At 43.6% G+C, this 144179-nt stretch overlaps 1 protein-coding gene across 2 annotated transcripts; it reads right to left on the minus strand.

Annotated features, from left to right (window-relative positions):
• Nucleotides 1-4030: 4030 nt before the first annotated feature.
• On the minus strand, nt 4031-78520 carry Tnr (tenascin R). Of its 2 annotated transcripts, XM_059280811.1 has the most exons (21): nt 78022-78520; nt 75258-75734; nt 69068-69331; nt 66272-66387; nt 63815-63965; nt 59634-59903; nt 53530-53715; nt 41791-41880; nt 40301-40564; nt 39454-39723; nt 38187-38306; nt 37147-37293; nt 34430-34549; nt 32744-32887; nt 32016-32146; nt 31017-31149; nt 16439-16590; nt 14623-14719; nt 9806-9967; nt 5149-5312; nt 4031-4150 (listed from the first exon to the last, which is right to left on the minus strand). In XM_059280811.1, the coding sequence occupies exons 1-21, from the start codon at nt 78518-78520 to the stop codon at nt 4031-4033; spliced, it is 4077 nt and encodes a 1358-aa protein (XP_059136794.1). The 2 variants fall into 2 exon arrangements, with proteins under 2 accessions (XP_059136794.1, XP_059136795.1); XM_059280812.1 differs by lacking the exon at nt 78022-78520 and having other exon boundaries at nt 69068-69227; nt 75258-75338.
• Nucleotides 78521-144179: the final 65659 nt, after the last annotated feature.

Below are 144179 nucleotides of genomic sequence, written 5' to 3' on the forward strand. Positions count from 1 at the left end.
CCAGACATTAAATATCCCAGTCTCTGGGGCTCCCACACCCCTTCTTGTAGCCTGGGCAAGTTTGAGGTAAGCTAAGTATTCTCCCATCTCCTCTAGGACTGAAATTGGATTGAGTCTTTCAGAGTTTTGCTCTGGACATGTCAGAGTGGGCAGTAGGATATAAATAGAGGTGGCAGACCACCTCCACTCTCCCTCTTCGGAGGAAAAGAAACACCACCAAGGAATTGGATCAAATGGGAGTTTTGTGATCAGCAAGCAAGGGGAAGTGCCTCCACCCTTCCAGGAACCCTGGCTGAAGCAAAGAGCGTCAGGCTATGCCTCAGGAGCACTTTCAACTGTGGGTCACTGATGGCTCTTTTCCAAACCCTCCGCTTGGTGCATCCACTGTTCTCATGGGTTCCACTTTTCTTTCTCCAGATAAAAGGACAAAGAGGAACTCACCAAACCTTTCTCAACCGATGCTTTGAAAACAGCTCTTTGAAAAGGTTCAGTAATGACCTCTTGTCACATAATCTATAGTTCTGTCCTGACACTAGTTTTTAAAGGTAAAAACGTGTTCATGGTAGTTTGTTTAGGCATCCTGCTCACTGGCAAGGCAACCTTGGTACTTCAGGTTCATCTGTGAAGTGAGAGTTTTCTATCCATGGGGAGCTGATTGGCTACCCAGTAAAAGGCAACAGGATATTAGGGGTGAATCTCCCCTCTTTAGAGATAGGGTGTTGATAGCTGGGAGAAGGGGAAATTTAACTACCTGTAGAAGTTGGCTTCACATTTTTCTGTTGCCATGTTGCTGTTCTTTTACAAATCTATCTCCTGTATAAATGAGTTCTGGGTCCTGATTTGGTCTGAGGTCACCTGGAACCAGAAGCAGCATACTGCAGAGCCAGAAGCATGCTGCATCGTTTGCTACTTTTCATAAGCAGTTATGTAGGCATCTAGGTGCTGTGAACACCACCTTGCTGTCCCATTACCAAGTCCCCTTTGCCCATTAAGTCTGGTCTGAAGGCTAGTACTTTCTACAGGTCTGTCATCCCTGACAAAGAGTCTTCATAGTCAGTCCCTTCACCTTCCAGAAGCAGCCCTAGGAAAATGTGGATTCAATATGCTAGAAACAATCGACAACAGGGCATGCAAAAGGGAAGAGGAGAGTGGCCTGGCTCTCGATTGTAGGCAGTGAATCTGTGGCAGTCGCTAATGACTGGTTGTTACTGTTTTTGTTGTTGTTTGGGTTTTCCTGGAAGTGTGTATTCTAAAGTGTCTGCAGTCATACCGTATTCTTGACAGGGCCCACTTCAAGTCATTCTGAGTCCCTTATAGGAAAATTGGGTGCTTGGAATGGGTGCCGAGTGATGCTGCCTGCCTCCTCAGGGACAAACCCAGGTGTGGGAAGGAGCCGATGAAAAAGAGAATCCATTAAGAAGCCCAATGTAGAGGTTAAGTCAGTCAAGTTCAGAAGCTTTGAGTCAAGCTTGCCATGGATCTTGAGAAGACAGTAGAATGCATAGTCTCTTCAAAACATAGAGTTTGGGGTGGAGCTCTCTCTGCTTAACAAAAGGGATCTATAAACGCTTTTACAGAAGGTTGGATGAGCTGATCTTTGAAGTCCCTTCCTTACTTTAAAATTCCTTTAAGTGATTCTAGGTGATGCTGCCGATACTATTTATAAAAATGTTCCACAGGATAAAACAGTTCCAGTGAAAGGCAGTTTTGGATTTCCATTGATATTTCTTGATTTTCCCTGGAACTGATAACACGCAGTCTTGTTCCATTTCAGCTCCCTTGATGAGGTGGGCTGTACGGGCACACCCAGGTCCTTGGCTCTCTACAGACGCAATGGCTTCAGCTTCTTTTGGCATTGGTCTCTCTCTCTCTCTCTCTCTCTCTCTCTCTCTCTCTCACACACACACACACACACACACACACACACACTCACTCACTTCTGTGTGTGTGTGTGTAAAGGAGAGAGAGTTCTGAATCCATTTCCTTCTTCCTTCCTTTTTTCCTTCCCTTCTTCCATCTCCTCCTTGGAGATTCTGACATTTTCTTAATTGTGATGGCTCACCAAGGCAACTTTGATCCTGCTTTTCCTATCACAGATTAGCATTATTAGCTGTTAAAACTGAAGGGGTGTTAGAAATCCTTTTGGTCTAAGCTCCGATTCAATGGGTGAAGAACCTGAGGCCCAGAGAAGTGAATAAATCCATCAAGGTCCTGTAGCTGGCATGGTGGCAGAGGTGACCCTATATCACAGCCCTCAAGTCCCTTATTGAGTGTGCTCACCTCCAACTCTGCATGATTGCTCTATATGTCATTGAATCTCATATAACTTGCAGGCTCCTCTCTATCCCTCCTTGTCTTGGCTGTTTGAAGTCCATGTTGGATTAAGAAATGAAAACTCCACTTGTCATGTTTGGTCTTGGGTGTGGCAGTGAATCTATATCACAAAGATGGAGAAAGCTACAGAAAACAGCAAGGTGACTCCAATGTCACACTGCTGGACATGTGATCATCAGTCAAGAGGACTGTTGCTTCTGGTTCAAAGCCTGGTTAGATGGTGGCTGATTCTATTACAAAATGTCTGCTCATTCTGTGACTCGTTGGCAAAGGTACAAGATGCCCCAGATGGCAACCATGGACCCTACAGCAGACACACTGGGGTCTCAGGGAAGAGTGAGGACAGAGAGAAATCAGCTGAGACACTTGGCACGGTTTGGGCAAAGGCTGCAGGGAAGACTGGCTGGCTTTTGATTTGTGAAGAAGCTGAAAGGTCATGGCTTCTATAGCCTCCAGTTCCCCAGGGTTTAAAAAATCAAATCATGCGGGGGTGGAGAGTTCGCTCCTCTCACCTTTGGAGTTCCAAATGCAATTTCCTCAGGCACTTTTCATCTTTCTTCTCAAAGCAGAATAATAAAGGGGGATGGAAAGTGTTTCCCATGATCTCACCTCATTGAGGGGTCGGTTCTGCTTACCACAGGATCAAAACAAACAAAAGACCAGAACATTCTATCTCTTCCCAGGGCTATCAGTCAGGGAATAGCTGATGGTCATATAACTTCCCCTGATTTCTATTAAGCCACTTGTACTGAGGATAGCCTGGCTGAGGACAGAACCAGAGACCTTCAAATAGGACATCCTGGGAAGGAATCCATGGTAAATGTGACCAGAAATGCAAAAAAGCAGCTCTAAGCAAGGTCAGTTTCCAGTGGGACTTACAGACTCCCTGGTAGGCGCCCCGATTTCTACTCCCGTCCTTTCTCAGTGCCTGATGCAAACATGCCAGAAATAAAACCCTTCTCCCTGTCCCACCACCAAAGAAAATTATTCCATGACAGTGGCTTATGACACCCAGGGCCAGGGACAGACAGCTTTGGCAACTGGAGTTCTAAACAATGGTTGGGTTTGAAGGTCTATAGGGATACAACTAGGGAAGAGGTGGGGCTGGAAGAGGCCACGCCTCCTGAAAGTTAAATGTCAGAATGTGAGAATCTTTAGCCCATTTCAATGAATGTGAACTGTTGTGTTAGTGTGTGTGTGTGTGTGTGTGTGTGTGTGTGTGTGTGTGTGTTCTCTCTTAAAAGGAGACTGGCCAAGCTTGCTTGCTGAAGCTTCTCTGGGCTGGTGTGGTCCCCTGGCCATGGTCAGCTGTGACCAGTTCACTCTTACTTAGAAATTGGAAGGTATCTCAGAAGGAGGGTAGAGAAAGAAGGCGTGTGTGCCTGTCTCTGTAACAATCTGTACTTCATGGCCTGTTTGTGAATTGTATTTCAAACTCCCCAGATTTCCTCCTCTGTGACAAAGGAGGGGGTGGGTAGGGAGAGGACTGATTAGCAGGGAGCATGTAGCCCGAGGGTCAGGCTCCAAGGCAGCAGAAACGATGAGCAGATGGTACCTAACTGATCCCTGCTTCCTTCAGAGACTCTGAATATGTTGTGAAGCACGTTACTGTTGCCCCTCCCCCCATGTCTCATATTATAAAATATAAACAAAATGACAGAAAAGATCGTCTGGCTGGTGGCTGGCTGCCCAGTGCTCAGAATTTCACGGCTCGCCGTTTCCTCCCGGCTGTGAGACGGTGGTTGTAGGGCCTCATCTTCATTTCTACAAAGGGGATGGAGAATTCATGGCCTTTCCAATGGTACCAGTTGATCCCCTGGGTATGAGAAAGATGAACATGTCAGATCACCCTTCCTCCACGGCTTGAGAAGAGGAGAATGACTGGATCGAGAGAGATCCGCTTATGGACTTAGCTCTTCTCAGTCCACAAGCAGCTTATGGCGGAGTTCCCAGTATGATGAAGAGAACTGGGTCTCCTTCCAGCTTTCCCTTTAAACAGGCCTGGGTCTTTATACAAGGCAAGTCATGGGTCATTTCTTATTGCCAGTTTTATGTTTTTTGCCTTCAGGAGTTTCTTGTACTTGGGGACAGTGGTGAGTGTTGTGGGAGCCCACAAAGGTTTCCTAGTGAGATCTAAGCTTGCTTTACCCAGCCGGGCTGCATTAGTAGATGGCTTGACCACGTGCATGGTCACCAGGTATCTAGGATGGTCTGCACTTGGCTGTGCTGGGGGGAGGTCTTTTGCTCCATCCCTTGGCATTCCTTTAAAAGCCCTTTAGCAGAGACAGAAGGGGCTGGTGGGTTTTGACCCAGGCCCTCCCGAGGCTATCCTGTTTCTATCTCTCTCCTCTATATGTCTATCTAAATATTTCTCACTTCTCCCTCCTCAAGAGTACCCTGGAAGAAAAAGTGGGAGCTGGTTTCCCTCAGAGTGTCAAAATCCCAAGTAGGTGGAAGCATTTTGAATAGTGTAACCATGGACCGCTCATTCGTGATGCAGAGACTTGGGTGGTTTCCAGCTGGCGTGAGCAACCTCTGGGGTTTGCCAAAGACTAAGGGGGCTTCCCTAAGTGTGTTCCACCCTTTTGTTGTCACCCAGCCCAGACTGTGGACTTGCAATCTCTTGGGGAAATAACCCAGATTACTTAGGTTTCTGCTCTCTTCCTTTGTGGGCCCATTCTTAGAGTGCCATTAAGCCCTCGATGAATTGATGAGCCTCTCCCATAGAGAGCTCTTTACTCAGCTTCAGAGCACTTCCTTTTAAATATGTTCTGTGCTCTGGACCAGCCCGACCACAGTCGGAACGTGACCTACCTGACTGTGCCTGGACTCCCCGTATTTCCCATTGAGGTTGGTCCGGTGGCAGTTCTTATACCACCAAGCACCCTTGTATGACATGGCACAGTTGGTGACTGCAACATCATTGTCTCTGTCCTCGGTGGAGAAAGGGCGTCCCTGGTGATAGCTGAGGGAGTCTCCTGCAAAAAACGAAAACAAAAACAAAAAAAGCATTCAGGAAGCTGTCGCATTTGTTGTGGACAAAATCTGCTTTCCACATGGAACCCTGGCTTACCTCTCTTGCTCCTTCTGAGCGGCAGCATGCCTATGCTGAGCTTTCCTTCCACATTACCTCATGGGGTGGGGAGTGGGGTGGGGTGGTCACTGTTTCCATGTTTCCCTCTCTAATCCACTTCTCCACTACTGAGATTTTGCTGGGAACTTTACCCATATAGCTCAATCTTAACACTTCTATTTCTCCTAGACTTTTCTGGGACACAGAACACTCATGTTCCCCCTGTGTCCCTTGGAGACAGCAAAGAGCCTCGATGACATGGATCATTCTGGATCTCCACTGTGTAAGTTTATCCTGGCTTTCCTCTGTGTTTGCTGGGCCTGATCAGCCTTGCACCCAATACCTCACACTGAGAATTGGTTCCGCCTGTGAAGAGGAACAATGGCAGCCAGAGTTCCAATCCAGGAGAAACAGGAACATCATAACCCTGTCAAAGGAGAAATGAGTAGGGAAATGGGCTGTGTCTTAGGAAGAAGCAGGCTTAGATGGGGAGAGAGTGTCCATGGTCACAACTGCCAAATATATGATGAGCTGCTGAAAATGAAGAATATACTTTGTGGGGAAATGGGAGAATGGAGATGTGGAGACTGCAAAGAGGAAACTTTTGGCTAAATAGGAAAAGAGAAATTACCTAATACTACCAGACAGGTTGTCTAACACTGTGGTGAGATTTTTCTCTCTCAGAGACAAATGGGGACTGGGTGTTCTCTTGTCAGGGGTGCTGTGTGGTGGCTCAGGTGACCTGATTTTTCAAGGTGAGTGATCAGATTATCATTTGCTTATCATGGTTGGTGAAGCCTTTGGCAGGATTTGTGGCTGGAGATGCTGGGAAGGTAACTCACATTATTTAGTTAATGAAAGTGATCTCGGATGTGCTTAAGGTTACTTTCCTCTAAGAGGGACACATTTCTAACTCTGGCTTCCAAGTTATGCTCCCGGTGTCCATTCAACACCTTCTTCTCTGCATCCAGTGAACTCTTGGCCAGTCAATCTTGCAGGGAAGTCTTTGCCTCACAGGGGAGTTCCTGAGGAACCATGCTTCCTGTCATTCTCATCTCCATATAATCTTGAAGGATTCAGATGTTGCGCCCATCCAGAGCCAATCCTACCAACTGAAACACTTTTTGCTATCTATTCCTGCTTGAAAAAGGCAGGAAAGTTGTCTTCCTTTTCCCTCCTACATCCCATCTTTACCTCCTTTATCCCAAGTCATACTGATACTTATTACCTTAAATATTCTTGGTTCAATTTTACTCTCTAGCACCCATTCCTAAATCATCAATTCATCGACTAGGTTGTGTCTACTCACGTTCCCATCAAGTGAGAACGCATCCTCATCATTCTCCAAATAGTTCTTTGTGGTTTCTACTTTCATGTTGCCAACCAATTGTTTCAGACCTGGTCCCCTTGGTCTTTGTATCCTCCCTCCTCATTTCTGCCTCATACATCTGCCTCATATATTTGAGACGTGAAGTCCTGGTTTTCTCTCTCGAGCCACTATTCAGATTCATACCTTTCTCGTCGCTCTGATATTAGTGAGGGCTCCTGTTATCTCCCATCAGGATTAATACAGCAGCCACCAGTTGGTCTCTCTGTTCTTCACTCAGATTTACTTTATCCTGCTTGGGGCTGTCCTAGAGAGCTTTCTAAAGCCCAAATCCCATTATGCCACTACAGACTTACAAGGCCTCCCTCCATGTAAAGACTGAATTTCTCCTTCAGTGTCAAGACTTTCTGGAATTAATCTTTCTTTCTCCTTCCTTCTCTCTGTCCCTCTCTCCTTCATCCTTCTCCTTTCTTCCTCCACCCTTTACCTCCTCCTCCTGCTTTCCTATCCCCCCATTGCCTCTCCCTTTTTACTCCCTCTTTCTATATAACCCAGGCTAGCCTTAATGCTCAATCTGTCCACCTCAGCCTTTCATATGATGTAATTCTAGGTGTGAGTCACTGCGCTCAGTTCCTGATCCTTCCAGCCACACAGCTGGCCCAAGGTTGTAACTTGTCAAGCCTTCCCCTTCCACTGAAGCCAGTCCTCCTGGGACCTCTTGTCCAGATGTTTTCTGGTAGTGATTTCAGACAACTAGGCAGATTTTAAAGATCCTCCGTCTACCACCCAGACATCCTTCCATGAGTATCCTTAACCTAAGAGTACCATTTGCTATGCAGAGAGCTACTTCCCAGTGTTTTCTGTCTTAAACTAGGTGGCTACTCTTACAAGAGTCCCCAAAACTAGGACAGTAAGAGTTGCTCTACCCTTATGGATGACACAGTCTGGAAGTCTCAGTTTGAATCCCAGTAGAGTTCCACTTAGATGGAGTCTTGGAGGTTGACAGCCTTGAGCAATGGGGAGGAGGAAGGGGCTGCACTTGGACCCGAGGCCCTGGGGTGGCTGGTTGCCAGTGGGGCCAGCAGAAGTGGTAAGAGCCAGAGGACCTGGGAACTGTTACAAATGCCAGGAAGAAGGGGGCACGGTTTTCTAGCCCAATATGAACTGTGTGCAGTTGCCTAGAGATGGAGTAGCCTAAATAAACCCAGGGCTTTATCTATTGAAGATGAACTGAATATATAAGGTGACAGGTGAATCCTCATTCATTTCTATGAATGACCAGGCAAGCTTTAGGAAGGGGAGAGCTAGGCAGTCTAACAGTTCTGCCCTCTGTGGGATGCAGCAGAGAGACTGAGCTTGGAAAGAAGTTTCCAGAGCTGGGCCCAAGGTAAACAGACAACATATGGTATTAGAAAGAGAAAGATAAAGAGGAGGGATGAGGGGAGACAGAAACTGGGGTAGGTGGCTTGTTTCTCTTCCCATACAAGAAACATGAAAGTCTTCTCTGTAGGCACAATTCTAATTCTATGGAGTGAGTAGTATCCATTTAGTTTTTGAAATGATTTAGTCTGACATCTTGTTTAATGTCCATTTCAATGGCTGTTTTATGCTCAAAGTGTGGCAAATTGGACCTTTTGTTGGGGCTCTTCAGGCTGCTCTGATTGCCACTGTGAATGACTCAGCTGTGAACAATAGCAAAGGTAAGTGTGTCTTCTCTTTAGAATAACAATACCTGGCCAAGAAAGGAAATAATGGAGCAGATGCAGTAATTGGAAGGGTAACACCTTGATGTTCCTTTTAATTTCAAGATTCATAGGAAATGCTGCTAAAATTAAACACCAGCATTTAGCTCTAAAATAGAGAAATGAAACATCCAGTAACTCCATGTACCAAACAGTAGCATGCTGGGTACCACAGGCATCATGAAATGTACTGTAATAGAGCACATTAGGCAAAGGCTAAGGGATAGCGTGGGTGATGTGTTCTTGTGGACCTGAGTACAGAGAGCTGAAACAGATGGTGGTTCTGCTTGGTAAAAATGCCATAAAAATCAACACTGAAAACCCAAGCGGGTACACAGTTCGCTTGGGAGAACAAAAGGCAATGTGGCTAGTGAGACATTTAAGCAAGGTCCTTTGCTCCTTCATGGGGTGCTATGATGACTGCTGCTGTTTGGGTGAGGGGGAGTGTACTGGCTGGTTTTGTGTGTCAACTTGACACAAGCTGTAGACATCAGAGAGGAAGGAGCCTCAGTTGAGGAAGTGCCTCATTGAGATCCAGCTGTAAGGCATTTTCTCAATTAGTGATCAATGGGGAGGGCCCAGCCCATGGTGGGTGGTGCCATCCTTGGGCTGGTGGTCCTGGATTCTATAACAAAGCAGGCTGAGCAAGCCAGGGGAAGCAAGCCAGTAAGAAGCTCACCCCCATGGCTCCTGCATTAGCTCCTGCCTCCAGGTTCTAGCCCTGCTTGAGTTTCCGTTCTGACTTCCTCCAATGATAGACTGTGACCTGGAAGTGTAAGCCAAGTAAACCCTGTCCTCCCCGGTTTGCTTTTTGGTCATGATGTTTCATTACAGCAACAGAAACCCTAAGACAGGGACTCTGAATTGTTTCATTAGTTCAAAGGTCATTTTCCTAGCTGCCACTGCAAGGAGATGTCTACTAAGATGAGAAATAGTTCTGCCCTCTTAAACTGAGAGCCCACAGAGATGAATCTAGATAAGACAGGCAACCGTTTGATCTCTCAGTACTTCCTTTTCAAGACATACTTATTGTACTTACAGCAGTTTTTCTGACTATTCTGTAAAGTGGGATAGACATCACGATTATAATTTTCCAGATGATATTACCATTTCTTATAATTTTTCCATGGGAGAAAATGAAAGTCCTAAGAAATTGATTCCAGGTCTCCTGAATGGATAGGAGGAATCAGAGCCAACAGCCCAGTTGTCTGCCTCCTTCATGGCTACCAGATAGCTTACGAACTCGATGAGTTCTGTGGCTTCCTCTACAGCTCAGGACTGGAACACACAGCCACCACCTGTGGAGTCAGCAAGGGGTCCCCCGGGTACCTGCAGTGCCATTGTAGCCTCCTATGCGGAGCTTGTACAGGCTTCTGCTGTCCTCTACAGCAAACTTGTCATAGTAGGCAAAGGCTGCCTCCTGTCCATCCCGCATATCGACACGCAGCTCGTAGCGGCCCTGGGCTGTTATCCTGTGGATGTTGTCTAGCCCTGTGGAGAAGAACAGACTGTGTACTGAGTCTTGCCCTAGCAGCTTTAGTAATGGGAAGGAAACACATGCTGTGGAGGAGGTGTTGGTCATCCACATCGTTCTGCCCTTCACCCTTCTCAGGCTGGTTTCAAACAGACCCTGCCAGACTCTGACTCTCCTCTTGGGAGAAGGTTACCCCAGGTCTGCTGAGGAGTGCCACCTCAGAGAACATTGGATCCTCTCATTCAGTCTTGACCTAGTAACTGACAAGCCCAGAAACTCTAGATTTTTGGCCCTGTTCCTCAAAAGTCTTCTTTGTCAAATTAACAAGAAGTCTTGAACAGGTGTGATTCATTTGGTTTGAGTTGTAGGAAGCAACAGGTAGAAACACGTGGTCAGAGAATCCAAGACACCCAGATACAGTAAATACAGCCTCAAGACACCCAGATACAGTAGAGTTTCCTAGCAACCTTAAGGCTCAGGCTTTGCAATGTGCTGCCCTTCCCTTCTGTCCAAGGTTCCTGGGGCCCCCAGACAGGTCAGAGAAATGAAGAGTCCTGGGCTTGTGATAATTGAACTCATGAATTTTCCCACCTTGTGATGGTATTAAAGCTATCTGCATTTGTTAGAAACTGCACTTTGCATTTGAGTCTCTCTCTAGGCTGGAGATCTGCTATGCTATCTATATTCTCTCCTTAGGTTGGGCATCAGCTCTGAGCACAGCTGCCAATCAATCTTGTGAACACAAGGGCAGATAGTCCCACTCTGCAGAACACTGTGTAGCTAACCTATGATGTTTGCTAGGTTAGTGTATTAAACATCCTTTCAGTGCACCAGTAGTTTCCACTGAAGATGCGTTTATCAGGGTATAACCCCCTATTTGAACTTGGGGAGCATCTCTGTTACTATTTGCCTCCTGTCTCCCTTCTTTTTGTATCATATGCTACATGTTTATCTACTGCGGCTGCCTCTTCACTGGTCTTTCTAAACTCCCACATAATTGCCTTCACAGCATCCCAGGCCTTGGGCTAAGAAATTCTTATAAGGTATAAAACCCTATAAGTCAGAGTTCAGGCAGAGCCTAGACGCCCTTGGTGATAATTTCTCATATCCATTTTTCTCTGATTTTTGGTCTAGCTACCTAAACTTTGAACTGTTGACCTTGTGGTGCTGAGGACTCTCAGCCTTCCCGATTTCTGTGTGCCCAGTGGAGCTGGGTCATTTCAATTTGATGTGACATCAGCTATCTATCTATCTTAGTGTACCATGATTTAGAAATAAAAAGTGGTATAGGTACAAGGAAATTTAGAGACGACTTGAATCTCCCTCTTCCTTTTGTGGGAGAGGATTCAGAGAGTGAAGTGGGTGGCCAAGGGCCCAGGTCTTTGGCTCCTTTACCTGCTTAAGATTTAAAGCTTTACCTCGATTGCAAGCAGAAGCCTTTCAAATGTTGCTTGTGGAGCTGCTGACCCACAGCCTGTCCTTGACTAGTACAGTTGTGCTGTTTGCTGGTCATGTTGTGCCTGGATGCTCTTATCAAGTGAGGGAACCAACCCTTAGCTGCTGGACATGTTGGCTGCTGGTGACTCAGAGAGGCCTCTTCTGTGGTTAATTTCCTCTTGCCAAATGATAGTCACTTTTTCCTTCTCCTCATACCTTGGAGCAGACTCTCGCCGATGACTGAAGTGGAGGTACAGAGGCTAGCCTCCTTGGCCAGTGGGAACCAACTCAGAGGAGTAATTCATGTTCCAGAGCATCTCTTGGATTCCATCTAAAGGGGATGTCTTTCCATGAATGTTCAGTGTTAGATTTTCCTGGTTCTCTTCTGGTTCTTTCAATCCTCTTCTCAGGTAATTCAACTCTAATTCACTTGAATAAGAACTCACCCCAGTAAATAACTTGAACAGGAATCCCTATTTTAGGATCTGGTCCTAGGTAACCCAACTTAGAACATAAGCTGTGAGGCCATAGGGTTGGTTACTGGCCATAGAGTATTGCGGCTTAACTGCATGGCCTCAGGTCTCTGTTAGCAAACACCCATATGGGGAGTTAATCTTCATTGTCACCTTGACTGGACTTAGAAGCACCTGTGGACATAGTCCCTCACAGACAGATCCAGAGGTTTATCTAGATAACACTAATTGTGGTAGGAAGACCCACCCTGAGTGTAGGCTGGATAATCAATTGGGACGGGATCCTGAGCTGAATAAAAGGAGAAAGGGCGCTGAGTTCTAGCATTAGCCTATCTCTGCCTTTCTATTCCAGATGCAACATGGCTGACTGCCTCCTGTTCCCTCTGTCATGCCTGATGCCATGAAGGCCTGGATCTTCCAATTAGGAGCCAAAATAAAGTCTCCTTTAAGTTGCTTTTGTTGGTTACTTGGTTGCAGTAGTGGGAAAAATAACATGCCTCATTTACCTTACGTCAAGACTTCTCTTTCCAACTTGTGAGTTCTGTAACATGCTCCTCAGGCAGCCTACCTGACCACATTTTCTTCCTTCTCTGGCTTGTTCCTTCATCTGCTTGGAGGGTTTCCTCCCTGTCCCCATTTTTCATGTGTCAAAAGGATTCCTGCTCTCCCTCCTTTCATCCCCCTGATCTTTCTGTGTCTTAGCTCTCTTGCGTCTCTGATACCTGGGGCTTTTTGTCAGTAGTTGATCAGTCAGTCTGGGGTTCAAAGGGCATCTCTGGTGATAGGAGACACATGCAGGAACAAAACACTGAATAACCTTGAACAAACAGGGATGGTTCCACATCCTAGTTCAGCTTTTCTTAAAAGATGGAAGTGAAACCCTAACCTTGTCCCTAATCTTAACTCCCAGGCTCAGTTTTATTCTAATATTTCATGGTTGGTTGGACATGGAGCACTTTCTGATAATCATTCAGCAGCAGCAATAGACTTGGCATTCCTGAATGTAACTGCCATTTAATCATATTACTCTTGCTTTCTTTTTGTTTTCATTTTTAAATGATACTTTTTCTTTTGAGGCATCCTTTTATTTATGGCACACAACAACCAGCTTTCCATTTGGGCAATGGGTAAAGCTTCTTTAAAACATATATTTAATTAAATAGAAAGTGATATATAGAACATTTATGTGCTGAATAGTTCCCATGTTTCACAGAAATGATAGAAACTGTGAACTGGGTACACAGCAGCTTAGGTTTTTGTAGCCATGAGTCTTGACTACTTACGTCTACATTGATTCATGTGTATTACTGACTCCAAAGCTGTTTGAAAATGTTTTAAATCAAAGCACATTTTTTTCTACTTGTTTGAATTCTCTCTTAGTGTGTTTATATATGGTTCTTACTGTATGTTTTTATTTCCCATATTGGCAAACATAGGTTTGGCTATCTAACAAATACTCAATAAATTCTTATCATTAATTGATATCTACACTTGAGGTACATATATCTCGAGAAGTCTTAGGTAGTGATGTTTAAAGATGAATGATGAGATCCTAGGCCCCAAGAAACATATAATATACTCCAGACAGATAGAGTAAAATAGATACCATGATTTGGGCCATATTGGAACATGGCCAATTATCCCACAGGCGATGGATGAAAAAAGAGTCAGTAGGCTTTTATGGAGGAAGGGGTGCTTAACTGGGCCTTCGGGTACAGGCAGGTAGACACCAAGGTGAGGAAGAGACAATTGGCTGAAGGGTGTTTCTTGCAGAGGAAACTTCCATGGTTGTGCAGGTTTGAAGGTGGGTGCTGGGGGAAGTGGAATGGAGGACAGCTAAGGTGCTTGGTGATGGAGAGAAGGATCCAGAAGGAGAGCAAGAAGTCTTGCACCTTGGTGAAGGTATTTGGTCTTTACTGGGTGATGATAGGAGTCACTGAAAGGCTTTACTGAGTTGTTACCCTTCACTCAGATGTGAGGCATGAGGAAGATCATTCTAGGGCCATGTAGTCAACGGGGTTACCCTGAGACTAGGGAGCCCAGTTCACAGGCTGTTACTTTGCCACCCAAGGGAAGACGGTGAGGCTTGAACAAGAATGTGGCAGAAGTGGGAGAGAGAAGAGTAAGTATCTAACCCCACCATTTATTTACCTTTCTCTCTGCCTCCCTTTATCAACTAATGTGGGCATTCACACTCTGACTGCTTTATGAACCAGCATCAGCACCATCAGTCTGGTATGCGTGTGTTTATCTTCCTGTACCCACCCAAACCTCCATCTCAACTTCCTGCTGTGTCAGACCTCTAGGAAATCACCTCTAATGTCACTCTCATTTCCCCCTTTCCCTCCCATGTCAGATAATAACACTCTCCCAGGAACCCAGCAGAGTCTCATTTCTCTCTCTCGACCTGCAGGCTGACTACCTGGTTGTCTATCTTCCGGGGCCAGGCTGCCCACTGCTTCCTCTGCCCTGTTCCCTACCAGGCAGATCCCTGCCTTTGTACTTGCCTCATGTCAAGATCCATCAGCATAAAAGACTATTAATGAGGATGGGAAGAGACAGAGCAAAGAGGAAAACACCACAGTCAGATAAAAACGGATCAATAGCGGAGCCAAACAGAGCAAGAGGCACAAAAGCAATTCACAAGCTGTCAGCTTCTCAATAGACACAGACTTCTGACAATCCCAGACAGACACAGAAAGGACAGAGATGGACAGAAAACCAGGGCAGCCTGTCCAGGGAAAACACAAAGCGGATGTTACCTAGCCAAAACTCATCCTCCAGATTCCCAAAGCCAGCACGATAATCAGCCCATTTCCGGAAAAAATCAGTTTGGCCATTTTGCCGCCTCTGGAATACCTGTGAAGAGAAAGAGAGGAGATGCTCCGTATGACTGGGTTCTGTATTGGCTAGGATCAGGACCATTTCAGAAGTGAGCTTAGTGTTTCCATGGTAGATTTTGCAGGGGATGCTCAGAGTCCTTTTCTTGAAGTGCTGATGCCTCTGACAAATAGGCTGGGGGTGTGATATCGACACTAATTTGCACCCTGGTAATATAGAAAAGATTCAGGATACATATCAAGCTCCAAAGAGTCAGGGGAAATGGGCTTGATTCTGAAATTAATCTTTTTGCACCACAGTAGTAGAAAGCATTTCTCACCAAAGGACTGGGACCAACTTCAAATCATCTAGTCACTGTCATCATCATATTGCAGGCAAAGCAATTGCATATCATTCACTTTCCAAGCTGTTTAAGTGCTAATTTCATTTAACCTCCAATACATCAGCCTTGGCTTCAATTTCCAATTATGCTTTAAGAAGGAGGCACAAATATGTCAGAAACATAAAAGAAAATGTCTCCCAAGAGTATTAGGAGTGCAGTCAACATTTAACTCTTCAAAACCTTCTCATTTGGGGGCATTCACGCTCTGGTGCTGTGTCTGAGCAGGGCTCAGAAGGGTGTGGACAGAAGAGTGGGTGGGGCTGTCTCCATTCATACTGATTCAACCCTTGTTGCTCAGTGTAGAGCCAGCTTCCGGTACCTGCTCATGTGTGCAGTGGCTATCACCTCCAGGCTGCCCTGTTTCTTCTGCTCTGTACTAGCCTATCAGGTATGAGAGGAGGTGGTGTCAGCAAGTAGTGCCTCTCTTCCAACCACTGTAAGGCTGTGACAGCTCTAGGGAAGAACTTGGGATCCAGAACAGGAGGAGGACACAAGCAGCTCTTGTAAGTAGAGGGCCATCCACATTCTGCCCCAGATCTGACCTGCCATGTGCCACCCTCCAAGATAAGGAAGCTAACTGCCTCACCACAGGAGGCCCAAGTGCTTCTGTAAGGTGGCCGCCCATTTTAGCTTCATTTTAGCTTCAGCCTTTGGCAAGCAAGATCCATGTGCCTCACTCTTTCCTTTCCCCAGCACCCCCCCCCCCCCAATAACTCTGTTTGCAGAAGGCGCCCAAAGCAAGGCTGTCATCTTACAGCCCTTGTTTGGGCCAGGCCATTGCATCCTTCATATGTGTCCTGGTTAGTTTTTGTTGTCAGTTTGACCCAGCACAGGGTCATCTTGGAAGAGGAGAGCTCAAGTGAAGAATTGCCTCCACTAGATTGGCATGTGGCCACGTCTGTAAAGAATTGTCTTGACTGAAGAGGGAGGGCCCAGCTCACTGAGTGCAGTACACCATCCTGAGGGAGGTGGGTCTGGGCTGTATAAGAAATCTAGCTGAGCATAAGCCAATGAGCCAGTAAGTAACATTCCTCCATGCTTTCTGCTTTAGTTCCAGCCCTGACATCTCTTAATGATGGACTATGACCTGAAAGTGTAAGCCAAACAAACCCATTTCTCCCCATGTTGCTTTTAGTCATAGTGTTTATCAACAAAATGAAACAAAAAAAAAATCATTCCTTCCTCTGCTTGTGAGTGGGCTACTGAATGAGGGCCTTGAAGGCAGTAAAGAGACCAAGATCTAAATGAAGGGGGTGGACAAAAGGACAGTCCAAAGGGTGGTGACATTGTAATCCACAGGTACTCAGTCAGGTAGACTGGAAGCCTAAAGACACAGGTCTACAGCTTGTACTTACAATCCAGCCACCTCCATCTGTGGTCATGTCACAGTATACTTGCAACTTGTGGCTTAGCTCCCCATTGAGGAAGATGGTGTAAACTCCACTCAGAGTATCTCCATTCATCAAATGCTGGGCACAGTCTTGAGGGTGAGAGAACAGCCGGCCCCCTACAGAAGAAAAGCAATGGAAAAATATTTATGTATTTATTGTGTGTTTGTGTGCCACATGCATGCATTCAGGCCATAGCATCCATTTGGAATCAGAGGACAACTTGAGGGAACCGGTTCTTTCCACCATGGGGTCCTGGGGATGGAACTCGGATTGTTAAGCTTGGGCATCAAATATCCTTTTACCTGCTGGCCATCTTATAAGGCCCAAAGCAATTTTTAGAAATGGTTCCTTTTTCCATTACGCACAAGAACCCTTGGGCCAGAGAATATTTGAAAGAGTCTTGTGGTTGGTACTTCATCATGAGTGTCATTCATGATGTGTGGCTCAACTTTGGGCTCTGAGGACCAAAGGCTGAGTTCGTGGTCTGGATTCTCTGCTTATCGGTTTGCTTGACTAAAAGCTAAGGGCCTTGAGCATCCACTTTCTCATCCATAAAATGGGGGTAATAAAGACTTCCCACTTGCAGTATGAAAACGAGCTAATGCCATTGGAGACTGTTCAGAGATGGGCCAGTAGACCCCTGTAGGGGCCACCTTTCAAAAGGACAAAAGGCATCTGAACAAAGTCTTTGTCATCCACATGGCAGCCATTAAGGAAGGCCCCCCACAAGCTCAGCATTAGCATAGAGATGAATGTCTACTCCCTGTACAAAGCAATCTCTTGATTGTACTAAGCAATCAAACAGCCATGTTTTACAGTTCAGTTTAAATTTAAGGAGAGGGCAGGGGAAGTAAATTGCAGCTCATCTTTCAGAAGGAACAACCCAATCTGTAAAACAATACCTAATTAGCTGTAAGAGAAGCTTAAATCCTGAAGTGCTTTTCTCTGAGGTAAGTTTTGTGCTTATCAGGCAGGCCAAGAAAAGCCTACTAAAGGGATTTTGCTGAGGGGGACACATTAGAGCACAGCCTGCCATGTGAGGATGGTGGTCGGGGAGCTCTTCCAATGGGGGCTTCTGGGTCAATGAAGAACATGGTCGCATGATACCGCTCTGTGTTTCTGTGTGGAACTGAGATAGGCAGGAAGAGAAGTTGAGGCAAGACGGCAGGTGTCAGCCAACACAGTGCCTCCTGGCAGTGTTACTCATACTCAACAGATGTGACACTCAGCCACTTGGAAAGGCAGGATAGTGGATGATTGAGGCAGAGCATGTCACACAAGGAAGATGATGCACTAACATCTCTGAGAGTCCCCATCATAGGCTATCTGTAAAGCATTCTGTGTTAGGAAGAGGCGACCGGTCTTCATGCAAGTCCCCCACCCCAGACCCAGAGATATATTAACTCTGAGGACCATACTCCAGATTGCTACCACAGGTTTGCCAAAGTAGTTTAGTGGAACATGGAACTTCAAGAATAGTCACACCAAGGACTGGTGATGTTTCTATAAACCTCGTACTTTACAAAGTGTATTTGTATTTCTATTTAATTCTTACGAGAAATGTTAGAGGAAGGCAGATTGATACAGATCTGAGACTTATTTTAACAGAGAAAGAAACTGCTCAGGAAGATTATATGATTGGCTTATCCAGGAGGCTGAATTCAAAATTTCAGAGCCCAAGTCAAGTGTACTGTAAATCTATTAAAACAAGAAATACATCCAGGGATGGAGAGATGACTCACTGTTTAAGAACATTTGGTGCTCTTTCAAAGGACCCGAGTTTGGTTCCCAGCACCCACATCAGATGGCTCACAACTACCTGCAATTCCAGACCCAGGGGATCTGACACCCTCTTCTGGTCTTTGTGGGTACCTGCACACATGTATATGTACATGTATATGTACATACACAAATAAAAATATGAAATAAATCCTTTTAAGCAAACCTTAAAAAAAGAAATATAACCTATGCTTCAGTTTGTTAAGGATCTTCATCTAACAGGTATACAGATTTTTGTATTTAACATAGAAGTACAAAACGCCAGGAGTTAAAGTTACCTCAGAAAGCACGATGTTCCAATGAAATGCTTTCCCTTCAAAACTGACTTCTGTCGTCACTGCAGAAAAGCAGCTATTGACTTTAATTTACAGCATGTCCTGGACCTCCTGAAAGCTCATATCTCACCTATCCCTGAAGGTTAGTTTCATTTCAGGGGACAGCCATGAGTGGCTTCTGTCCTCTCTCTCTGTTGCTTTGGGAACACTGGCCTTATTTCCAGTCAGCGAGGCTATTCTTGACCCTGGTCTCTAGAGCAACCATCATGCCTACTTGCCCCTCCCCCTCTCCCCTCTCCGCCTGTGGTTCTCCTTTCCGATCAGCGTATAACGTTCCTGGTCTCCAGCTCACTGCTGCTTATGCACTATTTCTCCCAAAGGAAGAGGTCTTCATTAAACCATCCCAGCTTCTGAGGGAGACAGGATTTTGATTTCTCCGTAGTACTCCATGGATCCCCTGCAAAAACCTCTTTCCCAAACTCAGCAGAGCAACTCACTCAAATACACATATAAAACCAAACCCACCTTGAGACTACAGAAGTGAGCAGTTTTACCTAAGCTCCTTCTCCTTCATTGATAATGACTAGGATTTATGTTATAGATACTTTAAGAGGGTTCAAATCCATTCTTAGTTATTCTAAAGTTAGACCTATTATAGGCACATGAAATACATTAAGATGGCTTGCTCTGAGGAAGGGGAATTTTAAGTAAGTAGCTGTCATGAAAGAGACAGTCGCTTATCTTTAAAGTTGGAAGATAAGAATAAGTTCAAATGAAGGAATAAGTGTCTAAGGGGTGCCAAAGATGGATGGGATTAAAGTCTCAGATGATCCTTGGGGGAGGAAGGACCATATGCCCCTCCTTCTGAGTTCCCACAGTAAGCTGGCAGGTGGAGGCACTGTCCAAGTGTGTAGGAGGTTGATGCATGGTCGCTGGGTGCACTTGCCTTACCCTTGACAAATTGCAAGGCCATCTGGTTGTTAATAGATTCGATTTACTGTAATTTAGTCTATGGCATTAGTGGAAAGGCAATCAAGAAGCATTTTGCCTTTATAGATGATCAGAAGCAGCAACCTGGGATTTCTATTCCCTGGGAACTTGGAGAAGATGCGACCTGAAGCTTCTTTCCATCCTACTCCAGCCTTGAAAATCTCCCGCGTTCATCTCAGACTCACTAGTCCTCGATCAACCTACCATTCCCTTTAATCTCGTAAGAGAAAGCAGAGGCTTGCTGGGAGCTCTCAAGTCATGGGCTTTGTTATCATGCAGGTCCCCATGTTCCATCCCTGCTCTACCACATCATAGTGTCCAGTTAGGGGACAGGCTCAGAGGCCAGTATCTCACCAAAGTGCTTCAGGTAGAGCTATTCGTAGTTCACATGTTTCTCTTCTCAGAAGCCCAGAGGTGGAAATGGTAAATGAGGTAGTGCCTTGGAGGCCTCTAGGCCAGCCCTCCCTGCTTAGATCCATATGATTGTGTGGATAACAGAATTCATTTTTCTCTCCCTCCTCTCTCTCACACTCCTCCCTGTCTCCCCTTTAACTTCTCATGTTCTTTCTTCCTCAGTCAGCATGTCCTGGGTACTCCAACTTTCAGTTTGGGTGGGATGGGGAAGAGAGGGGATATTTCACGTTGAGTTTAAGCCTGTGACCCAGCCTTTACCATTTCACCCTGCTGCTTTGGAGGCATTGGACTTTGGCTCAGCTAACAATTACAAAAGCTCTCCCATGTTCTGATTGACCAGTCAACGTGCATAAGCTGGATCTCGTATGCTTTAGAGGATTATCAGGGCCGATTACAGGCATCCTCAGCTTTCTGGATGCCATGCCATCTAATCAGAGACCCACCTTTAATCCTGAAACTGATCATCCTAATAATTTTTCTGACCAAGCGCCTAACCTAGGATGATGTTCTTCCTTTTGGTGCGGTAACTTGAGCCTGGCTGAATAAGGTGACGTTTTCTCTAAAAGAACAGGCTATGGTAATTACCGAGTTAGAAGGAAAGCAATGCCAAGTGATCAGTACACTGAGATGTCTCCTGGTTAAGTATTTCCAGATGTAATTGTGAGAGCCCCAGGCCCAGGGCATTCACCGGAAGAATTGCTCTGAAATTGGTTTGTGTTGGGCAGCAGAGGCTGCATGCTGAGTAGAGAGCAGCTATCTTCACAACACACAGGACAATCAGATGGCTCTGTGCCAGTGGGGAGTGGAAGGGCCTTCTCTGTGTCCTTGGGTGCACACAATCTTTAAAATGGTCAGATTTAATAGCTCTAGGGAGCCTCTGCCTGCTGCCCACTCTGATGGACTTAGTATAATAGTTCTAGAGAGCCTCTGCCTGTCATCAGTCTGATGGACTCAGCATCAGAACCAAAGCAGTGACACCAGAGTGTTCCTCTGAGAACAGCTACAGGAGATTTCTTAGCAAATGCAGAACAAAGTATGTTTCTCCACAGAATCACCCACCACGTTAAAATTAACAATCCATATTTGCAAAGTAACTGATAAAACACTGGGGTACAGCTTGAGTCTGTGGACAGAACCTAGCTCTGTCAATCAGCTCATATGAGCTTAATCTATCACTTCAGCTTTACCACCTTGTCTTGTTAGCCAGTTAACAAACATATGGGAAAGTGTCCCTTGATTTCTAAATAGCAGGCTAAGAGATGGGCATATACAGGAGGAGAGAAGACATCCTTCAGTTGGCTCACGGTTTTGTGGGAGAAACAAACAAATGCGATCTCCAGTGCTCAGTGCTCGGAGACAGAGACAGACATGGGAGGACAGAAAGGTATCAAAGTGGGTACGCAGTGGAGCTGGGGACCGGCGGAGGGGCTGAGCAGTGAGGTTCTGGAGTGGAGTTGAATTTGACAAGTGCTGATCAGAAAGCTTTCTTACTGTAGGAACTGACAGAGATTGTCCATGAACTTGTGGAGAAGGCCATTCCAGCCTCGTGGAAAAGCACAGACCCCCTGGAAAACTGAAGATTTAGCTAACAGACCAAACAAGCACTAGTTGGATGGATGTGATATCCCAGTAACCGCATCGTGCTGTGCTAGGAGAGGGACCTTCTACTGAAGGCAAGAGATGCTCTCCTGTTAGATCTTTGCAGACATAGCATTACTTAAAATAGCAAGTTTCCTTTTGGAGATGGAGGTAGATTCTTCTGGTGCCTCCACCCTTTGAGTAAGATTTTTATTTATTTATTTTTTTGGTTTTTTTAAGACAAGGTTTCTCTGCATAGTTTTGGTACCTGTCCTGGATCTTGCTCTGTATACCAGGCTGGCTTCGAACTCACAGAGATCCGCCTGCCTTTGCTTCCCAAGTGCTGGGATTAAAGGCATGCGCCACTGCCGCCTGGCTTTGTCTAAGAATTTTATAAAGTCTCAACCTCTTCAGTGTGATACAGCCACTGTTGAACTACCTGGACTATACCATGGAAGCCAATGTAACAATCTCTTTTTTTTATTAAAAATACCATAGGGATAGGCAACTGACATGTTCGTCACCACTTTGCCCTTAGTATTTAAAACAGAGCCTGACAACAAGTGGGTAACCCCATCAGTATTTCTTAGATGCTTAGTGCCATGTAAGTGCTAACATCCATCCCTGTGATAACCAAACAGGACACAAAATTAGATTTTCTGAAAACATTTGTGATAATACAATTTAAAATGGGCCAAATCAAATCCTGGGACCAGTGATATATAAGCTCTCCCTGGAGCACTTATGAGGTCATTTTATAAGCTACAGTAAATAGTAGTATTGTTCAACAAGACTCACTACCTCCCCAAAGGGCGGCCACACATCCTTGTTATGTTCAGTAGTGCAACAACTCTATGTAAATAAGTTCAGCAACTTAGATGAAAGGGGCTATTCCTTGAACACCACCATCTCCAAGAGGTCCCCCAAGGTGAAATATGATAACATATAGAGTATGACAACTGTTGTTCAATGCTGGTTTTGTAGTTAAAAATCTCACATTGGAAAGACTTTCCAGGCCCAGGTGGCTTCATAAGTGGGAGCAGACTGAGAGTTTGAAGATGAACTCTTAAAAGTTTCATACAACCCCTCTCAGGAAACAGAGGAGGTAAAAATCAAACAAATTTCTCCGTTTTCTCAGCAAGGGCAGAATTATTCTTATTAAAATTAACAGCTAGACAAAACAGTACTAAAAAGGATAGAACAGGTTGGATGACAGGTTTGAAATCTATTCTTCTCTATGTTGCCACAGAGAACTCATTGCCTGGCCAGTGTCTTCTGCATTGGGTCTTTCTTGGCCACATATACTACCAGAAGGAGGGTCTGATAGCCCCAAGGGGGCATGGGCTTATAGGACAGAGTATCCATGCACTGAGGAACAGGACTACTCTGAAAGAAAGGTCACAATTGATATGACATTGATTATCTAGTTCAGTTGATTAGAACAACATTTTAATTAGCTAAGCTAACTTTATTTAAAAGGGTAAGGAAAAATATCAACATCATGGAGAAAAATTGAGAAATTTAAACCCAGCTGAAATATTAAACTTGGAAAATAAGGTTTGAAATAACATGCCATAGAAAGGATAAATAAAGGATTTAGATACAGTTAAAATCTGAGCAATGAATTGGAATATATGATTGAGAACCTCTTTAAGAAGATAAGAGGAAAAGAATAAGGAGGAAGAAAACTAGGAGATTTGGAGTACAGCACATACATTCTAACATCTACTTAATAGAAGTCCTGAAAAGAAAAAAATTCAAATAGAAGGAAAGGCTTAAATGAATAATAAAGACAAATGTGTAAGAAGCACAGAAAAAATGCTACTGATTTAGAAGCTTCATTGAATGTCAAACTGGAGATAAAAAGATAAATGGAATCTAAGATAGAATGAACTATAAGACTGTCAAAAAGAAAGAAAACTATGGGGCTGGAGACATGGCTCAGTGGCGAAACTGCTTGCCACACAGGCATGAGGACCTAGTGACCATGTTTTCCTATGTCCACAATCTCGGCACTGCAGAGGGAGAGCCAGGCAGGTCCCTGGAGCTCATGGGACAGCCTTTTCAGACAAATCGGCAAGTTCTTCAGTGAGAAACCCTGTCTCAAAACATAAAGTGGAAGAGTAATCAAAGAAGATACCTGATGTTGACTTCTGGCCTCTACATATACAGATGTGCACCTATATCTGCATGTACACAAGTACGCGTGCTCCAACCCCCCATAAAAAAACCATATTCTGAGAGATTCCAGTCCCCTACAGAACAAAGTCAATGGATATTGGTCTTCTTGAAGGCAGTAGTGCACTTGAAAAGACAACAGAAGCCAAGTGTGGTGGTGCACGCCTTTAATCCCAACATTTGGGAGGCAGAGTCAGGTAGATCCCTGTGTTCGAGGTCAGCTAGGTCTACACAGTGAGTTCCAGAATAGTCAGGATACATAATGAGACCCTGTCTCAGAAAAAATAAACAACAGTAGTACTACTGAACGATGGCCAGTTTTTTTTTTCCATGAATTTGGTGAAACATGGAGATATAAACAAGAAAAATGGATAGGCCCATTTTCTTTGTGATTTTAGATACAAAATGTCTAAATAGAGTTAACTAAATCTGAATGTATTAAAAACTCATATTCAGGTAAAATTTTTTCAATGATAGTACACATATGTTTAAAAGTCACCAATGTAAGTCATCTCATTAGTAAGCAGAAGCATAAAAACTATGACTTCTTAAACTAACATTTGATAAAATTCATTGTAAAAACTCCTAACTTGAAGTAGATGAAAACCCTATAACTTAATGAGTGTTTTATACCACCAGTCTTAGCGAGTACTAGCTTTGTTTGTTCATGGCTAGTCAATTACATATTTGCTTTATTTTAGAAAGCAATTAAAGTGGTAAAGAGGCTCAGTGAATGAGGAGTCAGCGAGGATTATGCATCCGAGGTTTTAATTGTGTTCCTTCCAAGAATGTGGACAAGTCAAGGTCAGCTAACCTCACGGTCACAGATAGTTTTAGAGGTTCCAGTTAATGTGGAGTACAGAAAGGAAACTGTTACCCATAAATAATACAAACTACCTAAAATATTTGAGTGTGTGCATATATGCTCATGCTTCGGTATGTGGAGGCCAGCGGTCAGTATCCGCTGTCTGTCTAACTCTGTTACTCTCCACCTTACTTTCTCTGACAGAGTCTTTCACCAAACCTGAAACTCCTCTATTCAGCTAGACTGGCTAGCTGGGAAAAACCCTGGCACCCTCTTTCTCCATCTCCTTAGTGATGGGATACAGGCTTGGGTTGCCACTCTCCATCCCCCTGTCAATGCCTTGGGTGCTGGGGATTGGAACTCAGGTCCTCATAGGCACACAACAAGCATCACTTTACTTTTACTATCTCCCAAGCTCCACATTTGCCTAAAATAATAATAGAAACAATAGATAATTACAATTAATAAGAAAGTCAGCATGATTGCTAGATACTGGATCAATATATAAAATCAATAGTATTTTTCTGCATCAGCAATAATCAACTAGAAAATATTTTTTTAATTAGGTACAAGTCACATAGCAATAAAAATAATAAAACTTCCAGAAATTAACCAAGAACACAGGAATGCTATGGGGGAAAAATTTAACATTGTGAGAAACATAAGGATTATTTAAGTAAATGAAGATACCGTCTGTGCATTTTAGAAGGGATAACTTACTATCATAAAGATGTCAGTTCTTCTCAAATTAACTTAAAAGTACATTGCAATTCTAATCTAAATTTAATTTGGAGGACTTCATACCTAAATGGGATAACTCAGATGACATGACACCCATGGAAAATTAAATGCCATCAAATAGCCAAGTGAACCTTGAAAATGGGAGCCAAGGAAACTTGTCTTACCATGTGCAAATGTATTAAAACTAACTCCAGATATAAACACACAGTGTAGGCTTTGAGAAAAGAACCAGATGAATAAAGTATGGAATAAAATAGATAATGCAGAGTTCAGAGACAGATTATGTGCATGTATGAACTTAATATACAGGAAAGCATCACAAATCAATGAACAGATGGCGCTGGCTTAGTGCATGATGCTGGTAAGACTGGTTCACTTTATGAAGAAAAATGAAACACTATCCCAACTGAATGCCACATATGAAATAGACTAAGTAAGATAATAAATCACAGAGTGAACAGAAGAGTATTGGAGAATGGCTCTGGGTCTATTGGCAGGAAAAACCTTTTTACTAAGGATGTTAGAGGCTCAAGTAATACTCCCAGGAACCCTGACAGAACATGAGCAAATGGCATGACCAGATAACTTATAATAAAAAAAAAAGTCTAACGAACAGGGAGATATTTAAATTCAAACTTGCTGTTACTTAATGGGTTTCACCAAGAACAATGAGAAATCAATCTTATTTGACTGTCAAAAATTCCAAGGCTGGACCAGGCTGGATTATGTCAAGTCATTGGGAATGATAAGTGCTCCCAGAAAACAGGGGCATTCTTGTGTGTCCAGTGTATAAGTACTTAAACTATATAAGCACATACCCTGTACCTAGCAATTCCTCTTCTGGGTATACAACTTTTGCACACCTCACTGGTCCATAGATGGACACATTGAAGGTATATACTACAGCACCATTTGAGATTGTGAAAGGTTGGAGACAATTTGATGCCTGTCTTCGAGAGTGTGGAGAGGCAAGTGTGATGGGCACACATCAAGTAATATTTTACAATAATTAGAAGTAAAAAGACTGATGATTCTAAAAGTGCCCAAACATAAAAATCTGTAACAAGTTATATAACCCCAAGTACCTTACACACATTTAAATCATTCTGTAATCAAAAGAATTCTGTACGAATATGTTTTTCAAAGGCAGGAACAAGAGTCTCCCCATTGGACATGTTGGGATGGCTGTGTATGGAAGACAGAAAAAGAGCTGGGGCAAAAGGAAGTAAATGAGTGAATACAAAGAGGGACCTTGTTGGAGACTGATATTGATAATGCACAATAAAGTGGGCAGTTTGATTAATACAAACCTTTGATCTGACATTTAGCTGTTCATTTGGACATGCTTGGTATGGTATATCCATATGGTATGATTAGTGTGCTACTTCTCCACAGCCAGGTCTTAAAGAAAGGTGAAGGCAGACCTTCTTGTGTGTGTATCTCTGTCTGTCTGTCTATCTGTGCCCCCAATTCTCTCTCCCATGCCATGCTTGCTTGTTTCAAGGAAACAAAACATCAGACTGTTTCTAAGTGATAGAGCAGTGGGAAATTCCTCTAGCTCCTGTTTGGATAAAGGGGCACATGATATCCTGATGTACAGATAACTAGGTCCCCTTTCAACAGAAATTCTGGTAACCACATGTTTTTCTAGAATCCACTACTCATTGCACTGGAGTCTAGAATTGGCGCTGGTTTTCATTCATTTTTACAACCTAAAAAAAAAAAACCCTGAGTTTTATGTCAGAGGAGACCCCAGAGTTATTCCAGAGAGCATCACAGAACAACCTGACCTGGAAGGGAGATAGCAAGGGGCAGAGGCAGTAACAAAGAAGAAAAACACAAAAACAAAACAAACAAAACATCAACCTCTGTATTACTCATCTCTAGCTACCTCTTCGCTTAACCTCAAGGTCAAGTCAACCCTTTACAGTGTTCACGGTCTCCGAGGATGAGCTTTAGCACCAGTCTTGTTTGCCTTTTATAGTATTAAAAGAGACAATGAAACCGGCCTCTCAGAAGATCATTTCACCAAGTCCCTGTGGCTCTGCGGGGAATATATTTGTTTCCTCATTTAAATTCATGTCTCTAAAAGACAAGTAGACCTTGGATGAAATTTCAGGAGACAGCAAATTATAAATAATGTATCCATATTTTTTCTCTCCCATACGACTTGTATATAATTCCCCCTCGAGCCTTGTGCAAACACCAGAGACAAGAGGACAGGAAGCTATTAACATGATGGAAAGATTGGAATGGGCTCCTGTTGTGTGGTATGAACACAAGAAAAGGCATCTTGATCAAAAGAGGTTTTGAGGCCAGATCTTTTCTATAATCATGATGATGGGGAGGAACAGAGAGGAGTAGAGGAAGGGAAAACCATAATCAGGATATATTATATGAGGAAAAAAACCCCTATTTTTAGTAAAAGGAAAAAAAATAAAAAGAAAAATATCATTATTGTTTATTATTATTAGTTATTATTATTGGCATCTGAACTATTTCCCAGACCATTAGATAAGCACCTGCTTGAGTGACTCTTTGATCCTGGTCACCCCAGGACAAGGTGAGTGTTTGTCAGTGATGGAGGCTACTTTGAAAGCAAATTTTAAACTCTGTTGTCCATCAGAGAAGGCACAGAAAACTCTCACACAGTCAGTACATCCTCAGAATAGGATGCTGCTAAGTGGAAAATGCAGATACTGTCCATTAAGTTGAAAAGGATGCTGGGAGCATAAAGGAAATTAGCCTCTAACTCCTTCAGCCCTGGTGTACTGTCATGTAGACTTTCAGCATTCCCCAGACTTGCTCAGCAGGATCAATTCATGCCCATGGGGTCTAGACAAGTAGCCTTTTCATTCTTGGATTGGGTAAATATATTCTGCTTCACACTTTGGCTACTTTCCCTTTTTGATACTTTCTCCACCCCTACCTTTAGGAAGCAAATGCACTTGTATTCTTCTTGGACAAAATTTCCTCTTGGCAAGGGGCAGGGACTAGGGCAAAAAGTAAGCAATTATTAATATTAACTGGCCAATGACATTGCAGCCCAGTGTAATATACCCAGGAAGATTTGTACTGTGGTGGCAAACAGAACCTGACATTAGAGAGAGACTTTGGCCTTCATACTCTGCAAGCTGCACATCTTTATAGATCCCTGCATAGAGTATTAAGAATCTTAGTTCTCTTCTTCAGTTTTGTTTTATCACGAGACTTCCACTTCTGCACTCTGAAGCTGAGATTTATCTCTTCATTTCATCTATCATATCTGTATATACCAGGCTTTGTACATGGGACTTGGACATGCATTATTTCTTGCCCAAGAAATTTTCACTCAGTATCTAGTTGTTTCAGTGGGTTCTGATAAATCTCCAAAACAAAACCAGCAGGGTTTGAGATGCATCAGTGACTTAAATTTCAGCTTTCCATTAAAACTGTAACTTCTAAACATGGATACTCTTTTGCTACATATTAGACGATAATGGTGAGTCCATTGCTGGTACCCTAAACTCTATATGGGGTGAGTAGCTCAGTTGGTAGTTATATTCATTGCATAGAAGTTGGGCTCTTCAGTTTTCTTCTTTTTTGTTTCTGAGTCAACACTGGCTATGTTTAAGGAGCCCATTGTCAACTGGAGTTGTGCAAAATAACAAACCAACCTAAATAGATACCAACTGAACTGCCCATCAAACCAAACCATTAGCCAGCTTCCTCTTCAGATTTCCAAGTCAGTTGTCAATTACCTGATTTAATCCTCCCAAGGTCCTGGCTAGATCTGGAGTCCCACATCCAAACTATTACATCTAAGATAAGGCAGTGATGGTCACAGAAATGGTTATATTTCTCAGTCCAGAGGGATCTGGAAAGGAGCTGCAGCTGTAGATACCACAGAAACTTCAGACATTTGATACACTGCTCACTACTGCCAGCTGTGACATTAGCAGGATAGGAATGAAAAGCTCATACAACACTGAGCATTTTGGATGACAAAATGATTCCTTTAACCCAATAAACATGCAAACTGGGAGCTCTGTGCATCTGCTAGCTGCATTCTTTTTATGGTGAAAAAATTCTTAATTCAGCAGAAAACTCTTCCCAATGAGTCTTTAAGTGGAGGCTCCATTAGGGACCCTTTAATTAACCTATGAAAGTGCAGGATGAGTTTGAATAAGAGGTGACACCCTAGTTCTTAATAAGGTATCTTTGAAACAGCAAAATAAACTTCAGCCTCAGAAGAGACAGCAAGTGTTCTCTAGGTTCCACTTGGTAAGGATATGTCATGGATTCATGTCTTGTTGTGTGATCAGTTTATTTCTATTTTCCCATTAAAATATTTGCTCTTGACTCATGAACTCATTGAAGACACTCTTTAAAGTATTGAAAAGTATAAACACAAGGGAAAGGGACTCATTCACTATTTCACTATCCAACAATGACTTTGAGTATTTGATCAACTCTTTGCTTTGTCATCTAGAATGAGTAGATTGAGAGAAGGGAAGGGGTGAGGGGGTGGCACTTTCTGTTGCTTTTTTGAGAAGGAAGGGCAGACTCTGGGACATGGAGGAGGACTCAGTCATCCTGGTACTCTGAAATTCAGGAAACCTGTGTTTAGGGGTGAGGGATATGCTCATATTAACCCCACTGATGGACACACCCTCATCCCTAAAAGGTGAGAGTCAAAAGTCTGGGCTGGGTGGGCAGGTACACATCACAAACTATAAAGGGATGCCATGGAGGTAGCAGAGAGGACTATTAACAGTTTAGATCCCAGGGCTGGACTATCTGGGCTCAAATCTCAGCGAACTTCAATGTCATAGGATCTTGGATGAGTTATCTCTTCTCTATTGTACCCTACTTTCCTTGTCTATTATACACACACACACACACACACACACACACACACACACACACACACAGATGATATAAATCATCTATAGGACAGAGGCTATTATTGTGAAGGTGAAATTAAATACTGTTAAATAATGCATGTAATGTGTTGTTTAGGAGAGTGCTTGCCAGAAAGTCATGTAAGTCTTTGATTTCTAAAAGCCTTCTCTTTTTCTTTTCTGTGGAGCCAGGAATCAAACCTAGGACCATAGCGTATTAGGTAAAAGTATTCTATTAAGCCACACTCCTATTCCTAGGCTTTTCTTTTTATCTATCTATCTATCTACCTATCTATCTATCTATCTATCCATCCATCCATCTATCCATCCATCCATCCATCCATCCATCTATTCTTGTGGAGCTGGGGATTGAATCTGAAACCTCATACATGCTAAGAAAACATTTTGCCACTGAGCTATCTACTAGCTTATATTCCTGCCCTTTAAAATGGTTTTTTCAGTGGTTTTAAAGATTGAGTGAGACATTGAATATGCAAAAGTACTTTGTGCTCTTGAAGGTGTGAAGGCTTATGAGGGTTCAGTACTGAAGGTTTCCTCTGTTATGTTTACTAGAAGTGTCACTGAGGACAGGCATCAGGGAAAGGAGAGAGAGAAAGAATTTTTCTAGAAAAACAGGCAAGAAATTGGAACAAGAAGCAACCTGGCGTCTCTGCTTGGTGCCCTTAGTTGGTCCACATGGACCACAGATTTGGGCTGATGTTTCTGTGATAACCTCGGTGGTGGGGATTTTCTGGCAGGGTCTTGGGAAAGGGGTAGGAAAAAAGAAGAAGCTGAGTGCTTTTAATAGATTCCTTCCAGGCCAAGGCTCAGCAGAGGTGCTCAGGAGGCGGACGCCATGGAGGGAGAAGAAGGCGTCAAAGTGACTCAGAGTCCCTCACCTGTGGTGAAGACAGTAGAGGTGAGGCTGCTCCGCGTGGCATCCTGAGCTGCCTGCAGGAGCACTGTGTAGTCAGTGTTCTCTGACAGGCCCTCCAGTCGGATCCAGGTGTCCTCAGCATCCACAATCAGCTCCTGCAGAGAGCCAGAATAGAGGCAGCTGGAGGGAACAGCCAACTTGCAATCTGGGACAGTGGGGAAGCTGGGTCAGCAATGCTGTCCTCTCCATCCCACAGGAAGGAGAGAACTGGCCAGCTCCTATCTCACAAACGCACACGGGATAAATTTAGGTACCTGGGTTATTGAGACAGCAGCTTCGAACTTACTGGGCTTGCTGTGGAGCAGAAGCAGCTGAGGAAGCAGAGACCCTAGGTCTCCCTACTATCATCAACTAGACCTGTTCTACTTAACACTTGTTCTCTGGATTTGGTGTCTATACACAACTTTTACTTTTAAAAGGATCCTACCACAAGGGAAGGTTTGCCAGCTAGTGCTCTGGTGGGTTGTTTAAACCAATGACATAAAACCAAAATTGATCATCTCCTTACTGTAGGCTACATAGATGGTACTTTTATAATGCTTATCAAGGCATAAAAGCCTCCCAGGTTTATTATCTGGCTCATGTTTGCTTGGCTCTGGGAGCAAGAAATCATTCTGATAACGTAGGATTGGGAGTTTGTCATGTTTTGCACCATGATGCTCAGAGCACCATCATACCTAGCGATGATCCAGAGAGGACAATGACACTGAGAGAGGGCTAATACTTTACTGCAGTGTGGGCAGAGAGCGATAGCAAAGCCACAACTTGATATTTCCTGGCCTGTAAACCTGGGTTCTCTCCTCCATAGCAGGCTGTGTATCCAGCATCTGGAACCTCATTGGTTGCCTGTGAATTGGTTTCTTCTCCAGCCATGCAATTTCCATGGGTCATTCCACTGATCAGGTTCCACATGGCCTCACGTGGGAGTAATATTTTTTCCCCTTTCCAGCTAAATGCTTACCTTGCGGCTTCCGTCAGTAGACTTGTATGTCAAGACATAGTTTTCAATCTCTGCTCTGGGTGGCTGCCAGGAGATCAGTGCACTTTGCCTGGTGACTTCACTGGCTGTCAGGTTGGCGGGAGGATCCAGGACTGCAAAGAAGAGAAAATGCTAAGGTGTCCCTGCCTCTCCAGCTCTCCCTTGTTCAATTTCAGGCATGGTAATCTTACTCACAGGGCTGTTCCCATGATGAATTTAGTTCTGGTTTGGATGGGAGCATAAAGGGTGCTATTATCCTCTTTGAAGCTACTCCTACCCCCACAAGCAGGACTCTGAGCTGAGGCATGACATCTTCCAATACAACTCTTTATGCTTAGGCTCCTGAACCCATTCAACCTCTATCTGCTTAAATTTGTAACTATCTTGTATCTTCTCTTGTCCTAATGTTCTTCTGGTCATGATTTTACCCAGCAGCTCCCCACTACCATATCAAGCTTTCCAATACTGGTCAGAGTTTCCTGTACCAGATACAGCCTTAGTCCCAGATTTTCTTGTATGGCTCTGCTATTGTTACAGAGATCCTGAGTGTAGAAAGAGAAGTGCTAATTGCATGGACCACATTTAGCCGAAACATGTTCAGATCACTAAAACCTATAGCTTATTATTTATTCCATTACAAGGAAGCATCATTTTTTGGTTCCACATAATCCTCCAGGGATGATATCAGCCATGCAGGAGCCTGTACTCACGGGTAGAGAAGTTGGTGGCGATAGTACCACTCATGAGCGGCCCACTGGTGGCATACATGGTGACGGTATAGTGGGTGCTAGGAAGCAGGTCAACAAGCTGGAATTCTTCGTTGACTCCATCCACCAGGATGGTCTCTCCAGCAACTGAAATCAGATCCATGCAGATAAGGAAAGACCCACCATATTTAAAGGCACTTCCCATGGACTCAGTACCCAAGGCTTCTAGGGGAAACTACAGGTGATGGAGCTTATTGCCCCATACAAGGATCCCCTTCCATCTTTTTGTTTTTGTTTTTGTTTTTTATTCTTTAGAAAGAGTGTTCTATATATGGAGGCCAAATTGTGTCTCTACCTTCTACTCAGGCCTCTGCAATGGAGTAAGAAGAGTCCTTGTTTATCTATTTGTCCACTTTTTCCCCACCAAGTGCTCCCTCCTTTATAGTGAGAAAATTCAGCCCCCACCTCTCATTACATTTATATGACAGTTCTAAAGTTTCCATAGTCCTGACTGCTTCTCTCTGGACAAGAAAGTTTGTCAGGGTCTTTGCTGAAGTGCAAATCTTGGGAGACAATTGAGAACAAGAATTGGTGCTGCTGATCAATGCTATAAACAGGGTAAGCCTGCTTCTGTGCCTGTCATTTGTATTATTCCAGGCTTTAGGACAGCCATGCATCATTGCCGCTACATGCTGAATTTATTAACAATCAATGAGTTTGTTTATCACCACTGCCTTGGTGGATCATTCTGACCTGTGGGCAGAGTTTTGCCTTTATTTCTATCATCTTTCACCTTGGTTGAGTTTTGGACCACAGTTTCAGTTTATTAAAACATTTTAAATGTGGATTCAATCAATCACAGTTTTGTTTTATATACAAATTTTGTAAGCACTTCTTCTTGGGGCTCATTCAAGCTGTTACTAAAACTGTTCATTAGATCAGAGCCAAGCCCTCTGTTAGACAATTAGAGTATTCCTGAATCATTCAGCATTTAACAAAGTTTATTAGGCACATCTCCAAACTAGGTCAGACCTAATGTCTGTACTAAACTATGGCAGACCCTTAAATGCTCATCTCTTTCCAAATACGGGAAGGCTGTACATTTCCTCAGAATTCCCTTGTCATTTTTACTTTCTCTGAGATCATGTTCCTTTCTTCCCGTCTGTATCCTGATTCTAAATTATGATGGCCCATTGGGTATAGCTCACTGTGCTCTGTCTTGCATAGTTCGTGCCACAGCTCATGTCAAGCTGTATTTACTTCACTGCATCATCACTAGAGGTGAGTTCCATAAAGATAAGAACTCAAGCATTGCTTCTCAACTTTTCTAGGCTTAGTGAGTACGTAGCCCATGGGAGGTTATCAAAAGCATTTGCTGAGTGAATGGATGTTAATGGAGAGGATGGAGCTGTGTGCCTTGTCACTCTGATTTTGTGTTTGTTCTTGGTTGCTTGCCTTTCTTGAGCCTTGCAGACTGAGCTGGTGTTGACTTTCATCACCAGCTGTTTACAAGGGTTGGGGGATGATATCTTGAGGACTTTATAGTGCTTGAGGGCTACTCAATTTCCCCAACCTAAGGTAATTTCTGATTTGACTCTCAGATGGCAAAAATGAATTACTTCTTCACTTCCATACTGGCTTGCAGCTCCAGTCTACACCCCATCCCCAACCCCACCTGCAGGCACTCACTTGCAAAGTGTGTGAGGACAATGACGTAGTTCTCCACTTCACCCATGGGTGCTTTCCATTGAAGCAGGGCTTCTGTAGGGGTGATGTTGGTAGCAACCAGATCCACAGGGCTGTCCATGGCTGAAACAGAACAGCAGAACATCCGGTTAAAGAAAGAGCAGCTGCAGGGTAGAAGTACCACAAACCATCAGAATTTTCCCATGTGGTGCACATCTGTCACTCATCTGGATAAAACAATGGACTGGAGACTGATTCTTTTTCTCTCTGTCTGGCTCCATTCATCTTTTTCCTTCTCCCTTTTTCTTCTACCTTTCAAATATCCACTTCTCTCCCAATTGCCCTAAGTCCTTCTTTTAAATTAATTCATTAATTTATTTTGTGCAGAATTTTTCGACATGTTCAATGGGAAGTAGAAAATTCAAAATACTCTCTTGTATGTTAGATATTTCACTGGAGATGGCATGAAGAACCTATTGAAGATGTTATGATTCTTTAGTTACTGGGATAATTCTGCTTTCCGGTCTGCTTGTTCTTTCACACATGCAAGGGTGACCTTTGTGGAAAGACCTCTGTGAACCTCGGGAAGTGTGGTAAAAGTGCAGCGGCACCCCACACCAGGAACTCAGTCACAGAGTCATGTCCACTTCCCAAATTCTTACATCACTATTCACAAGCTTCAGTCTAGACTATCTTCAGGGCATCCTTTTTGTTGCATAGAGAGTCATGGTAATTTACTCAAGCTTAGGGAAGCCAAGATTGCCTGTCAAGGGAAGAAAGTTTGCTTGTGAATGGATTATGATTTTACTCACCCATGCTGTAACTCTTGGGTTTACTTACATGCTTCCTTTTCATAAAGTAGGAATTTATTTATAAAGTGGATGTTATTATAACAATTTAAGTGTCAGTTCAACCTGAGTCATACAATTTATGTTTGAGAACCAAAATCCACTGTTAGTCTACTCCTGTTCTTTAATTAAGTGAGCTGTATTTGGTGTTTTTTTTTCCCTCTCTCTTCTCTTTTTGCTTATGTTCCTCATCATAAAGTAACAATTAAAAAACCCTCATAATTTAATGTTTTGAATTTTATCTATAATATATGCTTTCAAAAACTTCTTCAAATGCTGCTCTTACTGAATGAAGTATAGTTGGGTGATTTCTGAGATGTGGATGATCTTTTGAAGGAGTTCTCATTTCTAAAAATTTTAAAATCATTGTGACTACTTTCTGAGAACAGGACAGTTCCGAGAAGTTGAAGGAGGGCAATGTGGCTTAGTGTGCTGCTGAGTTTCTGCTTTTGAGCTGTCTGCTGTCTGTGGCCAAGAATCCTAGGAGTTAGCTTTGGTCTTAGTCCACAGCCCTCTTATCTTGGGAACAAGATGTTCTAGAAATCCATTTTATGATGTTCAATGAGAAAATATGGCAGCATTTTCAGGAGGGCAGGAAAGGAGCTTTCTTGGCTCAGTGGACATTACTTCTGGTCAACATTTACTAACCAGATGCTTTAATGATCACAGATAATTAGAGGATTAGGGCCAGACTGACTGATAAAACACAGCTAGTGCATCTACAGTCACAGATCTGAAGAAGGGAGACTCGGAAAGGTTAGCATACTCTGTGCTGTCCTGAGAAGGCTACTTTATGTTTCAGAAAGATGTTTTGGCCAGTGTGTAAGGAGATGCTGTTTTGGTGCATGTGAGAGTATCTACAAAGCAGTGAGGAATTCTTAGGCACATTTCCCTCCTTCAGGAAACACCATCTCCAGGGAAATTAAGCAGTGTCGGGAAATCCAGGTGTTCTCTTAACGAGGCAGGCGGAATGTTTTCCTACATGTGATGGAAACTATGCTTTAACTAGAAGGTCTGTTCTGGATGTTGAGGATAGAAACTGATGATTGTGCCTTCTAGTGACATCTATAGCAAATCTTTGCTGATTCTACCGATATACTTGCTTAAGGACCAGAGAAGGAAGGCTAGCAGAGCTGCTGAAAGGGAGCTCTGTCCCCGGGCTTATCCAAAGAGCTTGTTTTCTGAAGAAGGTATGGAAAGGGGAATTCTCTTCCCCACTTCCCAATATTACAAGCTGTTCTATCTCCTCAACTTTCCTTCCTCTGGAGCTCCTTCTGTGAATGGGCTTGTGGACACAGAGGACTCTTGGATCTGATTAGACAGCCTATAGGAGAACAAGGACTATACAGTGTTCCTGTTGGTGTCTAAGGATTCTACACATGGTCAACTTCACCTCCATTGCCTTCATACAGGAAAAAGACTTAAAACCTTTTTCCTGGAGCATAAAGCAAAGGCAAAGGGTGGCTATATAAGATAATAATCTCATCCCCCAATTTCCTGTAACTGGAATAACAACTCTTCCCTGAGGTTCTCCCACCCCAAATGTCTTAAAGATTCAAATATCTGCTGTGGAATGCGTCCCCATCATGCGTCTTTGAAAGGGCACTCTTCATAGCGGAAATTCCATGGAAATTCCTAACCTGAACCAGCAAGACTCCTCGAGTGTGACTCATTATTAAACTCCTATAATTAGACAGTATAGTCTGGGGGGGAGAACTCACAACTTGTCCTGCAGGGCACAGTGAGTCAGAGGAGGCCAAGGAACCTGATACCGGCTGTATGAGCTGGAATAATCTCACCCTGCTTCCTGTGTTTGTTTCAAACCCATTCCTCGTGTCCTGACCTGACTCTCACCAAGGGAGCCATGTTTACCTGTGTGTATGAGGGTGCAGATGCGTTCACTTTCCTCCCTGCCTCGCACACTGTTGAGACTTATTTCATATTCAGTAGCTGGATGCAGCCTGGTGATGGTGAACTCTGTCACAGTGTTGGGCACCACAGAGCTGTCCAACCGTCCCACTAAGGAAGAACAAAATCCATCATTAGAAGTTCAGCAGCTCTCTCATCAGTGGGTCCATGGCTCAGTGTACATTGGGACAGTGGGTCATGAAGCACAGATGGATGTGGGCTCAGCATGCAATAGGGAAGGCAGATCAATAATTCATAAGATGGCAATAGTGGAGCTTAAATAAATCTTATATGCTGGCCTCACTCTTTCATTTTATGGGCTTCTTAGAACAAAAGTAAATGAATTACTTACTATGTCAGTTTCTATCAGACTGGTCTTCTCTTAGGTGACCATATCAAGACAGTATATTGGGCAGAGCTGCAAGAAGTGCTTATGCAGCTCAGAGAAAGGTCGCCTGGAAAACTGTCCTACCCCTGCTGGAAGTGGGTATGTCTTCCACACTGTTAACAATGCCTCACACACCAGCAAGAGCTGGCAGTATGCAGGCAAGGTCTCAGCCAACTTCTCTGACTCACACGTTGGCGGCAACGGCAGAATTAGGATCATATCACTGTGGATCCCTCCAGGGCTCCATCTGGCTCTGCTGGATCTTTATCCATTTCCTGGATTCTAGTCTTAGACTGTATGCTCAGGAGAGTACATGTAGCCCTAGCTCTAGGGAAAGTCTTTCAGGGTTCACTGTTTCTCATTGCACAGCCTAGCTAATGGTGTCCAGTTGCTTCCACTGGTGAAGTGTCTGGCTTTCTTGGTAATGTAATCAAGCCATTTTGAGAGGAGTTGGTGAACTCATGGTTTCCCAGTCGTTCTTCACAGACAAACTCTCATTTTGAGGGAGTAGGCTAAAGAGAGGGGCCAATGTCCTGCAGATTGACAGTACCCCCAAATTAATCTCCACCCAGCTTCAAACCTCATTTGTGTTTGAGAAATAAAATCATTTCATTACCTTGTGTGGGTCGATATGATACTCGGTAGTAATCAAAAGGTGCAACGGGAGAGCTCCAGGAAACCATCACTGAATCCTTAGTCACATTGCTAATTGTAATGTTTTTGGGGGGATCAATTCCTACAAAGATCAGGGAGTTGTGGGAAAAAGACAGAAGCACAGTTTGAAAATGGAATTTCTATTCCTAGTTTTGCCTTGATCCACTAGTGTCCCATAGGCAGACACAGCCCTACATAACTAATAGCACATCCCTAACAAGATGGCCAGTGTGATGTCACACCTGAAACATTGGGGCCATGACCAAAGTCAGTTATGAACATTCTAACAACGGGAAGCTAAGTTGGCAAGATCTGTGCTTCTGTGCAACAATTACTATCTATCTAGACCACCTAAAACTTCCTTTTAAGTCCCTGTAATTTATTTCAAGTAGGGAATTACATAGTTATCTTCTCTGAGGGAAACTTTTCTTAGAAAGATCCAATGCTGCTACTATCCTCTTTTTTTTTAATTTAAATTTTTTTTTAGCAGCCACCTTTGGTTCAACTGGGGAAAACTGCCTATTAACTATAGAGGGATTTCAGAGCACAAATTCCAAACAAATATACTTTCCTAAGTTGTATTTTACTTAGGGTGCAAACTTAAATTGTGGAGTTGAATCAGCTGATTGTTTAATATACTTTTTCAATTTGTGAGTTCTTGTCAGTTGATAGGGAACTACCTAAACACAGGTGTTCTTATGTACACACATATCATATTTGGGATTGCATTTGCAAATGATCAAATGGAAATGACCCAATTCATCTTAGAGCACTGTGTTTTCCAAACAATGTGCAAATCAACCCCAGTCTTTGAGTACCAGGTCACCACATAGTTGCATGCTAGTTCTGTGCTGATTCTGAGGAAGATTCACTTATTAGGTAGTCAAAAGATGGCTCTCCAGAACAGAACCATTATCCTTTCACTTAGAAGGATTCCTTTGGAGACTAGCTTTTTTCCAGGGCTTTTTTCTTAGGCTGGTAGATCTAGGACCAATGCATTTATGACTTGAGCCCTCAGAACATTGGGTCTATCCTACTTTCCAAATGGGAGTTCTCATTGTATGCTTCTTATGCAGCCCTGGAAGAAGTAGCTGCTTCAGAACAACTCACAGAGGCCTGTTAGCCACAAACTCAGTTTGCTATTCCTTGAATGTTTCCCTTTTTTTAAATTGCATTGGCTTATCAAAGGCTACTGTGAGACGCCCCTTCACCAACTTTTCCAACCTCACCTGTTGTGATGGAACCCACTATGGGCTCAGAGGTCACTGTCCCATGGACAGCTACAAGGTTCACTATATATTCAGTGGCTGGCTGTAGACCCATCAGGACAGCATGCCTCTTGGTGGCATCCAAGAGGACCTCCATCATCTCTTCCTCCTCATCCCTGGGGCTGTAGTTCAGAATGAGTCTGTCTGCTGGGGGAGATGGGTCACTCCAGGTGATGTTGACACTGGAGGAGGTCACATGAGAGAAGTGCAAATGGGAGATAGGGCGGAAGCCTGCAAAGTAGAGAAGATTGGTGGCCCTGAAACACGCGCGTGGTAGTAGGTTATTGCGCAGAAGAGATTCTTGACTTCCTTCTTTGCTAATGAGGGCTGCACTCTCACCTGCTGGCTCAGAGGGCCTACCTCCCCACACTCCAGTCCCACCTAGTCGATTCTTCCCAAGCCATATACTGAACAGTCAATTCTAAGAAAACTAGAAGCACTTCTGTGAAGTATTCATAATACTGATCCAGGATTTAAAAACCTCTAGCTTGGAAAAAAAATGGTGACATAGAGCTTTAGCATTCCCATTGATTTAATGCAGGAAGGGCAAGGTGGGGACAAATCAACTACTGTGTCCAGGCTGTAAAAAAAAATCAGACATAACATTTCAGATGCGTGGCGTCCTCACTCACCCCTTTTCTTTACTTCCAAACATGTCCTTTTCGTGCATGTATTATTTTTTTCCTCTCTTCCACCCTACACATCTCTTTTAGTGTTCTCTTTTGGAAGACTGGGGCATCCAAATGACCTTCTCACATTAAGATCTATTTATTCTGGAACCTCACTGAGATGTCTGCTCCCCTGGTACCTGTGAAGGCATCCACAGTGGACTCCAGGCTCTGCTGTCGACCCCTCTCAGCAGTGATAGAGATGATGTATTCTGCTCCGGGCTCTAGATCTGTCAGCGTATATGAGGTCCTGTCCCTAGGCACAGTGACTTCCGAGGAGATGCCAGAAGATGGGGTAAAAGTAATTCTGTAGTGATCAATGGGACCACTGGCCTTGGTCCAGATGAGAGAGATAGAGGTCTCTGAGGAGGCTGTTACCATAAGGTCTCGGGGACTGTCAAGTTCTGTGGATTAAAATAAGTTTTATTTATTTGTTTGTTTGTTTGTTTGTTCGTTCGTTCATTCATTCATTCATTCATTCATTCATTCATTCAAGGTCTTATATAGACTAGACAGGTCTTGAACTCATTATGTATCAGAGGATGATCTTGAACTTCTGATCCTCTTGCCTCTGCCTCCCAAGTGTGAGAGGACAGGCACGTATCACCTCATTTGGCAATTAGCCTATTTCCCACTGGTTCTGTAGGACAGCCACTGGTTAGGGAACTACCCTGTGTGTCTCCAGGCTGCCGGTAGACCTGCTGACCATGAGCCCTAGCTTGTCATGGCTGATACTCTTCTCACATTTTGTTAAACAGCTTCCCTTTGGAAGACGGCCAGGCATACACAACAGATGGACAATCTGTAGAAAGAGGTTATTAGCAGCAACACGCTGGAATACATCCACCACTGGGATGGATCTAGTTGCTGATTTGCAGACGCTCTGTACTTGTTTTCACTCATCCTCCCTTGGTAAGCCAAACAGAGAAAAAGAGGAGCCAGCACCATATAGGATAAGGTGTTCCTGGCAACTAAATTTCCTGTCTTCCCTTCCCTGACTTAAAGGTTATTTTGGGCTGTTCTAACCACAGGTATAGAGGTCTGAGGACTTCTGTAGACTCTTGTTAGTGTGCTCTTCTAGCAAGTTTGTTTATGCTAGGCTGAATCTTTGGAATAGGGATTGACCCAAACCTCTAACCCTGCCCACCCTAAAATGCTTATATTTAAGCTTACTAGAGTGACTTTGAAATTTCCCAAGGACTTGGAAGGGAAACTGTTGGATTCAGAGCAGGAGGAATCTTAAGTGGGCTTTTATTGTTGCTTTGGGATCATATAGGACATTTCCAAGTCTAGGTCTTCATTGTGGTGGCCTTTTTGAGTGTTCCTGTGATGCAGACTGGGGACACACATTCTGTCTGCTATGAGGTGGCTTAGACAGAAATACAGTCTGCTATGGCATCAGCCTGTGGGGACTTTCGGATTGTGGGTCAAACACAGATCCATAGTGAATAGGGTGGGACTTCAGATGTCAGGTCAAGCATAGGGTAGATGCTGACAGTTGGCAATGGTTTTCATCAGGGTCTTGTTCACTGGGAAGGTTACCCCATGTCTGATCCTAACAGAGCTAGTCTCCACACACCTCAGTCTTACATGCTTACAGCTTAGTCACCTTACTCACCATTCTACTTACCAGTCCTGGCGTTCATGGTGGCAGGAATGCTTTGTTTTGAGTTCATGACTGCAGATATTCCAACTCCATATTCTGTGCCTGGCACCAGATCTGTGCGTAGATGCAGAAACAAACATTATTCTGCTCTCGCTCTCTCTCTCTCTCTCTCTCTCTCTCTCTCTCTCTCTCTCTCTCTCTGTGTGTGTGTGTGTGTGTGTGTGTGTATGTGTGTGTGTGTACACATATATCAACACACAGGTGTATGTGATGAGGAAGGCTAAAAGGAGAGAAGAAAATGATCATAGACTCCTGTTTAGATTTCATGTTTAGTCCATTTTCATTAGTCACTTTGCTCCTAATTTTACCCATTAAGAAATCCCAGTTTTGCTACTTGGAAAATCCATATGAAGTCAGTAGGAAGAACTGGCCAGTGCCAAGTGGCTGCTTATTACGTGTCTCAGACAGGCAGTGAGGCTGCCCCTGTCAGTGTCCTTGGGAAAATTGGCCATGTCTAGAACGTTTTCCTGTATACATGAGTCTCATGTTGGCTAACACAGTGAAGTGGTTTCTTGCTTAAACTGTGAGGTGTGAAGAAAATACAATCAATAGGAACAGTGTAGACATGAGCCCTGGAAGAGTTTCTTGACCGTGTGTAGGAGGATTATATTACATATTTTACAAATAGGTCCTGAGACCACACCTATGAACATAGGGATTTTTGGGTTACTTCTAGAGGTCACAATATATAGACTTTTCCTTAGAACATGGGACTATCAGGCTTTTAACATAGATGAGTACAGAATTCCAGTACTTGTGACCTCTCCAGCAAGGTCAGTCACTTAGTCCTGGATATTTAAGCTACAGATCAGTTACAGTTTACAGTGGCTTCTTATGGACTCAGAATTTGAAGGGAATTCAAAATTAAAGGGTATAAGCCTCGTGGGAAATCCTTTGGGGGTTTATTGCAAAGGATCACTGACAGGTTCCTGGAGCATCTGGAATTCTCTCGAGTCTTTCTCTCCACTGTTCCACATTCATTTTCAGATCAAGTGGTTTGATTGATGTAATGGTTTCCTATTGCTACTGTGACAAATTACCATGATTTAGTAGCTCACAACAATACGAATTAATGATCCTCTAACTCAGGAGGCCTGGGATCTAAGATAGCTCAGCAAGGTTGCCTTTCTTCTGGTGCTCCCAAGGGAGGACCCATTTCTTTGCTTTTTCAGCTTCTAGGGGCTGCATGCCTCTCTTGTCTCTTGTTTATTAATTTGCCCTCAGAAAGCCTGAAGCTTAACATCATCAAACCCTTTTCTCTCTCTTTGATCTCACATTCCATTGTCATATCTACCTTGACTCTGACCTCCCCGAATCTAACTTATCATAGGGACCAAGATCAGTAAGTTGGACCCACCTGATAGTACAGGACAAAGATTCTTAATCGAGGGAGCAAAGTCTCTTTTACCACAGCAGGTGACGTAGTCACAGAGGCCAGGGATTAGGATGCGGATATCTTTGGGGACCATTATTCTTCTACTATAACTAGCTTCAAACTCACCCCACTTATTAAGACTTAGATTATAGAAAAATACAGCAATCTCATTGCCATCCCTGGGCGCCTCCAGTGGTCTGGCTAATTCCTTCCATCAGGCTTGTTATGAGGCCTGCCTGGGGTCCTGAGCACTATGGATTGTAAGACTCTCTTGTGTTTACGCAACATTGTGTTTTTTTTTTAAGCATGAATGTACTTGGAACTTCATCACAATCCCATGAAGGTGGATGGGCAGTGTTATCCACTCATATTAATCACCTGTGGCTGCTGCCATAAACTACTATAAACTGGGGGCTTAAAACAACAGAAGCATATTCTCTCACAGTTCTGAAGTCCAGATGTCAGAGAACAAGGTCTTGGCAGGACAAAGCTCCTCCAAAAGCTTTAAGGGACCCTGTCTTGCCTCTTCCTGGCTTCTAGTGGGATGCTTAGTTCTCTTTCCCTGGCTTGCAACAGCACCACTACAACCTCCACCTCTTCAGGCTTGTGACATTCCTTCTCTCTGTATGTGTTTCCTCATCTTAAAAGGACATCAGTTGCACTGGATTAGAGTTTAAGATGAACCCATTTGAAACTGATCACACAACCACAGACCCTTTTCCCAAATACTGTCATTTCTGTGGGTTCTAGGTGGACATGGATTTTAAGGATGACACCATTCAACTTGGTGTAATATTTATTTAAAAAAAAAAACGAGAAACTGAGGCAATGGAAATGAATCTGTGACCAGTTTGAGAAGATTCTCAGACTTTCTAGCCTCAGAGTTCAAGGCCTGGGAGGTTTCTCCTACCCTAGCTACATCTGATCCTCTGGGCTATTGTGGCTTCCCGAAGGCAACACCAATGATTTTTCTAGGGAATGTAATGAGCAGCCTCTCCTTAACCAATGGCTTGTTTCAACAAACGGGAATGCTGCATAGGAATCAGAAGGTTCCACCCTGTTCCTGGCTTTGGTTTGGTTCCCACTCTGTGTGGTTACAGCAGAATCTGACCTGGTCTTAGCCATGAGTCTCCCTTGAAGGGATGCAGTTGGGCCCTATCCGGGCAGAATTAGAATTAGGCTCCATTTTCCCACCTCAAACCAGCTTGTCCCTTCTCTAACCCTTACTTGGTTCTCTCCTGAAACTGTCAACCTAAGTAGAGGTAGAGTTTGAGTATAGCAGGCTTTGGAGTCTGGTGTACATTTACGTATGCAGGCCTGGCCACTTCCCACATGTATAACTTTGACTGCTTAATATCTTTAGGCCTCAGTTTCTAAAGAATGGGAATAATAAGCTTGGATGTCAGAGGGTCACTGTTAAGGATCCAATGAATTTTCTGTGTACAGGTCCTTGTCCGTAATGATTGTCATCAATATTATCATTACCCAGCACACAGATGTATGCTAGGATGTTTTTAAAGCCTTTTCATGTAGGTGGTCTTATCATTATCAAAAAGCGCCCAGGCAGGTACAGGTTGGTTTTAGGTACACTTTTTGTTGGTTTGCTGAAGCTTGGCCCCTGACTCTGATGCAAATGAATGAATGAATGAATGAATGAATGAATGACTCATGGAGTCAAGGTGTTAGTGAGGAGTGCTCCCTGGCTGGTCTCAGTACCTGTCTCTAGTCTGAGTGGGTGATTGCAATGCATACAGACCTGTTTAAAACACACCGTCATTGCCATTAATGTAGTCCACTATCCTCAGAACACCCCCTCGTTGGAGAATTCAGTTACCTTTAGGGCACCAACTGCTTTTCTCAGGCAACTGATTGAGACCTTCAATTGCTTGTAATGAAGTAGAAACTTTCCAGCGTAGGCAAAGGGTGACAGATCAAGGCAGTAAGACAGAAATTATATGTTGCCAAGCGGATCTAGCATGTAATGTTTTCATCCCAGTTTCTTATTTATGAAGCTTAAATGAAATGTTCAATAATTTACAGCAGCATTGCCTTCCCCCGAAAACAGCAGATGTTAGAGCGCTCTTCCCAGACTTTCTGTCTAGGGGACAGGGAAGCGGGACTCTCTTACAGGCCTCGGCTTGCTATATCCCTTTGATTTTCAGCCGCTTTCCTCCTGCTCTGCGAGTGAATTGTTGCTCTTTGGCAGCAGGTAAAGAGCAGTTCTGCTGGAGAAGGAAATGTGTGTCTGAGGCATAGCTGCCGCAGCTCCCTCTCAGCACGCAGAGCACGCTGAGGGATTTTTCACTTTAAAGACCCCATCGCTCGCCATCAATGCTCCCTTTATTTTTCCATCCAACTTTTGTGAGGGAAAGCCTATAAATGGCTCCGTTCCCTGTCTTAACAAAAGCTCAGACAAGTCATCCCATAGGATGTCACTATTCTCCATCCCTTATAGAACTTCCTTTGTTCAGCTTGAGGGCTGACACTTCCCTAAACTCTTTCACTATATGCCCATTCTTCTCTGAATCCCTAAAGCACACAGCTCATCCGCTCGGTCCACAAGCATTACCGAGGGTCCCCTTTGTGTCAAGCACGAGGCTGTGGGCTTTGGATATGAAGTGAGCTGATAAGACATCCCCTTGTCCTTTTGAGGGTCAAAAATGCATCTGAACTGGAAAAGTAAATTAATTACTTATTGACTACCCTTGCTATGCCAAACACTGAGCTGCAAGCAATAGGTGATCTGGAAGAATAAGAAGAAAGGATAAGAAGAAAGATGAGGTTAAAACAAGGATTTTGAGTGTCTTGATGGTGAAGACGACAGCTCCAAGTGTACCTTTTATAGAGACCCATGTGTGCCCTTAGTAACTGCCGTGCAGCTCGACTCATGAACAAATATGGGCTCAGAGACGTTCATCCCTTGACCACAAAGCGAGCACAGGACAAAGCAAGGCTTAGAACCTGGTATCTTTCCCTAACTGTCATACAAGTTGGCTTTGGGGACTGGTGTGAACAAACCAGAATCGGAGAGTCAATACTGTGTGCTGTTAACTAAGCGTGGCTTCAGAGAATGGACTCAGCTTGGCTATAGCAGCCAGAGAAGGGACTCAGGCTGGACCTTGAAATCCAGCTAAAATGAAGAAAGATGGAGTCTCCCTGTGGTCAGAACAGGGCAGGGCAAGCACCAGTGGGCTAGTGAGAGCTGGAAGGCAATGGGCATGTGCCAGCGCTGTACTGCAAGGATGGCCGCGATGAGGGCAGAATCACTCACTTGCTCCTGCCGAGGAAACCTATGCTTGCAGCTGCTGGTGGGGAGCAATGGGGAGGTGGGAGATGGAGGAGGCAGGGGGATGGAGGGGGCCTGAGGAACTGTCTCTTGCCAGCAGAAATGTAAGTAAGTCACCTGCCATCTGTAGGCTTGATTGGCTTCAAGTGGGCATGAGTTACTGTGGACCCTTTTCATGTCTACATCCCCGGGTCTCTCTCCAACAAGCCTATGGAACTCAAGGCTACCAAATGGGGAATAAGGGTTTAGTTAGTCCTAGTCCACTGGTTTTCACAGAGAGACACAAACCATGAACCCTTTCCTTAAGGAGCTTACAGTCAGCTTCTTAATCTTGACAGCCTGTGTCAAGCCATATCTGACAAAATTACTTATGAAAACAAGACCAGATGCCATGACCCAGTACAGCGAAATTCCTTGGTAGTGCAATTTTGAGGCAGAGCTGTCACAGATGGAGAGAAGTCTTGGAATACAAGACCTTCTGAGATGTCCTGAAATCATACCTCATGGACTATGTTAATTAGATGGAGAGCCAAACTCCCTGGCACTGCCCTCCCATCTTGGATAAGAAGGGGCTTCTCCAATGAGTCAGCCTTTCAAGGAGATCGCTCTGCCACTGGGGGATACGGATGAGGCCAAAGCACCACAAGAGGCAGTAACTCCATCTTGACTTTCAAACCACATTTAAAAAGAAAGCAATAGTAAACAGCATTCTCTCAGATGGAACTTTCTGGTTGCCAGTGAGACTAATGGGGAGCACGGCTCATCACCCCGGTCTTATAGGAACACCCTATTCTGGTTCTTTGCTGTAAATAAGTGTTCCCTGTCCAAAGAGCCAAAGAAGAAATAAGCATTCTGATCTCTGTCTCCTGGCTTCTCTTGCTCTGGACTTCTCGAACATGTAAGAGACCTGGTTCTTCAGTTCTGTGAGATGTTCTATGTACTCCTGTTTCTGTGGCTTACTCCATACCTTCAAGCTCCCTGACAGGCCACATTTTTTTAAAGGGTGCCTTACCAAAGTGGCCACTTGGGGTCACTATGACCTTGTCCAAAGGAGTCTGAACTTTGTCTTGTCCAGGCCCCTAGACCCTTAGCCCATACCTCTCCCCGTCAGAAGTGCCCAAGGACTAGCACTTAGGATGGGGTTTGCACCAATGTGGCTGGAGAGGACAGACAGGGTGGAGTGGACATAAATGCCTTGGTGGCTGTTGATTTGACAGCTGTCCTCCCTTTGAGGTATCAAATTCCTTCATGGGAAATCTCCCCGGGAATAGTATATCTGCATATACGTCCTGTAGAACTCACTTTCCCATCTCTGGACCCACATCTAGGCCCCGAGGAAGAACTGATGGATTTAGTAAGTGCCCCCAATCCAATGTTTCCCACCAATAAGAAGCTATGAAGAAGGCTAGTCATACTGATGAGGCCTGCTTGCAGATACTAGCTGTATATGTGTGTACTTGCATGCGTATGGATGTAAATGTGCAAGTATTTGTGTATATATGTGCATGTGCAGTATGAGTGTGTCTATGGGCCTATGTGGTTGTATGTATTTGTGTATATGAAAGTATGTGAGTGCATATAGTGTGACAATGGTATATGAGTGTGTAATTGTATGTATTTGTGTGAGAGCATGTGAGTTTGTATGTGTATAGATGAGCTAATGTTACTTCATGGGAGAAAATGAAAGTATGATTGTGTGAGTGTATATGTATGCATGTAAGCATGTGTGAGTGTTGCTGCATGTGAGTACGAATGCACGGTTATGGGCATTTTTCTGCACATGTGTGGGCACGTGTGTACGTATTTGCATTTGAGTGTATGTGTGTAGATATGTGCATGTGTGAGTTGAGACGTGTGGTGGCTGCAACTGTACTTTTTCTACAACATATGTGATGGCACAATGTCTATAGGTTCTAGGTTTCCTATTGATTGATGTTCTGATTATCAGCTTGTTGACTAAAGATTGAAACACTAGTATGGAGCAGCAGCAGGCTAGCTAGGAACTATTCATTGGGAACCATGGAGACCAGCTCCTTTGACTTTGTCTCCTGGTCACAGTGTCCAGGAGGAAAAGAGAGGCTTGGGAGGATGCACGGGTGCCAAGAGCCTGTTCCTTTGTGGCCGAGTATGCTTTCTGGCCTTTCTGAGAACAGAGCAGAGAAGTCACCTCAGACACAATGATCAGAGTACTGATACTAATTATTATTATTATCACTATAATTATTACTATTATTATTATTTTCCACTAGTCTCTGACAGGAAGGCATTCCTTTGACCTCATTCCAGCCAAGAACCCAGAATCTCCTTCCTTTCCTCCCTTTTCCCCTTCCTCCCTCCTTCCCTTCCTCTGCCAGGAGTCTTCCACAAGGCTCGTTGTCCGAGAGCAGAGTGCTGCCAGTCTTTTCACAATTCCAGGTTCTAACCTAGAAGAGCCTTAATGAGCCTGTAAATCTGTGGTACTTTGGGACCCTGTGGAGACTCTAGGCATAAAATATTGACCGAACAGACACCATAGAGACTTGGAGGCTGAGCCTAAAAGAAATGACTTAGCATTTAAGGTTCAGAAGCCACCCAAGCAAGGAAAAGCAAAAAAAACCAGTGCAGACACATAGTCTGTGGTTTAGAAACAAATTTGTATCCCAGAGGGAATTCTCCAGGCATTGCCTTACAGAGAATAATGAGGGAATGTCTGGGATTCTAGACCTGAGCCTAGGTTCTGTGTTGTAAAGAACCAATTTGTGGAAGGGGACTGAAAGGTGTGTACTTGCTGTGGGCTCTTTAAATAACTCAGAACCCTCAAAGCCAAGAAGGCCCCTGGGTTTTACAGCAAAAGCTTCATGGTGGCCTCAGACACAAGAGCTTCTGTCAAGAATAGTAAATACAGGTGCCACTGCCTCCTGTGGCAGCAACTACCTGTGAGAATAAAGGAGGTCTACAGGTGTGCCAGGGGAAGACCAGGCTGCGATGGGTCTAGGGTTGAACTTTGTGGAGAGTCAAACAGTGAAAAATCCAATGGCTAATGTGCGGTCAGTGTGTTCCAGGTTCCAAATTCAGCACTTACACACAATGGCGCATACGGTTTTACTTAATCCCCTTGACAGCTCTGTGGTAGACATCAGGAAACTGAAGAACAGAAAATGTAGGGGATCTGATCAAAGATGTACGGCCATAAAGCCGTGTACCTCAAATCTGAGTAGGGTGACATCAAAAGCCATGCTCTGGAAGAGTGCATTATTTCTGCCAATGTGTATGTCCATGTGCCCACAAACTTCCTGAGGCTCTGAAATATAGACTATGACTCAGTGGGTCAGGCAGAAGAGGCCTCTACCATTTCCTCAGTGACACTTCTGTCTCTGGTGCCCATATCCATTTAGGGCATCATGCTGATCAAAGGAGGTCATCCTAAATCAGCTAACAGGCCTCTGCATCCCCTTTCCCTCCCCCTATCATCTACTTACAGTCTATCTGTTGCCTAGAACTCATTAAATGTATGATTCTCTGTAAGAGCCAGAAGGGATAGAGGGCACCAAGAAAACAAGCCTTCTAAACCAACATGATCAAACTTTGTATGAACTCACAGAGATGGAGGCAGCATGCACAGGGCCTACACTCGTCTGCACCATGTCTCTGTGCATATATTATAGCTTCCAGCTTAGTGTTTTTATGGGATTCCTGAGTATGTGAATGAGTGGGTCTCTTGTGCCTTCTCATGGGCTCTTCTCCTTCTGTTTGTATTGTCCAATTCTAGTGTGATAGCTTTTGTTTTATCTTATTCTATTTTGTTACATTTTATTATTTAAAAAGAGTAAAAAATGAAATATATGATTCTCACAATGGCTCTATGAGATGAATGGTGTCACTTACAAATGAAGAAATAGAGGCTTGGAAGGGGGGGGGGTCAGCTGACCCAGGCACATGGAAAGTGATGGGTCTGGGTCCAAGTCAAGTAAGAGGTTTCTGGAGGCCCACACACAAGGCAAAGAAACTGAGAAATTCCTCTTCAGGGTTCAAGTAGGGCAATGAGTGAGAACAGATAGTAATTTAGAACTGAGACCAATCATTTCCCCTTCCCCCTTCTCTCTTTCCTGAGTCCTTCTTCCCCCAGATACTTCAGAAAGAGAACAGTGATCCTTGGGACTAGTTTCAGCATAGGCATGTACTATATACACTTGGTTTTCTTATATGCATATAATCCCTCCTTAAATGGTGCAGTGGTTTTCATTTATAAATCTCCCAGCAGTGAAATTCCTAGGACAATTATAGGAGATGCATATCATACATGCATACATGCTATATATATACATATATATTTATACATACACACATATATTTATACACATACATATATATATATATATATATATATATATAAAATAGCACTACTCAAACACAAATATTAACCTATGAAGCACAAATCTTAAAAGGTCTTATTAATAAAAACAAAACTGGAACCAGGTATTGGGGTGAATGCTGAAAGATCAGAGAAACAGAACAAACCACAGCTAACCTCACCTCACCAATTCCTCAGCTGATCTTGTTTCCTCAAACTGGAAGCCTCTGTGTCCTCATCCAAGTGGATCTCAGCTGTACTGCTGCTAAAAGCCTAAAAACTTTAAGGACTCTAGTTCCTGGTCCTCACACCTTATATACCTTTCTGCTTCCTGCCATCACTTCCTGGGATTAAAGGAATCATGTCACCATACCTGGCTATTTCCAGTGTGGCTTTGAACTCACAGAGATCTGGATGGATCTCTGCCTCCAGAATGCTAGGATTAAAGGAGTGTGCCCCATTTTCTGGCCTCTATGTCTGTCTAGGGGCTGTTCTGTCCTCTGACCCCAGATAAGTTTATTAGGATGCACAATACATTGGGGAACACAATATCACCACAAACCTATTTCAGCTATTACTCAATAATAAATCTCCTATGGCCCTACAGGTCTGCAGTACTTAAATTTGAACCTTCCTTTACATTTTACTTGTGTGGTGGCAGCAGCCAGGGAAAGAAAGCCTCTACACTGGGACATAGAAGCTGCTCTGAGTCAGTATGTCCCTTGCTAGTGTGTTGTGAACTTGTACAAGCTTCTAGGGTCTCTGAGCCTCAACTTCCTCATCCATACAATGGGAATGTTCATAACTGCAAGTATATGGTAGAAGACTGGTATCAAGGAGCACAAAGTCTTTTCTTTTTTGTTTTTCTCCTGATATGGGAACTAATAACTAGGCTGTGGTTGGTTCTCTATGATTTTACAGGGTGGCTTCTATCCAAACAGCTAGTCACCACTTTTGTAAAACGTTACCTGGCAAATCATCCTGTAGCCATAGGCAGAGATGTGCCGCTTCCTCCTGTATCACTCAGTTTTTTGTTGTTGTTGAAGGGATTTTTTTTTTTAAAATAAATGTCGCCAGCTCTCAGCAAGGCCCTTGCACCAGCTTGCAGTCCCTTCCATGCCTAATTCCCTCCTGTTAGCCTGCTTTATCAGCATATTTCCCACCTCCTTGCTGTGTTTCCGGCTGTGTGTCTCTTTGGAAAAGGTGTTCTTTAATATCTACTTTGACTAGTTTCATTTGGCAAGGAGGTCCGGGATTTCAGCTCAGGAAGAAAACAGCTTCAGTCGTACTGTTCTCGTTCACTGTTCTCACTCTGTAGTACCCCTGGACTAGTAAGACAGCGCCTGCTTTTACAAGCCATGACGTAAGTTAAATGAAGTCTGTGGGCTCATGGGCAGCCTCTGGCCCACAAGCTTATGTCCATTTCATCTGTCATGTGAAGGTCACATAGCACACTTCAAGCACCCACCTTCTGGTGAGGCCCAGCAGGTATATTTTCTTGGATGGGTGTGCTGTGGGATCAAATGGAGCTATGACTGAGTCCCATTTCCTCCAAGGTCTGTTCCCAGCTCCCCAGCCTCAGCCATGCATTGGGTTGACCGAGGGTACTGCCTCAATCCATACACCATCTTCTCTTCTCTGACATCACCAACAGATTCCTGCCAGCCCGTCTTAGCCTTGACCCCTGTCTGTACGTACCTATTCATTGTACTGCCTTGCTTAAAATCCCTTACCCAGCTTGATGCTGCTCACTTATAATTTATCACTCAGGAGACTGAGGCAGGAGGATCATGAGTTGGAGGCCAGCCTAGGCTACACAGTAACATCCTGTCTCAGAAAGCAAGTAAGTAAATGCATAAATACATAAAATCCGTTAATGGTTCCTTACTCTCTTCTACTATACCTCAAACTCTTTATAGGCCACAAAAGGCATAGCCAGGCTCTCACTTTAAAGTTTTGCTGCTCCATTCATTCACAAAATACTGATCTAGGATCCAGTATGTGATAGGTACTGTGCTAAACAATAGATTCAACAATGGACAAGACAAATGAATGTGGACTGACTTCTATGGAGCTTTAGGTGTAGGGTGAAGGTCAAACAATCCTGGCCACATGTATGCAGAACGGTACAGAGAGGTGACTGTTTGAGTGTAGGTCTATTTGACCTTGTTCCTCATCAAGTAACGTGTAAATTCTGGTGCCAAAAGAGAATCTGACATAAGCTAAGCAGTGATAATGCCGTAGGGCAGGAGGCACAGTGTGTTTGAGGAAATGAAGGAAGCAGACCTATGGGTTAGGCGCCCAGAGAGCACCAGGGCATCAAAGGGAGGTGGCCTGGGGAAAGTAGAGAAAAGGAGGCCAGTCTTGGGGGTTGTTCACCCTGAAGGCAAAGCTAGATGCCTCAATTGTATACATAATATAACAGTATAATAAAAATGTACTTTGAAAAATTATTCAATGTTGTTGGGATAAAGAGGAGATTAGATTGAGCTGAAAAATGTGGGGGATTATTGCCATGGTTAAAACAAGAGATGACTGAAGTTTAGAATGGTCAATAGCAGTGCACTCTAAAGTTGGGGATGTGTTTGGTAGATACTTAACATATTAAATCAGTAGGATTTGTTGGTGGAGTAGCTATGAGATAAGTAAGTTGAGAAGAGAGCTGTGAGGGTATAGATCCATCAAACATCCCAAGAGACAGATTCTACTCACCTGTGAGGGTGGTCCTGGTAGTTGGACCAATGCCCTTGGGGACCAGCACTTCATGGTACTGCTCACCCGCTAGGGTGCTGTACACAACTTTGTACTCCTGAGCTTCTGCCTCGCTGTTATCCCACTCAAGGTCAAGGCTAGTTGCTGTGCGGGAACCCACTCGCAAATTCTTGGGAGCATCAATCTCTAAAAATAAACAAATATTGCCAACATCATTTGTAATTCCATACATTTGTGAACATCTTGAATTCTAATGACTTTTGAGGTGAGAGCCGACACCTCTGACCCTCTGCCTCATATCTGAATGAAGTTTGAAGACTCTGCTTTGCCTTTTGGGTCTTCCATGACAAGTCCTTGGGTGGGTCACATGATTTGGAGTTAGATGTCAATGAATTCTGTTTCTTCTACATCGTCTGAGAATTCAAGTAGCATTCTAGAAACTTGAAAAGGAGCTGATTAATATCAGAGGTTTAAAATCAAGGCAAAAGATAATCCAGTAGAAGAAAACAAGAAACGACCCTGAATGATTAAAATGGAATAGAGTAATGTCAGATGTGATCTCTGAGCAAAAGGGAGATGACAGATTTTGAGACATCTTCCCAGGGGTTTACTTGCATAGTATAACTGTAATTCATGCAAGTTGGGAATTACAATGTGAATAATGGGTGTGATATAGTAAGAAGTGTGGGCTTTGGAGTCAGACCTCTGTGTGAGCCAGTTCTGATACCTACAGTAATAAGACCACAGACAAGTCTTTCAAGCTCTTAGAACTGAATAGCCATCTCTTCGAAAGGGGAAAACAATCCAAGTTGTTGTTACGGATTAGCTGATGCATGTGAAGTGCACAGCATGGCACCGGGCACAAAAGTAGGAGTCCAAGCCTGGATTGATGGCTTGTTGTTATCTCTAATGGACTCCCTGAATCCAACAGTATGGCACCTGAATATGTCTTTTAGGTTTCCAAGAGTTCCCATGACTATTGGAATTTCCTTTCACAGTCTCTGGGAGCTGCTTCTCTCCCCTAGGACCATCCTCCTCCACAGGCTCACTAGAACTTATAGTGTAACATAGGGGTGTCTTGAAAATCTGTCCCTTAAAAAGTCCAAGATAGTTGCAGTCCTGGAACTTGAATTAACATTGGAGTGCTTCAGTTACTTGTTCTGAGTAGACTGTGGTCATCTGCCACCACCAGGCAAGTAGCCCACCCCCGTTTGTCCCCATAGGAGAGGAGACTGAATCCATCTGAAAGTAGAAGCTTCTGTTTTCTGAGGTAATGTGGGGGTGGGGTTTGGGGGGAGTCTTGAGCAGATGGATGTCTTTGCAACTTATTTTTCGGAGAAATTGGTCTTCATTCAATGTGTGTTATCATACTGGATACTGTTCATTCTTGATGCATTGTATGTTATTTCTCTGGGAGTTGGATGGACAGAGGAGCATAGGGGCAGACACACACATGAGGCAGATCTCAGGCAGGAAGAAAGATCTGGCCAAGAGTCTGTGGCCTGAACTGAGTCAGGATTTAACTTTTCTCTTTGTTGAGGCTGACAGAAGCAACGTAAGGAAAGAAGGGTTTGTTGAGGCTTATAGTTTCTGGTATAGTGTGTGAGACAGCTGGTCACTTTGTCTCCATCTACATTCAGGAAGCAGAAGAGGTGAAGGCTGGACGCTGATGTTCAGCTTGCTTTCTCCTTCTGATGCATCCAGAACATCAGCCCACAGAATGTATTTCTCACATTAAGGGTGAGTTCCACCTCAGTTAACCCGATCTAGAAACTCCTTCTAGGTAGTTCTAAACCCTGTCAAGTTGATGAGTATTAACCATCACAGAGGTAAAGACAGTTAATCAAGGTTAAGGTGGTGACCTATGCCTATACTTAGAAAATGTTATTTTAGAGATTTTAATAAGGGCATAGAGTAAAATCTAATGCCATTGGCCCTGTATTCTATGGGAAGAGGGCAGTGTTTTATTGGAAAGCAATTAGTGTTTCCAACCTCAATAGTTATAAAAGAGCTCATTGCTAGAATGAGGGCTTAGACAATGAGTCTCAGAACTTGGCTGAGAGGAAAGCAATTCTCTCTCTGGGTCTAGAAAAAACAGCTGGAGGACATCCATGTAGAAGGTCTGAGTAGGTCGCAGGTCTCTGAAACATGTCAACTAAGACAGATGGATAATGGAGCCTTTCTGGAGGGACTTTGGTCCATGAACTCTAGCACTAGCCTGTCTAGTCTTGAGAATATTAGTTAGATCAGATTTTTCTGTTTAAAGCTTTCTGTTGATCCATGCTAAGTGCTCCTTAATTGCAACAGTGGGGGTCTAACTGGGCACTGAGTGAGCAGACCTTTCTAAACACTTCTACTCAATTTTATTCTTGGGACACATCCATTTGTACTCCAGGGCCTTTGAACCAGCTGCTATGTTTTGCCTGGAATGTTCTCTAGCTCTTGCATGACTTAAGTCATATAGTTCTTAGTTAGAAAGCCACTTTCTCAGAGGGGTAGACTTAATCCACTGGAACTCTCTGTCTTATCCATTTACTCCCTATCCCAGAACTCAAGATTGAAATAATCTCTCATGTTTCTTTTCCTTTTCTCACCCAGTTCTTCCCACTAGGTTGCCATTTGTATGAGAAAGGCTCTTATCTGTTTACAGTCTCGGTGCCTAGAGCAGTTTTTGTGGCCCCAGAAGGTGTTCAAAAAGTACATGGTAAGTAAGCGAATGTGTATCATCCACGTTTCAATCTTGCTCATTCCCTCCAAGCCTTTAGAAATGACTTGTTAAATATTTCAGCTGTGCTGTGAGTGAGGTGGTGCAGGAAACAGAAGAGCTGTGACAAAGGCAGGCAGCCTCACAAAAGCAGGAAGTCGCTCTGCTGTTCACAACCAGTGTCCAGGCTGAGGCGGCAAGGGCTTTCAGGTTGCACTTGGAAATAACTTGTTGGAGAATCCAAGAATGGAGTCATCAGTGAGGAGGAAGGGGAATGGAACTCTGGCTTGGATGCTTGTATTTGTTATCTGTGGCTGTCACACATGGCAGCCCAAGTTGGGGGTCTGTGTAGGAAAGCAACGTCTAGAATCTTGAGATGCAGGTGTTGGCAGGTGGTTTTATTCTGAGAGCTGGGGGGGAGTCCATGACATGCCTCTCAGCATCTTGTGATTTCCTGGCCATCTTGGGTATCCTCTGACCCATTTCTGTCTTCATTTTCATATGGCATTCTCCTGTGTCCATGTCTGTCTCTGTCCTGGTTTCCCCCTTTGATAAGGACACAGTTGTTGGATTAAAGCCAATCCCAATGACTTCACTTCAATTGGCCCATCAGCAAGGACCCTATTTCCAAATAAGGTCACATTCAAACACACAGGGGTGTCAAGGCTTTAGTATCTTTTCAACCTATAGAAGCATTAAGCATAGGTGTGGGCCATTCAGATCAAAGGCACTGGTGGCTAAGTTCTTTGAGGACTCAGTGTGAAGTCCTCCATGGTAAGGGAAACTGTCCCCAGTCTCCATGAGGCTGCTGAAGTGGGAGGGGACTCTCTAGGTTTCCTAGTCTGGCTTCCTTCTAATTACTGCCCCTGTGTGCTTCCACCATGGTTTTTGTTTTCAGGGCAGCTCTAAGACCCAGACTAACATCCTACTCACCATGCAGGAAGCAAATCTCAGTTTTAATTGCCTGTGCAATTAGTGCGCTCCTAGTGTCGAAGCCATCACCTGGAAAAACACTTTGCTTAATTTGAATTTAAGCGGAATTCTGAAATGACTGAGGGCCCTACCGTGAGGGCCTGCATACCCTTTCATCATTCAACTGGCATCTGCCAACTCTGGACTTGGAGAATCTGCCGCAAAGCTGTTTGTATCTTTCCACCCCCGATTCTCTCCCCTCTAGGAGCCTAAGAGAGCAGGCATGGGTCTGAGGCACAGGCTGAAGGCTGCAGGGAGCAGCAGCCACCTAATAGCTGCCAATCCACAAGGCAACCTGAAGCTGAGACTCCTGCTGCAGTGAACTGAGACACAGGGGGAGCTCTCTCCGAGGAGGCAGGATGTAATTGTCTTGATTGGAATTTTCCTGGGCCACCAGCCAGCACCGCTCCATCTTGCCGACCTGAACATCAAGAATTCACTTTTCATCATGCTGCTTGAGAGCCCCTTTTCTTGCCTCTTCAAATTCCTTATCAGAGTAGAGCACAAAGAAGCCATTTTCAAATACAAACTATCTTGAAATTAAGAGAAGAATGCAGAACTTATGTGGCCCACAGCAGATACCATAAGCCTGAGCAAGTCATGTTGTCTGTGAGGTGTGTGTGTGTGTGTGTGTGTGTGTGTGTGTGTGTGTGTATGACTGTGCATTGGAGGTTGACCATGAATTTTCAGATCAATAATGGATATTACAGGACCATCCTTCCTCATGCTCTTACATGAACATTCTTGCCTAAGTGAGGGAGAAAGGAAGAGAAATGAGAATAATTTGATTGTATTTTCTAAGAAGCACACTCAGTCTTTGGGGATCTCAAGATTTGTTTACTGAACCAGCCCACTGGCTATACTCCAGGCAAGGAAGTGGAGTCTGGTACCAAGAATTGAGAGAAGAACTTAGAGTGTCCAGCCGACTCTATCCTGCCCCCTGAAGCTTGCTCCACACTTGTTTCTAAAGGGGTATTCACCACCGTCTATACTTGCTTGCTTCAACAGAGAAGCCCATCATAAGACTCTTGGATGCACTCTTTGGCTGGGGGAAATGGGCTTATTTAAGTAGTGAATTGTGTAGCATAAGCCTGAGCACTGACAATCCATTCCCCTCTCTCATGGGACAGGCTTCCATCGGGGTCTAATCTCTCCATGTTCCTCCATAGTCTGAGTCCTAACCTAAACAGTCCAGGACTTCCCTATGGGCAGTCTAGCCCACGTTTTCCCCAGGCTTTCAATTCTCAAATCTGTCTACCTGTAACACTAAGCCATCTGCTACAATTGGTCATATGTTGGGGGTGCATATGTCTTGCTTTTGTTCATCGATAATTCAAAATCTAGGTAGAGAAGGTGTTCTAGTTATTGCATGTTGCTGAAGACTTTGACTCCCTCCATCTTGTAGCGGACTCTCATGCTACAACCCAAGGTAGGACACATAGATTAGTGTTTCTTCAGAAGTCAACAGTGCCAAGATCTTCCAGGTGTTACCAACTTCCTTTGAAACTTGGGACAACTTGGAACTGGTGGAAACATTCCTTGACATGTAACCTCCCCAAGGAAGAGAGGCCTAGACCAACATTCTAGATTAACAGGAACTCAGTCTCTAACCTGATCACAGGCCCTTGCTGACCCAGCCAGGAAACCTAACCTGTGAGTGGGGCCTATTGTTTTTACCCACTGACTGATCAGGCTGCTGGGCTCTGAGTCAGGAAGTTAGTCATCCTGAGGCCTGGCTTTTCTGGTTATTGCTAAGTTTGAGGAAGCTCTTTAAGAAGCTCTTTTATGGGCATTGTTACAAGGCCGGAAAAAAAAATATAATGGGTTTAACCCAGCTTCTTATCCATGTCTGTGTCTATGGCCTGTCTTCTACCAATTAGCCTTGTTGCTAGAGGTTACAAATGGCAGAGCGACTCAGAGACCTCAGTTGGAAGGTTTGCTGATGACTAGGCAGGTTGTGCTTTGCACAAGGCTGAGGTGTCTTCGTGGTAAAGAAGTCACCTCAGGCTTAGAGAATTTCTAGCTTCTGGTAAAAGTCAATGAAGTGTCTTAAGAAACAGACACGTTCTCTGAACTCTCACAGATTTGCTTTTTAGGTCAACAATATGGATATTCAAATTTCTTCAGGATAAGCTTAACACTTCAGAAATGGGAAATCAGAGACTCATAGAAGGAAGGGAGTTATATTAAGTCACAGACCTGGCTAGCAGAGTTAGGATGAGAACCCAGATCTCCTTATTTGGGGGTACTCTTTTTGGAATAGCAATAGCAGGAGCTGCCTACCCCCCCCCCCCCAAATTGTTTCTTGTAGCCTCTGCACGAACAGGGTTGCTTAGCAAACATCATTTCATTTTTCTTCAATGTCCTCTGGCATGATAACATCATCATGTGGCCTCCCAACCCTGCCTTTTCCCCACCCCAGTCTCACCTGTTGTAAATTGGGTGCTGGTAGCATCGCTTTCATTGGTTCCTCGGACTGCACTGATGGAGACCTCGTAGCGGGAACCAGGTCTAAGGGCTTGCACCGAGTACTGGCTTAGGGGAGGCTGTAGCCGGAAAGTAGTCTTCCCGCCTTCTCCACCCACTAAGCCATATTTTAAGAGAATGAAGTCAACTTTGGCTCGAGGTGGGGTCCACTCCACAAAGGCCACAGTGTCAGAGACATCTCGAACCAGGATCTGCGTGGGGCCGTCAATGACTGCATGAGAAATAGAACATGATGTTGATTCAGAAGTGAGCACTCCTTGGCATCTGTTACTCCTTTCCATCTTACACTAGCTTGCTCAGTGGGATGGATTTCCTCACCCCATTGTACCAGTATGGGGGAATATGGGTTATAGAAAGAGGAAGTCTCTTCCTTAAGCAAACATTTGTTGACACCATGGACACTGACATTCAGGTCTCCTGAAACTTAGTCTCTTTCTCCATCCATTGACTGTAGGTTTCAGGTGCTGGCATTTCCTAGTCTGGGCAGGGGAAGGACACTACTCTCTTGGCTGACTCTGACCTATTTCTTTCAGAGATGCCACAGGAGGAAAGAAGAAACTTCTGCCTGTTGCCCATCTCTTACTTTCACTGAGCCCAGAGGAGAGAGCTCAATGAGCTAATGGAGACAAAGGAGACCAAGACTTGGTTGCCAAAGGTCTCATCATGAGTATTCAGAAGTTATTCCTATTTAGCTTTATTCAGCTTGGCCAACCAGACTGGCATTTGCATATGTGGACATGAAACATGCCATTCAGGAAAATGTGCTCATCTGAATACAAAGGGCTATAATCTGGAGTTCTTATTGCGAGCCCCCCTCCCACCTCCGACAAGTGCCTACATGTGTCTGAGCCTGAGGACACTGGATACAAAGGATCCCCCAGGTTCTCTGGAATTAGCCTGTGCAGAGCCAGGGCTGGTGCGGTGATCTTCTACCACACTTATGGAGAAATAGGCAACATTTACTATAGGGGTATGGAGTGGAGAACTGAGGAGAGGGGTGGGGAGGGGAGGAGAACACAGGTATATACATAAGCAGAAATGAGTGACCATGTGAGCTTCTGAAAAGATATCAAGAGTAACTTGATTCTGGATATTCTACTTTTATGCTTAAAATCTTTCATGTGGCTCAAGTATATTTCTGGTCCTGGGCTTCTAGGAAACAATTTATGTCTTTTCCAGTAAATTTTCTTTTGCTTCAGTTAGTTTAAGTAACTTTCCATAGATTCTTCTGGAATCTTTGGCTAAGATTTTGTTATTAAATCAGTAGACACTGGACACTTTCTACTGTCTCTAGCATGGTGTCTTCATCAGGGCTACCACAGGCTAACCTCAAATTCCTCAACTTTTCAAAGTTGGGCCATTCACTAGGCACCCCATTCTCAGCCCATTACTATACCTATTAAGCAGCTTAAGGCTTTTAGTCTAGTATCAGCTAAAATGAAAATCTCTAAATTATTTTAGTACTACCTGGTTTGGAATTAAAATGAATTTCAGTTTTTCATACTTGAGGTAGTCACGTGTTTAAACAGAAAACAGCCATGTGGTTTCTTTGCACAATGCTGCAGCTTTAGGTAACTCAGACCTTTGTTATTTCATTTAATTTAATTACAGGGTGGCCAAATGCCCTCCTAGCTAAGGCTTAAGTTCATTGTCTGAAACACAGTAGACACTCAGTGAGTGCTGAATGAATGAAATGAATGGATGAGACTCTTCATCCATGAGAACAGGGGTAGGAGAGCATTTCATTGAACTGGAGCTTTTTGAGAGAGAAAAAAAATGCCATCAGGGGAAATCAGATAACCACGGAAGCTTTTGTCCTTCAACTCTTTAGATCCAAAAACCCTGATCATAATGGATTGGCCATATTAGAATGTGATTATGTAGCGCAGAGGGCGTTAGCTGCAGGAGGTCTTGTATTTGCATTCATAAAATGGCCTGCCTGGAAAAAGCCAGTCTGAGTGCAGATGAGGATTCAGAGCTTCACAGGAGGGGGTGGGTGTAGGTCAGAGATTAGCAGAAGGAAATAATCAAATGATTGTTTCCTGAAAGTGGCAGACAGGGATGGGAGCCAGCCATCTTTCCTACTGCACCTTGGATTCTGCCCTTCATTGGTCAATTGGTCAAAATGTCCTGTTCCAATCAAGGCTGTAGCAGCTTGCTTTCAATTTCAGCACTAATTTCTAAATGAATACAAGTCCTTTCAAAAAATGGAATATGTATGTTTTTTTCTTCTTTCTCTTCTTTTTTACATTTTTCTTATAACTTCGTGCATGACACAACTCAGTTGAGTAGGACTTTTCTTAATTGAAAGCTGCCTAGCTTTCCCATGGTTTTCTAAATCTAGAGCTTTTAATTTTAATTTCAAGGGACTCTCAAAAAGTACTTCAAATTTTATTTTAAAAATTGGTTAGAATATCAGACCGAGGCAGGGTTGGATTGCTTCTTTAAGTGCCCTCAATACTCTGGAAGTAAATTACTCAACTGGAATGCTCTCTCTTCTCTTCTGAACCATCTTTTCTTTCTAGCCTTTTACCAGCTAATGCTTTCTTAATGTCAGCCATAGGAACGGCCTGAAGCTACTCTGTATCAGAAGTGAATAACCACCAATGCCTGTTAAAGGTCCAGTCTTCAGAGTCCAGCATAACCTTGGGGAACAGATTTGTGCCTTTGGCCTTCTGGAGAGTTCTCCAGAGCACCTTGACTTTGCCTCCATGGGGTTTCTTCTGAAGTTCACTTGATTATAACAGTGCTTTAGCGAGCCTCCTCCCCAGAGTGAAAATTTGTTTTCTTTTGTTTTGTTTTAATCTTAAATGAATGTACAAAATACAAAACAGGTCAAAGCAGGACTTTCCTGCATGGCAGTATAAGAGAGAAGTAATTGCAGGCATGGATCCCCCTGCTCTCCCATCCTGACCTTGAGACATGACTCTGGAATCCTGATGCACCAATGCAACATAAGGTAATGTCTATATATATATATATATATAATATATATATATATATATATATATATGTATATATATGTATATATGTATATTATGTATAATTTTTTTTAATGCTCAACTTTTTCTAGACGGAGCCTAAGTCTCAGAACCTGATGCTTATTGGATATGAATATTTAAGTCTGAACCATTAATCTACAAACATTGCTTTATTGCATGGTGTTATGGTTCCTTTTTCTACCCAAGTCAACCTTTTGTTCTGGACTTAAGACTGGCTTTCTAGGGTGTTGATTTCTGTTTATGAACAAGAAAACTGTATCAATATTCAGCTAGCTCAGTTTTTTGTTGCTAATAGGAAAAGATGGTTAAACGCTACATCTCAGCTTCCCTATCAATGAATGAATGAGAGCCCCAAACAAATACCAGATGCTACTTATCACTTTGGAGCAACTCTGAGGAGTCACACACATGCATGTCACAGTGGCAAAATTACAGCACTCAAGCTGAACATCCTTCATCAGCTAAGAGGACGAGAAGGCAAAATATAACATGATTAATGAATTGATCCTGAAAATATGATGATTCTGAGTGAGAAAAACTGAGGGCACAAAAATAATAACTTGAGCCATCACTTTGACCAGTGACTCAACCCTGCCTACTGATTTCAAGCAGTCTGCCCCTTACGGCCTTTACTTCTAGCATGTTTGGTGTAGATGTATGTATACCGAGTACTAAGCACTCATCAGTATAGTGCTAATTACTCTATGTCCTCTATTTAATTTAATCCTCAATTCAATAGAGGAGGTGTTACAAAACAGATCGATGTTTAGAAAGCTGTAGTTGAATTTCTTCAAGTCTGAAGTAGGTGAGAATGAGTTGGCTCTTGCTGGTTTCAAAGTTTATGACAATAGGAGATTGATGAATGAGGCTTTTCAATGAGTGACAGTAGCAAAATATCCTGGAACTATTGATAGAGAATTTCCTCACTGGAACACTTTCCCAGGTTTCTGGGCTTGCAAAGATGAGCACTAAGGAATATGGTCTGCTAAGCACCTGGCAGAGTGTGTCCATTTTCAAGTTCCTACATCATTTAAGCTCTGTGATGAATCCTAGCCCCTTTCTTACCTGTCCATTCCTTGTAGTTCTTTGGGCAGCCATGGAAAGAGTTGGAGGCACTTACCCGTGGAGACGCTGGCAGAGGTAGGGGGGCTCCGGGCTTGTTCCTTCAGAGCCACAACATTCACAATGTACTCCTCTCCAGGTTTCAGTCCCGTCTGGTTAAAGGAGGTAACGTCGCTGGGGAGCTGAGCTATCACCCCTCCTTCATTGTTCTGGACAGTAGGACGAAACAGAAATCAGATGGGTCACTGGGAAAGGAATATGGTGAGAAGTAGAGAAAAGGGCAGAGTGCTAACTGTACACACTGGAAAGTAAAAAACAGACGACATCCGTTCCCTATACCCGAGCAGCTGAGTGCTTGGGGCCAGGAACATGCCCAACAGGCTCAATAAGAATCAGTTCTCAAGAACATTTCCTTGGCCTGTCCTAACTTTTCTGAGCTTGCAAAACAAAACCAAAACCAAAAAACTAGTTATGCAGTAATTCAGATTGACTCTTGTCAAAGATTTAAGATTTGATGGTCATGATCAATGTCCATGAGATCTTTGGCACCTATTGTAATGAGTATGCCCTTAGCTGTTTATAACAATGTACTTGCATGTACATGTTTATATATATATACACACTATAATCCAAGGCATTATCAGATTTTTAAAAAACCCAAAATTATTGTCTCAGTCTGTTTTCTGGTGCCCTCCTGGTTGTCAATCTATCACTGTCATGTTTTCCCCTCACTCACACCATGAAGTACAAAAAATAATAAATAAATAAATAAATAAATAAATAAATAAATAAATAAATAAATAAAAGGAACAAAGAAAGAAATAGAAATAGGAAGGAAAGAGAAATGAGACAAATATATGGAAAAGAAAATGTGAAAAAGCAATTTGATGATGTAGGGTCCAGGATTTATTATCAGTTTTAATCTATCCATCCATCATTTATGTGTGTGTGTCTGTCTATCTATCTATCTGTCTGTCTGTCTATCTATCTATCTATCTACCTACCTACCTCCCTCCATCCTTCTATCTATCATCTATCCTTTACCTACTTTTTTTCCTAATGTGTGCTTTGGAAATAGCAGACGCAGAGGTCCTTTTTGTAACCCTGCCATTCTTACGCGTTCTTTGGTCTCTATGTCACCTGGGTGCTCCATATATAACTTATAGGCATGCTCTTATAAATCAATGTGATAAATGTCCCCTTCCTGTGGCTTCAACCTATATATTACAGTACATATTCCACGTAGCCGTGTATTTGATCTTGGTTTGCCCTGACTAGCTCGTCTCTCATTCGAAGTTTTATATATTATATGTAGAGCAGGAGAACAGTTTTTTTTTCCTGCCTGAGCAGCAGGATGACATGATTCTTCCTGCTTTGTTATAAACCCAGTTGCCTGCTATTCTTTATTGGCCATTTAAATCAGGTAAGACATATCCTAACAGATTTGTATAGAACATCTGTTTAGGTGTATTTAGCTTGCTGTGACATGACTATATCCACATAAGAGTGTGAGAGCTCTGGAGTAGAGCCTGAGATTCAGGTTTCTATCTTAAACCTGGCAGATGATGTCACTAAAGATCTCTGAGTCTTGGTCTCCTTAGACTAAACAAAACTGAATGTAAAATGAAGGCTCGTACTCCATTTGCTTGAAGGTCTTTTGTAGCTACAACAGTCATGGCTCCAGGAATTTTGGAGTAAAAGAACAGTAAAACCACAGTCTTGTTAGCCAAAAATGTGTCAGTTGTCATTAGGTCTGATGAATGACTCAAAAAATGCTTTTTGATGGTGAGGGATGAAGGCGGAGGAAAAGAGTGTGCTGAACTCCATGTCCATGAGTGATGCTTAGGGAGGCTGTGAGCAGAGCCAACAAATGCCAGAAACTAGAACAGCACTGGTGACTTGCAGCCAGTTCTGGGACTCATAACATAAAACACTGCTTTAAAGACCAGAGAGGACTCTTAGGATACTTTTAACTCACAAGTTATAATAATGAATTTGTTTAAGGAAAAACTTGCTTAATGGATTATAAATTCATTTCGACTAATTCAGGAAAACCAAGACACATTTTACATCTCCGACTCTCAGAAGTTGAAGGCCACAGCTAACTGTTTAACTTTTTCTCTGCATTTATCTGTAGGCTGACTGTGTGACTGGTTCCATTTGTCTGTTCTTTTGTGCAAAGTGGGGGACTCAGCTCTTTGAAGGCTTGGTTTTCAAGCTCACTACAAGCACCGCTCTCCAAATGCTGCCTCTCACTCAGCAGACAGCTGGATCTTGGCACTGCTACTTCCCACATGTCCCGTCAGCCAAGGCCTGGAGTGGAGCTCAGGTTGTATTTGTTAGGCAGTCCTCTGGCCTTTGTGAGGGCAATGTCCTAGAGCCCAGACACTCACAGCATGTCTTTCTGTGTCCTCAATGGCTTTGGCAGTTACATCGGAGACTCCCTGGCTACATCTAAGTTGAGGATAGGGATACCCATCAGGCTTGTTTAAGTGAGCTAACCGGTGAGTGTTACCTTTGGAATGAAGCTGATCTCCCACCCATCGAACGGGAATGAGAAGGGCTCCCATTGCACCTCCACGGTGGTCTCTGTGATTGTCTTGAACTGTAGCCCGTGAGGAGTGGAGACATCTGGAACACAGCAATGTGGGTGGCAATGTCATGGCCATCCCTGGCAGGGGCAGTGATCGCTTCCTGGTGACCTCCCTTGGTGTCCTGGGTGAGGAGAGGTGTGGTGGGCAATCCCAATCCTGCTGTAGACAGCGTCTCAGTGGCAGGGCCAGCACACTGTCATGCGGTCCTGGTGCTCAGTGTGGGTGAATACATGAGCAAACTTAACAAATGTAATCATTAGTTTTGTGCTTTCCAGTACATAATAGAAATGTTAATGTTAAACTTTTAAAAATCAATGTTTTCTTTTCCTTACTCATTTGGTAGATCCTGGCATTGAATAAAATCCTTTCTTAGAAGGCTCATATAGATGCCATACAGAATTCCTGGGAGGCAAGATAGTGGCTGGTATCAGTGTTCCTATTTTATACCCAGGAAAAGAGAGGCACAGGGGAGGCTGACTGGAGATGTGCGATAAAGCCAGCTTCAGAATAAAACTGGATGCTTTTCCTGAGTGTCTGAGGTGCATTAAAAGTATTGGGACTCAAACCACTACACCTCAGATGGCCTGAATTTGCCACTTTATATTTATAAAGAAAGCATAGGCGTACACAGAGTGTTGCTCCCATTTCATCTTCTCTAAATTTCTTCCTGTTCTTTCTTCCCTTGCTCACCTTTGCCTCACTTATCTAGCTTTGCTTTGTTCTTAATCTCTCTCTTTTTCTCCCCACTCCTCCCCCCATCCCAAACACACACACACACACATACACACACACAGGTTTAGTGAGGTGGAAATATGCTTGTCCTGATGGAGTTCCAGTCACCAGCCCTGAAATACAACAGTGTGACTTTTCACAGTTCTCTAGGAAGCCTGCTCCCACGTTAGTATTGCTTCTCAGGCTAATCCCACTGGAAAAGGGTGGATTCTTGTTTTATTTTTATTTATTTATTCCTGTGGAGAAGCTTCTCTTTCTCCTTCGTGGAAAAGCAGGGCCAATTCCGAAGCCATTTGAAGAATTAGCAGGTGAGTTTACATGACTTTGTCTATGTCACCTAGGAGCTAGCCTGAGGGGATGCCCTGAATTGGCACAGTGAATGCCATCAGTGATGGAAACCACATCCAGACATGGGTGTGGATCAGAGAGGAACGTCTTAGGGATCAGCCAGGCACTCCAGGGGTTGACTCATCCCCCAGCACAGTGGGACAAGCAGCAGATGGGGACCTGCCTCTACACAATCACTGAAGACATTTGAAACTAGTTCTCTGGGACCAGATTTTTTTTAAAGGGTCAAATATAAATGGAGATAATTATAGGCAAATAAACACACTCAGCATTCATGGAGGAGTCCAATAGCATCATAAGACTTTAGTCACTTATACGTGGAGGCAAGGTAACTTTCTTAAGCCTGTGTCCCTGTCTTTTCATCTTTCAATTTTTAGTCGTTGACCTCTTTGAGGTCCTCAAGACCAATTCAGTTACCTTGACATTTCCTTTTTCTGAATTTTTCTGGCATTTGTTATCCAAATGCCATTTGTCATTTGAGACCTACATAAAATGGGCTCAAATCTCATTCCCTATTTGGTCATGGGTTCTCATTACAGACCCCAAGGGCTTTCTGAATTCTGAGGGTTCCTGTTTCCATGGCCACAGGTCTTGTTCCAGTCTCTTGTTTCAGCCCTCATCCTTCAGATGTTGTCTGTGTAGACTCTAGTTAGGCTTGGCCCATTTTCACTGAAGTCTCTATGAGGTGTGCAGGCATCTGTCTGTGCAGATTCTGCACTAGATTTGGGACAGCATGAATGCCACTTCTGCCCAACTACTGGAAATTTCTTTCAGAAGAGTTGATTGTCTTAGTTTTGGAAAGTTGAAAGTAATACTTTGTAACAATTTAAGAATTGAGAAGTATACAAAGAAAAGAAACAGAATTTCCTCTCTCATTCTATTTTTGGACAGATTTAATGTTAACACTTGGAAGGCTATCTATTATATTTTTCTATAATGAGCTATGCATGTACCAAACATAGATAAGGATCTAGACGAGGTCTTCCTTGTTACAAAGAAACAACAACAACAGGAATTCTGCATCATGGAGACAGCTCAGCTTGCTTTCTAAGTCTTCACTATCACTCTCTCCATTGTAGCTTTCTAAATTATCTTCTAGAACCTCAACTAGTATTACTAAAGTGAACTGTCAAGATATTTTGCTAATATAAAAGGTCATAAAGAAATTATGCCACTTATAGAAGCAGATGTTGTCAGCTGGGACTTAAAATACATTATCATTGGTTTTTTCCTCACTCTGCTTAGCACTCCCCACCTGTAACATTTAGCCCTTGTTTATGATACTTCATAGCTCCTAGTTCTGACTCCCTAACTAGATTCAAAGTCTGTATCACACTTTCCTTGACTTCTATCAGAATCCAGCTTATAACAAATCAAGTGCTCAATAATTAAAATATTGGTGGATGTTGCCTGAATTTGGAAGCTCTCATAATCAGAAGTGCCTTTTTAATGGTGGACTTCTTCTTCTTCTTCTTTTTTTTTTTTTTGAAATGGGTCATATCTGAAGCCCTTACCCCCAAGAGCAAACTATTGCAGGCATCCCTAAAGAATGAAGAAAAGACACTATTATCATGAATGTCCATGATCTCATGTAGGAGAAAAAGAAAAATGGAGCAGGACGGGGAAATGGTACGTACGAGTGGCCACCTTGGCAGTGATGGGAAGGCTGAGGATGTTGCTAATGACAGCGTAGACGCTGATGTTGTAGGTGAGACCTGGCTCCAGCTCCGTGATGGTGACACCACTCCAATCTCCAGGCACCCGCTGCTGGAGCTGGAGGCCCCCCAGGGCCATCGGCTGGTAAGAGATCACATATTCCGTCACTGCCATCGGCCCGTCCCATTCCAGCTCAATGGACCTGTCGCTGATACCAGCCACTCGCAAGTCCTCTGGAGGGGCAACTACCAGGAGGCAATACACAGACACCATGAGCTCAGAGGATTGCCTTTCCCAGCCTGGACTCAACTTTCTTGCTCATATCTCACCCCCTAATTAAATGTATGGAGTTCTGTTGGCCTCCATGGCTTGGTTCTCTACTGAACGATGCCAAGCTCCACCAGGCCATAATACATTTTTGGGAATTCTGCCTGACTGTTCACAGGTATTGTCATTGTTAAAGATGAAACACTATGAAATGGTAATTAAGCAAATTGCATCCAAAAGGTAATTATTTAAGACCTGCCACTTTAAAAATCATTTCACTGCATTTTACAGTGAACTATGCCTTTAAGGTGATTTTTGTGTGTTGTATCTCTGATAGAAATATGACATAGTTGTGTTTTGTTGCCTATCTGTTCCCAACCCCATGTTTAATGATGTCACATGAGCTGCTTGAAACTGGCCGTGGAGGCGTTCACACCATGGCAATTTGCAAAAGCTACAAATGAGGGCTTACTAGCTTGCTTTTCTTCAGAGAATCAGTTGTTAGATTTTTCACAGCACACTGTGACCAGCTGAACAGTTCGGTAGTTTAATAAATTACTGTCGTCAGACTATCCTGACAGCCAGTGTCTGATTTAGCAAGTGGAAATAAAGACTAATTCCTGTTTTTCCTACAAATTATAAGAAGCCAAAACAACATGTCCTGTATCTCATGGCCTAATGAAGATGCTCAGAAGTTCTTTATTATAACCCCCCCCCCCCCCGCCCCCCTCCCCGCCTGCTGCCTTTAAAAGGACAATATTTAAGTTCTGAAGCAAATGTAACTTGTTCCAAACTAATTTTCGTTAGCCTTGACCTTGGAGATGATGACCAGGAAGCATTCTTGAGAGCTTTGCGTTTCCTACTTGTCCAGCTTCACAAGTGCTCTGCAGAGTTGCCAAAGGTTAAACCATATTGAGATAGCCTTTCTTGTACAGCTCCCTTGGGAAGTAAAGCTTTACCACAGGATGGGCATCAAATCATTGAACCTTTGAGACTAATTAGAAGGCTAGCTCTAGTGTCTATAATTGGACCTGCTCATAGATTGCAGCAGAGATCAGGCCAAGATCTAAGTGATTGTAATTAACTTTCATGTTTGTATGTAGTGGAGGTTCCCATTGGTTTCAGAGTTGTTGTTGGTTTTGAATTGTTCTTCTGGGTAATCTCACCCTTTACAAACACACAGGGCCAGGCCAGGTACTTTTCACAGGAATATGTGAGTGCCTACCAACTTGAGTTCACACCAGAGACCTCTAATCCAAGATTTATGAGAAAGAATAACATCACATGTCTATGATACTGGCTATTTGCTTTTGCCCCAAACCATCCATTCTCTGCATAAAACAGCTGAGAAAATTAAGTTTCTTTTGAGTGAAGAGGGAAAACATTATGGGAAGCAGGAAGTCTATACTTTCTTCTTATTTAGTGAATTTATTTATCTTTGTTCTCACAATGTAGCCCTGGCTGTACTAGAACATGTAATCTCCCTGCCTCTCCCTGATTGCTGGGATTATAGCTCTGTACCGTTATTCCCATATGTATCTTAAAATTTACTCCAAACAAACTTTCAAAACTAAAGTAAGTATAAATAAAATTTAATTAAACCCTTAAATGTCCTGTTTATGGCTCTGACATTATAAACGCTGAAGTACATGAGTGGAAAACCTGCCACTATTTGTCATGGTATTTTTGGTGAATATTTGTTATGTATCAGGCAAAACGCTAATCACTTTACCCTGGGTTATCCCATTTCAACCTCCCATCAGCACAGCAGGATAGCTTTTATTCCTACTCCTAACTTATACATAAGGAAACCGAGTCACACAGCAAGCAAAGACAGAAGAGAGGATTTGAACCTGGGCACAATGACTAGAGAAGCTGTCAGCCAATCCATAATTCTAGATTACAGTTATAAAACATTTCAGTGATAAGGTGTGTCAGACATACCATTTAACGAATTAACAATCCTTTTCTAGCAGTCCTGGGAGGAAGTTCAGGTAGACAGAGTAATCTTAACATCACAAGAGGGGTCTGAGTGGAGGGATGTGTCAAACTCCAGGGAACTGAGTCAGACCAGAACTGACATTCAAATCTTTCATGGAGCAGGCTATTCATTCACTGCACTTGTCATCTTCTCTCATTTATGCACAGCCCTTTAAGGACTGTGTAGAAGCTCTGTGAGAAATGGTCCAGATGACCTACACTTGTATTCAACTGAGTTTTTTTTTTTTTCATGTGCTGTCTCTTTACTCTGAGACTTATTAACAGGACTCCTCCTGTCTGTGGCAGAAATGGTCACTGCAAATTTCAAGTCACTGGCTTGCTACTCTTGGGGCCTATGGGACTAGTCAGTGTATTCCTTTTCTGATTCCTTCTTCCAGAAAAGTGGAGCTAAAGGTAACAGTAGTGTATGATCTAAGCTCAGCATTTAGAATCGGAAAGCAAGTAAGATGCAGAGAAATTTTCATCTTTGCCATCTCAAACTTGTTAATACTACTGCCTTCACATCTGACGGGGAGAGCAGCATCTGCTGTCACCTGGGGCAGAAGTGCTCTGGTGAGTGATAAGTCAATGACGGTGTCTGCAATCACTATCAAACAAGACAATACTGAACTATAAAGCAAACTACAAAAGAGATGCGTGCAGTGAGTGCGTGCTGGGTGGGAAGCATTTGCAGCCTTACTTACTCTCTCTGCTGCTTTCATTTTGAGACTTGTGGAAAAGCAAGAGACTAGAGAGAAGAGGCTAGCTGGAGGATCCAGGACTGTTTATTTCCGAAGCAGCCTTGCCACTTGCTTTTCCGATCTTGCATCACTTTAGTGAGCACACAGGGAGGCAGTTTCAGGCTGTGTTTTGCTCTGTAGAGCAAGTGGTTCCAGGAGCCAGAGGTGGGCAGCTTGTCTCAACAGAGATGAACAGTGATGTTGACGGATCTGCAGACATCTCACTGAATTCCAGGGAACCTTGTCCCGCTCACTCTTAGGGAGCTTCCAACAGCTCATTCACCAGCTCCTGCACTAACTACCATCGTGGGATGGATATGCACAAATGACCCTAGGAGCTTCTCATTAAAAACAAAACACATTTGCTGGTCTCAGCATTTATGTCAAAAGACTGTTCCTTATGTATTTGCTGTCAAAGATTTTATTTTATTTTTAACGGTTTGGTTTAGCATCTCAGGGAAGTTTAGAGAATGCTAGTAGTTGGTGGGTGATTAGTGTTCCCATTCTTACTCCATTCTTAATGAGCTGTTGGTTCTGGGAAAAACACGTCTCTGACTGCTGCTTTTCAAATCTGTAGAAGGAGAAGCCCAAAGCAGCTTTTTCCTAAGGCTTGTTTTAAGTGCTCAGACTCAGGAGGTTTTGCTGTATCATCTTTACAGGGACAGAGCATGAGGCAGAAAGACATACCATGAGCAAAGGTCAAGACTAGGAGTCAACTGTAATGGCCTTGCTGTCACTAGTCAATTGTACTGATGCTGGGATATAGGGGCCTTGTAATGAAATCCATATGGTGGGCCGCTGTTCTCCCTGTGCTGCCAAAGAAAAAAACGGTGACCTACAAGGAAGTCTACTTTGTGGCTGTCCATGTTTTCCCCTTTCTGACCCTCTGTCCTCTCTCTCCGTACTCCTGTGAGCTGTCTTGTGTGCACCTGGCCAGAAATGTCAAACAGGGAGTAAATAGGCCCCTCTTCACAAAGAGCTAGTAAAATAGCACTTTAGATAATGACACACATCCCTTTCTGGAAGAGACCTGTGGCATTTGGTTTTAAAGGTAGGCATTAAGAGGAGTACATCCTGCAGTGAGAGGTGGCTCCAGCGTTGTTATAGAAACAGATGAAGATTATGCAACTGTCCTTCCTCATGGGCTTCGAACCAGTTAAGAAAATGTATCTGGGCTTGCATAAGTCTTCCTCAAGCAGCACAGAGCCCATATGTCAGAAGTAGCATGTAAGCTAGGCTTGGACTTGACCCAGTTGTAGCTATATTAACAGCTGGTGATTTTTGCCTAATGTGATCAAGGCATCTTATCTCCAGTTCAGTTGGAACACTGGATCATATTAAGTTGTTTTGTTGTTGTTTGTTTGTTTCATTCTGTTTCTCAAATAGACCTGATCCTGTGGAAAAGCATGTCTAGACTATGACAAGTAGATACAGAGTCACAAACAGTGATTGTGTTAAGAAGCATGTGTGCTATAGAACAGCAATTGAGGCAACAATGACTCAAGCTGAACCTTGGCATCCTCTGGATGGGGGCTCCAGGAGCCGCCTACTCTTGGTGGGAACAAGGTTATGCTTTGGGTTTGCAGCGGTGGTCCTAGTGGCTTCGGATTCAGAAGCACTGAGGGCTAATGTCTGCTTCAGTTTTGCTTTGGAATAATTGGTATAATGACTACACTTTTAGAAAGGATTTTCAATTCAGTAAACAGAATTGAAAGGCTAGATGAAATAATTGAATATAGAAGAAACGTAACACAGGGAAAAAAGACCTTTCTAAGCAGTGAGCTATTGTTCCCACTACGTTACCACTAACCCTTCAGAAGGGAAGCCACACATGCAGATGCTGAAGGACAGAAAGTGGTGGAAGCTGGCTTCCCAGGATTTGTGCCTTAGAAATGACTAGCATTGCTTAATTAGAAAGTTTAAAAATGTTGTTGGTTTTTATTTATTTAAAATTTTCCCAGGAGGTATTCTGAGCTCATAATGGAAAGGATCAATTACTTAATCTATACTTGTAATAGCACAAAGGTATCAGCAATAGTTCCTGATTTAGTTGGAGGAGGATGAACAATAGAGAAACAATGAAAATCATATGATCTGGGAAGAAAACCCATAAAAATCACCACCAGCCCCGTGAAATACTGCCATCTCCCTCGCTGCTGGATTTAGGTTTTAGAACAGCATGGCAGGACATGACTGTCCTATCATTTTCTACAATGCAAGCTACATGTGGAGTTGGTTCCTATCTGTGCTATAGTCATCCGGAACAAAATGAGTCATATCTGTTTAATATTCTATACTAATTGTTAGAATGTCAGCTCCTTGGTAACGTCATGAATTTAACCTCATCCTGCAATCTGTAAGCTAACTAGATTAAAAAGAGAACTAGAGCCATCCATCCTTCCTCAAGCAGTGATGTAAGGTGCTGAGATGTTGAGATTGGTAATGGGCGAGGGAAACATTTTTAAGCAGGTACAACTCGAGAACTCCCTGGAGTTAAAGACCAACCTTACCCAGCATGGTCCCCTGACCTTTCTCTGCTTGCTGTGATTTGAATATGGTTTGTATGCATCTCCCTAGGCTTCAGGAACTGAAATTCAATCCCCATTCTGAGTTATTAAAAAGAGTGCAAACTTAATCTGGCAATGGTGCATAGAGATAGGGTCATTGGGAAGTGATTCAGACTACTAGGTCATCAGAGTGGACCCTCCTAGTCTAATCCTAACAGCTTAATAAGGTGAGAGACTGGAGGATATACACACATGATCCCTATCTCTTGTCATGTGACTCCATGTGCTACTTTGCTACTCTGCCAGCAAGAAGGCTATCATTAGAGGTAGCTGCTTAATCTTGAACTTCTAGAACTGAGATCCCAAGTAAACCTCTTTATAACATACCCACACTGTTTTTATATTATTTGGCAACAGAGAACGAGCTAATAAACTAGCCACCCCTACTTTAGGGACAGTAGAGTGTTGTCATCTCTACTATCATTGTCTTTGTTCTAGTCCCAGGAATGGAGATCCAGCTCTCATCCTGAATATGACCTCATCAACTGTTACGGACTTGAAAACAGTTGCCACAGAAAGCAAACAATTATAGCCAAACTGGGAATTATTTTGTCCCCTCCCCTCCGTTCTTCTTCCCCAACCAACTGGAGCTACCCGCAGAGCGTTCCCCGTCCTACCTGCTGAGCAGTCAGGGCCCTGGTAGCCCTCCTCACAGATGCAGAGTCCCTCCTGGCAGTGCCCGCGCCCACTGCAGGCATTCAGACAGCGTCGCTGGCTGCAGTCCTCACCAGCATAGCCCTCTTGGCATAGGCAGGTACCGTTGGCACATTGCCCCTTCCCTGAACAGTCCCCGGGGCACCGCAGCTCCCTGCAGTCCTCGCCTGTGTAGGGCTCTTCACAGACGCATTCCCCGTCCACACAAAGCCCTCGGGAACTGCAGTCTGTCGGGCACCGCAGCTCCGAGCAGTCATCTCCACTGTATTCACTGTCGCAAATGCACTGGCCATCGACACACACACCCCGACTGGAGCAGCCCAGTGGGCAGTAGGGCTCTGAGCAGTTCTTGCCGAACCAGCCTTCATTGCAGATGCAGCCACACGACTCAAAGCTAAAGTTTCCATGGCCGCTGCAGTGAGGGACATAGTCCAGTTGTCCTAGAATGGCCAAGGAGAAGGTCAAAGGGCAGCAGTGGCCTCTCATAAATTGTACTGGGGAGGGTTGAGCAGAGACCTATACTCATCCCTTTGATCACATCGGTGCTGCTGAGTGTTAACTACCACATAGTTTGGTACAAATTCAACTTAATGTTTTCACCCAGTGCAATCGTTTATGCGTAACGCAGCATCAAAGGGGAAGATGGGTAAGATCTGGGCAAGATCTGGGCCATTTTCCTCTGTCAGATCACCTTCAGAGCATCTTAGGTTGGGCCCCTAGAACCTAATAAGAACACTTATTAAAAAGTGTTCCCAGAAGAAACTTGCCATAGTGGTGTGTGTGTGTGTGTGTGTGTGTGTGTGTGTGTGTGTGTGTGTGTGTGTAGGGGGTTGGGGTGGGTGTCAGGAAGCAGTGTGGCTGAGTGTGACTATGCATAATTCCAGGAAGAGTGACTCAGATTCCTGAAGTGCTCTAGAAATTGTGTAAGTCACACTTGCTCATGAGGTGAGGCCCTTCTCTGAGCACATGTAAGTTCTAGGGCCCTCTATGTCTTTGAGCTTGTCAAGTGTTCTGATTAGGTTAAGGATATTCCTCTGACAAAGATGTCCAGGTGCCAGGTATAACTATGAGGGGGATTGGAGAGGATGTAGGCTGAGCACTGGGTCAGCTATGCAGATGGAAGTCACATGTATTACAGACCTGTCCCATCTTCTCCCTTCCTGACATGGGCTACTGCACACTTGTCAACTCCAAGGTTTCTTCCAAGGCTTCCTGAAGCACGGTTTCAGTTATTGTTTGCTATGATTCCTTCAAGGTTTAATGTATATATCTTGTCCCAGTCTTTTTGCATAAGGTTTTATGGCAAAATAATAAAGTCTAAGTTCACTCCAGTAAGTTCTGCTTCATGCAGTCCACATTGCCTAAAAAAGATACTGCATTGGCATTGTTTAGCATAGCTCAGCCTACTAGACTTTTCCTAATCAGCCAATGATCTGAGTGGCAAGCTGGTGGATTCTGGTGCAGGAGAGACCATAACCATGGAAAACTATGTCATTCTCTTGTTTTTAAACTCCACCAAAAAGATGGACTCAATGAAGAACAGGAATGTGGACATCTTGATTCCCTTGTATAGTTATCACATAGCTTGTCTATAATCTGAGGAAATTCTATAATATGCTTCATTAGTCAGATTGGCCCCCTATCTTACTATGACTCGGGGAGAATGGGTCTCATCTATGGGCCCCAGGGTTTAATAACATTTTCCTCCACTTCCATCTTGAACTATCAGATTGTATAGAAGTGAGCACTTGCACCCAAGATAATGATGGCTGTTCCTTGTCATCCAGGGCTGGAACTACATGAGTCTGAGGGATCCTTTGGATGGAGAAAGCTGGGCACCTGGCTGACTGGGGACAGCTAAGGGTAGCCCTTGCTTATAGGATGCTTACTAGGAGCCAGGCTCTCATCTGACTAGGGGAGTCAATAGTTAATAGCTCCTTATTGCTCTGGTCTGTCACAATTTGTAGATGAGGAAGAAAAGGCTATGTGACTTGCTCAGATCACAAGCCAGAGGTGGCAGAACAGAACTTAAAGTCTGACTTTGAAGTCTTAATCACACCTTACAGTAAGGAACAGACGGACAAAGACAGAAAGAAATCCACTGAACATTCAGAATATTCAGCCTTTTGAAGAACAGGATAAGGGGTGTGTGTGTGTGTGTGTGTGTGTGTGTGTGTGTGTGTGTGTGTACGCAACGCACATGCCTATGTTCATGGAGTGGATCAGGACAAAACTCCCGTCTTGCTGGAGGAGAGGGGAACAGGTCCCCTGAGACCTTAATGACTTCCATTTCCTCAGAGGAGAGCAAGGCTGCGAGAGAACGGACAGAGCACCACACGCTCTAGTCAGTCAGGTTAACATGAACCGATATCAACTCAACAGCCTGTGAAAGCGAAAGATGAATGAAGACAGACATCAAATTCCCTGCCTGCCATCAAAGGTGCTGTGCTGTGCCGATGTACCATTACCTGACTCATCCCTCCAAAATCAGGTTAATGTATTTCAAACTGGGTAAGCAGTGTTGAGAATCCCTGAACCGTATCCCCAGGGAATGGCTGCATTTAGATCTTACAGATGACACATTAACCGAGAGCTATATATCGGGTACTTTCTTTCTTTGACCCTGTGAAGAGATGCTGGGTTTCTCTTCCTCTCACCCCACCTCCCTCTCAGCGCAGCGCTCTCCTTCCCCACCAGGGACCAGGCTGCAAGCTCTTCAGACTCTACCTGTGGCAGCACTTTCCTGACAGCAGTTGGTGTTGCACTGGTCTCGAAGCAACGACACCTCCCTCTCCAGCATCTCTATCCTGCTTAGCAGCTCCTGCAGCACCTGGGCTGAGCTGGCGCATGGGCAGGCTTTTTTGGGGAGGTTGATCCTGTGGGTGAAGGTGACCTGGCTTTCATGATCTGAGGTTTGGCCTATGTATTCTGCCAGAGTATCATCTTCAGCGCTCACTTCCTGTTCAGCTGAAGCCTCCAGCCCCGAGGAGCAGAGGCTCTCCAGTGGGACGTTGATGTTATATACATGGTTGAAGACCATAGGTTGTTCCTTGCTGGATGTGTTGTAGCTAGAAGCCCCTCCTTCCTCCTCCACAGTTTGTCTCTGGACCCTTTCTGTGGTCACCTCCAGTTGACACTCGGAAGGCTTGAGCATGGATCCCAGCAGGATCAGGTTTACACCGATAAGCATGTTCTTCAAGACCACTGTTTCCCCGTCGATCCCCATCCTCTCAGCCAGAGCTTGGTTCAAGAGCTCCCTGTAGTGGCCAGCATGGAGTTAGCGGAATCTGCAAGAGAAAGCAAGGGGCAAAGGCTCAGATGGCCTCTGAAACATGTACCTGGGCACCATGGCTCTCACTCTGTGAAGTTAGAACATACATAGATAGAAGTTATTTGGGGCTGTGGGGGAAATTGGGAAGAGACAGTGGTTCTAAGTCAGAAAGCTGGGCCTTTGTTCTCTCAAAGACTGGATTCTTGATGGATAGCACTTCTACGTTAGGGTATTGTTAGGGCTTTAATTTCAAATGGCCCCCTCTCAAAGCTTGTTGACAGATGAAGGGTTTTTAAGAAGTGTTTGGATCATGAGTGTTTTGATTTCATCAATAGCTTAATGTGTTGATGGATTCATACATTCACAGCATTGTATGTTAGATAGAAGAGCAGGCCACTAAAGGCATACCTTTGAAGGATTGTGGTGATTTAAATAAGAATGGCCTCTAAAGGCTCATATATTTGAATGCTTAGTTACCAGGGAGTGGGGCTATTTGAAAGGATTAGAAGGATCAGGAACTGTGGCCTTTTGGAGGAAGTATGTCACTGGGGTTGGGCTTAGAGGTTTCAAAAGCCCATGTCAAGCCCAGAATCTCTGTTCTCTGCCTGTGGATCAGGATGTAGCTCTCAGCTACTGCTCCAGCACTTGCCTGCAGGCCACCATGTTTCCCACCATGATGATAATAATCTAAACTTCTGAAACTATAAGCAAGCCCCAGCTAAATGCTTTCTTGTATAAGAGTTTCCTTGGTCATTGTGTCTCTTCACAGCAATAGAACAGTGACTCAAACAGGAGCATATCATCTCCAGTCATTTCTGTCTTCTCTCTGCCTCCCTGCCACCATCAGGTGAGCAGCTTTGTCCTGCCACATCCTCCTGCTGTGATGGACTGAAACCTTTGAAATCATGAGACAAAAGAGTCCTTCCCCAGGATTACTTTTTTCAAGTCTTTTGTTACAGCACTGAAATGTTAGACTAATGTAGCCTTTTAGGCACAGACTACAACAGTCTGTCCCCACAGTGCACATGGAACTTCTAGAACACATGCCAGGAGTGGAGGCTCTGTGGACAGCCTCTTCCACTGAGGAAAGCTCAAAGCCTCTCTTCACTTCTAAATGAAAATTAGGATGAAGCAGAGCACATAAACTTAGGGGCACTCCCAGGTTGCCTCAGATATTTATTATGAAAGGGCCTCACTGGCCATGTCAAATAACTTATCCATCAGCTCCTCTAAGCTCACCTGAATAGAGGTTGGCTTTACAATAACCAACCAGCCACATAATGTAGTTCCAGGCAGTTTGTGATTGTTAATTATCCTTGGGTACATTTGTGATTTATCTGGAACGATGTGAGCCGAGCTTTGTTTTAATCTTCTCATTAATACAGTCCCTGTGCTCTGTGACCACAGGGTGCCTTTCTTCTGAGGTCCTGTTTAAATAGCTAAAATAATGAATTAGCTCCTCCGTTGGTTACCTAGTCACCAAGAACCATGCAGTATAATAAATTCACAGTAATAAAAATCAGTTTTATAAAAATTATATTTCCTTTCTATTCCCTGTGTAAAAGAAAAAGGAGACTTAGACACTTCGGTTCTCAAGGAAAGTCAGAACTGCTAAGAAGATTAAGGACTGAAGAACCAAGTAGCTGTAACTATGAGCCTCAGAAGAAGGTGACGAATATCAGTTAATACTCACTGGCTGTGCACAGGGCACAGATGGTGCTGAGCCTTCACACATGATCTTATCCAACCCCTAGGAGAGTCTGGAGATGATACTCATCTTATAACGGAGCAATTTCTGCTTAGAGGGGTTGAGATATGAAAGCTGGCCAGACTGATCCCAAACCTATGCTCTTAACAACTATGCTTCAATACCTTTTTTAAAAAAAGAGTGTTCAAACATTGGCATGGCGGTACACATTTTTAATGCTAGTATATGGGAAGTAGAGGCAGGAAGATTAGGAGTTCATGGCCAGAATCCCCCACATAGCAGGTTTAAGTTCAGCCTGGGATACACATGACTCTGTTTTTTGTTTTGTTTTTAAGAAACTCTTCAATTTTTTTCTTGTCATTGATAGAAATTGTACATTCTAGAACTTTCTCAGGAATACTAAAGTTAGAAAATTTGCTTGGGTGTGGGTGTGGTTCACTGCTTTTTCTTCCATGAACCATTATTCTCTCCTATTTCTTTCCTATTCCCTCAAACATTCCCCAAATACAGGTTGAATTGCCTGCCCCCACACTCTTCCATGAGCACCCTTCTTACAGTGCTGACCATGCTAGACCATGGGCTCCCTAGGCCTGATTTTCCCACCTGGCCTGCTAAGTTGATTTGAGGCAGATCATGTCCTGTACGCAGCATAGGGCTGTGTGTTTAGGACATGAAAGTGCTCAGTATTTAGTTGTTGAATGAATGGATGGCCAGGTGCACGAAAGAATGAGTAAATCGATGATTTAATGAGTAAATGCTCAGTGAGCAAAAGGTTGAGTCATTCTCCAATTCATTTAATCTCTCTCCATTAACCCTAAGTTACTTACTGTTCTCTTCAATTTCAGCTCTGGACAATGTCTAAGACTTCACTGAATTAGGAATAACTGGTATTAGTGACTAGCATAAAAATCATATCTTATTACTCAGCTCTTATGTTATATATTGCATTATTTTCTCTCCCTGTTTCTAATATTGATGGGAAGCAGAGCAGATCAGAACTGCTGAGACTGCCAGACTGTCTGGGATCAAACCTCATCCCCATAAATGTTTATCTATGGGAAGACCACTTAACCTCTCTGTGAGCTTTGCTATCTGTAGAGTAGACATAAATAATGGTACCAACGTTATAGGATTAGAGTGATGATTCTACCATTATCTATATAATACTTATTAAGTACCTAGCATTGACTGAAATAAATAAATACTGTTCTCAGACCTTTTGGTTCTTCTTCTATTTAAAGACTCCCCTGAATTTGCAGAGGCATGTAAAATGCCTTATTAGTTGGCATCAGAAAAGCCCAGCTCATAGTTTATCCTTGAACAACGATGATGAGGTTCCAGAAATACTGTGGGAGATGACATCTCATTGGCCACATCCTGATAAGATAAACCTACCTTGGGAAGAGATGGACTGACATGTCGAAACTAAACTGACCCCATAGCTGTAAGCTCTTCCCACACCTCTCTCATCTGAGGCTGTACTTGTCTCCCCACCTTGAACTGCTCCAGTCACCACACTCTTGGATTTCCCTTCTGTTCTTCTGTCATGACAACACCCTCCCAGGGACCTTGTCAACAGTCCTTTACACACACATAAGGCCTTGCTATCTTTCTTAAACTAAGCTTTATCTAGATTTATATTAATATTGCTGAATACTATTTTCTGATGGAAAGTGTGAAATTGTTACAAAGCACTTAATACAGATGTTTGGCCAATTGTAGATAGGAAATAAAAGAATAAATGATATTATAAATGAGAAGGAGGACCAATGACAGGAAAATTATGAGGAAGAAAGATGTTAGATTCTATGTATAGGTCCAAAACAACCACTAAAAATTGTAGAGAAAGGGAAAGTTAGAGTTTTATATGAGAAACATGGTCAATATTTTGGTCAATAACTAAACTTATGTAAGTAACTCAATCATGTAATTTTTATGAGCCCAGATTTTTTTTTTAAACTTAGATTTTATTAATTGAAATTCAGAGTGAAAAATAAACAAGGGGCTTGTCTGCCCTTGCAGCACCAATAATTAATCATTTCTGGGTGACTAGAATGCTGAAATAATGCAAATCTTGTCATATGAGGAAAAGAAATTTAGCGTTTTATTTGGAGAGGTGAGAACATGGGAGGTTCATATATTATTTTATCACTCATTCATCTGACAAGTATTTATTGAGTAGCTATTAGATTCCTGCCCTGTGCTTATGGAAATTACATCCATATGTATGGAATTGGAAGGGTGGAATATAAAGGAATAGAGTAAATGAGTACCAAACAATATTATACATACAAATAAATTACTTGATATTTGCCATGTGATAATATCATATGACACATACATCTGTGTTATTTTCAGTCAGGAATAGATAGCCATTCTGGAGGGAAAAAAATTGATGAACAGAATTTTGTGAGTTAAGAAGGCGAGGCTCATGGCCATATTTATAGAGTGATATCCTGAAAGGCTTGTCTGATCAGATCACAGCTGAGATCTGAGATCTTGACGAAATGGGGTAGGGTGTCTAGCAAAAGAGAGGGGATGTACAGCACAACTATAGGGAAGAGAAAATGCAGGGGCTCTGAGGCAGGGGTGCTCCTCAGGAGTCTGAGTAACAGGGTGTCTGGGGTGGGGTGAGGGAATGGATGTGGGAAGGCCCTGCAAAACATGGCCAGGACTTGGTGTTTCAGTGCAGAGACATGGTCACTATTCTCAAGTGCTCCCGCTATCACTATCAAGTGCTCCCATTCCTTGAGAAACTCCCAGTCTCAGAGAGGAGAAAAACACAAGTATGCCAGTGTGTGGTGATGACCATGACTAAGGAGCATGCTAGCTGTCCAGCGAGGAAGGTTACAGGACAGCTCTGTCGCAGGGAAAGTGACTCTCTCTTGCTGACAACAGAGAAGATGCTGTTGGCCAAATATTTCTGGCTTGGCTTTCAGGCACACAGTAGGACTAGATTTTCTAACCTTCCTTTGGGTATGTGAGACCAGTGAGTCAAAAGGAAATGTTGAGTGTCCCTTCCAGGATGAGGCATCAAGTTGATCAGCCGGCACTTGCCAGAAAGTTTTCCCTTCTGTGGTAGCTGGTTGTGTGTGAGATGATGGTTGCTTGATGTCACTCTGGGTCCCCAAGTGACTGCATGAAACAGAGACCCTCACTCCATTCTAGTTTGACTGTAGTACATCTTTTGGTTTTTGAAGTACAGCTTTTGGGATTGATTTTTCTCACACATAACTTAGTCTACCCAGAGATAACATGGGCATGACTCTTAATAGATTATTCTCTAGGTTAGAAGGAAAAGAAGGAGGAAGAGGAGGAGAGAAGTTGTTCATTCTAGAACTGCACTTGCTGAAACTGATATTCAGACATGATTTGTTCAATGAGTGTGTTTAAAGGACTGCCTGGTGCTAACAGAGCAGACCTTTACATGGCACAAGGGCCTGGAGAGGCAGTTTCCATATGTAAGCAATAGCTTTCTTAGTAGGGTGAGCTAGTGTCTCTGATGGCAGGTAATGAATTTCTGGTCATTGGAGGTCTCCAAGTTCAGGCTAAAACACTCCTTTGTGAGAATGCTGAAGAAGGGTTTCCATTCATCAGAGGAGGCTAAACAGGACTAAAGTCAATGTCAAATATCTTCCTGGTATTTTACAAGTCCATGGTCTTAGTGGGCTTTTAGGGATAAACCCACTATCATATTGTGCTAGTTCTTTAAGGGTTTCCATAATAGAATCCCATAGATGGGCAGCTTAAAACAGCAGCATGTCAACATCAAGTTATCTTCAAGACTGTCTCTTCCCCAGGGCTCTGCAGGCCTCTGTTTGTTCCTCTTTCTGAGCTTCAGCTGATGACCTGCATGCCACGGCATTTCTTGCCTAGTAGATGTATCGGCACAACCTGTCTGCCTGAATATTGTGATCTGAGTCTTCACATGGCCATCTTCTGAGACACATGCTGCTGTGCTATATTGGGGTCCCAGCCTATTTCAGCTTGACCTCATCTTAACACAACTAACCACATCTGTAATGGGCTCACTTCCAAGTGGAGCCACATTTTGAGGTGCTGGGGGTCAGGGCTACAACCTAGACACAGTGAAGGGATGAGACTCAACCTATAGCAAATATCAATAGTAACTGGAATAAGCTCTGCATCCACCTTTATATAATAAAGTATTATAAATAATACCTTATTTATTCTTGCAGTAACATTTGTAAGCTAGAAAGGAGTGATATTTAGGACATTGAAGATATTTATGGCATGCGTATGACTTGGGAAGTAACCAATCAGAATGGGGCATCCACACATGAAAATGAGACATTAATCACTCTAGTTCATTATGGACAGGCGACCTCCTATGGTGATTTTCTGTGATGGTAGGTCCTCTTTTTATTTCTATTTTTTAAGATGGAGAAAATGAGCACCAGAAAAGGCCAAGTAACTTGACCAAGACTGAATGACTAATGAATAGAGGAGCCTGTGCTGGACCCAGATCTTGCTGACCGGAGCCTGGGTGTTCACTGCTGTTCTATAACCAGCTTAATTAGTGGCCACATACTGTTCTCATGAAAAGAAAGACTCGGGGCTCTTACATTATCAACACTCTCTTCTCCCAGGTTCAGATTTAGGGCTTCTTGACAGCCGTGACTTTTAGTTTAATGTTTTCTCCACAAATCCAGGCTGTTTCCCTAGAAATTGCTTCAGTCTCTCCTCCTTGGGGGCAAGCTTTTCTGATGGCTTTTGATTTATAAGCACCCAGCCTCCACTTGGTCCCAAGCATCAGGGAAAATATCTCTACCAGTAAACTTTGCTACTAGAGGACAGATAGGGTGGCAGCTTTTAGACCTGCCCATTCCCAGGAAGAGCCTGGCTCAGACAGCCATTACAGAAAGCCAGAGCCTGGCTGCTTGGCTCCTTCTGGCTTCCTTCTGTACTCTGAGCTTCCTCTGAAGCTCACAAGTCACAAGCCACCATGGGCAAAACCTGTATGGGGCTGCTTCCCTCTTAATCTGCTTTTCTAGAACGAGGCAGAAAAGGGGTGAGTGGGAAATAAAGGCTTCTAGTCAAAGCCAGGTATAGCAGAGGAGGGCAGAAACTAAGGTGTATGAAGTGCCTGCTCACCAAATATGCCCTTAGCTTTTGCCAAACTCATGTCAGTAATTATTTCAAAGTGGCTTTCCTTCCTGTGTCCCTGGAAGCTTCCCTTCCCTGGCTTCATTCTGCACTTCAATTTCTGACATTCTGCACATTCTGACCCTACTCCTCATTGTTACCGAGAATGCTGGTCGTTATGCAGGAAGTTGCTTTTGTCCACATTTTTTAATAATGGCGGAGTTTTGCAAATTTTTCCAGGGAGACCCAGCCTACTGCAGCATGCCTGGGAATGGTCCATTAGCCAGCTTTGTCTTCTTTTGAGTGATCTCTCCTGCTCTGAAAACCGTGTCCTCTCTTTGGTGTAAAGTGGTGGGCCTCCACTGAAGCCAGATGCACAAACGCTCCTCTCTAAAGGTGACTTAGCAGCTCCTGTCTTCCTTATTGCTTCCTATGTAACAGGTGGTAGTCAGACAAACTAGCAAGAGTCAAAAACCAGAACCCAGAGGGTCTGTTAAGGATATGGACCAGTGGTAGAAGACAGGGTCACTGTAGTCTGAGTGTTCGCATTCCCCTCTCTGCTCCACACATTTAATATTGAAATCCTCACTTCCAAAGTGACGGCATTTGGAGTCATGGGGCATTGCCCCATAAGTAAGACCAGTAAGCTTATAAAAGCCCCTCTAGGGAGACTCCCTCAGTCCTTCCACTATGTAAAGACATGGCTGGAAGGTGCCTCAGAAGAGCCAGAGACTAGGCCCTTGCCAACCCATTGGTCTCTGCTTCCTGTTCCCTAGAATGGTAAGAACTAAATTTCTGTTGTTTATAAACTACCCAGTCTGTGATATTATTTCACTGCAGCTGGCAACGGAAATGGAAGGAAAATCAGAGGAGGAAGGCACAGAAGGGAAGACAGAGAAGGAATTAGGAAGGTGCCTGGTTAGCAAGAAAAAAAAAGGCAGGAATTCTATAGTTAGGGTGAGAAAACATAAACCTGAGGGATAGATTATAACACTCCAGGTTCAATGCCACACTAACAGTTGTGAACAAGATAGATAACCAATGACCCTACAAATGAGAGTGCAAAGGAGTTGTGGTAATTCGATAGATTGATACTCAAGAAATCCTGTGCTCCTATTGATTTCATTTCCTCTGCTTCAGCTTCCTTATCAATATAATTATCATGGCCAGTAGCAGAGGTGTCTCCGGGCAATTTGTAAGAGGTGGATAACGGGATCGTCCTTAAGGCTGATTTAGTGCTGAGTTAATGAGGCGCTCACTAGTCTCTAGGGAGGTCTGAGGGGAGGCCAGGTCACCCTAGCTGGGTTGAAGCTCTTCTACTACTTAAAGTCCTTCTGACAGGGCTCTTCTTTTCCTGCCCCCTCCCAACACCCTCCTCTGGCTTTATTTCTTCACACTGAAGAGATCTTTGAAGGTTATAGAAAAATATTCTATGAGTCGTCTGCTTTCAGAGACACAGTGAAGGAAGGGAAGAAGTGGTCACAAAAGCTGGGATGAGGTTGGAGACAGGAGTGGAGGAAAGAGAGCGGGGGGGGGGGGAGAAGCAGCCAGGAGGCAGGTGCATGGCGGAACAGGTCTCCCTCCAGCTCTTCCCCCTTCTTTTTCTTTTTCCTTGGTCAGAGATGATGGTGGGGCAGAGGGACCTCAGGGTGAAAACAGGGTGTTCCCCTGGGGGTGGGTAGCCAGTGCTCTGCTTAGATTTTCTAGCTTCTGCCAACCTTAACTCTCCACTCAGTCCCTAGGGGTGATTTATAAACCAGAGGCGTATCTGTGGGAAAATGACACTTTGTGTGCTTTTTTTTTTTCCCCCTGTAAGTTAGAATTAGTTTAAAAATAGTCCCCTCTCTGCCACTGGGATGCTCTGTCACTCAGAGAAAGAGGGTAATTATGAAAGACGAGGGTGTAATGTGATTACAGCCGGCCCCATTGTGTCAGTGGAGGCAGAGCTGGGCTGCTGGGAGAAGGCAGAACTGGCTGTCTCCATCAGCACTGGGCCTTTATTGGGCCTGTCAGATTTCTGAAAAGAACCCGAGGGCAGAAAACTCCCAGCAGACAGGACTCCATGACTGGCCAGGAGTTGACAGAAGGACCAGGGGTGGGGTAAGACTGGGCCTGGCTGGGGTGTTCCCACCCACCGGGCCTGTCTACCCAATGCCCCCAGTAATGTGCACTTTGATGTGTCCACATGTGAGAGTCTGTAGGAAGAGTCTTTGCTTCAGCACCTAATGGATCCGCCTTCATTTGTTGGCACATGTATAGAGTCTAGTATGTACCAGGCTTCATGTCAGTGTGTATTACAAGTATTACAGTGACTAGGAAGGGAATCTGGCTGCTGATCTTGTCCTCTGGCTCCATCTTGTACTATCCGGCAGAACTCTAATTGCCCTGACCTCCCAGAGCAGCTACTTCTTCATCTGAAAAATGGGGTCTTGAATAGCAATCAAGGGGATGATAAAGAGAGTGATCAACATCTCTAGACTGGAAATGCAAGGGAGGAGAAGGTCATCCAGGTTTGAATCCCTGCTTCAAAGCACAAATGGCAGGGCTGGGCAAAAGCTATTACTGGGGACACATTCCTTTTTGGCCACTGTAGCAGACAAAAAGTCTTGTCTGGGAATTTCAGCTTCAAAATTATATGATGTATGATCTTGGGGTTTTTGTGATTTTTTTTGGTAGCTAGACATCCTATTTAGGTGAGAATTTAACCAATTTTGTAGTCTCTGGAGACTTCTCAGGATCTGTCGAGCAATTGGCAATTCTATATTATATATGGCCCCATTTAATGCTCACAGAACCTGATGGGATTACTCCTGTTTTATTTATGAAGCTTAAGTCTGGGGGTGCTTTGCACGGTTACCCACAGGAAGTTAGAGCCAACCAAAGTGCTGGGCCATATTTCTGGTTCTTACTTCGGGAGTAGAGGTACAGCCTTCCTCCCCCATCAGCTGCCCCATCCTTTAGAAATAGGTAGGGCATAAATAATGGATTGCTAATTAATCTTAACCAGTTTGGTCCAAAGTTCTTTCAAGAGCCTGACCTTTCCCTATCATTAATGACTATTTCTCATCTGTGTTTCTTCAGCGTGGAGAACAGCATGTCACCATTTGCTGTTCAATTATTCTTCTTGAAGACTCACATTACCTTTCATCTTTCTCTTCCCTCCAATAATAAACTGCAAAGAAAGTTCTATTGCAAGGAAGATTGCCAGCCAGCTTCGAGCCCAAACTTACGGTTTTCCTTCCCAAGATTTCTCTTAAAACAGATTGAGCAATTGGTTTAGAATATAAAAAGTGGTCTCTCTGCCCACGTGGAACTTATCATCTAGTTGAAGTGAAAAGATACACATGAGCCTAAAGAAGAAGATAAGGTACTCTATTTTAGGGAATTCAACTGAAAAAAATCACTTTTAGTGAGCATCCCACAGCAGGTAGAGACCAGTGTGGGAGAGGGCTTTCTGAAACAGTGGTATCTCCATCCAGATGTGAGGGTTGTGGGTAGGAGTGGTGCAGCATCTGGGGTAGAACTGTAGTGTGAGCAGAAAAAATTAGAGCCCTAAGACTAAGTGCAAGGAAGTCTGGCCTCCAAAGGGATCAGTTCTGTCTTTATGAAGGCTTAAAATCCAGCGCATGTATACCTGTGTGTGCCTATCAGAAAAGGGGCTGGCCATGCATTAGTGATGTTTCCAGAGCCTCTTGTGTGTGGACTAGAGGGTCTTGGGGGCCAAATTGGGACCATAAGTTTTAATAATTATAACTATGGGAACTAATTGCTTAATTTTTAAGACCACAAAACTGTTTAGAAAAACAAATCTTAGAAGAAGTTACTTTTAAAAATGGTATCTACCCCCCATATCCAGAACACCACAGGAATTCATCTGTTCTAAAACTACCTAATGACAAGCTCACATATCAAGTTCACGCTGTTTCCAATTATATGGCATAGCTATATTGGAGTCGATCTTTTCTAGCAGGAACCAAATAATTATACTCACTTTGGGCTAGCCATTAATTTCTTCAATGACTTGAATGTTGGTGGTGGCAACTTATTAAAGTTTGGCTGTAGTGGTCTATGGGTATTATTGACTTCATTGTGTAAATTATGCCTTTCAGAGCATGAAATAGCACCATCCTGGCCCAGAGACTACAAGCAGGTGAAGTCTGTCTTCTAGTGCATGAAATAACATAATCATTTTCTACTTGAAATTTGAAGAAGCTCTAGAGTAGTGGTCTATAGAGCACAACTTGCTTAATTAAATTTAGTTACATGCTGGTTGCATGCCAGGAATAGGGCTAGGATCCATCTAAGATGCCAAGGGCCAGCTAGAAAAGTGTCATGCAGCTCCTCGTGTATCTATAAGAAAGGTACTCACATAGCAAGGCTAAGGAGCAGACCATGGTGAGTACCATGTCAGAGATAGGGACAGTTCTAGGAGCTCAGCAGAAGGCAGCTTCTCACTCACTGTAAGACTAGCTATAGAAAGGTCAATGGGGAAGGTGACCTTTGAACTGGGGCTTGAAGAATGCTAAAGATTCTGAGAGGAGGAGGCAATGAGAGATGAAATGAGAGGTTCAGAGAATGATAAAAACGACACTCACGGTTCCTGGGGTGGTGGGGCGTCTGGGGAGTCTGTTTTCAGAGGGGAAGGGTACTAAGATGCCTGATTGCCTTGGTTTGTAGCTTCAGAAAATTGCCTAGAGGTTTACCCAGCCATAAAAAGAATGCAATTGAGTCATTTGTAGGAAAATGTATGGAAACAGAGATCATTGTGGCCAGTGAGATAAGTCACTCTCACAAAGATGACTATCGTGTGGGCTCTCTCCTGTGTAGAAGATGGGGGAACAGAATGTGGCACTAAAGGGGGCACTACAGGAACGTGGAAGGGGAAGGAAAAAGGGGGTGACAGGGATAAGAAAGGTTAACTGGGGGTGAATATGATCAAGTTATGTGTATACATGGAAATGGAAATGTCGTTGTACAATTTATATGTGCTAGCAAAAATAAATTAAATTTAAAATAAGCAATAAATAAATGAATTTTCTCTGTGTCTATGGACCTGATGAATCACTAGCATCTTTTTTCTAAAGCCTGACATGTGTCATTTGTACTTACAATTGGCCCCAAAGATAAATTCCAAATTGAACAAGGATTTTTAAAATTGCATTTATTCAATTTGTAAGGTTCAGATTAGCCTTCCTCATTATTTTAGGGAGTGGTTTTTCAGGGTACATAATTCCTTTAATTCCTTTTCTCCCACTCTTTTTCTGATGAAAAGCATTTTGGTTTCCATTAAGGGACAGCACATCATCTTTGTTCATTATTGTTAAAAGGGAGCACCTGAGGAATTCAAATGCCATTTTTATTAACTATTAAATCCAGGGTACATATTGTACAATATCGAGCTTTTAAACGTGTTCGATCAGAACAAAGACAAGAATGGACCATTTAGCTATGAGGAACCGCCTTGCCGGCAAATTCAAAACAGATGTCATGGAGTGAGTTCTGAGCGTAGCTAGGCCACTGAAGCCATGGAAAGGGAGCAATGTCCAGAGGGTTCAGAGTTCCTGTGTGATGGAATAGGGCACAAAAATTGCTCACTATAAGGATGCAGAATGCTTCAAGTAGATTCAGGCTTTTACCTGAAATAACTTGATATCCAATTATCTTCACCCAGCCTTTTCCTTCCTTGCCAGCCTTTGCTACACTCTGTTATACCCATCTCCTTTCTATAGTACTGGAGATCTTCCACTGCCCACCTATGGCTTCTCTTCACTGGTACCCTCCCTCCTGCCTTTCCCCAGAACTTCCTATCCTGCCAAGAGGGAGCCCTGCCCAGCAGGAACTCAGTGAGAGGGTGGTGAGGTCCCTGTTCCTTCTTCAGAGAGGCCACCTAGAGCTGGCTGTGCCCCTAAGAGGAAGGGCACAGTGCCTGCTTTTCTTTACGTGACTGTTCCTCTCATCTCTTGCTCAGTCGCCTTGCCCCTTTGGAGCTTACAGATGGTAAGCTTAGCTCCTGTTGGCCACAGACCTGTGTGCAGTGCCCTCAGTGATGAGTCATGGCTATCTAGAGCTTGTCTCTGCATATCCATGCAAGGACTTGGCTTGCTGGGAAGGGCCTTTAAATTCAGATGTTTCTTCCTAGCGAGGCTCTGCTAAAAACTCATTTCCCCCGTGTTTCCTCCTTTTCTCTGTTAGTCAAATGCCAAAGTAATCCCAGACACAGTGCTGGCAATAAATTAATGCCTTCTGAAAACCTATTTGGAAACAGGTAAGTCTTAAAGCATAAATAACCATGACATTTTCATTTTCACAACAGCCTTCAACTAACCTAACAGTGGACATGGTTCACTGTGGCTTCATATTGTAGCAGAGAGCAAGATTCATGGGCTGTAAAAGGTCCCAGCATTTTCTCTCACATTGATCTTTCTGCTTTTCCCCCCTTTGAAAACCATTAAAATGAGTCAGAGTAGGAGAACACCTGGCATTTGTAGGGCTCGTTAGAGTTCTCAAGAAGTTTCCATACATGTCAGCTTGGTTGGTCCTTCTGCCAGTTCTGTGTAGAATGCATCATGAGTGCACTGTTCCTTACCAGAGAGCGAGAGAGGCTCATTCCTATGAAGAACAAGCCACACAATTACTGCTGAAGAAATCTAGCTTCCTGAGGGCAATCTCCACTATTTCTAAGAAATTCACTGTCTGAAAAGAAACAGAGTCCCTGTCTTTTATAAAGCTGTGTACCTCACAGGGAGACTAGAAAAATATAGTGACATTAAAATAAAATAAATAAACAAAAGCACAATCTTACTTATTTTTATGACTCTGCAAGAAAGTGTTCTGAATATCCCAATAACTCCAGACTTAGCTTTCTCTACTGTCAGCAGACTTGGCTTTCTCCACTGTCAGGACACTTAGGTGTTTGAGGTAGAGGTGGGAAGGCTCAGGTAGAGGTGGGAAGAAGGCTCATTAACATGGACTCTAAATTCCAGAAATCGTAGTGCTGTAGTACTCGGGCAATGGGAGAGGCATAAGTGGCTAAGTCCATGTACATCTGTCAGAGCAGAGAACAACCTTGTCCTCTCTCTTCTCTCTCTAAGGAATTTATTCAACAACACTCCTGTTCCAGATTAGAGAGCTATGCCCTGAGAGGCTTGCAGATTTCCCTAGCAACAACTCAAAGCATGGTTCCTTTTTGGGCCATTTGCAATGGGGGAAAGCTATCCTTTTGATCCTTGTTGGCATTGTCAAACAGGATTCCTGCTGGGAAATCATTAGAGTAGTATTCCCTCTACTGAGCGAAGCATCCTCTTGTTTAACTAAATGGAAAGCCTAGAGTAGGTGAGCTATTCCCAATATGGCTCTGACAATTCTCCATGCCTTATTTATCAGCGGTCGTATTTGAAGATAATTATGAAATAGGCAGTGATATGTCCTTAGATTATTCTGGAATACTTTTCCTCCATTTGCCTATATCTACAAATGTACATAGAATAATCCAAACTTTTTATTTGCAAGCTACCTCTACAGTATTAAGTTAGCAATAAATATTTATTGCTTTTCTCTAAAATAATAAAATCACTGGGCTTCTCCTAGAAGACCGAAGCCCTCGGAATAGTAGCTGGCTTTGCATTTCATTTAGGAAGGGAAAAATCCTCTCACCTTCCAGGAAAACTTATCAGACAGAATTGCTGGATCCAAAGCCTGTGCATTCTGCCTTCCTGCAATAGCCATGAAGAACTATACTATGAGAGGCAGGGAGGGCTTTCTTTGATTGATACATGCTTAGTCTAGGCACATTCCAGGCTGTTTGCAAGGCTTCATATATATGCTCATCTAATTCTCACAGCAATTGTACAAACCATTTTACTGTTCTAATTTGACAGGTAGAAAAACTGAGGCACTGGGAGGTTAAATGATTTGTCTACAAAAATTACAAAGCCCTTAAGATGTGGGTGCCAGGATTTCAACACTTACTCCAAAGTCTTTGAATTTCAAGTGATGTTCCAGTGGACTAGGAAGACATCTTTTAAGAAAAAAAAAATACTTGTGACAACCATTTCCTTTTCTGAACTCCAGCGGAACTTGTTACTGCACGTATCATTTGTTTGCTTCCCCTGAAGAAAAGCTCCCTAGAGGGCAGGGTAATAAACAAGGAATCTTTAACCCAGTGTCTGGCACAGAACTGAAGTTGGGTGTGTAGCCCTGGCCCTGCCTGTGCACCCCTCTCTTACACACAATGCACATGATATATTTTCAGTCAGACTTACCTACTGGGGTATCCTCCCTGTCCGCACCAGTTTGTCTTTCCTACTTCTAAACTTTCTAACATGTTCCTCTCTGCACTGATGGGGGTGAGGGATGCTCCTGAGTGTGGGTAACCTGGAAGGACCAGGACACATTGTCCTGATAGCCATCAGTACCATTGACTCTTAGGGTGAGAAGTACCCTACAGACAGTCCCTGATCCAGCCTCTCTCGCTGACAGCTCTGGGATTACAGGTCTTCCTCTCTTACTTTTGTTTTGATTGCTGCTGCCTGCCACATTGTGGCTTATTATTGACCTTGGTAACTGCCAGACTATCCACACCTCGTAATTGTCTTTACCCATCAGATGTCCATCTTCACTGAAAGGCTCTTTTCTCTGATTATCCAACCCTGTCAGTCTTCCATAGATTTACTTGCTTCTTCTCAGAAATGAAGGGGTGAGCTCTGTCTTCTTTGTCCTTGGATTTGATGGAGGCTGTTGTCTACTAGATGGCTGTGGATTGTTCCCTCCAAGGGGCCACCTTAGGGAGGTTTTATTGGAGACACATTGTCTGGTGAGTGAGGCATTCTGCTTTGGAGACCCAGTGTCCATGTCTTCTGTCATGTCCATTCATTGGCTTCATGAATTTGGGCAGTCACGTGACTACTTTTGACTCTCAGTTTCTTTACTTGTAAAGTAGGAATTGCTTCTACAGGGAGTCAAATGCATACGAAAATAGTTTATTACATGAACTATGTATGGTGTGGCATGTAATTGATTGGAAGGTGAAACCAGCTGTTAACAGATAAAAATAAAAGAGCACGTGTTCTCCATTGATCTGCACATCAGAGGTTCACTCTGGGACATCCAGCTGTGGAGTCATCTTTCCTCCTCCTTTTCTCAGCACCAGCATTACAGAATGTGCAAGGGGGACAAATGAGTCATCACTGTCTGCTAAATTAATCATCGCACTGAGCAGAACTGAGGATATTTGGGTAACTTTATGTGACAAATCCCTCAGTGGCACTTGTGGCGATGCTTCCTAACCCACAAGTGAAGGAACACTGTTATGTGCAGATGATAGACAACCCTCAGGGAACACTCAACTTCCTTCCCCAAGTGGGACTGATTAGAGTGTAGATCAAGACCGCAGTCCCTTAGGAGTTCCAATGATCCCTAAATTATTCATTGGTTCTTGGGCTCCGTGATCCCTGAAAAGGGAAGTCATAAAGCATCAGGAGTTGAAGCTACTCATTGAGCTATAGCAGTTGTGTGTAGGGCCTTAGAGGGAAGCATCAGGGTTCAGTGCCCTGAGTTTGCTCTGAGCTGGATGAGAGCTTGACCCTAGGCAGGACTGAGGGCTATAATGTGTTGTGTTTTGAACGTGATCACCTATAGCTCACACTTTGAAAACTTAATCCCCAGATTAGCATGGAAATAGGACTTTGGGAGGTTTAGTATTAGATGAGGTCATGAGGGTTGGGCTCCCATGATGGCAGTGGTGGCTTTTTAAGATGAGGAAGAAAGACAGCACTAACAAGTTTTCTGAGACACCTGTGTGGTGATGCAGTAAGAGGCTCACAGCAAATGCCAGCAGACACCTGATCTCTGCTCTTGGACTTCCCAGCCGCTATTACTGTTAACCAAGTCAACTTCTATTCTATATAAATTTCTCATCTTGAATTTTTTTTATAACAACAGAAAATGGCATGAGACAACAATGTAGCAAATCGAAGGTGAAGCCAGGATCAATCAATATTCGGGGAGCTGGATTAGAGTCTGGAGGACTAGAACTAAAAGAAGAGGCAGCATACCAAGAGAACAAATGTGGGAACTCTATAACTCAAGGGGCTCGAGGTATGTGCATGCTGAGCAGATACTGTAGGTCCTGGAAGTCAGATCCTGGCACTAATGGCGTAAAGTTGAATCGGTGTGCATATATTGTTAAAGGAGAAAAAAATTGATTAGGAAAACAATACCCTACCACCACTACCACCAATGGCTGAGGCGGGTGGGAGAGCAGGCCCTGCGGTGATAAGAGCAGGAGAGCTGCCCCTGTCCCCCATCAGCTGCAACACTCAGGAGAGTAGGTCTTGCACCTTACCGGGGCAGCACATTAGAGCCAATCCTGTTGGTGGAAGTGTGGGTGAGCCAGCCCTGAAGTTGTGAGCATGGGAGAATTGTCCCCATTACTCATCTGTCATGTGGCGGCATGGGTGGGGAGGGATGCCCCCCACCAAACCAATGCCTGAGGCAGGTGGGAGAGCTGGCCCTGAGGTCAGTAGAGCTGGAGAGCTGTCTCTGCCCCTCATCAGCTGCAGTACTCAGGAGAGTGGCCCCTACACCATGCCTGGGCAATGCATCAGAGCTGGCTCTGAAGGTGTAGGTGTGGAAGAACCAACCCTGAAGACATGAAAGCTGGAGAAATGGCCCCCACCCCTTGCTCATTGCTGTGAGGGGTAAACTAGCTGAGGCAATGCAGGAGAGCTCACCCTGGTGATGAAGACATGGGAGAGCTGGCCAACCTTGCCAACTACCCACATTCAGAACTGGGGTTATAAGTTGGCCCACCCCAACATCCACCCCATCTATGAGCTTCTGGAGCACATGAAGAGGCCAGTCCTGCAGAGCCAAAGCTGCAAAATCTCCACAACACAAGGCAACAACAGGATATCCAAGGGGAGTCCTAGTGAGGGCCCAGCATCAATAATGCAGCAGAAACCAGAGTACTCAAACCATACCAATGACTCTATGCAATGAACACTTGCAAGTAAAGATATATGAAAAAAAAGAGTTTACTGTGTGACTCACTGTGTCACATTATGGCTTCCATGACAAGATTGATTTTTTTTCCTTTTCTTTTTTTTTTCTTCTCTTCTTTTTTTTCCTCTTAAATTTTATTTTATTTTATTTTGAGGAAGAGGTTGCAAGGGCAGAGGGTGGATACGAAGGGATGGAGAAATGAATGGGATGGAGATGCATAATGTGAAAGACACAAAAAATAAGTAAAAAGGAAAACAAAAAACAATATATATTCATTATAGAATAAAAGCAGAATATAGAAAAGGTTATATTTCTAGTACCCTGACCCAGTCAAAGTCATGGATTTTGGGGTATTTCTTTATATTCTCTACTGTGTTTATTTCCATAATGGAAATTGTGCCCTTTTGGCAATTGATACTTCAAACTAGCAAGTTCTTTGGACTTGCTGTCTTTAGGGAAGCATTGCCTAGTGACTCTGGGCTTAGGCAGGCCTGGGTTTACATCAGCAGCCAAGCTGAGTCAAGAGCTCAGCAGATGAGACAGAAGCTAGGCCTAGGCAGGCAGAGTAGAGAGCTGCATAGATCTCTAGAAGTGAATGGTTTTTCCAGTTTCCCTGTTTGGCAGCACATACACATTTGTGCCAGTTGTGAACCTTTGGCATGCATTGGTAGAGTAACAAGCTTTTTTACATTTCTCCTCATTGAGACAAATATGTATCAAATTGTCAAACCCATAGCAGTGCTATATAACCCAATGTGTGTGTGTGTGTGTGTGTGTGTGTGTGTGTGTGTGTGTATGTGTGTATGTGTGTGCATGTGTGTGTGTGTGTGTGTGTGTGTGTGTGTTCCAACTGAAATAATGCACAAGGTGTGTTAGAGAAAGCCCTATAGAAGATAAGGTGTGTTTCCCCTTAGGACTCTGTCCTTTTTGACTAACCTAAGCAGCAGTATCCTCAGGCAGGTGGACCACAGAAGAGTCATTCAGCAGCAATGGGAACAACTGCAGCCAGAGGCCAGTGGGAAGGAAGGAAGGAAATCCTTGGGCTCCCATTCTCTACCCTGGGCCATTGGTTTTCACAGAGAAGTATGGTTCGAAGGGAGTTAGAAAGAGATGTGGCCATGTCTAAGTGAGACATGAACTGCTTACTAGGATGCCAGGTGTGCTCAGAAAGAGCTTCAAGTACTTAGAGACCAAGTGACTAATGCCGTTTCAGAGACCCCTGGAAAGCAAGTCAAACCCAAGAGCTCTGGGAATGATGTATCCACATTCCAGTCTCCCTGTGTCTGGAACAGGATGGATTCTGATCTCCTAGAAAAATTCTAAGAGTGTTCTAACCCTACGTGCTACAAACACACCTCAGGGCCCAGGCTTTTTAAAGCATTTTCTAAGGACTGATTTTAAGTATACTCATCCCACTTGGGCTGATGATGTTCCCGCACAAGAACGATAGACTAGCAAAAATCACAATGCCAGGCATGAGAATCCTCTTTTGAGTTATTGTTCAGGAGAGTCCAAGAGACTCCCCAACAATATGGACCATTACTGTTGCCCTTGACTGTTGCATAGAGTTCGAAGGCTTAGTAAGCCTCTATTGCTGAAGAACCAGTTCGCTTTGGACATAGGACTCTGAGGGTCTGAGCTGGATTTGACCTGAAAGCCTCCTCGCTGAGGACTAGCATTCAAGGTTCCAGAAGGTGCTGTGCGAGCTGCTAAGAGGGGGAAGCAACCAATTGTCCTACTTAGCTATGTCACCTATGGGCCACAATAATGACCAGAATGTCACAATAATCCTATAGGTGCAATAGTGGCATTCATATCTTGGGTGATAACCAACAGCTGTCTGACCGGTCTTAAGGCCTGCTCAACAGGTGGGGAATCATGCCTACTGGGAACCCAGCCAATGACCTGGAGCTAGTATGGTCATGAATCTTAGAGAAGAACCTACCAACACCAATATTTACCCTATGCTCACAGACAATTGTAGCTCTCATCCTTCGTCATAGAAGATCATTGCAGAAAACCACAACTGGTCAGAGAACAAGTAGTTAAGAGAAACCCATCCACAAACAACATGCCTACAATTAACTCCTGCTAACATGGAAGAGGGAAATCTCTTGGGCTGCATCCCTAGACAAAGAATTACAAACAACTAATGACTTCTGAGAGAAAGAGAAATAGTCTTCCCAGAGATGAGCCCCTAATTGGTTATCCAACACCAAATAATCAGCCCAGAAATCATATACATATAAATAACACTAAACAGACTGAGAAGGTTGTATTTATATATTTAGGCACACACACATACACACATAAATACATATATGTAACAAAAACAATAAAAGAAAAAAGTAGTCATGAATTCGAGAGGGAGCAAGTGGGCTTCACAGGAGGAGTTGGAGGGAGGAAAGAGGAGGGGGAAATGTTGTAATTATATTTTAATTTATAATGAAAATATTTGAAAAAAATTAAATAAAAAATGCTTGAAGTAAGGAACAAGATACTGCCATAGCTGTGAGGATTGGGGATTGCATAGGCCTGAAGTCTGCTCAATTTGTGCTAGCTGCAGAGTGCTGTACAAATGATGTATTTTTGGATTCCCAGTTTCCTCATCTCCAACATGGAAGTAATCAGAGCATTCAATTCATCTCATGCAGTGATTTGAAGCATTTAATACATGGTGGAAATTAAGCATTTAACAAAGGGCCTAACATAAAATATGCTCTCTTAAAAATGTTGGAGCCCATCCGGCAAGGTCCTTTCAGGGGCTCTGTGGGACTCAAGGTAAGTGAGACTTGGCTAACAGGCATGCTCAACGTAAACATATCGGGTCATTTATGAGCATGGAAACAGAACTGGCTTTTGCCCAAACCCATGATGTCAGTTCCTGAAGAAATGTTCTTACAAACTCTGAAAACACTCCCCAGGGACAATGATGGCAGCTAGGAGCAAGGAGCTGCATTTGCCTTCCTTCTCTCCAAGTGTTGCCTACTGCTTATGCACTTGAATTTGTAGTCTATCATTTATTCAGCATCTAGACTTGTGCCTAGAAACAGAGAGCTCCACTGATAAATGTTCCAAGGCAATGTTGAGGGCAAGTAGGTGTCATAACTTCTGTGCAGGTGGTCATAACTTCTGTGGCCTTGCCTCAACAGGGTAAGGTCAGGATCACTACCTTAGATGGCCCCAGTCCCTGCCCTTGGAAGGCAGGGGATGTTTAATAGTGCTGCTGGGTCCTACATCAACAAGCAACAGGGCCTTTGACTCTCGAAAGGAAGTTGTCTTGGGAACCTGCTGTGATCAGTGAGACAGACTCAGCCTCCAGGGAGGTGCAGCCATCTCATTTGTCTAATATAATTATGTTGGGGGACAGGGAACTTGGGGCTGTAAAATCATGAATAATCTGTAGAGAAATGTTTTCTGCCATGCAGGTAGGAGCTGAAGGAAGAAAAACATCTCTGTGGATAAAAATCAGCAACCCACGGTCTAACTTGCTTGTGAGATACTCGCTGGGCAACTTGATGCTGGGATGTGGTGTTGGCTCATTGAATCATCTACTGGGGCTCCAGTAGGTGCATGGCTAGGTTGGACATTGGTGCTGTAGGCTGCTTCCTGAGCTGGCCTCTGTACTTTTGTGACTCATAGATGGATTAAAAGATAGAAAAGAGCAGCTCTGATGCTATTTAGTGCAGCCCCAAGAGAAGCTGCATGCTTCTGTGGGCTGAACTTGAAAGCTACAGCATTAACCTGGCTTTTCTTTCCATCTCTCTAGTCAGACACAAATCATAGCCTTTTGGTTAATGTGAGAACATACTGATGTAAGGAAGCCTTGCCTCACCACAGATAATTTAGAAAAAGGATGTCCAAACACCTTCACTCTATTGGTTGTAAAAATACGTGGATCTTTGTAATATACTAGCACATCTGTACTATCTGATATATAAATAAATATGAATAGATACATATATATTATTAATCGAAACCGAAGTTTCATAGAGCAAGTCTTACCTTAACTAAATGTCATAATTTAATTCCTATCTGTTTATTCTGTCTTTCTTTTAAAAACACAAATTGTAATCTACTAAATTGATTTGATGATTCTTGGACATATCACATAATCTTAAATCTTATTTTTAGAGGAGTGTTTTCCAGTAAACATATAGTACAAACCACTGAAAGTGAGCCATACATGTTACTTTCAATTGTCTAGGAGCCACACTAAGTGGATAAAAAATAAGCAGGTACAATTCTTTTTGATAATATATTTTACATTGCTAAAACATTTTCTCTAGTTAGAGTATCTTTTGGTATAGAGTACACATAAAAATGACCAGTGTGATATTTTTCTTCTGTTGCTGTCTTAAGTCTCTGGAACCTGGTGTGCATCTTACTGCACTTAGAGCAAGGACTTGTAATGCCTTAAGTGTCCAATAGTCTTGCAGGGCTTGTGGCTGCGTTGTGAAGCAGGGTGGCTCTAGTAGACACTTTGAGAAGAAGAGTCAAGCATTTATCGTGCTGTTTATGGGGGAGGGGGAGTGAGGTATTGGCAAGATATTTTTTTCCTTACTTTTATGCTCTTGAAGCTGCATTTCCCAGGTACCTCTGCCCCAGCACCAAGAAATGTTTTACAGCAGAATAGACTTTAAATCAGAATCTAAATTTACTAGTAGATGCCCTCTGTGTGTGTGTGTGTGTGTGTGTGTGTGTGTGTGTGTGTGTGTGTGTGTTTGGAGAACAGTATAGGGGAGAGTAAGGAGAAGGACATTCTTCCTCTACAAGTAAACCTCAAGATGTTGAAGGGAGCAAAAACTTTCATGCAGCAACTATGTCCTAATAGTAAATCAATGAGACGGCATCTAAGGTTTTAAAAATTATAGTGTGTGTGTGTGTGTGTGTGTGTGTGTGTGTGTGTGTGTGTGTGCTCATGCCACAGCATGTTTGTGAATGTCAGAGGGCAAGCTGTAGAAGTCAGTCATCTCTTTCTACTATGTGGATCCCAGGGACCAAACTCAGGTCTTCAGTCTTGGTGTCAAGTGCCCTTATTCAATGATCCACTCCCTGAAGGATTTTTGAGGCTAGCTTTTCCTTACTGCCAGAAGCTTAATTTGGTCAGGGTTGCCTCTCTTTCATTAGCCTTTCTTGTACCTCTTTCTGTACTGTGGAGTAGCTCATGTATTCCTGCATGCTCATGCTGGCCAGCATTTGCTGTTCTCTGTACAAGCACTGGAGACATGACTAAGAGAATGGATGGGCCTATGTGGCTGTGTTTCAAATGCTGCTAAGATTATTGTTGTTGATGATGACAAGACCAGCAGCTGATATTTACACCAGTCTTTGAAATGAAAACGTGCTTACAAATACATCATCTGGTTTAATTTTCTGAGCAGCCCTGGAAGTTGACATTGTTACTATCATCTTCATTTTATATTGAGGAAACTAAGGCTCCAGGTGGTTAAGCAAATTGCTCAAGATCGTACATTTGCTTAAATCAGCAAATAGTTTTTGAACATCACATGGTGGTCATATAACAGGAGCTAAATTTAACGCTGTTGTTTAAAGTTTAATTCAAAGTCTCTTCTGTTGGAATTTCTAGCCTTTTCTTCCATCATTTGATGCATTTCATGTACATGGAAATGCTCACTACACTCTTAGTCTACTCTTGACTTGACTCTGATATCATCCATCATTATTTAGACAACTAATTGGATATCCAAGACAGAATGCATTGTTTTCCGGATTTACCAACTTACTTTAAAGTCATTTTAGTACCTGGAAATGAGCAACTCTACTCTAGATTTTGAGTGATCACTGCTCATACCAGTAGAAATAAAACAGAAAACTGAACCTGGGCTTTGTAAGTCCCAACCTTCAGCTTTCAAAGATGAGTCCTCATGAGTTATTTTCCATGATGCTCTAGAACCTTCTATAGCACTAGTTCTTAATTGTAGCTAAGTAAACAAACAAAAATAAAATAAGAGCAGTGTCTGAGGGGGGTTCCTTGGGTCCAATAAATTTAAGAATCTATTAAGTCAGCAGAGCTCAATAGATTTCTGTATAGAAATATTCAGAGTCTCTAATACACAAACCTAATTTGTGAATCAGCAAGATGGATAAAGATGTAAATGCATATTTAGAATAGAGATGCAGATAAAGATACAGATTATAAATATAGGTAGAGGAATGGAAGGTGACCATCACATAGTTAAGTGAGCAAATTCAAGATTTGGATTGCCATGAACCCTTACCACAGCAGGTGCCGGTTGGGTAATTTCTCTTTTATCAGTTTCTTTATCTATGCAACGGACATAAGAATGGGTTTTACAGTGGACACAGACTTCAAATCATGGACTTAGAGAGCAGTGTGTGGGGATTACCTTAGGAGGTGAAGAGACGCTTAGTTGAGGAGCTAAGAGTAATGCGGTCATATGGCCCCTTGTTCATTCTCCTGCAGAACATAACCATCCTTCTCCTGTGCAGGTTGGTACTTTTCCTTTGTGTCTGAAGAATACTGTGTTTCCTATCCCTCAAATCCTTCAAATATTTTCTCTGCTTTCTTTTCATTGTCTTTGGATAAAGTTTGTTTGTATCTATCACATAGTGAATAGGGCTTACTGAAATGCTGTTAGTTAGATAGAAATGAATACCAGAGTAAAGGTTTCTTTCATATCTTGTCACAAAAGAATACTGTTTTGTGAGGGAAGAGAAATTTCATTTTAATTCTACTTAGCATTTTGAAGTCTCTCTGGGGTCCAATTTGAGAATCCTTATTTTGCAGGTATATATCTAAGCTGGGGGAGGTGTTTGACCTCATCATCTACCCTTTTTCGCATCAGAATACCTATTCCAAGAGTGAAGTTCCCATAAGGCCTGCATCCTGTATATTCATTTGCATGACATTTAGCATGGATGTTCTCCAAACGGCTTTTCATTTAGAGATTGTAGCAAATGGACCTTTAGGGAAGAGTAAAACAACGGAGAGAAACACCAGAATTTGAAACTCTTCCTTGGATGCTTCTTGCACAGATTTGTTATTTTAAAAGATATTTAGGTTTGTATCTCAACTGTGTGGTTCTGAGAAATAATAGACATTTTCTTCTGTGTTTAGCAAGAATTATTAATTGCCTACAATGTGTAGAGAGCAATGCATTTGGTGTTGATGATAATGTAAAACAGATTTGAGAACACAGTCTGCTCTACATGAGCTTAAATTCCAAGTTGCAACTGTGGATAATGCAATCTTTTTATTCCCTCCTCCTCTCTTTCTACTGTGGAGGATTGAACTAGCATTGTCTCAGTAGTATAGGTGCTGGGAAGGTCCAGAATAAAAATCATCTCTTTGGAGTGTATATCTGTCTTGGTTAGGTTTCTATTGCTGCAATAAAACACCATGACCAGAAGCAACTTGGGGAAGAAAGAGTTTGTTTGGCCCTCCTACATTAATCATTAATGAAGAAAATGCCCTACAGGCTTGCCTACAGCTAATCTTATGGAGGTATTTTCTCAATTAAGATTTCTTCTTTCCGGATATATCTAGGTTTGTGTCAACTGACAAAAACAACCAGTACAGCATCTTTCCCTCCACACAGCCAGGGAAGCACTTTCTGGTTATAATTTCTCTTGTAGTGGGGCAAGATCCCAGGCAGAAGAGGAGGATCCAGTGCTTCTGGCAGAGTCCCACAGGGCAGTGGTGGCTATGGTGATGATTTTCTGTTTTTTAAAATCCAGGACACCAAGCTGAGGAAAATAATGCTTGCCTCTGTAACAGGTGATTACTCCATAGGTAACTAGTAAGGAGACTAGCTAGTCCCAGCTCTCACAGGGGAGTCCACTATCTTCTTACTCTTTCTGCAGGATATGGATGGTGGTGACAACACATATGTTTTCATCAAGGATTGGAATACCATTGCTACAACTGGCAAGACCCAAGAAGGAATCGTGAGTAAAGAGATGGAGAGGGGATGAGGTTACTGACTGGGGGTCTTAATGCAAGAGCTGTGTGTCATAGGTAAAAGGCATTGCACAGGGAATACTACTGCAGAGGCTGGTCTGGAAGGAGTCACCTGACTTGGAAGCCCTGTCAATATTTGTGATGCACCTGACCTTATGGTAAAAGTCTCTGAATAATGATCTGGTGAAAGCTGATGATCAAGGTGGCCCAAAGATAGAGGAACATGGATCTTGTTTCCTGGGCATTATAGGAAGAGGAGTTGGAATGCTTTTAATCCATAAGGAGGAGGAAATCCCACAACTGGGAAAGCACAGGGAAAACAAAACAGAACAGAGCAAAAGAAACAGCCCTAGAAAAAGAGAGCAAAAATTTACTAGCTAGCAAACATCACTCATAGAGAAAGGAAGGGCCTGGCATGTCAGCTAATCTAAAACATCTGAGATACACATTCCTTCCTCTCTTTTCTGTAGCTTTCTCTTTATTTCTCCATTTTTCTTATTCCCTCTGTCTTTTTCTACTCTCCTTTCACCCTTTTCTCCTTGTCTTCAATCTCTTTTCCTTTTCTCCAAAGTTTTCCATTTTTCCCATCATTTTAGGCCTCACATTTCCTGTGCTTGCTACCATCATAATTTCTATGATGATATGTCATATCATACAGTTATATCATGGGCCTCACTCATGTCCTCTGCCCCTCACTGGATTGCAGCATAATTGAAGCCAAGGCTGCTAGACTCATTCTCATCTTTCCTGTGGCCATTCACACATAATATTCGGGGCCATTCATTGTGTACGCTATTTCTTATTAGGAGTGGCCAGGTGATCAAGATATGGACAGTGATATGTAAGAGTATGTGAGATCGTAAGTTATACAGATAGGGTGCAACTAACATAGGGTGACCAGCTAAGATTTATATCCACTGTCCTTCCTCCTGTTGTTGACTAGACATGAGTATGATGTTTAGAGCTGCAAGAGCCATCTTGGAATTCCAGAGGACTCACAATAGGAAATTACACACCAACAAGACTGGAGAAGAGAGAGGAAGAACCTGAGCTTGCAATAATACTGTGTCCACAATACCAACCCTGGCCTGGATGTGTCTAGACTTCATTGCATGAGAAATAAGTATATTTCAATATTGTACAGGCCATTGCTATTTCCAATTTCTGTAGATGAATTCAGCACCAAGTAATCCACCAACCTCATAAAAAATACTTCACAGACTTCACGATTCCCTCTCTGTCATTTATTCTTCCATCTCTTCGATCAAGGAAAATGTGAAACTTTGAGGGCTGCCTGAGCTCTGTCATGTGAGATTGCACATCATAAGCAATGAAGCATTTCTGACTCTCTTCTGTGTCCAACATGCCCCCACCCCCAGGCTCAGTGTGGGACTTTGGGGGCGGGTGGGCTGTAGCCGCTGAGAGCCCCAGCCTGAATCTCCTACAGACACAGTGTATAGAGAAGCAAAGGCGATCTGTCTGGGCTGTCAGCTACTGTCCAGGAGTCTAGGCAAGGCAACAATTTATGAGATGCCTTTGACACTGAGTGTAAGGGAAGGCTTCATCAAACAGATTTTGCTGGCTGTGTTGTATGTATGTTCACAAAGTAATTTACAGTTCCCTTGGAAACACAGAAGAGTTTGGGTCTAAATTTAGAGTGTTCATTCTGAGGCAATGTAATAAGCTCAAAGAATATTCAGAATGAAGAAATGTGGGGCAATTTAATCTATAAACCTCAAGCTCATCTGTTGGGTCACCAAGACCATAGCTGCTCCATTAAGAGGCCACTAAAAGGGCAGGGGGAAGTGACCACTTCCCTGCCTGCTCCAAGAGCTCTGGTCCTCAATGGATTGCTTTTTTAGTTTTCTCCTTTGTCTTTTCAGTTTTGTGAGGCCCCATGGCATCTGCCATCTGTCTTCTGTTAAATTTTCTTGCAAAGTGTCTCGGTGTGTGGTCTCAGGGAACCAGCACGCGGAGTTCTCAGGATGTAGCCAGATCACATTTTCAAAATCCATCAACATGTTGGTTTCCCAGGAAGCTTCTGGCAGCTTATCGGGTAAGGTGCGTCCATTTCTAGGCAACAGGTATGAGGCAGGGTCCCTTCTAGAAGCCTAGGCTCCAGATAAGCTCCACCTTTTACGATGACAACATGTAGGTGACAACGGCCCCTGGAAACTCTGGTTCTTTTCTTGGACCAAGTGATGGACTATCTCCTGCCTCCAGCGAATCTTGCATCCATCCTCATACGCCTTCCAATCACCCTCCATAGTGCTGTGGAGGGGACCAATATCAAACTCCATTCCTCCTGCATTGTAGCTGCTTCCTGGCATCCTCTACTGAACTCCAAAACTGTAACTTCTAGCCATTTCCCTAGCAGTTAACATATTGCCTACACTTATTCCGCTTACTTCAGAATCTAAGGGCAAGCTCCTTAGCCCAGGACGTTTAGAGATTTGATAAGTGAGGAGGAACTGGCAAAGAAGAATAAGAAAGAGGCATCTGCTGAGGTGAGAGTAGACTCCAGAGAGTAGACCCTAGGGTCAAGTAAATGACAATGCAAAGAGGGTGGAGAATCTATTTGCATTAAGAACTGTAAACAGATTGATAGGAGGACCCTCCTATCACTGGACTGAACTGATCACTGGATTTGGCGTGTGGAAGTCATAAATGACATCTGAACAGAGGGAATTAGATGTAGAAAGGATAGTCTATTCTCTGGACTGAGGTCCTGAGTAGGCACGGGAGGGTGGGCCTAGTATTTAAGTAAAGGGGTCTGTTTTCCAAAAAAAGTCAAGTCTCTAGACAGGGGGAGGGGCTACAGCCATGAAAGCAAGCTGGCTGGTGGATGAGTTAGTGGGGACGGCAGAATCACTCTTGTGATCATTCTTATTTCTCAAAGAAGTCAGGTGACCAACAGAGGATGAAGGTGACTGCACCTGTCGTCTTAGTTACTTTTCTTCTCGCTATGACCCAATACCTGAGAGAGGCGACTTAATGAAGGATTTATTTTCGCTCACAGTTTGAGGTGAGAGGCTTGAGGCCAAGAGCTATGAAGGCAAGAGTTTGAGGCAGCTGAATGGCGCCGTCCACATTCAGGGCTTCTATCCTGAGTTAAGTATCTCTGGAACTCCCCTACAGATGACATCAGAGGTGTGTGTGCCCTGTGCCTTCTGGGTGATCCAAATCCTGTCAAGTTGACAATGGATTTCTCTCTTTTCTTGTCAGGGTCTCATGTATCACAGACTGACTCTGAACTTGCTATGTTGCCAAGGATAATCTTGAACTTATGACCTTCCTGCTTTAACCCCTAGAGTGCTGGAATTACAAGCACCATATGCCACTATGCCTGGTTTATATGGTGCTAGAGTTCAAACTTCGGGCTTCATGCACACTAAAACTAGCACTCTACCAACTGAGCCATGCCTCAACCCCAAAATGAATATTAACAATTACATATAGTTTATTCATCTCTGTGTGATCTTTGTGTCTCCAGCAATTAGCATGGTGCCTAAAACATGACTGGCCTTAGCACAGGTTGGTAAGTGAGTGAACTGAGGTTCTGAGGAATGACTTGACATTAGAGTTATTTATCCCCATATTTTCTGGAAAATATAACCTCCTTTTTGTTATCAACTGTTTATGAACTTCTAGGTCAGCCCCAGCCTCGAATGTAGGTGTATCCTCTCAGCTCTCTACTGCTGGGGATGCTGTGAATATGTTGCTCTGACTGATTGATAAATAAAACGTTGATTGGCCAGTAGCCAGGCAGGAAGTATAGTGTAGGTGGGATATTGAGAGAGGAGAACTCTGGGAGGTGGAAGGCTGAGTCAGGAGATGCTGCCAGCTGCTGCTGCCGCCATGAGAAGCAAGATGTAAGGTACCAGTAAGCCACAAGCCACATAGCAACTTATAGATTAATAGAAATGGGTTAATTTAAGATATAAGAACTAGATAGCAAGAAGCCTGAGCCATTAGGCCAAACAGTTTAAATAATATAAGCGTCTGTGTGTTTATTTGGGTCTGAGTAGCTGCGGGTCTGAGTGGGACTGGAGAAAACTCCAAGTACACTCTACCATGTATTTTCTTCTGTTCTGAAGTCACTCAGGATTTTTACATTACCAAACCTTGTGGCTAGTTCTCAGTCCTCATTAGGTTTATCCAGTACACCACACTCTATACCCACATGGTGGATTTTTGCACACTTGTGCATAGTTTAAAAATGACACCAATTTAAAGATTGTGGGAATTTAGGTCGATGGGAGACCCATGAAGGGTCTGGAGTGGTTGGTGGCAGAGGGAGCCTCCAGGTTTCCTCTCTAGCTGTTTGGGGGAAAACATTGCCATGGTCTAGTCCTAAGATTGTCCAGGTACAGCTATGCTGTTCTCCCTTTCTTAGGAACTCAGCCTCTACTCTCCTATAATACTCTTATCACATTGCTTAGACAAAATTACAAGGTGAGGCTTAAAAAAAAAAAAATCCTAAAACCGAGGCAGTGGGGATTCAATAAGCAGAGAAGAGGAGTGTGAATTACTAAACAGAACTGTAGAGTGATGTAGCAGCATGGTGCATTTTGCATTTGGAAGTCTTCCCAGGTAGAATCTAGCTGCAGTGGAAACGTAGGGGGCAGGGCAGGCATCTGTCAGTAGGTTTTTCTGGGCTGTGGCTTCACTGCCCCACAGCTGCATGCTTGTCTTCTGAGTTGGGGGAGTTTTATGGTGGGGTGCAGGCAAGCAGCATGGTCAACCTGAGCTTGCTTCTCTGACCTCTTCTTTTACATATTGTTTTCTTTTGCCCCCTACCCCTATTTGCCTGTATCCATTTTCAAACAATTTGTAGGTGTCACTATGAAAAAAAAAGCCAGCAGGACATGTTAAATAGCCTCATAAATTAGGACAAGATAACTCCTACCAGTTTGACTGAGAGTCGTAAAAGTGGTTGGAAACTTTGGCAAAAACAAGAGGAAAGTGAATCATTGGACATGGAGAATGAGAGCATGTTGTTAGGGCTGACTCAAGAGGTAAGAAGAAAATATTTGAGAATCCTGAAGCCACAACAAAATGCATTTTCCCATGGAGACAGATGCACACAGAGTGACAAGGGGGGCAGAGGAGAAAGCTTTCTCCCACTTCACCTTGGCCGGCCTCAGCCATTAGTCATTCTGTTTCCAAGCATTAAACGGCAATAAATATGAAAAGTCCTGTCAACTGCCCCAGATCATATTTATTCAAATCAGCCAGAAGAACAGGTTTCTAAAAGCAAATGCCAACATATCAGAAAGAGCCAAGGAGTCTGGAAAAATGTCCGGAAGCAACTCCCAAATAGGTTATCATGCTTAAAGACAGTGCACCTGTCTCTAGGCACTACAAATTTACCCATGGCGGACAGTCACTGCAAAATCCCCACACCCTTCCTGGTGCTCAATGCTAGTTTGGTTTTAGAAGGCTGTAGTAAGTGAAAAGTGGGTTGTAAAGATAGTAACATATTCACCCACATATATTTACAACACATTCCTGCGGGCAACTTGTAGCTCAATGGAACATTTACTCTGTAGTATAATTTTTCAATAATATTACATGCATTAATAAAGGTAATTTAGAAGAAGCCCCCATAAAGTCATTTGACTTTTTTTGGCAATTGCCAGAGTAATAAAATGCCTTTGCAGTGTGCTGCAATTGGAAAGCTGTGCCCTTTTGCTTGATTAAGTAAAGTCCCTTCAGCGTTTACAACCACACATTTGTGTGTCACTTTATTGCTGTCTTATTTTAATTTGAGCTATGCATTTCCTGACTCTGAATGGCTCTATCCTGAGAGTTTTGAAAAAGAATATTGTTCTCTAGTACAGCAGAAAGATCAGGGGCATGGGCACATGGTTTTACTCTGACACATGTTTGCCACATTTAACATACCCCTAGGGTTCCAGGCCAACCAGGTCCTTTTGATAATGGGTTGAAAATATTTCCTGGTCATCAACTGTGTGTTAAGCTTGGTGGCAAAACTGTGGGAAAATTCAAAGTCAAGGTCTAGGATAAATAGTTTTTAAAAGTATAGCTAAGAGGCTGCAGTAGTGAATGAGTCTTCTAGTGTGTCCTTCAACTCCCCTCCATGATGACATTTCTTTCTCAGAGCTAAGGAGGGTTGTTTTATCATCAGAAAGAGGGAAGAAAAGATGGGAATGAGAAGAAGGGGGGCTCATGAAAACTGACGATAATGAAGTAGTGTGAAGGGGTTGAGAAGAAATGAACACAGAAAGGAGCATTATGGGGTTGATTGCTCTTTTGGTTTGAGATATGATTTTCTTTGTGACTTCAAGTGTTTCAGAAAGTGTTGCTGACTATATAAGTACTCTGTTTGGGGGTTGATCTCAGCAAAGGGTCTCTGCTGAGCTGCAAAATACCAGGCCGTGTTTCTAGAAAGTGCGAGTTTGAGGGTCTGTGTCCTTTAAATCTACTTCTCTTAGGACGGAGAGAATCCAGCTAACTTCAAAGTACTTACAATCTGACAGGAAAGTTAAAACCAATATCAAAATTAAAACCTGTGATAGAGACAGAATGCAATGGTGTGACAATGTGAGAGGTATGGTTCTGGCTGGTTGGAAGCAGGAAGAGTCCCTCAAAGTAAGGAACCTCTCAAAGGAGGCGCTTGTGTTTTTTGCCCAAGCAGTCTGTGACCTTTTCATGGAAGATAAAAGGTTTAATAGGGCTCTTGAAGGTTTGGGCCTGCCGAGGGGGGATAGGTGAGAGAGGTATACAAGCAAGTCCCCTGGGAGTACGACAAATGTGACTCCCCATTGAGACCTTACCTTGTGGTCTATGAGCAAAACTTCCTGAGATCCATCTCTGCAGAACAAGTCCAGATTCAAATCTGCCCTCCACCAACCACAGGTTATAAAATAACAGCAGGAAATAACAGAAAACGTGAGTCATCTATGCATTCAACCAGTAGAGGGCAGGGAACAGCGTTTTTCATCACTAGGACCGCTATGGTAAGTAAAGCAGCTGGCCTCTGTCATCCTGCCCCATGGGAGACACAGCAGCCTAGCATGCAGATGTACAACCCAACAGCTCTACATGGTAATCAGTGCCCTGGGGGAGATTAACAGGATGCTGAGATGGTTGTGAAGCAGGCAGACGCTACTAAAGAAAACCTGTTCAGGGGAAGCCTCGCCTAGGTGATGCTTGAACCAGGACCTGACAAATAAATGAGAAAGTCACCCAGAGAGGAAGCGATGGCACAGAGAGAGGGAAAAGCATGTGTAAAGGCATTATGTTGGAAAAGAATTTGGCCCTTTTGAAGGCTCTAGGAGAACAGCCTAACTAAAGCACTGTTAGGAGAACAGGAAGCATGTGTCCCAGTTGCAGAAAGAGCTGGACCAGATCATTTAAGGTACTAGACACCAAACAAAGCCCTGACATTCTATCATGACTGTGGTAACAAATCCACCAAGAGTCTGTGCAGCTAATAAATGTGTTCAAGGAATTTTTCATTCCTTAGTTTCTCTCTGCAAAGATTTTCAATAATAAATTCCTAACACTTCATAGGCACATGCAGGCCACAACCACGTACGCTGTAGATGATGGTCTGGCCCTATTCAGGTTTACTTGCTGCAGGTTCCCAGCAGCCAACAGATGGAGAATAACATTTAGTCGGTGGTGACTGGTAATTACAGTGTATATTTAAAGAAGAAATAACTACATTTCCCGCTTCGAGCTCTCTCTTATGAAATGGAGAACCAATATCTCCCAAATTATATAGCAGAGATGCGATCCACAGTTCCAAGAACTGATAGAAAACTCCCCGAGGTTAATAATTCATGCATGACCTGTGATTGCAGTTGTACGTTTTATCTGTTTTCATTAGATGTTCTCTTTTATTGAGTTTTCACAGTGTACATTGGTAGCCTGGATGTGCCCCTGTTTGAAATAAGCTTTTGCTTTTGAAATGTTCTGGACTATATAATTTCATTTGAACCATTATGGGGAGCACATGGTTCCTGTGTGTCGGCCTTTTTAAATTGTTTCACACTGCTATCTACGACTGTGGTTTGGAGATCGATTCCAGACTTTCTAGGTCCAAGCGTCAAGGGTCTCACTTTCTTATGGGTTAATCTGTCCCCCTGCTTCTGGATAAAAGGCTACCTGATTCTGGGAATAGAGCTTCAAACTCAGAACATGCTGCAAGAAGGCACTGTACACTCTTCGGCATGAATTGTGTCCCTATTCTGTGCACTGCAGAAGGAAAATGACAGTTCAGCCATTTGGCATGGTGCTGGCCCCCAGGGAGCTGTGTGCAGGATCTGGCCTGCCTCTGTCACTTTATTGCTTGGGCTACACTTCCCCCTCCATGAAATGTCTGTTAGTTTAGCTTCCTAAAACTATATAGAAATTCCTGAAGTAAGGGATACCCTGCAGGTGTTGGTGGATCATCTAATTTACACCTCATGTTCTTTCCTATCTGATTTCAAAACTGACTCAAAATGGTATTACTAGAAATACATACATCCTTTGTGTATATCCGTGGATATATATTTGTACATATATACATGCTAAATATTAGTAGTGGCTCTCTCTGGATTTTAATTATTCCTTTTGTTTCTATTTTCTAACTTTTGCAATGGATCTGAATTATTTGTCTAATAATAAATAACAAAGCAAAGGATAAATTTCTCATTTTGATAACTAGAGCAAGGGAACTGGCAGTCATGGTAAACTGGGGAAAAGGGAGAAATGATGAACCTGAACATAGGCTGTCAAGGTTGGGAGATGGCTTAGTGGCTAGGGTGATTGCAGTGCAAGCATGGGGACCGGGGTTCTGATCCCCAGCACCCATGTAGAGGGTCTAATGTGGCAACACGTGTCTACAGTCCCAGGGTTGGGAGTTAGAGACAAGAAGGATCATGGGGGATCACTAGCCAGCCAGTCTAGCCAACTGGTAAACTCCAGGCTCTGTGAGAGACTTTGTCTCAAAGGGTAGGGATGAGAGAAATGAAGGGGAATATCGGACAACAATCTCTGACTTCCACAGCATACATGCCCCTCCCTCCCATGACAACCTGTAGAGGCCTTCAACTTCAAGGTAAGCAGAATGTAAGCGCCTTGGATAGTCATGGCATCATGTGCATATGTACATGTGTGTGTGTGCATGTGTGTGCCTATGTGTATGTATGCATGTGTGTGTGTGCATGTGTGTGTGCCTGTGTGCATGTGTGTGTGTGTGTTATGCGTGTGTGTGTGTGTGTGTGTGTGTGTGTGTGTGTGTGTGTACTGCAGAGGCACGGAACCCTCTCAAGCTTTTCCCTAAGATATAAACCCCAAGCTAGGGCTGATCATCAGGATTTCTTCACATTTAACATGGATTCTTATCTTCCGGAAGGGATAGTGGATAGTACAGGGTACTGATAGGTGCTGAGAGTATGAGGAGGAGTGAGCTCTGGTTCCTCTGAGACCAGCAGTGAGTTTGGCTCCCTCCTTCTCCTGCTCTTTCCTCAGCTGCTCTGCAAACTGCCCATCTCCTCACCTGCTTCCTTATCTTATCCTTGCTTCTTCTGAGGAGGGGAGACATGGCTCCTCTATCATTCATGGATTTTCCTTAGTCTCTTTTGACAGCTGTGGATTAGTAAGCTTTGTCTCTGTGATCTTACAGAAACAGTTTAAGGGGGTCAGTTTTATTTTAGCTCATGGTTTCAAAGGTTCAGTCTGTGACCACTTGGCTGCATTTCTGGGCTTGTGGTGAGGTAAAGTACCATGGAGGCAGGGGCATGTGGAGGAGGAGCTGTTTACCTCATGGTGCTCAGGAAGTAGCCAGAAGGTGGTGGTGGTGGTGGTGGTGGAGGCTGAGAACAGGTCCAACCTTCAAAAGTGTGCTGCTTCCTAGGACTGCTTCCTCCCACTGGGATCTGCCTCTTGGAGTTTTCAGAACCTATCAAATTAGTGTCATCACCCGAGAACCAAGTGTCAACATGTGAGTCTATGGAAGGATATTTCATATTCAAACCATAACAAAAAGAAACCACTAGTCTCCTCTATTTCTTTCTTTTTAATGTTATTTTATTTTTATAAGTATGTGCAGACCATATTCACATGTTGTAGAATCATCCTTTTGTACACTGTGAAGACAGGTTGCTCTCACTGTCAATAAAAAGCTTATTGGCCTATGGCTAGGCAGGATTTTCAGGGCAGAGAGAATGCTGGCGAGAAGAGCGGTGTCAGAGTTGCCAGCCAGATGGAGAGGAAGCAGGACATGCAGGAGAGGTAAAAGCTACGAGCCTCAGGGCATCACATAGATTAGTAGAAATGAGTTAATTTAAGTTGTAAGAGCTAGTTAGTAATAAGCCTGAGCTATCAGCCAAGCATTTATAATTAATAGTAAGTCTCTGTGCGGCTATTTGGGGAGCGGGCTGACTGACAGAAAAGTCTGCCGATAGCCATGTATGCTGCTGCTGCAGTCCTGGCTTGCATCTTTGTGTGTATGGACATACGTGCTCATGTGTATGTGTGTGCTCATGTTCCTGTAGAGGTCAGAGGTCAACTTGGGTATCATTCCTCAGGAGCCAGACACCTTATTTTTTTTTTTTTTTGAGATAAGCACTCCAGGATCATCAACTCAGCTAGGCTGGTTGGCCAGGGAGCCCCAGAAATCCTCTCGTCATCGCCACCCCCAGGCTGGGATTAGAAGCATGTGCTACCATGCCAGCTTGAGATTACACTCAGGCCGTCACACTTGCTCAGCTGCCACTCAACTCTGTGCTTCTATGTCAGTTCTTAATAAGCAAGTCAAGCTTTGGAAGTCAGAAAACATTTTCTCAATTAAACGCCAAAATTCTTTTGGTAATCAAAAGCATGAGACTCCAAGCCTATTGCACGTGTTGTGGGTTTTACACCACCTTTTGGGAGACACTAGTGGCCTGTCTGTCTGTCTCTTTCTGTCTTTCTTTCTCCTCTTCCTCCTTGCTCTGACTATTCTTATTCTCTCTTTTTCGTTGTTATTTATTGTTGATTTTTGGAATCCTCCCTACTTGTGGACAAAGAGTAATTTCTGGGGCAAGAAAGGCTTTTGTCTCTGCATAGTCAGGGAGACGTGCAGAGTTCAAGGGAAAATTCCTCGGTTAATACCACCAAATTTCATTCTAACACATGTAATGTGGAGCCAATTATGTATCTATCGTGTAAGCTTGTTATGAGGATTTAATGAGAGAATCCAGGAGAAACACTTAACAGATAGGCTGGGCAGTAACTGGAAAGGGCTCAGTAAATGTTACTAATTTTAACAGTGTTAGTATCGCAGTATAGCTCCTGCTACTCTGCGACTTTAGAAAGCAGCCTCCGGGACTCAGCCACGCCCCCTTTCTTAAACCACGCCCCCTTCACCCACGCCCCCTCCTAGCCGAGGTGGTTCAGAAGCTGCTACCAAGCTCAGCTCTGGTGAGCGACGTTGTTCTCCAGAAGCCACAGATCCAGAAGCCACAGAGGAAGCTGATAAATCACGTGTCCTCCCATGTGGGAAGCAGGTAAGACACTTCTAGGTTCAAGGTTCCTCAGAGTCAATTGGTGAACCTGTATCACAGGACTGAACCTGGAGCTGTTCCTGTCCCTAAGGCAGGCAGAGGCGCGTGGGGAAGAAGTGGAGTGTAGCTATAAGCTAGCAGGCTTTTTGTCTACATCAAGAAAGGACTGGTGTGTCACTGTACCAACACAGTAGGCAGCCCAGGAAAGGCTACAGACACTTGGACACACTTTAACATCCCTGGGGTCACGGACTACCTTGCTCCAATGTCTGAGGATCATTCTTTATAAGTTCCTGACTTCTGACACAGTCATCAGCCTGCTGGTGTAGCTACTTGCTGACATATTTAAGTGATGGCAGATAATGGGAACTTCTACAAAAGCTTCAAACCTTTGTCTTCAACAATAAGGACCAAATGGAGCTGTAGAAATACACTGAAAAGCCCGGCCTGCCCAAGCACCTTGACCCTATTCCATTTGCAGACCTCTATTGAACCAGCCAGAGAAACCTGTATTTTCCAGGAAACTTTGCTGTCCCTTCCTCTCTCATACAGACACCCAGGCATTCACAGGTTTGTACAAAGGAGCACACACATGCATGCATACACACAAATACACATACATGTACACATCCACACATCCACACACACATATCTATACCCACAGCAATGCCTATAGGTACTGCCACACTTGGGGTATTTCATGGAAAGCTAATCCTGCAGGATGCCTTGGGGCATCATTCTCTTCCTTTCCTTGTTTCCCTAACTACTTTGCAAGTACTGGATTCTTGAATGTATTGGGTGGGTCTGCAGACCAGTTAGGATAAATTTACATTGTATGTTGGGTCAGCATTAAATGAGCCCTGAAAACTGGATGCTCATGGTGGTCTCACATCCCTGAAAAGATCTTTGAAGATGAAGTTGAATTACGGAGGAAAGCAACATGGCTGTAGGTAGGGAAATCGTGAGCTTCACGGATGAATTGGAGGAAGCAGGGGCTCCCTTCTGCTATTTATTACTTCCGGTGCCCACAGAACTGGGCTGACTTTGTGAGGAGGTCTCCTTTCACCTGGCCACAGCAGACAATGGGATTCTGCTCCTTTGTGTTTCGGATCTGCCTGCCAAGGCTTCTCTCCCCAGGCATTCTTCTTTGTAGCCCCAGAAGCCTCCTATTTTCTGTTGATACAAATCAATCTCGGCAGCAGCGGCAGCCTCATGGCTTTCTGAGTACCCATTCGTCCATCCTCACAGGTTCCCTGCTGCATGGTGTCTCCATGTTCTTCCCCTGCCTACTTCCTCCTGGAGTCTCTTCCCTCTTCCCTGGGCCTCCCAGCCTAGGCCTTTCACTTACATCATTCTGGTGAGAAAGTTAGCTCCTCCACTCTCTCATTTGGCTCTAGCATTCCTTGGGACAAACCTCAGTCCACCTCTGCCTCATGTGACACCAGAGAGGAAAAGTGATTGTCCAGCCTCGCAATTCGTACCAATTTCTGCTGGGTCCTTGGCAGGGCTTCATAACCTTTGTTTCTCTGTCCCTCCTCGATCAGAAACTCACTCCTCTTTCCAAGACATAGTGGATCATCTTCTCAGAGTCCCTGCAGCTGTGAGTTGATCTTTTGGGAATAACATACAGAGAGACCTTTAGACTCCCCTGAAGCAGAGCTTAGACATCACATCTGGAGAGACCCACCTTGCAGGAAAGATACCTTTCAACTTCGGATTAAGTTCTCTGCTCTGGGCTCCATTGTAGATTGTATAACAGTCAGTAGCTTCTAGCATGGATCCCTCCAGAATGGCTTGCTCATCTTACTTCCTTACGTTTCTGAACATCAAGCTCCTAAAGATTGAAGTCCATCTTTAACCTCTGTAGGTTGGGGCTGGCACAAAGTTGGTGGTACTCAGCATGTTTTGTTTGATGAGTGAACAACTGATGTTCACCCTTTATGGAAACATGACTCTAAGTGCATGATATGGACAGAGTCTGGAGGGTCAGGGGTTCTCCCTGAAGGGACCCAGGAACATTCAGGAAGGCCTTAAGAATCAGCTGCTGCATGGGGATCTGAAAGCATGGTCAGGTTGCATCCTGTCACAAGAAACTGTGGTCATCCATTGGCATTCCAAATGCAAATGTTAGCAGGAGGAAGATTAATTTGTTTATTCTGCTCTCCCTACCCCCCACTCCCTACCCCACCCCTAAGAAAATTTCCCTCTTCGCTTAGCATCCTGAAGTATATTCCCAGCAGTGAGCTGTTGGGAGTCAGGACCATGAAGGCCATGGAAGCTTTTCTGTCCTGTTCTCCCTCTCCTTTATCTTTGCATCCTATTACTGAACCTGATTACAGCCACTAAGGTAGGAGGAGCCATTTAAAACATCCTCATCCCTTAACCTGCTTTTGCCTTTGCAGAAACTGAGGCCCAAAGAGCTTGAAAGCCATCTCAAGATCCCATAGGAAGTAAAAGGGATGATCTAGAAGGCACTCAATCCCCGGACCTGTCCTCTACCTGACTATATTGCGTGCCTCTCCCGAGGGGGATTTTGTTGCCGTAGTACTATGATGGAGAAGACATTTCCTGATAGGCTATCCCGACGGCCTGAGAGTAGACTCTGGAGCTGCTGAGCTGCTGAACATTGTACAGTGGCTGGCATTTTCCTAGCCATTCTGGGGCCTGTCTTGGCAGGAGGAGGGAGAGCTACCTGTTGCCAGCATGGCAGGACTGTTGCTCTTATTGATGAAGGAGAAATCAAGCCCAGCCTGAAAAATGATGTAGCATATTGAATGTGGAGAGACACAGACTAATGGGCTCTTTCTTTATGCATATTATGTGGCCTAGTGACTTAGGTTGCACCTCAAAGAAGAATTGCTCTGGCGGTGCCCAGCCAGGTCTTGCCTGTCATCTCTACATTGTCTGAGAACACAACACTTGTCGTAGTTGAGTGGCTTGGATAGTATCGTCTCAGGTGTACCTTGCCATGCCATATGTTTATCTGTCCCAGGCTCCCACTGGAAGGCAGTCAGAGCAGCGGCCAAGGGAAAAGGAAGCATGTGCTACAAGGGAAGTGAAGAGGAAATAAGAGCCAACACCATGCACTCTGTCTCCTTTCCGTCGGCTTCTGGGGAGTCTGGAGACTTTTCTATTTTGCTTTTTTTCTGCTCAGGGCGGTGAAATCAGATGTCCAGACCATACTCATTTAGAAAACATCCTGTGTTCCAGGGACTGCTCTTCTCTGGTATTTCAGCGTGCTTCATGGTCCAGAAGAACATCAAACACTGTAGTGGGTAGCCGTTCCAGCTTTGATCTGGAAGTACCAACCCCATTGAGGCTTCGTTAACTGTCACGCCTACAAAGTGGAGCCGAGAGAGGACCCCTGAAGACCCGATCCGCATGGGCTGGCTCTCTTGGTTCCTGGACCCTGGATGCTGGAGGTAGACTGAGCAGAGTTCTCCAGAGAGCACTGCCGGACTGCATTACACCTTTCCCAGACCCTGTAAACTATCCCTTCACTTGTAAGTTACCCCACAAAATAAACCCCCCTTTTAACTACCTATGTGGAATGGCCTTAATAATTTCACCAATAAAACACAACAGGCAGCGCTGATGTCATCTAACAGTAGAGTGGTGACCTCGCATGCCCCTGAAGTTACTGTGGCTCAGATGGAGATGTTTCAGCAGGAACCTGGATGGGGAGGAGCTAGCCTTCCTCTGGGTGGGGATGGAAGTATTCTAGGCAGAGGGAGGAGCAGGTGCAGAGGCTATCATGAGGGTGTGCTAGTGTGTTGTGGACACGACAGAGGCTGTTGTGGCTGGAGCCTGGTAAGGAACAGGTGGAGAGGCAAGAGAGGGTGGGATGTCTGGGGCTTTATGGATCAGGGAAGACGTTTGGATTTTACTAGCACTAAGTTTTGGAGAGCTTTCAGTAGGTGGGGAGTGACAGGGATTGGTTTGTAATTTTTAAAGATGACACTGTCATCATTTGTACCAACATTACATGTAACAGCCAATGGTGGAAACAACCCAAATGCTTGAAGAATCAATTCTTCTACATTGATTGAAGAATGGACAGATGAAATGTGGTACATGATCCTACATAGAGAAACCATGTGGTTATTACACTGAGTGAAATTAGCCAATCACAGAAGGGGTTCAGGAGCTTCTGTTTAATGGATAAAGAGACTGGGCTTGGCATGATGAAAATATTCTTGAAATGGATGGTAGTGTTGGTTGCCACATAATGAGAATGCATGGTGAATCATAGAATTATAATGGTTAAATGATAAATTTTATGGTATATGTATTTTACCAAAATAGAACAAACTAAACAAACTGACAAACAAAAAAGCAAAAGCAAAGTGACTCATGGCTTCTGTGGAAACCTGTAGTGGGAGAGCAAGAACAGGTGTCTCCACACCCAACCAACAACCAGTCACTGTGATGAGGCAACTTGACAGTCTGAGTAAGAAGCAATGATATGGACCAGGGAAGGAGGGAATGGAGAGAGAGAGAGAGAGAGAGAGAGAGAGAGAGAGAGAGAGAGAGAGAGAGAGAAAAGCAAAGGAGGACATAACTTCAGATTTATAGAAGAGTTGCAGAAATGGAGCACAGATATAGTCCTTATGTGAGTGACTGAAATATTTTACAAAGTATAAGCAGACTTAATGATGGGCCAGGTTGGGGGCTGAGGGAAAGAGGGAAATGTACAGGCCATTCCTTGAACAGTACAAAGCTATGTGTGGAAGGATGGTGATCAAGCCACAGCACGTCAATTATTAAATAATAACGTACCAAAGAGGTGAAGTGAACTCCAGGCCACACAGCTAACTTGTGATGTCATGTTCTTGACTGGTAGCTTTGTTTTTTTTTTTTTTTTTTTTTTAAATTAGGATGGAACTATTTTCATTTTAGCCACATCTGAACCATGTGGAAAGAGCAGGAAGAGTGGGTAGGGTACAATTCCAGAGATAGAAAGTGCCTCAACTATGCTCAGGCTTCTTATTATTCACATAGGGGAAGAAAGATTGTACTTAGACCTAGTGTTGCTAAAAACCACCCAACTATTGCTCAGTTTCTCCTAAATGAATCTAGACATCTGTCTGTTGGGAATGGTGATGTGAACAAGAACGTATCTTTAAGTTAAAATGGTTTAAGTAGATAGAGTCTAACCCAAATGTCTTGTTGCAGCCCTAAATGTCTTCTATGCCTCTTACCACAATATGTGGCATTCATTCAGATTATTAGCAGAAGTCAGAAATCATGCAGGAGTGGCTGGCCATACTGCATTCTTTAGTTCAGTCACAATGTGATGGTCTCTGGTCCCCATAGTAGGTGTTCCCAACAAGGAGGAAAAACACATGACTTGAGGTCAAACAGCATGCTGAGTGTTGGTTCCCAACATGCTTATTTATAGGATTTGGCAAAGTGGTCTACATTCCCGGAGCCTTGGTTACTTCACCTAATACAGTGGGAACTATGGGAGTTTGAAAAGTTTGAGTGCAAATTCATTTGGACCTCTCCTTTTGAGTGGGGAGGTTGATGTCCCTTCTGCTTGAGTCTAGATAGTCTTGTAAAACTGTAATCAATACAGTATTGTGGGAGTGAGGCTGTCTGACTGCTGCGGCTCACTAGTGAAGTCCAGGAAATACCTTACTCATGGGAGTAAGCTCCCATGCCACAGAAGTCATACATAAGGACTTCCAGTGAGGACAGCTGAGTCATCCCAGTGCAGGGGCCAGACGCACACTAAGAAGCCATCTCAGAAATGACCTGCCAGCCCCATTTTCCTGGTCTCCAGTCATTTTTACTAGCCAGATATCCACTACGTCTTCTAGGCTCTGTCCAAATTTCCCAACCCATAGATTCTATGGGGAAATGGAACGGCTAGCATTATACTCCCTAGGTTTGGGGAGGTTTATTACCCTGATAATCAGGATGGGATCAATATTACATTTCTTAGGATGAATGTATGCTTCAAGTGGAAAGTGAAGAATATTACACAACATCCAGTCTATTTTATGGCCACAATGAACAGGAGTTTCTCCATTCAAAAGAGAGAGTCTTACTGTCTAGCAGAAGGTGACATACTGACCAATGGCTAAATACAATGTGCAAATGTAATAGAGTTGGAAGCAAGATACTCAAAATGCCAATCAAGGAACCCTTTAATTTTATAAGGATTTGGGGCTGTGTAGCTGTGCCAAGGATGATGTCGGAAGGAGGGAATATTCAAATCACATGCTCAAAGATCAGCAGTTGTCACCAGCTGGCAAAATGGAAGAGTGAGGTTGTAGGGATAAAGGGGACAATCTGAGCATGACAAATGTGTCTGAGGTAGCTTATTACTCCTACAAAGGCTCCTGGTGAGGATATTCCAGACAGAATGGAGGACTTTTGGGGGTGTCTAATATTGACATTACAACATGGTGTTGTCATGTACAAATGTGTTGAGACTCATTCATAGCTATTCTTGGATGCATGTGTCCCACAGGTGGCCAGTTGACATGTATAAACCAACACAAGACAACGAGTTGAAGTTATCTCTCTTCTAATTCCCAGGGTTCCCATCTTGCTCAAAATAAAAGCCAATGTCCTAAATGTGATCCCAGGGTCAAGAGTGAATATACAATTTATCACCCTAATGGAGGCACTTTGAAAGTGAGCAGGGACACTACTGATGCTACTTTTAGAAGAGCAGGCTTACTCTGTGGGGTTGTCTTGGACAGTCAAGAAATATGGTCACCCTGCTTGTCCCAGCTCTTTGGCCTGTAGCATCCCTTTAGTCACACCTCCTCTTGCTTCATCTCATGCTCAGCTGCCCTCATAACCTACGATGCTTTGCTGACGATTCTCTTACCTCAGCTTCTGCAACTCTGGGTCCCTCTGCCTGGAATTCTCTGGCACTTGTGGGTCACACAGCTTGTTCTCTTACTTCCTTATTAACCTTCACTTAGTGCTGCTCATTTGTGGGCCCAATCTGTATAAAGTGGACTCTCCCAATGTCTTCCCCTTCCTTGACTTAGTTTTCTTTATAGCAATAACACTTTCTTCTATGCTCTACACTTTATTGTTTATTTGGTGCCTAGTTTGGTTTCCCCTTGCTAGAGGGAAAGTTCCAGTGAGGCAAAGGCTTTTGACTGCTTCAGTTGCTTCTTCTCCCCCAAGTGCCAATAGCAGTGTCTGACAGAGAACATAGTCCAACACTGACCGGTTCAAGCAATTGGGTTTAAGTGTATAGAGAAATGTTTTGCATGAGAGTTTGCTGTTGTTGTTTTGTTTTTGTCAGTAGCTCTTGAAAATCGCCAAGAGCCATGTCTAAAAGAAAATGTCTGGCCCATGTTCAGCACAGCTTGCTCTTATAAACTTCGCCTTCACATCTCTTAGTATCATAAATTATTATAGCTGGAAGAAATCAACTCTAAAATTCTATGATTCTAAGTGACAAGCTCTATTATATCTTTAAAAAATTGAGATGATATATTTCCCGGATAGCCAAGAAAACTGGAGGTCAAGGCAATAAGGGGAAACTGAGGATTTGGACAATTTATGAGTCAATTTCTTGGGCTGGCAGACTATTGGGATTTCTCCCGATTGCCGTGGGGGGCATTTCAATCCTGCTGCTAGCTGCTAGACTAATACTTCATCCATTTCTTTAGCTCCCCACTAAAGTCTACAGATTTTGGTAGATAAATTGTCAGCAGTCTTTCCCATTTCTGAGGCATTAAGCTTAAATCCTGTTAAGGTTCCTAATATATTAAAAATAAAATTTCTATTAACTTTTCCTCTGTTGGAATGATCAGAGTTAAATTAATTTTTAAGACTTGTGTAGAGTAGCAGGAGAGAAACAGAGCTGTCATGAGCAGGCTGCTGGGTGGTAAGGGAGGCCTGGCCTGCCTTGGATCTTTATAAGTGTCCACATCATATAACTGGGTTGGGGAGACTTTGTGCTCAGACAGTCAGAAGGATGGGAGTGGCCTTCCTGACTTTGCCTTTGCTCCGGTACAAGTGGATTGCTGGGTGAGACTCAGAGTTATGCTAAGTGAGCTAGCTGTTAAACTGGTCTGCCCACTTTGGCATCACTAGGTCACATGACATTCACATTCCTTGAACTGCCCCAGAATTCACTTTCTGTGCCTAGGGATAAAGCTCACTTTTAAGTCTGCATGTACCATGTGAGAGAGCAGGGGCTTTACAATCGGATCTGTAATCAAACCTGTTTCTATCACTTAAAAGCTAGAGGCCCTTAAGCAGAAACACAGAGAGAAAAAAGAGCTACTGTCTACTGAGCAATTTATTTTTATCTTCGTCAAAGAACACAGAGATGTGTGTATGTGTTTACAAAATTTATAATATTACATTAATTATACATTTCTAACCATTATTGTATACAAGAAAGAAGGATTTTCCTTTTAATTCTCCTCCTCACCCTGAAGTTCCGTGTCATTTTTCTGCTTCTCAGATGCAGATGCAAAGATTCAGAGATGAGAACTGGTCTAATAAAGGCTGTGTAAGTGGCAAAAAACAGTTATTATTTAACTGAATCTAAATCCAAAGTATAGTTGGTCATGAGGCTACCATGCAAATTATTTCAAATCTCCAAGTGTTCCATCTTGAAAGCAGAGAACTCATGGCCACTTCACAGGCTTTATGTGACTCTATGTGATAATTAAAGAAGACAAAGCACTCGAAGTGTTTAGCACAGTACCTGACACGGCTCAATGGTTGTGGACTGTTACAGTAGTATAGTTGTAATTTACTTCCCTCTTTCTTGCAAGACTTGAGAAGATGTTTGTGCTTGTATCAGTTACTTTTGCACACGCACTGTGACCACCACATGTGACACAAACACTTCAAGTAGAAAAGATTTGCTTTGGCGTATATTTTCAGTGCGTCATGCTAAAGTAGGCAAAGCAGAGCAGTTCCACTCATATTAAAGAGAATGTGTAGCAGAGGCTGTGCACATTGAGGTAGACCAGAAAGCAGAATGAACAACAGGAACCAGGGGTGGGTTTAACTTTCAAAGACCCACTCCTAGTGACCTACTTCTTACAGCTAGGCCCTATATCCTAAATTTTGCACAGACTTCAAAATCATGGCACTAGCTGGGGAAGGAATATTCAAAACACCAGCCTGTCTATGAGTATAAACAGACATTTGAAAGAAGGAGGTTTGATGCAGCATCAATTTAATTAAGCAACAAAAATGAGTTTCTCCCTTGAGCCTATGACTTCTCCAGCAATGAGTTATTGACCAGGCTTATGGAAACAGATGGTGCAATGGGCATAAAATCCAAGTAGATGGTGATTGGTTGTTTCCATAACAACTGTGCCAGTATTGCACAAGTGGATATATGTTGCCTTGCAGGGTAATATTATAGTCCATACAGTTCACAGCCAAGTAAGAAGATTAAAATTGTAACAATACTTAATCTAATTTCTCCACTATTTAAGATGCTTGTGTGCCATGTATTTTGAGGTAAAAACTGTAATACCACAGATCTATTCATTGATCTATCTATCCGTTCACTTGTTTAATATTTATTTATTTAAAGGGTGTGGAATTGAAGAAAGATAAAGCATGTACCCTACTTTGAAAAATGCTCAGTTGTGGTTGGGATGGCCAAACTCATACAACCTAAACTAAATAATAATCAAGGAAATAACTGCTCCAAGTCCAATGAGCAGGCTTTGAACAGGGCATTACCAAGCTTCAGGGGTATGGATCTGAGTTATAGCTGGGGTCTAAAGCAAGCAGGATTTGGATTTTAGGAGAGAAAATGATTGAGATATCCAGAGCTTAAGTTGAGAAAGCATTTGTGCTACCAGCAGACAGGTAGTCCTTCAGAAACAGAACTTCCACTGTCTAACTTCTACTCTGACAGACACAAATCACACAGAAATTAAGAGCAGAGGTGCATTGGAGTTCTGATGTGAAGTAGGAGCAATGTACCTTCTTTTAGAAGATGTATCCTATTGAAAATTCTCATAAACCATTGCACTCTACCATAGTACATATAAAACACAATCAAATCATAGTCACCACTACACAACAGTACTATAAGCCATTTTCCTCTTACCTTCACCATAATCAATTCTATTATCACTACCTCCATTTCCACCACCATTACCACTACTACTATTTCTGATAACACCCCCATCATTACTTTTATCATTTCCAATGCCATCATTATTGCCTTGAATACTACTAACATCTCAGATGCCACCATTACCACCATCATTTCTACAAGGTAAAATAACTTTCAGCCTATATAATTACAAAGATTAATGGTCTTCATTTTAAGACCTATCCCAATCCAAACTGAGTAAAAGACATTCCCTTTTTTTTCTATTCTGACTATGATCTCTAAAAGACCTGTGGGTATCTTCTCCACCTTGTATTTTGTTAAAATTTATGTCAGAGAGAAAATACACTAAGAAGTTATTTCCCTAACTCCAAGTCAAGGTTTCCATCTCCTCAAATGCATGTGGGAAAGAAATCTAACTATTCAAATTCCAGGAGATGGAATAGGGTGCTGGTGGTGGCCACTGACAGGGGAGCCTGAGAAAACCTGACAGATAGGGTGTCTTGTCTACTCAAGCAACAGGCTGGGCTGACTTTAAACCCTAGCAAAGGATACTGCTGCATGAGTAATGCCCAGAAAGATCCTATAAATGGTTCCTTTCATCTTCTATTGAAATGAAAGAACAAGAGAGAGAGAAAGAGAGAGTAGAAATGAATTGTATTCCTGCTGCAGAGAGTTCATTTGATAAATAATGCATATAGAGTTTGCAGTAATAACTGCTCTTTTTCGATTCAGCATGTGCGAGTGGGTTCTGACATATACTCTCTGTATTTCTAACAGACGGTTACTGACTGCTGCCTGGACTGGCATTATGAAAGGCAAGGCAGACAAGGCAGACTGTTAACATTTGCTGTAGTGTTAGAAGGTTAACTTGGCTTTTCCCTTGAGCTGGAGGCCGGGCATTTTTGCCTTTCAGAGGAAGTATGGAGTGGAGGCAGCGGGTGGAGGGAGAACTTGCTTTGCTCTGAGCTCCTAGGAATGGGTGGCAGGACAGTGTGTATACCCAATGTAGAGAGACCAGGACTCTCCACAAGGACAGTACAGCTGTGCTTTGAAGGTCTTCCTCTTGGCTTCTCTTCCCCAGCATCAAAGCTAGTCCACGTGACCTCTCCCCCCCCCCCCCGACCTCTAAGAAGAGTACAGAAATGTGAACCTGAGCATCCTGGAAGAAAGACTGGTCCAAAAGCCTGGCTTGCCTGTGGATATTGGAAAACTCACCTGATTCTCTGTGATTCTCTCTCCAGCTAGGCCCTGGCTTTCAAGGGGACAATACTGGGCTCATGTGCAATTAGTGGTATTTAACCATCATCTATTACTTTCCATTTTTGCCTCAAAGGCTATGAGAACACACATTTTCCCCCCCATGTCACCTCATTTGGTCTTTACAATAATGAGGCAGGAATTGTTATTCCACTTGACAGATATGAAAACTGAGGTTTGGTAGGCCTGGTAACTTGTCCATGCAGCAAAGCAGTAAGAGGAAGAGTTCATTCAAACTGAATTCCAGGTCATTTTTCAGACTCTAGGTCAGTGCCTTCATTTCTATATGTTGTCACTCCAGAGACATTTCCACAGGGCCCTGTGTGGAATTGTATAGGGGAGAGTACTTGTATAGGGGAAGAGTAAGGCAGTGTATACCCAATAGTTCAGATAAATACACATGTTCCCCTAGATGCACACACACATGCATACACACTTGCATACATGCTCACACACACACTTGCATATCATGCACATGCACTTGCATATACACACATGCACATGTTCATGCACACATATCTTCACACAGATGTGTACAGCTTGAACCAGATACATGTATGTGTCACACACAGGCACTTGTACATGCATGCGGGCACACACATATGGATGGACATTGCCATGACTGAAGTCAGAGGCATCCCAGCAGGGGAGAGTCTGCTATTCAGTATGTTTTCATTTGCTTCAGTGAAAAAAATCATTCCAAGCCTCAAGAATCCCTTTCTCCCTGGTCCCAGATGGATGGGAGGAGCACACTGGGAGCCCCAGGAAATGATTTCCACACTGCAGGGGTCTGCAATTTTAGAGAATCGTGATCCAGGGTCTCTTTTAGCTGCTGACCCCTCATTGGGGTTCATAGCAGTCAGTGGTTACAATTTTCGAGGACTAAGATTTATAGTGCCCAGTGTCCAGGAAGATGTAATTTACCTCACAGGAAGACAGCTTTTGCTCCCAGGAAAATGTTTTACCTCCCCTGAATCACCTTTAGATTTAAGGAATGGCTCTGGGAGGTGAGAGGCTGTCTAAAATTTTAAATATTAGATTCACTTCCCTAAAGATAAGATAATGTTAATGTCAGAGCCGAATCATGTTCCTATCAGAGTCTCCACTCAAATAACCTACAAGGAACTTCCCAGGAAACCACAGAGAATGAAGCTTCCATATCCATCTTCTGTGTTCCTTCCTTCCCCCTCTGTCTTCTCATCATTTATTTTGATTTCTTTCTGAAACATCTCTCGGGAAATCTTACTTTTTTATGTTTTAGGATGTTTACTGCTTCTCATAATTTTCTTTTCTGTCAATTTCTCTGTTTTCCTTTTCTGTTATATCCTTTCCTCCTACCCGCATGAATTGTTAATGGCCTCTCTCTGATAGTCTCGTATTTCTTCCAATTATTTTGCCTTTTCTAGTGCATTGGCTCTTTTTTACCCCATCCTTTGTGTTTCCTTCTCTGTCCTTTCTAGGAAGGCATTGCAGGCAGAGCAAGGACTTAGGACTGAAGCGCACGTTAGTCTGACCCCAGGCTCTCACAAGTTACTAGCTGCATGACGTTGACAAGATACATGTTCAAACCCCCAAAACCCTTAATGTGATATCAGAAAATTTGAGGTTACTACAGCTACAATGTGGAGCTGTACTAAGAATCAAATGAGATCCTGCTTGGAAGCGCCTGTCCTCAGACCTGACACATGATAGGTACCCACAGAGTGTCCAGTTATCCTTGTCACTCTCTCCAAAAAAACCCCACATGCTCATATTCTTGGTCCTTCACAGGTTCATTCAGTTACATTGCACAGGATCTGTGGGTTAATCGGGTTTCATGGGACAGTCAATTCCTAACTTGCTGTAGGAGGACGACACTAACAAGACAGCTTTGATTTGATGCTGGCTGAAGAAACACAGCAGCAACTTAAACAATGAAGGACCTGATGAGGCAAGGGGTCAGTCTGCTCGTGCTCTGTGTGCACACTGCAAACATCTTGATAATGGGAAGGGGGGAAAATCAAAATGTGCTCCTTGGTTCAAATAAGCTGTCATAGCCTGGGAGATAAAGATGTACTCATCCACGAAAGCTGGGTGCTAGACTCACACCATCATTATGCACAATTTAATAATATACACAGGACTTCTCCCAGTTCTTATTTGGCAGCAGCCGACGCTCTGAGCGCTGATCTTGCTAATTTTGTGTATTTGGATTCTGCAGTAAAACAAGCAGTCTCAATATTTGGGTTCACTGGGAACCAGTTCCAGAATTGTAATGATTAGATGTGGGAATGCCCTAGCTGTCTTAAAACTTAATTAACTCACACTGACAGGGCAAGTTTGATGATGTGCAAACCATGCCATCCCTACTGGGGACAGGAACATCCCATGGTCTCCACCCGCACCCCAACTAACCATGGCAACGGGACAAAAACAGCTGGTCAGAGGACATAGGCAGTGGTTAAAAGGGTGGTAGAGGAGGGACAGATGGTTGTACTCATCCTGGTAGCTTTTTCTTTATTAATAATTTGCTTTGCCAACAAGGCCATCTCTCTTTTCTGATGTAGCAATAGACTGTGGTTTGGAAATTACATCTCTAGAATGTAGAATTGGGTTGTTGTTTGAGAAATTTTATTTGAGAAAGAAACAGGCCAATGGTAACTTTCTAGAAGCTGGAAGCCAGGGCAGAAGGGCTCTCTTCTTTGAATTGCACCATGGGTTCTCTGCCTTAAAAGATACTGTGTCTGTTTCTGCCTCCAGACAGCCTAGTGTCTAAAGCAAGGCTCCTATCCCACCTCCTCAGTGTGCCAGTGGCCTCTTTTGTTTCATTTACAAATTGAAGCATCCTTTTGGTTACACCATTATCCCTTTCAATCCATGTCCTTGTCAAAAGCAAAAGTACAGACAACTCCAGTCTATCTGGCCATTCAGCGCATCATCAAAGAGTAGGGTTATTTTTGTCTTCTTGCATGGATGTCCTCATTACACTGACTTTTGTTCTCATGCTAGATTCCTCTTGATCTCAAAATAGTTGCCAGAGCTCAAGCTATCACACTTCATAGCAATATCAAAGTTTATAAGTGGGGTAAGAGTGAGTTTCCATTATTTTAATACCAATTTAAAAGTAAAAAATATCTCCTAACGCTCCCTTAAAGCTCACTGAACACACCGTGCCATGTGCCCATTTCTGTGGCAATTTCCTGAAAGGGAGGATAGAGGCATCATGGTTGGTTTTAGATACACCAGTATTTCTTCATTCCCATCAAGGACTAGAGTGTGACCCAGCCTCCCAGTTCAACAACTGAACCAAATCAAGATTCTGTGGCAAAGAAGACATGGAGGGTGATAGATAGATAACCCAGGCCCTGTGGTTTCTAGGGGAGTTGGCAATATAAGCAGAGTACATGGAAATGGGAAGCCAAGGGCAGTGATTTTTCTTTCCAGGTCTAACCTCCTGTCTTGAGAGCCTCGAATCTGAGCCACTGACATGCTGTCAAAAAGAATATGCAGTAATAACATGGATGTGCTACTCACAAATAGTTGGTCCCTCGATTCAAACACTGCTAATCATTTCCCTCACAAAATCTAAGCCATCAACCTCTTCTGCTCAACACTCCACAGAAAACCTTGATTTCAAAGGGAGAGTCCATCAAGGAACGGAATTATTTAATAACAGGACAAACCCCAAATGCAAAGAACTCAGTACTTGAGAGTGAGGGGCACATCTATTTGCCCACCAGGATAAATAGAAGTTAACCTTTGTCTTAGAAGCCATGCGGCTTCAGCAATCCAATATTCAGAATTAAAATATTATATACAATGTAAAAATCTTGAAGAAGGACAAGAAGCCTATTAATAAAGACTGCGCTAGAACAGGGCTAGGAGGCATTGCTGGTTCTAAGGAAGCTGAGAAACTAAGAGATTGGAGGTAGAGAAGCAGAGGGAGCCATACTCAGCTCTAAGAGGCTGGTAAGAGAAGCACCAATATTCTCCAGGCCTGTGCACCAGATGGTGTCCATCATCATGGGGGAAGGAGGAAGAGTCCCTGGTGCTTGGGTGGAGGTGCCGTAACACAGTAACACAGAACCGCTAAAAACACAGGTAATCTTGGCATTCAAGAGACCTTGGCCTCGGCAGAAGGATCACGAGTTCAAGGCAGCCTGGGCTACATAGTGAAACCCTGTCTCAAATATCCTAAAACAAAACAAACTGCATTGTCTTTGATGAAAAATTTAGCTCTATTACTTAATCATTATAAGAACTTGGCCACATCCACGCACATCTTTTAGCCTCAAATTTCTGATCTATAAAATGGGGAGAATGTCACTGATCCCTAAATTAGGAGGATTAAGGAATAAACCCTATCATTTAGGGCAGGATGGTCCATTATTCATGCTTGGTATGTGCCAGGAAGTATCCATGTCAATCAGTGACTCAAAATGAGACTTGATGTCACATTCATTATTAAGTAGACTTTTAACATGTGTTAATCAGGAAGCTGGTAAGTGTCCATATTTATTTTTTAAATGAACCTTTTAAAAGTAAGAAGGTGTTTGATTCACCTTTAGTGTTGGGGTCCTTCCTAGTGTCTTCACCCCTAAGGTTCAGCTGCGTCAGGATTTCTAGGTACAGGCCTCTAATGGCTGGCACATAGTGCATGATTTAGAAACATAAAAGAAACTAGGAAGAAAAGAAGAGAGTGAGGAAGTTATTTAAGAGTGCCATGTTGTTCTCATCTTTACTTGCCAATGGTCCAGACCAAACTCTGGAACCAGAGTGACTCCCCAACCTTCACATCAATGTGACAGCCTGCTGGTATTGTTTACCTTTGGTATCTCAGGCCTCATTCCCCTTATAAACACCTGCCTAGCCCAAGGTAATGTGGGATAGCTTGAGACAGACAACTCTCTCCTGAGCCTCAGGTTTGTTTGTATACTCTGTTAGGATTCTGCCACTCCAGCTGCATGACTGTATATGCGCAGTTCAGTAGCTAAGTAAGGGATCTTACATCATCAGTGCACTGCATGATTGCGCAAATTCACGCAGCATGGTCACGCATGCGTGGCGTAGCTCTGTAAGCCCACCTGCACACGTGCAGAGGAATCCTTAAAAAGCTGGACACAGACTCCTCCCCTCCCCACCCCTCTCTCCTCTGCATGTGCCTCTTCCCAGGCCTGGTTACTCTTTCCTGTCCCATCCCCGCTCCTAATAAAGCTCTGATACTGGGTTTTGTCCTGCCTCTGACCTTTCCTCACACGGTAACCAGTGCTGCTTATTTTTTAAAACCAACATACTCCAAGTCTGCTTTACCAGTCAGACCCTTGGCTCTGCAACCTTGACCCCACTTTTGCATCTATTCTCTTGACCTTGCTGTGCAGAAGCAGTTTTCCTGCTTTTGTATGAAGTATTTCTTTGACTGACCCCCTCCTTCCTGCATGTGGGTCCGACATTAGCTCTGTCTGTTATGAACCTCTACTTTGAACCCCTGTCAATCCTGTGAATTAAATATCATGGACCTCATTTTATAGACAGGGAAACTGAGGCTCGATTCCATATAACTGGGAATCAAGTGATGCTTTCTGGCTTCTGACTTCTTATTCTAGTCATTCTTCTGCACCGGAGAGATAGCCACTTGGCTCTGAGTCCCTGAAAGACTTTAGGAAGATTCTCCATCCCTGAGTATAGGTAGTAAGGCTTACTTTCTCAGTTGACACTGCATCAGCTGAACAAACCATCCTTCCTCTTGTCTCTCCGGGTGATCTACAGGTGATGCTTTGGGTTATAGCTCTGCATTAGTTATAGGCTAACATCCTGGGCCTGAATCTTTGCCGGTTACTCGGGGCCTTTCCATCTATCTTGGTTGGCCATTTGTGTCTATCAGCTCTCTGATGTGAGAGCCCTTAACACTTACCTTAGATAAATTAATCCTGTTTCTTCCCCTGACTGACCCTCCCAAGGTCTGCTACTCATTTGAAGGACCACTTGATATTGTTTGACACTACAAAGGCCTTGTTCATCTTCCAGGTTTTACTCTAGGTCCTGTGACTGCATCTATACCTTACTATACCAGCAGACAGATAACTTGTTCACCAGTCTGGAATCCTGGGCTCCTGTCTCCTTTTGGGCTCTTGGTGGTACTGCCACATTCCACAGTAGAGCCATGACATAGGCCCAAACCTCCCTGGCCTCTGCTCCCTGGAGCATAATCAAATTGTAATAGAGGTAGGAGAAATTCTGTATTTACCTCTAAATTTTGGAAGAAGGAGGTTAGGATCCCAGGGTCTTGCAAATGATTAATAGGTCTGGCATATTAGATTCGACCCATCAGGGCAACATTAAATGTGATTTATGAGTTGGTTTTAATTGAGATTTTACTGAATTACTATTCCCTGCACAGGACAGACCTAGACTCATGCTCGAATGTGCCCGAGGAGTCTTGCAATGGGAATTGGGCAAATGTGGTGCTTTGAAGGGAGATATCTGCTTTCCCTCAATGTGAGACCAGAGGTAGCTTCTTCCTTTTCCTGTCCTGTACCCTCTATGATACCCACTACCAAGTGTCAACCTTGGAAGGGTAAGAAAGTCAGAGCAGTTCATCTTCAACTCCTTTGTTTTCTCTAAGGCCTTCAAATTCAAGTTCAGATGACATGTTGACCTGGCTTGCCAAAACAATGAACTCAATGACATGCAGATGGGAGTGACTTCATGGGAACTTCCGTTCTAAAAGAGGACAGAGGAGCTAAGCAACACTTTGAGGAACAACATTACTACATGGATGTTAGTCCACTGGAGAAGTGTTTGATGGGTTTATAAGTAGGGAGACAGAGACAGAGAACTGTTTTGGAGGTGTTAGGTGAGGCCCCTTTGAACCATGCAACTGGAAGTTCCAGCTGACATGCTGGGTACTGGTGACAGTCACACTGCTATCTGAAGGGACAGTAATGCAAAGCAGGGGCCAATAAAAAGAAAGAGGTGGGAATTTTCTCTCCACCACCCAAGGCTGCTCTCTGACCTGTAAGTGGGAGAATTAGGCTTAAACAGCACTTACTGAATTTCGAACTGCAATGGGCAAAGAAAATTACTTGTTAATATATAAAGCCCTGCATTTCCTATAATGTGAATGCTGGTGAAAAATGGATTCATGCCTGCCTCATAGAGAGAAGCTTGCCTTTAAAGTACTAACGTAAATGTGTCCTTAGGGAGAGCAGGAACAGCAAATTAGATAGAAGTTTGCAATGAAATATGGAAGCAGAGGCAGCCTGGGCTCAGCTCTGTGCTTGCAGACGTGAAGAGCTCAGATAGTTTTCCTGGTTAAGGAAGGACTAGAGAGGCACAGATTGTTCTGATTTGGGTGCACATGGGACATCTTCTCCCTTGGGATCTTCTGGAGGTGTGCAAGTAAGAGAAACAGGTGGTAGGATGTGAGGGACAGGCATAAGCTGAACTTCTATCCCATCTTCAGGTAATTCACTCCCTATAAGCTTTAATTCCCTCTCTTGTGTATGAATGGAGACAATACTACTTGTCCTACAGGGTTCTTTTGAGACTTAATACAGACAAAGCACCTGGCATATGCTCACATTAGTTTATTTATTTTACTTTTACATACACTTTTAAGAAGATATGCCCATTTGGTAGATGATAATCAAGTTCCTGGTTCTTTTGCAACATGCCTCCTGACCACAGGTGGACAAGGATATTATGGTAGATATGGCAACAATGGCATTCAGGAGACACCGTGGAAATATTGAAATGGAATCAATCCACTCTGAGGACACAGGAAGGATCTGAGAAGGGTGCCAAGAGAAGGAACAACCAGTGTTTAGTCTGATGTTCAGGCGGGAGTAGCCGAGGCAGTGGTTCTCTGGGAAGGACTCTGCCAACACAAAGGCATGGTGTTGAGAATCAGAAGGAAGAGCACGCAGATGAGCTGTAAGAGCTACTGTGTGGCTGGAACAAGAGGTGGCATTGGGGACAAGGAGAGGAGGACAGCTTGGTCAGCAGCCATCATGGAGGGTTTATGAAAAGCATAGTGGGATGCCTTTGAGTATTGAAAGAGAATCCTAAATGCCGGGCAGTGGTGGTGCACGCCTTTAATCCCAGCACTCGGGAGGCAGAGGCAGGCGGATCTCTGTGAGTTCGAGGCCAGCCTGGGCTACCAAGTGAGTTCCAGGAAAGGCGCAAAGCTACACAGAGAAACCCTGTCTCAAAAAACCAAAAGAGAATCCTGGGAGGACTTTCAGCTACAAATGTGACTGGCAGGATGCCTAAGTCAGCCTTGGGGAGACTGGTGGCAGTGTGGCTAGGTAGTAGGCGATAGAAGAACACCACATTGGAGATAGGATGGAGTGGAGCACAGAGAGTCTGCAGACATTCAGAAAGGAAAATGTGCAGAACATAGGCCCGAGGAAGGAGTCAAAGTGATTTTTAAATTCAGGATTGCCCACCAAATGCCATAGAGAATTCCAGAAGAGGATCTCTGAAGGAGGTAGATGCTGAGCTTAGTTGAGGGCTTATGGAATCTGAAGAACCCACAAAGTTGCTAATTGGAAATGCCTAGTGAGTGTGGGACTATCTAGTGCTGGGCTGGATAAATGCAACTGGTTCTCTGTGAGGTGACCTCAGAGCTTCAGATCAAATGAGATATAGTCTCTGTCCTTAAAGAGACCACTGTCTTACAGGAGGCAGATATCTGAATGAAAATGGGAGGCCTCATGTTGCCCAGGAACCCAACTCAAAGGGAAGCTAATGAGGTGCAGTTGAGTCAGCAAAGGCACAGGAGAGTTTTGAACAGGACCCTCACAAAGTAGGTAGAAATTCACCAAGCAGGGAACCAATGGACGGGAAGATACACAAAGTCTTGCAGGACTTCTACTGCGGGCCTGGGGTTTGTGCAGCCTTTTGTGATTGGACCAGGACTATGGCTTTGTAACAGAGGTAGGGGATGCAAGAAGGCAGAAGGAATGTAGTCTAGAATTAAATTGTAAGAGCACTTGGGAGGCAGCGAAGGAGTTCAGGGATGATTGTAGAGGGAACAGGGTTTAATGATCTTAGAAATAAAAGGCTTAGGTTCATGAATTTGTTTGGGATCAGTGTAGAGTATGGACTGAAGTTAAGGCATACTGGGGCTAAAAGCATAGAGACCAGCTTAGAGGCTACTGTAGTGATCTAAGCATGAGATGCTGCATGACAGTATCAGCTGCTTCCATGTAGAAAGACAGAGTGAGAAGACTAAAGAAAGCATGCACTGACCAATGATGGATGGGCAGAGTACAGAGGGAGCAGGAATGACTGGGGAATTTCCAACCAAGACAGTAGTGTGAGCCGTTTGAAAGGAAACCATGAGAAACAGTACATTTGGAGAGGCAGGACTACAAAAGGTGAGTTTGATGTAGGGTATGTTGCATCCATGGAGAAATCTTATTAATAAGCATCCAGCCTGTGGATCTGGAGCTTGGAGAGAAGCTCAGACCTGTGAGGCAGTCACATAAATGTGTAGTTTAGTTCCTGGGAATGGACTAGATCGTTAAAATAATACACACACACACACACACACACACACACACACACACACACACACACACACCTTTATATATATATATAAAGGTGGGGGGAAAGAATACAGAAGATGAAGCAGGGGTGAAGCCATCAAGACACAAAGGGCCAGCAGAGGAAGACAGAAGAGAACAAGAGTGATGGAAAGGTCAAAAGAGAATACACACAAAGGGACTTTATAGAAGTCACCAGAAGAAATGTGCCTTCTCTGGATGCCCCTGGTATGCTCAGGACTCCCTCCAACACAGGATGAGTCTCAGTGTTTTGTGATGGGTCATTGACCTATTTCTCCATTAGCTGCTACATCCTGACAGTTGGTGGCCATTGCTTCTGTTGCCTGAAAATGTTGTACAGGGCAACAGAAGAGACCTTAGTGATTCTGGTCAGTCATTGAATGAGAACTCAGTCCCACCAAATGCAGCCAGGCAAAATGACAAGTGGGTGATTGGATACACTTGGAGTGTTTGCAGTCTCAACTTGGTGGTTGAGGACTAGCAGGACCACCCCAGGGAAGATTTATGCTGTCAGGAAAAGGAGGCTGATCCCCTCTGAATCAGACAACAAAGAGAGAAAGGCAACAGATATACCACAATTAGTAAAACAGAACAACTGTCTCACAGGTCTCAGGACTGGTTAACGGATCGTTCTGAGCAATGGACTCGTTTATGTCCATCTTGCTGATCTTCATATTGTAAAAGTCTTCGGGTCTTTTTGGTGGATGTCTCAGACTGTGCTTGTTGCTATATTCATAATTCGTTATGTGTTGATTTGCAATGATAGGAGGCACTGGTACTAGTCAGGCGGGAGGGGTACCTTCAAGGAAGCAGGAAGGAAGTACTCTCACTTCCATTCTGAGTCTGGTTTCTAACACTTACCAGCACAGGTTTAGCTGATGGTGAACTGGGGCAGAGTGAAAGACAAAAAGATTCGGAGTAGAAGGAGAGAATACGGCAGCAATGGGAAAAGTGAGCGTTTTAAAATAAGCAGTGGTCCTCGACAGACACTGTTCGGGCAGGACATAAACCATAGTCACTCCTCTTGAGCTGCTGTATTGCAGCAGGCAGGAATCCTAGCGAAGGCTGTCTGATGACTGTCAGAAGATAAGGCATGACTCTATCTCAAGCTGTACAAACACCAGGAACACAAGTTCTTCATCCAGCCTCTTTCCCCAGCTGCCAAGTACATTTTCCTCTTACTTTCATTACATTTCTGATTTCTTGGCCACACAGAAACAAAAACAAGTACACACACACACACACACACACACACACACACCACACACTCCTCACCATCAGACCTCCCAAGCTGCCCTCAGCCTTCATCCTAAATCAGTGCTAGTTCCCTTAATGGGAATAATGCTGGTTAGAGAAGGGCTGTTGCTAAGATATGGAAGAACACATATCTCTCCTGGGGAATGGAAGTTCCAGGTTGGACAAGAGTACACCAGCAGTAACCTTCTGGTGATGGAGGAAGGCGAGAGGAGTCTGTAGAGTATTGGACAAAGGCATAAAAAGCCATGGCCAGGGTATTTGGTTGACTCCTACCCCTTGCGTGATTCTACCACCAACTCTACTGGGTAGCCATAGTGATGTTGGAAGGATAAGGCTGAGGGGTTTTGCCTTTGATTCTGCTTCCCTTTTATGTGTGAGCAGCTAACAGAGTGAGAAACTGTGCTCTTTAATGTACAGTCTACCTGGAAAGATCAATGGCAGCTTAACATGCATTTCTGTCTAATACTCACTTTGGCAGGTCTTTGTAATAAAAATGCTGGTTTTAATGAAGTGTATTAAAATGAGGAGATTCATAGCCAGCCTGTAGGCTTTTATCACCACTCCCTCCCCCTGAGCTGCCACAGTACAAGCCAGTCTGTGGAAGCGAGAAAGAAGTATGTCATTTTAGGAATCACAAATAAAAAACTTCTCTATTTTTGAAAAGGTCTGTGTTACTAATGGACACATTTCAATGTTTGTACAGTTATGAGGGCTTTTCAGAGATGCGTCTTGAGAGACGATTGCACTGTGAGTCAAGCGGTTGCAGACGGTGGGGAGACTAATTCTAAGGACTAATTCTAACTTCTTCCAAACTTACATTAAAGTCCTCATCCTGAGGACCCTGGGATGTAGCCATCTTTGGATACAAAGGCTATAAAGAGGTGATCAGCTTAAAGGGAGGGTGGGTGCTAATATAATGTGACTGGTGTCCTTATGAGAGGAAAACATTGGAACACTCAAAGGTACCAGGGTGTGTGTGCACAGAGAAAGACATTCATGTGAGCAGCCAACAAGATGGCAGCAAATTACAGAAAGTGGCCGCCATAGACACTAGCCCTGGAGGCATCTTGAGCTTGCATTTAATCGCTAGAACTATAAGAAAATGAATTTCTGTTGTTTAAGCTACCAAGCCTGCAGTCATTCATTATGGCAACAAATTACCAAAAGATGCAAAGTTTGAGACTGGAGAGAAGGATTCTGAGTTTGTTGGGAGTTAAAATGATTCGATGGCATGGGAGGACAGTCTGTCGCTAGGTTTGTCCTAAGGTAAGGTTTATGGGGATGTCTGGAACCTTCTAGAAGGTAGAAAATGGGGTTGGTCACTGAGTTAAGTTCTCTTTAAATGCCAAAAATGATGCCACTGGTAAGAAAGAATATTTGTTAGACCAGGCTGTGTGAGAGAACAGTGCTCACAACCATAGGCTAGGTGTTATATAGGAAGAAGGGCTTAGATGCTATGTGTTGAATGCATGAATAGCTGATAGGTGGCATAGCACAGTGGCTGGAAGCACAGCCATTGGAGTCCTGGTTCCACCGCTGAACAATCACTGACTTCTCTGTGCTTAGGTTTTTCACTGTGCAAGGGGGGGACACTCAGTCCCTGCCCCATGGACCAGGGCAAGGATTAAATTAGTTATGCTCTCTATGTGAACAGCTCAAGATCTTTGTAGTGACTCTGAAATAGAATTGAGTCCCCCAAATGTCCCCATCCCTACCTGGAATTGGAAAAGGAAACTACCTCTACGCAACTCAGTCTTCAGTGACCAATAAACTTAAGAAGAATCTAAGACATATGAGGACTTTGAACTCATCTAAAGATTAAACTAGCCATTTCTCCTGGGTACCTAGCTGCCCTTAAACCTCTATAGTCACATAATAAAATGATGTTTTGAGGAACTAGCTATCCTTTTTGAGAAGGGGGGCAGGCATCAAAGTCAATGGTGTAAAGATGTCTGCCATGGTAAAAGTATAAGACAGGAGGACTACACGCAGTCCAGAGAAAGAGTCTTGCAAATGTCCCATTAACTCAGCCCACTGGCCAGAAATTCCTCAGTACACCTCTTCCTGCTGACCTGCTGTTCTGTTCTCACTTGATTCCTTCCTGAGGTACTGGAGACAGCAGTCAGTAATCCCTGATAGCTATATAACTGCCTCCAACAGCCCTAGGAGCATAGGGTGTGCATGACCACTAGATAGGGTGATCTCAGGAGAACAGTCAGTTCACAATCTACAGAATGTTCTTTCAGAGCCCAGCATGGAATACTGCCCAGAGGGTCAAGGAGATGATGTGTGTCCAATGCCTTTCTACTTCTCAACACTCTCCAGGCTTCTGTTTTGCTTTGGGGAGGAATGGCTATAGGCTATAGGTTGCTCTGATGACCCTCAGTCCACTTTCTTGTCTCCACCTCTCACTCCTCTGAGAACCAGACCTACAGTTTCCCATGACTTCTTCCTGCTCAGGGACCTTGAATGTCTGCCTCAAATGGTTCTTTCTCTCCCTTCCATCTCTGTTGTTTGAAACAGCGCAGTCTGCAATTCCTCCTCAACTTCTCAGACCCCCAACCCCAAGAAAACCCTCAGCAGTCTATACTCCACAGTCCTTTCTGGACTTGCTGGAAAGTGGATTAATTTACCTGCCCACTGACTTTTGCAAAAGCATTAGCGGGCAATGACAGCTTTGTGTACAACTTGTCTTCTGTAAGGTAATAGGGACATTACCCGACACATTCTGTGTACCCTAAATGGGGGCCCTTTGGGGAATTTGAACTCTGGAAGTTTAGGGTGGGGGTGGGGGCAGCAAACTCACAACTGTTGGTCTTTGGAGACCTGCAAGCACACCAGCCAGGTAGCTGCTCTCTAGGCCTAGGAATAAACTGCAGCTTCTGTAATAGAATTAGCGTTCCTCCTCTAACTGCGTTTTAAGGGGAGTATAATGGGAAGGTAGAACTTCACGGCAAAGAAGAGCTGAAAGAATGGCTTTTAAATGTTTCTGTATTTTGGCAATACAGTAGCAAAATATAAGTGAAAAAAAAAAACCCTGCCAGGATAAATGAGATAATAATAACCACGGATCATTCTTAGTTCCTGGGAGGAAAAGCATCTTATAGATCTGAGGTGTTATTATTATGCTTATAACATATATATATATAGACACTGTATATTTATTCACAGTGAAGCACACATATGTCATTCCTACTAATAACATTTTCTTTCCCAGCTTCTGTGTAAGGGGGGATATGCCATTTTCATATGTGCCACACATACTCGGAGGAACCTGCTTAGAATATTTTTGCTGGTGAAATTTCCTGGGTTGTAACATTTATCTTTTTGAAGAGCTTGCTTTCCATAACCCCACGTGGAGAGCTGTGCTTCTCCCTCTCATTATGATGCCATCTACATGGAGATTTTTGTGTCAACTGCTTATCTCAAGCATTAGCCAATTTCGTGTCGTTTGTGTTGTTTATAAAGGGCTGGACACATATTGCATGTTGCCAGTGTGCGGGGGATCCAGCTCCCTGTGCTGTGGACTCTACCCCGCCATCTAATGAAAATAGACAAGTCCAGCACACTGGGAGTCATACAAATATAAAACCTGGAAAGATGCTTTTGGTTTGGGAATGGAGCAAGACCAGGTAGGGCTTAGATAGATGATATGAAGACCCAGGGAAGTGTTGGGAGGAGGATGAGGCGGGGGAATATACACACACCACACTCTCGTCAGTTCTTTCACAAGTACAGGTTTGGGCGGGGGGGTGGTGGTGATTTTTACACATTCCTGCCCCCTCCACCTCAGACTTTCGCGCTCTGCCTGTAAAGCCTTCTAGTCTCTTGATTGATCATCCACAGTAATGGAGATAGGCTGTTTAAGTGTGGATTTTTGCAAAGCAAGTGTTTAATCTCCAGCTGGCCTCCTCTGCCACCCAGTATGCTTCTGGGTGGCTGGCTGTCTCTGCTGCCACTTGTGGGGTGTTCAAGGAATGCAAATTTGCTTCAGTATTACTGATAGCAAAGCAGCATAATAGGAGGATTAGAGATGCTGCAGAGAGAAGGGCATGTCTTTCCTCCTGCAACTAAAAATAAACCTTTGGGAGTTCTATGTGATGGCTCCCCTGGATTTTGCACTTCCCTGGCACTTCTCTGTAGGGTGGGTAATTGGATGCTCCCAGTTTAATTTATATATACAGGCCCACACAGATTTTAGGTGAGAAAACTTGCACTCCAACTTTCAATACGTGTGCACACATTGTCCAGATGGAGCCGTGTTAGAATGAAAGGAAGAGAAAAAGAGGACTGGGGGTGGGGGGGTGGAGTGGAGCCCAACGCAGGTGGATAAATTTAGAAGGAAAGCTGAGCGCGACCAATAGAAATAGCATCCTACCCAAACACTGACTTGTGATCTGGCCTTGGGGCAAATCACTGAAGTTCTCCATGCTTCAGTTTTTCTGCCTAATTATGTACTTCATAAATATCCCATTGCCTCTCAGACTGCAGCTGAAGGGTACAGCAGGTCCCTCCTGAATGGGTTCCCCTCACCCACAAAATAGTATTCCCAGGTAGAACCTGACTGCTGTAGTCTCTACCAGATGCTCAAAGTGCATCCACTCTCAATTCTTAGAGTGGACCTGGGCTTCTGCTTCTCCCTAGGGACTTGAATCCTAGTCACCTGGTACCCAGTTTTGTCTCTTAAACTCTGTGATCACCATGAGCTCTTACTGCACATGGGCCTCCTGGCAGATGAGTTCTTCAGGTCTCAGACTGTCCTTTACCCCACGGCCCTTGGGTCCCAACTTAGACAGCAGCACTACTCAGGCACTAGTTCATTGTGTTTGTTTCCTCTTATGAGTAAGAGTCTGAGGTGCAGGTCTCTCAGGACCTAATGCTGTCTTTCTGTCTGGATATGGCTGACTGACCCTCAAGGGCTCATGCACAGCAGTACTGAGGTGGAGCCTGATGGGACGTAATTTAACCAGGGGCACCACCCTTAGAAGGGCATCCTATATGCTTGGTTAGTACACACAGCTAAAGATTCCCTTTCTGCTTCTCTAACATGGTGTAACACATCTGAGCGGGCCCTCAGTGAATACTGGCATCAGAATCATACTTCTTGTTTATAAAGTTTCAAGCTTTGGTATTCTGGTAGAGCAACACAAAACAGATTAAGACACCTTCTGATAATGCTTTGTGACTGGAGGTTTTCCTTTGAAAATCCTCCCAGCTGCTGAGAATAGATGCATTTTTCAGCCGCTTCTGAGCCAAACTGTAAGATGTGCTAATTTTGGAAGCTGCATAACTGTTGATAAATATCCCTCAATCTCCATGGATAGGATTCTGGTGAGATTCTAGACAGTGTGTTGTTCTTGTCTTCACATTCATCAGAAGAAGGCAGCCTGGTGGTGGTAGCAGCCAGGAGAACTTGGGGGAAAGAACTAGGAGGCTTGAGCACTGGGACTCATCTGCTCATGCGCACTAGAGTCCCATAAGGCCTTTCCCTCAGCTTCTTCACAGTGGTCTCAGAACTGACAGGGAGCCAGCGACTCCTCCCACTTGTGTCTGGACCAATCTTCAGCTCATTCTAAGGTTTCCTGGACAGGAGTTGAGGTGCCCTCAAGGCTGTGTCCATGAATGACATTGAGATACCAGTGCCAGCAACTGACCCAGAGAACACAGTGAGTGGAGGAAGGGGCTGGACACAGTCCTGAGTATGGGAGCTGGCCTGCCTAAACGGCCTCATCACCTCCATACAGTGTGCTCCACCTCCAGGTCACAGTGTTAGACTAATGCTCACCTAAAGTTCACACTATGCCTAGCCCCATACTGAGTATTGCACATGACACCATAGAACCCGATGCTAACCAACTCACAGAAGATGTTGGAGAGGGGTCTGGAGAGGTCATGAAGTTCACCTGAAGAGTTACAATCACCCACTCATTGATGAAGAACTAGACAAGAAGAGCTTGCAGGCTCCCAGAATAAAGAAATGATGAGAGATGGAAACGTGAATTATCCCATCTGCTCAGTAGACATTGTGTATGTATGGATTGATATACCACCTAAAATGTGCAGTTATTACCTGCGAATTGAAAATTAAACTAAATGTTAGAATTCTGATAAGTGAATTTGAACTCAGAGCGCATCCCTAAAGCACTGTTGTACTGTCTTCTTTCTGATGTCCCTCTTTTCTCTGGTCTAGTATCCCAAATTCTCCTTTTCTGTTTCTTT

This window comes from Peromyscus eremicus, chromosome 15 (genome assembly GCF_949786415.1).
Source record: "Peromyscus eremicus chromosome 15, PerEre_H2_v1, whole genome shotgun sequence".
NCBI lineage: Eukaryota > Metazoa > Chordata > Mammalia > Rodentia > Cricetidae > Peromyscus > Peromyscus eremicus.

Coding starts and splice junctions, on each gene's coding strand:
- Tnr (XM_059280811.1), bottom strand. CDS start 78,520: ATGGGGATCGACGGGGAAACAGTGGTCTTGAAGAACATGCTTATCGGT. Junction 41,881..53,529: donor TACCAGGACCACCCTCACAG/GTGAGTAGAATC, acceptor ATCTACGCACAG/ATCTGGTGCCAGGCACAGAA. Junction 37,294..38,186: donor ATCATATCGACCCACACAAG/GTAATGAAATGA, acceptor GTTCTTCCTTAG/TGGGACGGTTGGACAGCTCT.